Consider the following 144,179-nt stretch of genomic DNA (forward strand, 5'->3'; position numbering starts at 1 on the left):
CTGTAAAAATAATAATTTTAAAAAAATAATCTATTCTGTAAATTTAAATCAAAAAAATTATTTATTAATAGCTTCAAAGTTAAAAAAAAAATATTACTATGTACACATTCATAAATTTATTTATTAACATTGTTAAATGTTAAAATAATCTTCTGTATATTTGTTTTTTTTTAAATTACTGCAACAATTTTTATAATTTTTTAATAACAATATTTTAAAATAACAGATTCAGATCTCTAATTTCAATTTATAAATTTAATTAATGTCACAAAAATAACATATTCAAATTTCATGAAATTTTTCCATTAACAATATACAATTTTAGATAATCAACTTAACACAATATTTAATTTACTAATATAATTATTTTAGTTTTCCTAAACATTCACATCTAAAACTAAAAATTAATTAACAAGTATTTTAAAATAATTTAAATAAATTAAATTTAAAATAATTTAAACAAATTAAATTTTAAATAAAAATATACATCCAAACACAATTTTAAAAAAAAACACACATACCTCAAGAGAGCATAACAAAACCACAACACAGATTTATGAAATTGTGCCTGACAAAAAAAATCATTCAAAAATTAGTTCAAAAAACACAAAATAAAAAATATGGAAAATTAAGAAACATAACCGATTATCACTTTAGTGTAAAATAGAACATAATCGATTATCCAAAGGTTTAAGCTACATAATCGATTATGCTTACGGTTCAAAAACCATCATAATCGATTATCTCACGAAAATTTTTACACATAATCGATTATCAACTATTTTTACCACATAATCAATTATGTCATACGTTCATTTTCAGTGGTAATCGGTTAAGGAAGAAACTAAATTCACACAAAGCTCACCTGAGGTCACAAAGGAAGAACCAAACGTACTCTCCTACCACTATGCTTACTCACGACTCTCTGTAAGCTCTTTAGGTCTGTGCTTTGTGAATAATTGAATTGCCTCTGCTTTGTGAGGTTTGTGAGGTTGGGACCGATATATAGTGTTGCACCTCTTTATTACGCTCATCCACTCTCTCACCAACTTAGCTATGCATTCATTGAACATTGAATTTGGTCAAACAGATTTCTGAACAATGGTTAGGAATCTCATGTGCTTGCTGAAAAGGTTCTTCACGTGCTTGCTGAAAAGGTTCTTCACATAACAGTGTGCATGCATGCTTCACGTCCATATACGTCCAAAATTATAGTGAGGGCACAAATGACTTTGCACTCATCCTTCGTGGAATTCACTCCCTTACCCACTCCTTTCTCTTCACTTCTGAAAGCTCTCTCATTTTGTCCAACTTTCCCCTCACCCTCACCCTCCACCATCAGTGGATCCAAACGGAAGTGACACCCCACATCCGTCTGCGACTACAGTGCCACCTCCTAATCCAAACACATGCTAAATGATTATAACTACAACTAACTTATAAGAAATTTATACTAGAGGCATACACAAGGAAAATCCCTGGTATAAATGAAAACAGGAAAAAAAAAGAAAAGGCCTAAACACCTAAAAACGGGCCAAACAAACAATTTATCAAAATATACATAGGTCATTAAAAAAGTTTGCATATAAATAAATTTTCAGATCAACTTTCAAGTTTTTATACGTTTGATTCAATTAATTATTTTAGAAGGAAAATCAAATCATATATGAATAAAAAATAATAAACGTAATTAATCCAGAAAATTGATCTGCTTGAAAACAAAACAGCGAACTCATTTAAAAAAATCAATTAATCAAACGCTTTGTTTAGTAAAGTGATTATATTTGATTGCGTTAATTTTGTTTTAAAATATGAACTGTGCATAACCTAGCCCAATGTGGCCATTGTGTTGGCCCTTGGTCCACAACTATTTTCTTCTTCTCTGGCCGATTCGGCCCCATTACCAATAACGTCGTAGTGACTCTCAATACTCACCGGAGGGCACGAACGGCGCAGCAGCGTCACTCAACCCATCAATGGCTTTGATCAAATCATGCGCACGCTTGCGCCACTCTCTTTCACCGCTCCTTCCCCGCACTTTCAACCAACACTGTTCTTCGGATTCACTTCCCGAACCTCTTCTCCAACCCGATCCAAATGACACATGTCAAACTCCAAACCTATCCCCCGAGGAAACCACCTTAGCCGACAAACTCCACGCCGCCATCAAAGATCACCACCGCAGAAACCCCTCACCAAACCCTAACGCCGCTCCCCCCACTCCCAACCTTGCCATCCCCGACCTCTCCCTTGACTTCTCCGCGCTCTCCGCCGCTCAAACACTCTCCCCCGCCGTCGCCCGCCGCGTCATCGAGAAATGCGGCGCTGTCCGCCACGGCATCCCCTTATTCCAATCCCTCGCGTTCTTCAATTGGGCTACCTCACTTGACGGATTTCCCCCCTCGCCGGAGCCCTACGACGAGATGCTCGACCTCGCCGGAAAGCTGAGACATTTCGACCTCGCGTGGCACGTCATCGACCTCATGAAGACTCGCGGCGTCGAAATCAGCGTTCACACGTTCTCCGCTCTCGTCCGCCGCTACGTGAGGGCCGGATTAGCTGCGGAGGCGGTGCACGCTTTTAACCGTATGGAGGACTACGGCTGCACCCCCGATAAGGTTGCGTTTTCAATTGTGATTAGTAGCTTGTGTAAAAAAAGAAGGGCAAATGAGGCTCAATCGTTTTTTGAGAGTCTCAAGCATAAGTTTGAGCCTGATGTTTTAGTATACACTAGTTTGGTTTATGGGTGGTGTCGTGCTGGTAACATATCTAAGGCTGAAGAGGTGTTTAGTGATATGAAGATGGCTGGGATTAAGCCTAATGTTTATACTTACAGCATTGTGATTGATTCGTTGTGCCGATGCGGGCAAATTACGCGTGCTCATGATGTTTTCGCCGAGATGATCGATTCAGGGTGTGATCCTAATGCTGTTACTTTCAATAGTTTGATGCGGGTTCATGTGAAGGCTGGGAGGACTGAGAAGGTATTGCAGGTTCACAATCAGATGAAGAGGCTTGGTTGTCCTGCAGATACCATCAGCTACAATTTCATCATTGAGAGTCATTGTAGGGATGAGAATCTTGATGAGGCTGTGAAGATTCTCAATTTGATGGTCAAGAAAGGGGTTGCTCCTAATGCATCCACTTTCAATTGTGTTTTTGGATGCATAGCTAAATTGCATGATGTGAATGGTGCGCACAGGATGTATGCTAGAATGAAGGAGCTGAAGTGCCAGCCCAATACGTTGACTTATAATATATTGATGAGGATGTTTGCTGAGTCGAAATCTACTGATATGGTTCTGAAAATGAAGAAGGAAATGGATGAGAATCAGGTTGAACCTAATGTAAACACTTACCGGATTTTGATTTCGATGTTTTGTGAAATGAAGCACTGGAACAATGCTTACAAGTTGGTGAAGGAAATGGTTGAAGAAAAATGCCTAAGACCGAATCTGTCCGTTTATGAAACTGTTCTGGAGCTGCTCAGAAACGCTGGACAGTTGAAAAAGCATGAAGAATTGGTGGATAAGATGGTTGCGAGGGGATTCGTCACTCGCCCTTTGTAGAACTTGCTTCATCCTTCACATTTAGGTGAGTATTTAAACATCCAAATATGAACACAGAACGAGGGTTTTTCCATTTACCCCAAAAAGAAGTGAAGTGTGCCTTATTCTTTTAATTTAGGTGCCCTAGTCTCTATTGCTATTTTATGTATCCTACTACAGAATGGTGGTTTAGCTGATTGAGATATTGGATGGAGTATTTTTTTAAAAAAAATTGATAAACGTGATGGCCGTGATTTATCATTTGGTTTGTGGCTGAAATTTAGGTGTCCATGAGGGAAATGGCACAAATGTGATTTGAAGCATTTTGATAAAAGCTGAGCCTAATTGATAAATGCTGTTCTTGAATCTGTGAAGAGAACTCAATTGAGTACTTGTTCTCCAATTGCTAGTTTGTCACATCTGTGAGGTATGAAAGCCAATATGCGACATTCATAAATGATCAATGAATATCTGAGGTTTCAAATTTCTTTCCTGACTCATTGTTTATATATATATATATATATATATATATATATATATATATATATATATATATATATAATCCAAGTAGGATTTATGGATTCAATATCAAAATTTAATATTCAATTCAATGAATCATGGTTTGATTGAATTGAATTGGATTGAATTGACTTTTATTTAAATTATATAAAAAATTCGAACCATTTGGATTCATAATAAGTACTTGTATATGAGAAGTAAAAAAGGGATACCTGTACCTGAGAACCAAAAAAGTGTAAATTGTTCTGTTAGTTTTCTTACTATTTTAAAGGTTCAATTTTGATGACATTGTCAATTTGATATCTTGATGAAAAATACTGATAGAGCTTTATATTCAATTGCAAAAATCAGAAGTTATCTATGCTAATGTGACTTTTTACTGTAGTGTCACGTCATTCGTTGAATATTTGATGTTGATGAATAGATTAAAACCCCATAACTGAACAATGAAACCAACGATAATACGAGAGGTAAAACAACAATTAGGACTATTAAAACTTATCTTCATTTCATAGTTTTCATGACATTCCGCAAAGATTAAATATGTTCTACGTTCATGCAAATATAAAAGTTCTGTTTCTGGCATCTATATTTTTTTTGCAGTTTTATGATGTGCTCAAAATTTGCCATCAACTGTTTTGGTTCTTGACGAGATGACAAAGACTAAAAAAATAAATTGTTATATATTTTTATAACATAATTGCATGAATTAAAAAAAAGAATGCATTTACATTATTTACAAGAAAAGAACTATTTTATATAATCCTTATGTTCTTAAAAAAAATATTTTCATATACCAGAAAATTTGTGCTGGTTTTTTTTTTTACTTTTTGTCTTTTTTTTTTATAATAGTTTTCATGTTAGGTATCACTATGCAACTTGACATCTAAAAAATATTGAGGGATTAGATAGAAATTCATATGCTAACAAAAACGATATATAGGTAGACTATAATATTCATAAAAAAATTTAAGAGAAGATTATATGGAAACCTATTATACCAATAAAATAGTTTTCTATGAATAAATATTAAATTAGTCAACTTATTAGTACATGCATTTCCTTCACGAAAAATATGAGTAACCTTAAACCTGATCTTTCCACAGTAATTAAGACAAGTATTCAATCGATTACGAAGTATCCAAGGAACATTAGTCCTAGTAGTAAAATGAGGAATATCTTGTCCTCCCTAACCATGATATAATTAAAAAAATGAGGCATATGCTGTAAAGACAAGGGAATATTCCAATCACAACCTGTCCAAAACTGAGAGACGGTAGCCGGAATGCTAACACCATCAGATAACCCTGCAATATTTGCTAAAGAAGTAGTAGAACACCATTTATCATTCCAGAATTTAATAAAACTACTCGTACCAATAGTCCAAGAAGTATAATCAAGTATGGTAGAATAAAACTGCTTAATTCCAGACCAAAGAGATGAGGATCTATAAATCATTCTAAACTCGTATTTTGATTTAAAAACTCTAGCTTTTAGGATAAAAGACCAAGGCCTGTTGGTCCTTCTTGGAGAGAAGTAGGGAATACTTTACACCACAGTGCTTTGTTGGTTGTGTACAAGGTCATATGTGTTTTAAACACATCCAGGTGCTCTTCCGAATGAGTAGAACCATCATAAGGTTTAATGGTTAACCCTTTGCACATTGGAGGGACTGGAGTATCGATTATCTCATCTGTGAATGGGTGCCCTCTCAGATCTTCTTCTCCGGTCGGGGCAAGATTGTTTCAAGAACTTTAGTGAGTTTGGAAAGTATGGGGATGGGTGATCTGATAGATTTGGCGGCAGGGCTCTAGACTGATGGGTTGTAGGATGTGGTGTTCGGGATTCTTCTTCCCTTTCGGGACCTTTGATTTGTTGTAATAGGTTTTAATTCTGCTCCTTCAAAAGGAACATTTCTTCCTCTTGTCGGCGTCGATCCACTTCATTTTTCAGTTGATCGACGATATTTTTCTGTCGTAACTCCTCCATTAGTGCTTGGAGGGCCTGGATTAGGGTCATTTGTTCTTCCGCCATCCGGTCGCTGTTAGTGTTATTCCTTGTTTATACCATTGTTGTTCAGGAGTTGCTGTAGAAGATGGTTTTATCTCGGCCCCATGGTGGGGGCCAATTGTACCTATGTGGACAATGATGGGCTTAGACAGTACCTGTAACCTGCTATAGAATTGTTGAGGTGTCAGTGATCTTCGTGCCTCCTTCCTCCAATGTTGACGCTCGATCGACCGAGGGGAGTACCTGCGATTGCACTCTGACGCTCAAGTTAGTACTCTGTTTAAGGTGTGTTCTAGTGAGATGTAAAAATGTACCTTACTCCTTTTTCGAGAACCCTATTTATAGTATTGTTTTGCGTACTTTTTGTCCTTTATGGACCGGAGATCAGTTGTCAACTAATATGCAGTGATTCCTTAATCTTAGGGAAGTGTATAATCTATTTTATCCGTTATATATTGGAGATATTTCCCGAATATTTTGGGATGTGCATGGACTCATTCAATGCTAGTGATAATTGCTAATGATAATATTTATTTATTGTATTCGTTATGTTATATGTTATTTTACTCGGACGGTCGGTCACTAAGGCTAGCTCGTCCGGTACCGACCGGTACAGAAAAAAGCATCAAAACCATGAGGACCAAAAGCACTATTACCATTAAGATTAAAAATAGCAGTTTTGATTTCCAAAAAATTAGGACATTTAATCAACAATATATTCTCCTCAGAGAAAACTAGCTCAAGAATATAAGAACCAATAAAATCCTCCATAGTACTTGTATCTGGAACATTAAAAATAGACTCAGTATAAAGATTTTTATAAAAGTCCAAAAATAAGATCCTCAATGAGTTTAGGATCCTCAGTAACCTCATTATCAATCCGTAGATGATGAATCCCACTAGAATTATTTCTCCTTTTGACCACAACATGGAAAAAAGTTGTATTTCGATGTCCCTCTTTGAACCATAACATTTTAGTCCTTTCTTTCCAAAACAAATATTAACAGTGAAGAGCATGATCAAACTCCTCCTTAACAATCTTTTCTTGACAAAGAAGCCCATCAATTTTAGACAAACTAGAAGTCTCTAAGTTTTGTTGAATACTAAGGAGTAGACCCTGCTTAAGAAGAACTACATTGTGAGCATTACCATAAGAATTTTTATTCTAGTCTCGGAGTTCAATTTTCAACCTTTTTAACTTATGTTGTGAAATAAACATATAACAATCAACAACCTTATTAGCCCAAGAATCAGCTTCAGACATGAAGTGTCCTAAAGCTACATAGAAAAGAAACAAAAATTGTTAACCTTCCTCAAAGAATTACTACCAAGACTAGCAAGAATATGAGAATGATCAGAACAATTTTTAACAACAACCTGATAAGTACAAGAATCTTATTCATCCAGACACATTCCATAAAGCCCTATCCATTCTTCTATGAATTCTATGCAACCCTCTCCTTCCATTACACTAAGTTTAACAAGATTTAATAAAAGGCATACAAGAAAGATCTTAGTATTAATCCAATCAAGAAATTCATTACAAAAAACCTAATTAGGAGTCACCACCTTTTACAGTCATTCGCCTAGAACACAACATTAAAATCTCCCATAATATACCAAGGCCCTATGAAGGAACTAAGATCCTTCCACAAAAATCGTCTAGCCAAGTATGTGTTAGCACCATAAACACCTGCAAAGCTAAAACATTTATCATGCAGAAGGCATGTTATAGAAATAAATTGATCATTGACCAAGAAATTTTGGACAAGATTAGGAACCGACACAAACACCAAAGCTTAGCAGCTTTATTAACAATAGAAGACGTAGCCACCAAATGCATATTAACAGATTTGAAAAGGATGTCGAAAACATTAGTGTACGACATCATGAGTTCAACAAGAAAAACTAAGAGGGGTTTATGTAATTTATGTAAACTAATCAACATCTCCACAATTTTGTAGTTTTCCAGTCCTCTAACATTTCAGAAATATGAAGAGACCTTCATTGCAACATTGTAGAGAGAACTGCCTTAGCAGTTTTTTTGGATTTTCCAGTTCCCTTAGGTGATCTCCCTGGTTTTCTTTTAGTGTAAACTATTTCCTCCCTAATATCATTGGCATCCTCCTCCATCTCGTTAGAATCAACCCAAAATTTTGAAACAACATTTATAGTTTTTTGTGTTGTTTGTTCTCCTTCACTTGGTCTTCCTTTATTGTATTTAGTTAAAGGTGTTATCGATCTTCTCTTCTTAGTTATAGTCTTCTCTTCTCAGTTCTGTGGGATGGGTATCTATAAAAGATTTTGACATCCAAATTAATAATGATTTATTTAAGTGAGTTATTAATGTTGAGGTTACTTACTTCGTGCTTATTCATTGAGTACCTATTTATACTTATTTTTTATGGAGTTGGTGGGAAATCATAGAAGGGAAAACTTTTATTTTTTTATGGTAAAAAATTCATTTATACCTGTTCTTTCACAAGAAAAAAAAGGAAAAAACCCGGGATTGGTTGAATTTTAAATATTCCAATTTACTAATAGAATACGAAGACTTACGTCACATTTTGAATTGCACCTAAAAGACTATGAACAATATTAGAATTTTTATGATATTGTATATTTCCTTCTTACCCATGTGATATAATATTTATTAAACTTATTTTATAAAGCTCGTATTTTCCGAGACCAATAAATCAAAATAGATGTGAATCGGTTATTCGTGCAAAAGGAACTCACAGTCACATGTTAAGCCAAGAGGTAGTTACGTTTATAAAAAACTACGCTTAGATATTACATTTATAAAAGAGTTATGATATATTGACACCGTCTGATAGTAACACACTTCTGACGTTGTAGATGTGGCAATGACGTGACAAATTCAAAATAGGGTAGTAACGCGAATGAGCAGTGAGGCGTGAACGTTAAAATAGGGTAAAACGAATATATTACATCGATTCTTTGTAACAACCGATGTAATATATTAATTTTTTTTTACTCAGAACATATTACATCGGTTAAACCATATAACGAGTGTAATATATGACCCATATTCAAAAGCTTTTAGAATTTTTTTTCATGAAAAGTGGGAGGCCATAAACGTTACAAAAGTAACCACTTACAGGCACATGGGTAACCAGTTTTGTGTGTACGAGTATATGTGGAAGAACCTGTGGCTGGGTAACCAGCTTTGATAGGGTGGGTGTCCAGTTCTGCCATGGGTGTAATGTATGACCCATATTGCACAGGTTAAACCATCTAACCGGTGTAATATATGACCCTTATGAAAAATGAATTTTGAATTTTTTTCATGAAGAGTGGGTGGCCATAAACGTCACATAAGTAACCACTTACAGACACACGGGTAGCCAGTTTTGCATGTGCCAGTACAGGTGGAGGAACTTGTGGCTGGGTAACCAGCTCTGGTAGGGTGGGTATCCAGTTCTGCCATGGGTGTAATATATGACAACTTTTTGAATTTTTTTCATCAAGAGTGGGTGGTCATAAACGTCACAGAAGTAACCACTTACAAGCACACAGGTAACCAGTTTTGCGTGTACCAGAACTTGTGGTTGGGTAACCAGCTCTGGTAGGGTGACTGTAATATATGGCTCATATTACACTGGTTAAGCCATCTAACCAGTGTAATATACGACCCATATTACACCGGTTAAGCCATCTAACCAGTGTAATATACGACCCATATTACACCGGTTAAGCCATCTAACCGGTGTAATATATGTGCTTCTCGCTGCTTCTTTCTCCCTCCCTCTGATGAGGTCACTGTTTCATCCCTTTCGTTAGATCTTCCCTTTCGTTTGAAACTCTCTCGCTTTCGCTTCCGCACCCGCACTCAAACGCTGAACTCTTAAACTTTTACAAAACTATCATATCACTCCCATCAAAATTACAAAAAACCTCACTGCCACATCCTCACCCAATATTACGTATTCGATGTCAAGTCTATGTTAGTTGACAGAGGGGTTAACAAAACATTTTTCTTTATAAAAACTTACACTTTTCTTTATAAAAACCTAAACTTACTTAATGGTGAACAGCAAATGAGGTGATGAATGACCATCAAAATAATTTAAAATGGAAAGCCACTTTATTTTAGAGAGATTTGGTATGGCACAATGATCAATCCTCATTGGAATCAGTCGAATCGTCATGCTCACGAATCCGGAACCTGTTGAATGAACAATAAATCGCAATTTATACAACAAAGTTAGATTTTAGAAGCGATTTTTTACCTTCAGAAACCATGCAAGTCTCAAATTGGATAGCGAATTTTGTGTGGTAGGTAATGCATTAATCTTTGCCAGATCAATTTGAGAAGTTATGACTTCCCTTTCAACGTCTGCCGTCAAAAACAATCAACGGCGCGTAGCTCTTTATGACCTAGAAATCCATCATGCGGCAATCAAATAATATTTTCTACACACTTTTTTTCTTCCAAAATATTATTTGTTAATCTCTTTACTCACTGTTGCAGAGTGTAGAGTTCCACGAACAAACAAAGTGGAAACCCATCTCTCGCACGTGTTGATTTACGCGGATGTGCACGTGCTCAATTAGCTGTTTCATCACTGTATAGTGAATTTGACGATCGAACATTATAGTTCAGTATTGTGACGCAGCAACGGCCACATTCCAAAATGAGATATGCTCAATTATTGATATGTAAACACACTCGAAAATAATTTGAATAAAGTAATAAGACAGAGACATTTTTCTTTTTATAAAAGCAAGAGGGAGACTACACAGTTTAATTTGTTTGTTTTGATTGGACTTTAGTTACAAAGTAAAATTCAAGGTTCAGTAAAAATAAAAAGTAATTATTTCATACCAAATTAATACTTATAAAACACTTAATGAAGAATCTAATTAACGCAGTCAAAAGAAAAGAATATAATCTTTTCCGATGAAAATATCTTTCTATTTAACACTTTTAGTTATTATTTTATTATTAATATATTTATTTCATGAATATTAAAAAAAATCCATTGCAATAATATATTTGTGTGTGTAAATAATACACCAAACAACTTGTTAACCTTAATTGAAGATTTTAAAAGTGTTTCAAACAATGAGAACCCATTATTAAAAAATCCGATGTGAAATTTCTTCTAAAATCCACGTTTATGTAGTGACTCTAGTTGTCTTATTTTACAAAAAACCTTGGTCTTCTTTTATTTAAAATTTCAAAACCACGTGCCCCCGTTCAATGATTTAGGTCAAAACTTAACAAGTCGTAAATGGACCACATCAAGGGCGCAAACGACCCCAACAAATTTATTGCAGATATTAAAAAATATAATAGTTGTAATGTTAATTCTTTGTACCTACAATAAGTGAAAAGATAAGTAAAGAATGTTTTAGTTTTGTTTTTTTTTTTATATAAAAGGTTTCATGTATAGTATTACTATGTAACTTGACATCTTAACTAAGCTGACACTCCAAATAACAACAATCATTTGTCATCACATGAAAAAAAATATTATTAACAAAAAAAGAAAAAGAAAGAAAATACAAAATAAAATAAAATAAGGAGATTAGATCAAAATCCATATGTTAACAAAAATAATACATACGTAATATATACCTATGCATAAAAAAACTATAAGAATAGACTGATGAAAGCCTATTTACCAATGAAATGAGTATTTATAAATAAATCATATGTTAGCCAGTTTATCTGCACATACATTCCCTTCACGAAAAAATATGAGTAACCCTAAACTTTATTTTCCCATAGTAATTAAGACAAGTGTTTCACCGATCACGAAGTATCCACTAGTCCTAGTAGTAAATGCACCACTAACCAAGGAAAAATCACATTCAAGTCATACATTAGTAAGACTCATCTTTTGAGCTTCTTCGTAAGATATTTAACATCATAAAACTCATCAACCAAAACGTCTGAACGTCAATAAACGCAGAAAAATCACCAATAAACTCCTCCATGCTCCCGCGGAAAATACCTCCACAAGTAGCAAGATCAGGGTAACCCCTAGTCATACCATCAGTGTTAATTTTAACCCAGCTTGGTGAAGGAAACTCTCATTTCATAGGAAGATGATGAAAAATTTTACCATTACGAATATTAATACCAAAAAACTTAGTCGCGTTGAAATCCAACATATCATTTTTTATTAAATTTTTAATGACTGAAATAGTCCGAGAAACAACAACCTTATCCTGAAATCTAGTATAATTCATCATATGTCATATCATCCAAATAGAAAAAGTGATCACAACAAGCTTAATTAATTTAACAAAAGGACTAGTATCACTCTTAATAAAATAAAATAAAAACATCATTATTAGAATTAATAAAAATCTATCAAATCCAACTCCAAATATGTAAAGAAAAAAAATGTTTTAGTATGATATAATTATATATTTTTTAAATTGAGCACAAATCTTATACAAAATCTATTTATTTTAAAACATACGAAGTATAATTCATGTTTTTCTTACAATTTAAAAAAAAAAAACTCTTATAATTAATTTAACATTTTTATTATAAATAAAATAAAAGTGATACTAACCAACACATTATTTTATTGATTAAAATTATTGTAAAGTATAAAATTAGTAGAAAAATACGTTAAATAACATGTGGATCAACAAATTTTTACGATTTATAATAAATTTTAATTGATAAAAATAATATACTATTAAAAAGATACTCCTATGTTTATTGTATTTCTCGTTTCTTATTTCAAAAAAAAAAAAGCGATTACAGCAAGTCTATGTGTTAGACGAAGAAAATGACACTAAATCAGCTGCAAGTTGTTTCACACTACCTACTTGGTGACCCAAAGAATCTCCCCATGCCACCGCACCTTTTTTTTTATAACAAGGGTTGAATAAATTTGGTTACTCGTTCTACAATTAGATATGTTACGTTGGTTTAAGAAGTATTCTTATTTAATCCTATAAATATATATAAGTATATATAACTTTTTAGTTTTCTAAATTAGGAACATTATTTCTTTCTCCTCCAATTAAAAGGTTTTTTATTTAACTTTTTAATTTTACAAAATAGTATTTTTAGTCTCTAGAGTTAAACTATACTAGTGCATTGATAAAATGGTAATGGATTACTAATATCATTTATCAGGTTGATTTAAGTGATTGACATCATATTTTGGAAGTTAATTAAATACTTAAATATATTTTTAGTCATATATCTCAAGATATTGTTCTTTTAGCCTTTTAATTGAAAAATTTTAAATTTTATTTTTTATTATACAAAATATTATTTTTAGTCTTCAATATGTTATAGAATTCTAATATAAAAAGACAATAATTCTAACATTGTTGTACCACACCTCATGACACTTTTTCACCATACTCATTATGGTCGCAATGTCACAAAAAAGTGAAATAGAATCATCAATAGCAAGTATCAAGTAAAACTCCTTCAACTTATTCTAAATGAGTGTTGTCCCTTTTCGTTGAAAATGTTGATTGAGAGGGAAAATTAAGAAATGAAAATCACTCCTTACCAAAAATCAAGTTATTTCAACTATGACTAAAATAACATCTTTCTAAATAACATGACAGTTAATAAACTTTATAGGTAATATCAACATTACTTACCTTACTTACCTCGTCAAACCTCAATTACTAAAAACATGTTTAATTATTTGATAAAATTTCAACAATATATATCACTTAATTAAATCTACACTTGTAAATATTGAGTTGACCATCAATAACACATTGTCTATTTCTAGGAATTAAAAATAATATTTTTGCAAAATTTAATTCCTATAAAATAAAAAATTTAATTAAAAAATTATCCTCAGTTTGGGGTTATAAAAACATACTTATGTGACTTACGTTTCTTAGCCTAAACAAACAGCTGTTTTTTATTTGCCGAGTCACATTACTGGTTTTGTTTGACCAAACCCTTTCTCAGTTACCCACCTTTCTTGACACAATCAATCATTAATAAACTAATAAAAAAAGAGTAATAAGAAGTTCCACCCTTATCCTTCGTCAACAATTCAAGGTAGTATATAAATAGAGTCCATGGATTAAAACAAAACACAAAACACAGAATACCAAATATCAAAATCCAACTCCTTGAGCTTCTGGTGATCTTTCTTTCACAAACTGTGGTTATGGAGAAACAACTAAAACTTAGGAACAAAATCTTGAAGGCACTACCAAAAGCAGTTGCAGCAGTGACCATGACATTTCAAAACCCTCCGTTCAGCCCAGGAAGGGACCATAAATCAAAACCTATGGTGTCCATGATACCCCATGAAGCTAGAAGAAAAACCCACGATAGAAACGGCATCAATGGAATTTATTCTCAGGAACCCACTTCACCGAAAATCTCCTGCATGGGACAGATCAAGCACAAGAAGAAACAGATAAAAAAAGCCAAGACTAAGAGCGTGATGACCAGGCCAAAAGAAGCCACGAACGTTGCTCGCAACAAATCATCGTCTGCTTCAAGAGACGCAGAGGTAAAGAAGCACGCTTCAACGTTTCAAAAGATGTTGCTATTCCACGCGGCGAAGCCGAAATCTGAGGGAAGGAAATCCAATGCTTCTGCTCCGGGAGATATTAGTGATGGGAATCATGCTCTCGGTGACGCAGCACGTGCACCGCACGTGAGTCAGGTGAGAAGGTTTTCAAGTGGACGTGACGCTCTTGCTAGTTTTGATTGGAAGGTGGCTCAGGTGGCGCCAGATGAAGCGGAGATTGATTACTATTCCGATGATTACAGAGTGGAGAGTAGTGATGGTGAAGAAGAGGAGGAAGAGGTTATGATCCCTTTTTCAGCACCCATTTTGGTGGGTGGTGGAGTTGGTGTGCTTAATTTGAAGCCACGGAAAGAAATTAACCTGTGGAAGAGAAGAACCATGGCTCCACCTATGCCTCTTCAATTGCACGGGACAAACTGATTGATTTCCTCGTCACAACAATGAATGAAGATTGATTTGTTCTTTCCATTTTTTTTAGCGGCTCTGTTTTGGCATTCAAACACTTTGTGTGAAGATAAATAGTTAGTTACAGCCAAATAATGTAATTGGCAGAGGTTGTGGTAGACAAAGTATATGCAGTGTACAAATATATGGCATCAAAATTTATGATATTTACTCCAATCCAATCTAAAGTATCTCAAGTATAGATGTAACGTTATAATGTTACCAAACTAATCATTTTTCAATATTTTTATTAATTAGTGAATTTTAAGTTTAACTCAATCTCATGCACTTATAAAGTAAAATTTATACCCACTTATATAGATACTATAAAAGACTCATATAAAAGATACTATAAAAAAAACTCTAATCTTTATAGGATTTCAACAATTTTTTTTATAAACTATTCTACAATTCCTTTTAATGATAAAGTATTACATTTTAATGATGTAAATAAATTAAATAAAATTGAAATAAAATAATGATATTATATATATATATATATAATTGTTGGATAAATGAATAAATAAAATATGGAAGTGTCATCCTTAATATTGATTAAGGTAATTGGGGTTTTGTGCTTAAAGATAACAAAAAGAAGATAGTATACACTTCATTTATTCCTTCTATCTTAAACACAACATTATAATTGTGGAGAAAAAAATCAAATAATTAAAAAAATATAACTAATAAATTAGATATGGAATGTATATTTATTTTATTTTTCAAATATTTAAAATCAAGATTTTTTTACAATATTTGTGGATATGAATTATAATAGTCTGTTTGAGCTTATTAAATATATTTTTAGCTAGTTTTAATATATGTCAATTAACTTCATTAAGGTATATTTTTAGTAGTCTATTAGCTCGGGTTTTTTTTTTATTGAAACATCATCCATTTATTTTCTATCTCGATTTTATTGACTTTACTCTATTTAATCATTGTTTACCTCTACTAGGTAATGACCAATTCAACCTCTAATGGGTCATTGTTAGTTTAATCTCAACTAAGACATTATTAACTCAATATCACTCATCAATTTGATATCATTTACACAATTACCAACATAACCTCAATTATTATATGGTCAACTCAACCTCAATTGAGGCCATTCTATATCCTCGATATTGATTAAAAAAATCAAAATTAATCTTAAAAAACTTATATTAAGTCTTAATTAGATATTTTTTATTGAGCTCAATGAAAAGATATGTTAGTCAATTATCTTTTAGAAAATTGTAAACTCCTCTCTAATTTAAAGTATCATCCCTTTAGTCTTACTAAAATATTCTTACTAGAATTTTTAACATTTGTTTTCAAATTAGTTTATTATATTTTAAAATCAGTTTTTGATTTACAGTTTAAAATCAATCTTGATTTTATAAAAAAACATTTTAAAACCAAATTTTAAACTATTTTTTAAAATTGAAAACAGTTTTGTCCAATTAAATATCGAACCATTTAATTGGATTTTGTGTCCTCCCCTCTGCAACATAAATATCGCCATAGTTGAACGACCGGTTAGAAAAACTTCCCACGGGCCACATTAGAATTTAGGGGAAAAAGACTTTAACTAGGCCAAGCCCATAACTATTCCTTTAGACGATAGAGGATTTATTTTTGCATTTTTATATTTTCGTTCTGATCCATAAATATGAAAATTCCTATTTTTTCTCATAGTTTATAAAAATTATTTCTGAAGTTATAATTTGAAATTTATTTTTTATTTTCAAATTTCATAATCTAAAAGTAATCTTTATGAATAAAGTAATCTAAAAGTAATCACACAATTTAAAAGTATTTTTTCACAATTTTTTTTAATATACAAGTGTCTTCTATATTATAAAATCCAGAAATATTTTATAAAAAAATTAGTTATAAATAATGTTGTTCCATACAAAAAAAATATTGACTATCTCATATTCATGAAATAAGAATAAGTATATTCTTAGTCGGTTGTGTAATATGTTTTTTTTCTTTGTGTATTTCTATACATATATTGATATCTCTTCTTTATTTAATTTTGTTATTGGTCTATTTCAAGAATAAAGACTAATTATTCCATATTTATTGATTTGTGCTAACACAAGAATTAATACTTTCAATATTGTGAATTAACACCTTTAAATATCAGTATTGGAAGGGAACTCATTCACATGTTATTTTAAAAAAAATTAAATTATATAATCTGAAAAACTTTTAAATATATAATCTGATTATTAATAACGGGAAAAACTTTCATCATGCGACCTCTTCTAAACAAAGAAAGTGTGAAAGTGTAAAAAAATATATATCTGAAAGAAGACGTGATGGCGGCAATAAAAGACAAGGAAGGAACTACAACGTTAACATATGAGAAGATGACAGAGTAAAGATTTTTGTGTGTCTATTATAGAACCCATAATAATGCAGAAAGAAACCATGTGGTGTAAGAAGAAATACCATATCCGATGAGATTTTTCTGTTTTACGTTTCAATCTTGATGATCCCAAAGTATCATAATTATTTCTATATTCCCTGTATACAAAAATTTAAGCCCAATTTTTTTTAAGACCTCTTACTCTTTAATTGAACTGTGAGATGTCTCTGATGATATGTATGTTTTATATTGTTACTTTTTAAGATAAAAAAAACTCTACATTATTTTTAAGGGTTCAACTTCACTAATTCAAATATCTCAAAAAAAAATCACTATATCAAAGCATACACTTTTTCTTTTATGCTACTGACGTGGTGGTTATATATTTGGGTTGCATTTGATATGCGGTTATTTAAATTACTTAAATATAGATATTTTTTAGATTAAACCTTTTTTAAAAAAAATTACCTACATAAATTCTTTTCAGTATTGTTTATCAAACTAAACTTATTTACTGTTTATATATTGAAAATCTAGTTTTTGGAGAGTAAAATTCTTAATGGTAAACCGTAGTACCTACTTTTTCTTCTATTTTGTTTAAAAGAATTAAAAAAAGTCCAGTTAGAATTCGACTTATGAGTTACCAAATCTTGATCAGTTTTCCTGCATATGGAGAATTGAACACGCGAACAATAAACAACTCTTACAACTATAGTTTGAGAATTAAAATGAAGATGCATTTATTTGGATAATTTTTTTAAATGAGTTTATTTTGGGAAAAAATCAATTGTAAATGGTATAATTAATTTTTTTTTGAATTTGTTTCTTTAAATATTAATTATTTAATAAAAATAAGTAAGATAACGAAAATAGCGAGCGTCTCAACATTATTCAAATTTCAAAATTTAAAAAAATTAATGTAGAAGACTGAAATTAACATAAATACCTAATTTAAAATTTTAACATAATAAATTTTAAATTATGCCTAAATTATAAAATGATAATTAAAATATTATAGTTCCAATCTCATTTAAACATAAATATTTATACTGAGATATTAATAATTCATAATAAGAAATTTTTTTATTAAAATTAAATATTGTTCTAGCCAAAATAGATGACCCTTGACTAGAGTATTAAAGATAATAAAAAAAGTGGTCTCCAATTTAGTTGTGTTCCTTATTGCTCGGTCTCCCTTCTTTCTTATAGAAATCATCTTCCATGTTATTCTTTGTACATGTTCTCTTTCCTGACTTAATTCCTTCATAAATTCCTGTACCCCTACCTTCGCTAACTACGCACTTTGTCCTTTATGAAGATTTTGAGGATATTGTCATTAATCTCTCGGATTGGAATGTTACAATATATTAACTGGGTCGGCTCATGACCTCACAACCCCTCAACCTCAAGCATGAGCCAATGAAGCTTAACAAGCCTCCAACATGTCCTTCTTACCCTTAGCATGATCGACCCATACTTCCCTCAACATTATCTGAATCAGCCCTAGACCTCATAGCCCCTTAGCCTTAGGCATAAACCAATTAGGCTTAATGAGTTTTCGACATCTACCTTCCTTATCGCCCATGCAGCAAGATCGGCTCATGATGGTACAAATAAACTCAGGCTTTCTTATGCGAGAACTTCTTGATTTTCGCACCCCATTATTACCTCTGAACACACATCTCATCGACCATTTAATGTCGCCGCCTCCATCCACGTGTTTACCCTTGATTTGTTGATTTGAATCGGTTCACTGTTTGTTACTCTTCCCTATTTTTGTCCCTCCATCTTCCCGCTTTCCTCCTCCATTGTTAACCTTTCAGCTTCTCCTTCTCATTCACCTCACACTTCACTTCTCTTTACTCTGAAACCAAAACGCTCCCAGGTACGCATTGCTTTTAGTCCCTTGCATATTTGTGTGTGTTTGTCCTGACATTGCCTTCGCATATTACTGGACTCCATTTTTCGTCGCGTCCATTTGAATCCTTCATAATGGACTATAACTCTGTTTATCCATGGGCCAAACACGTTGTTCTTCACGATTTTTCCATTTTTACCTCTGCTAAACGAATCGAGCGCCTTCTTCATGCCCATGCTTTAAGTCATTCCGGTGCCAAAACGCATGTTGTTATCCCTTGCTCTTCTGATGAACCTATTTGTAAAGATTGCCGAGATGAGGAACCATTCTTTTTCTTTTACGAAACCTTCTTCACCAAGCTTGGTGTTCGTCTCCCGTTATCACTTCAAAAAAGACGTTATAAACATCATAAACGTTGCCCTGACTCAACTTCATCCCAATAGTTGGGTCTTCATCCGAGCTTTCCAAATCCTCTGTGTTTATTTTGACATTACCCCAATGACAAATATCTTTTTCTATTTTTTCGAGTTTAGACCTTCTAAATAGAACCTCGTGGGCCTCCCTTAATGGTGTCTCTGGCCGTGGCCTTCTTTCACTATTCCAATCTTCCTACAAAACCTTCAAAGGCAAGTCCATCAAAGTCCTAAAAGGTCTCCCTGACTCGGACCTATTAGATGGATTTCTCCAGTATTGGTCCTTTCAACCCCAATGTTAATCTTCCTGCTCCCCTGACGATCTAGAAAGTAACGAATTAGATGATTACATAACACTAGATGAGTTGGGCACCATATTTGAAACCTCCGTTCTTCTAAAGCTCAACCTACTGATATTAAAGTCTACATCGGTACCTATGCCCTCCACTTATCTTTTCTTTTTCTCTTTATACTGAGACTAACCTTATCTTTCATGCAAAGAATACCATGTCGTTGAGTAGAGCTGAAATGGAGCGCCACACAAAGAACAAAGAAAAAGTCGCCGCCATCACCATCGACTTAAAGAAAACCACCACCATTCCACTGCAATGAACGCACCTGGATCGTGTTCTCCCAAAACCCGAATGCGTGGTGTTGGAGCTAGAGCATTCTTCTCACCAGCACTCAACTTCTGGTGGCCAATCATATCATGTGGGAAACCATCTTGTGTTGCCTCATCCAAAATGTTCTGGCCTCAACCAGGACATGTAGTTGAGGTCGGTTAAACTCCAAGATGGTCATCATATTGTAAACTTGCTAGCTTCATGAATTGGCTCCAAGGAAATGAGGGGGTTCCACCTGCAGAAGATACTCCCACACTCAATTTAGTAAGAGCATAAAATATAGTGAGTATAATGTAAAATGTGAGTTGAAATTACTCCCTATGAGTTGGACTTACTCCCTAAGAGTTGGTTTTCCCCTTGTCTCAGTTCTAGTCGTTTCTTATTTGTTGTCTTTTATTAGGTCATCTTTTTTCCCTTATATAGGATAGTGCTCTCCCCCCTTCTCCTTGTATCTGGTCTTGTTTTTGTTGAACCAAGTGTATTCAAGCTTTGAAGAATCCAAACCCTTTGAAGGTTGATGAAAGGTTGGATGTGCTTGCTGTTGCTGAGCTGTCTTTAGATAGGATCTGGGGTAGATTAATTGTATATATCCACTCTTGATTGAATCCAAATCATAAGCATTCTCAAACCTTTTAATTGAAAAGTGTTTTTCAAACTAAGTGAAAAACAACCTATTGTTTTGTTGAAACAACCGATTGTTTTATACTTAGGTGTTTTTAGAAAGGTTCAAAACTGTTTTTGATGGTTGACTTGCTGTCAAACCAAAACAACCGATTGATTCGTGGAAAGAACCGATTGTTTGTTTTGGGACCATAACAGAAAACTGTTGTGTGCTTTGACTGAGCATTAAATGTTTTTCTAACTGTTTACGCTCCAGTTTTAAATGCTTTGACCAATCTTTAATTGCAATAAATAGTTTGTTCAGATTATGCAACAAAAAAACTTTGCTTTAATCATAGAAAAACAGATTTGATTTTTTCACTGAATGAGCTTTTTGAAAAGTTGAGAATTGCTTAGAGATTGCATTGATCAAAGAGTGTGAGATAAGATTTTCATGTTGTATTGATTTCAGATCTTTTCTGTAACAAGTGTAATCCTTTGTACTTTGAAAGAAACTATGTGTGTATAGCTGAGAAGTGTTGTGTGTTCTTGAGGGGATCAAGATCAACATTCTTAGTGGTGTTGTATTGGACCAAAGGAAGTGTGTGTCTTGAGGGGATCAAGGTCACTTCTTTGGTTGTGTTGTAAGTAATCTGGGTTGATTGCTTAGTGGATTCCCCAGTGGTTTCTGGGAAGACTGGATGTAGCTCTTGGTTAAGAGTGAACCAGTATAAATCTCTGTGTGCATTCTCTCTATCCTTAAACTCTTTAATCTCAGTTTTATATTTGTGAACTGGTATAAACAACCGAATGTTTCTGCGAAACAACCGATTGTTTTTCTGGTGCTGTGCTTATTTGCTTTTTGTTTTGACAAACTGAATTCTGATTCAAGTGTTTCTCTAAGTAATTTCATTTTAGGCTTAAAAGTTTGCGAAAACCCTCTTTAAACCATTCACCCCCCCTCTAGTTTAAAGCCATACATTTTAACAATTGGTATCAGAGCTTGGTTCTTTAAATTTATTCAAGTGTGATCCTAAAACTATTTTTTAATGGCTGATAGACTACCTTTTGGGGAAGGTGCTTCAATCAACAAACCACCTTTGCTTTGTGGTTTGAACTACCAATTTTGGAAAGTCAGAATGAAAATCTTTGTGGAATCACTTGACCAAGGTATTTGGGATGCAATTGAAAATGGTCCTTTTGTCCCAAAATTTGAAAAAGATGGATCTTCCATTGAAAAGCCTTAGTCTCAATGGACTGATTCTGAAAGCAAGAAGACCAAATTTGATTGCATTGCTAAAAACATAATAACTTCTGCCTTAAATTCAGATGAGTTTTTCAGGGTCTCTCAATGCAAATCAACAAAGTAAATGTGGGACACCTTGGAGGTAACTCATGAAGGTACCAATGAGGTGAAAAGAGCTAGAAAGCACACTCTAATCCAAGAGTATGAAATGTTCAGAATGCTCAAGGGTGAGACAATTCCTGAAGTCCAAAAAAGATTCACGCACATCATCAATCATCTCATGAGCCTTGACAAGACCTTGGAAAAGGAAGAGCTAAACATCAAGATTCTCAAATGTCTTGATAGAGCTTGGCAACCTAAGGTAACCGAAATATCTGAATCTAAAGATCTAACATCATTGAGTATGACTACTTTGTTTGGCAAGCTTAGGAAACATGAGTTAGAGATGAATCAACTCAATGTTCAAGAAAGCGAAGACAAGCATGTAAGGAGTATTGCCTTAAAAGTTGTCAAGCACAAAGGCAAGCAAGAATCCAGTGATGATAGTGATGAAGAGAACCTTAGTTTGCTATCCATAAAGTTTAGCAAATTCTTGAAAAGGAACCGCAACAAATACAACAACAAAGAAAGGTAAGAAAACAAAAAATCCAATGATTTTAATTCCAATAACTATACTTGTTTTGGTTGTGGTGAGCAAGGGCACATAAAGGCAGATTGCCCAAACAAAGAAAGCAAGGAGAAGAAGTCAAGCTACAAAGAAAAGAAAGGAAAGACTAAAAGGGCCTACATAGCTTGGGATGAGAATGAAGTATCCTCATCAAGCTCATCATCTAGCGAAGAAGAAAGGGCAAATATATGCTTGATTGCTGAAGGAGATGATGAGTCTTGCAGCTCAAGTGAAGTAAGTTCATGTGCTTCTTTAAATGAACAAAATTATAGTGAATTGCTTGAAGCTTTTCAAGAAACACATGATGAAGCTAATCGATTGGTTCTTTCAAAATAACCGATTGAAAGAACTTAACAGCTGACTTGAAAAGAGAGTGAAGGCACTTGAAGAAGAGCTGGAAAATTCAAAAAAGGATTTTAAAAATCTGGAAAATCATTGCAAAAACTCTTCTTGCAAATGTGACACTTTCATTTGTGAAAATTGTGAAAACCTTGAAAAGAAAGTGCATTATCTTGTTAATACTGTGGATAAGCTTTCGAAAGGAAAATCTAACTTTGAGAATGTCTTGGCATCTCAAAACTGTGTTTTTGGAAAAGCTGGCTTAGGTTTTAATATACTAAACAAACAAGATAAGTTTTCAAAATTTTTTTAAGAAAGCCAGTAAAACAACCGATTGTTAAGTCGAAACAACCGGTTGTTACATGCTTTTACTGCATGAAGAAAGGTCATTCGGTTAGATTATGAAAAATAAGAAAGTTTTCAGTTCCCAGAGGCTTCATGAAATGGATTCCTAAAGGTTGTGAGGTTTCAAATGAGAAAAAGAAACCAAATGGACCCACATTTGTAAGGAGACCAAACCTTGTTGCTTGAATTCATGTTTATGCAGGAAATCTAGAGAAATATGAGGGACTGAGTCATCTGATCAAGTTCTTGGAAGAAAAAGATTAACATTGAAGCTGAATCAATGTTCTGTATCTGTCCAAAGGCTCTCAATGGTCAAAAGAGGCTTCTTGATCAAAAACAAATGGCTCATTGAAGGAACATCATAAAGGATAAGACCTTCCTTATCTCTATCTTTAATTCCTGTTTAATTTCATATTCATGCTTAAATATCTCTTTTAAAAATGTTCAAATACATCTGCTTTGAATCCTTTCTGCTCATGATTAAAAATTCAAAATCAGTTTTTACTGTTGTAGAAAAAGAACCGTTTGTTTCCTTGAAACAACCGATTGTTTTGTGTCTGACAACACTGTGAAAAGAATGGATTTAATTCTTTTTGAATTTCTGTCTGTTGCATATCACATTTATGAAAGAATCCTTGGTCAATGAAGCTGTGTTGAAAGCTGATCACGTTCAGAAAGAAGTTACAACAACTCATAAAGGAATATATTCAAAAATCTTGAAAATTTAAGAGCTTTTATGACTAGTCAAAGATCACATGTGATGACCATGTGATTTTCTGCTTTCTCTGACGTTTTCTGTGCAGGTCTTGGCCAAGTCTTTTGTTTTTGCTTTAAAATCTGTTGCGACTGTTTTCTCTCACAAGAACAACCAATTGAGCCATCTCTTGCAACATCTCTTGCTCTTCTTGTGTGAGTTTTCTCTGCTTCTTTTTTCCGCTGTCATGGAATCAACTCCCCCCACTTCAAAGAGAGTTAAAACCAGAGCAGTGAGGTCTGGAGGGAGATTAGAAGGCTGGTTTTCTAGAGACAATGACCTCATTGAAAGGTATAGGTTTGAAACTAGCACAAAGGTGATAAAAATCCCCAAAGTTGTTTCCTTTGATTGGCTGAAAAGCCAAAAGCTAGATAATGTGAGGAGGCTGCTCAAAGATCAATATCTCAGAAAGTTCTTGGAGATGAAGGGGAACATCTACCCAGATTTGATTAGGGTGTTCTACACCAATCTCAAGTTTGAGGGAAACAACCTTGTCTCTCATGTGAAGGGAGTTGATATGGAGATCACCTATGATGTGTGGACTGCAGTTGCAGGTCTGAAGTATGCTGTCCTTAGAATCAACAAGGGAAACCTTGGAGTAGTAGAGGATTTCAACAAAGTCCAATACTACAAGAGTTGCTTGAAGAATCAAAATGCTCAAGTAAGGACTTGTTCGGTTGGAGGCTTAAGGCTTGATGAAAGGTTGTTGACCCTTATTGTAACTTGGATTCTTACTCCAAGGGGGAACAATCATTTTGTCCTTACAGAAGAAGACCTTGTGTACATCTACTGCATTATGAAGAAAATCAGAATCAATTGGATCCACATCATCAAGGAACACATGCAAAAGGCCATGAGGTTAAGTGATTATCACTATCCATATGCTATTTTGATTTCTAAATTTTTGCTGTATTTTGAAGTGAATCGGGAAGATGAGACATCTGATTTGGTTAAGTCAACTCAAGAGATGAACAATGGCTCTCTTAGCAAGATGGGATTCACCAAAATAGGTGGCAAATGGGTGAGTAAAGATGGTGACCATGGTGCCTCATCAAGTGCTGCTGCTGATCTTGATGAAGAAGAGCATGTTGTTGACATGGATTTTCACCATGAAGAGCAACCTGAAACAAATCAAGGTGCTGGAACCAGTGCAGGGAATTAGGGAGATGAAATGCCATCCATGTCTTCTTTTGAAAGATACATGGTCAATAGGCTTGATGAATTTGCTGAGAATCAAAGAAATCTTCATGATTTGTGTGTAAGCAACTTCCAGAACATTGATAACAGGTTCAACAGCATGGATGCACGCTTCATGACACTGGATGAACAGATAGAAGTTGTTCAGAATCAGATTTTTGATCTACAATATGGCAAAGATGACTAAAGAAGGAAAAACAACCGATTGATGTCACAGAACAACCGATTGTTTTTTGAGCTTGTATCAGTATTTCTGCTTCTGCTCTTTAATTTTGTATTATCTGAAACAATTATCTATTTATCTCTTCTTTTTGTCTATTTGTGAAGACAAATAGGGGGAGATTTATGTTGTGTGTTGTTTTCGTTATCCTTTATTTCTGTAAAACTCTATAATGTGTTTGGATGTTTAAGTAAGCCTTATATTTCTGCTGTTCAAGTGTGTTCAACCAAGTGTGTTCAAGCTTTGAAGAATCCAAACCCTTTGAAGGTTGATGAAAGGCTGGATGTGCTTGATGTTGCTGAGCTATCTTTAGATAGGATTTGGGTTAGATTAATTATATATATCCACTCTTGATTGAATCCAAAGCATAAGCATTCTCAAACCTTTTAATTGAAAAGTTTTTCAAACTAAGTGAAAAACAACCTGTTATTTTGTCGAAACAACCGATTGTTTTATACTTAGGTGTTTTTAGAAAGGTTGAAAACTGTTTTTGATGGTTGACTTGCAGTCAAACCAAAACAACCGATTGATTCGTGGAAACAACTGATTGTTTGTTTTGGGACCATAACAGAAAACTGTTGTGTGCTTTGACTGAGCATTAAATGTTTTTCTAACTGTTTACGCTCCAGTTTTAAATGCTTTGACCAATCTTTAATTGCAATAAATAGTTTGTTCAGATTATGCAACAAAAAAACTTTGCTTTAATCATAGAAAAACAGATTTGATTTTTTCACTGAATGAGCTTTTTGAAAAGTTGAGAATTGCTTAGAGATTGCATTGATCAAAGAGTGTGAGATAAGATTTTCATGTTGTATTGATTTCAGATCTTTTCTGTAACAAGTGTAATCCTTTGTACTTTGAAAGAAACTCTGTGTGTATAGCTGAGAAGTGTTGTGTGTTCTTGAGGGGATCAAGATCAACATTCTTAGTGGTGTTGTACTGAACCAAAGGAAGTGTGTATCTTGAGGGGATCAAGGTCACTTCTTTGGTTGTGTTGTAAGTGATCTAGGGTTGATTGCTTAGTGGATTCCCCAGTGGTTTCTGGGAAGACTGGATGTAGCTCTTGGTTAAGAGTGAACCAGTATAAATCTCTGTGTGCATTCTCTCTATCCTTAAACTCTTTAATCTCAGTTTTATATTTGTGAACTGGTATAAACAACTGATTGTTTTTCTGGTGTTATGCTTATTTGCTTTGTGTTTTGGCAAACTGAATTCTGATTCAAGTGTTTCTCGAAGTAATTTCATTATAGGCTTAAAAGTTTGTGAAAACCCTCTTTAAACCATTCACCCCCCCCCCTCTAGTTTAAAGGCATACATTCTAACAGTTTTGAGTTATATTCCTAAAATAATTACAATCTCGCATATACAGTCAATCTCCATAATTAACGCCCTCCCCTCTTTATGAGAAATAAATGAGATCTTTTTCATTAACTTTAGAGATCGACATTAAGACCATTTTACCACATGATCGGGCTCGACCCATGACCTCACAACCCCCTAGCCTCAGGCGTAAGCCAATGAGGCTAATAAGCTCATAACCATTAAATTCAGAGATCGGTATCAGATCCACTTTCACCCTATTATTGGGCTCGACCCATGACCTCACAACCCCCCAGCCTCAGCATAAGCCAATGAGACTGATAAGTTCGTAACAATTAAATTCAGAGATCAGTATTAGATCCACTTTCACCCTTTATCAGGGTTCGACTCATGACCTCACAACCCCCTAGTCTCGGACATAAGCCAACGAGGTCGATAAGTTTATTGGTATTGCTTGATTCCACCTTTCAACTGACTTTTGATAATGGATCAAACTTGGACTCGACACTTCTTTTACCTACAATAGACATAATTTAAAACTTACAAACTGGAACAAGTGAGATCGACATTTCTTTCACAAACTGAACTGAGCGAGGTCAGCATTTTCTTCACCTGATAGGTTGGAATTTCCTTCACCTACTATAGGTATAATTTAAATTTTACAAATTGGAATGAGAGAGATCGAAATTTTGTTCATAAACTGTTCCGAGCAAGGTTGACATTTCCTTCACCTGATAGGTCGACATTTCCTTACCTGCTATAGATATGATTTAAAACTTACAATCTGGAATGAGTGAGATCAACATTTCCTTCACAAACTGGATCGAGTGAGGTCGGCATTTCCTTTACCTGCTATAGATATAATTTAATACTTACAAACTGGAATGAGTGAGATCGACATTTCCTTCACAAAATGGACCGAGCGAGGTCGACATTTCCTTCACTTGCTATACTAAGTCTACAGTTTAAAAAATAGCTAGTCTGACAGGTCATATGAATTTATCCTGTCATACGGGAGAACTTAATTCTTATGTTTATGTAACACTTTGAATATAATATGACATGTGCAATTTTTTTAGTCAAATTCAAGCATGAGTCTTCCATAAATATCAAGTATTTATGTATACATGTTACTTAGTTTTCTATTATAAGCATATCAAATATGAGTATTTGTAGACACGATTGTTTAGTACTTTGTAATGGATAAAATGTGATAAGTTAGATGTTTGTGATTGTATATTTATTTAAAATATGTGATAATTGTATGTTATAATTTTAATATTAGTAGATAAAGTTTTTTTAAAAAACTTTTTTAGATAATATATACCTGATGTAGTTTTTTAAATAAATGTAACTAGCGGTGTTAGATTAGTTTTTCTCCTCGAATGTTCTATCTAAAAATATATTTTATTATAAACATTTCAAATTCTTTTCAAAAAATTATCTTCTAAAAATTTCCACAGAAACAAACAATTATAAAGATTAAATGAAAAAGATTTCAGATTATTACTTTTCTTTAGTTTGCTGACATCTATATCTCCAATGGGTCTCCCAGTGATAATTCTTAATGATTAATGCTTAATGATCAGTAAATTACAAAATGGAAAGGTAAAGAATTATTTTAAATTAAGATAAAGATTTACATGTTGTCATTGGTGTAAGACCAGTTTAAAATATAACATGGCATGTTGCACTTTCATTTTTATTTTAAAATTTTGGTGATTATTTTTTCCATGTTTTTTTTAAAAATTGGGCGAATAAAACAGTTCTAACTATTGGAGGTATTTTAAAATTCATTACTTTTACGTAGACAACTTTGCTATTACAAGATTACCTCTAACATATATGTTTTTATAGCATGCATCATGAGCTGTTATGTTCCGCAGACTTTGCTTATATGCATCTGCTAGCAGGTTTTATTTTTTGCTGTTTACCATTTGAATTAAAGAAATATGGATTCTTTAAATATGCTATTGTAGGTCCCATAACAGTACTAGCTAAAGTCTCCATTTTTATTATTTGAATATATTTCGAAAGATTAACATCTTCTTAAAAAGGAAGATAAATACTTCATAATAAAGCATAAAAGGTTCTTTTTGACGCAAAAAAAATAATTAAACATGACATTAAAATGGTTTTATAAAATCAATTCAACGAGACATAACGATTCTGAAATATGTGTGAATTTGTGAGTTTAACTATAAATTTATTTATGGTGATTTCACGGCGGATTAATAGATGATATGATTCATTCAATAGAATTTTGTTAATAAGTTAATTTCAACTCCAATTTAATTTTATAAAATTAATTTAAACTCCAATTCAATTTTATAAAATTTATTTATATTATGAGATTTGTATCTGTGTTTCCTCAAACTCAAAGTTGGAAGTTTGGAGGTAGTCTCTAAGATGAATCTCTTGTAACTGCTGAGTGTTTAGAGAGATCACAATAAGATGATGGAAACTTCACCTGATGAAAATAGTTTAACCATCAAGTCGGTAAAAGTATAAAATATATTTTATATATGTATAATTACCTTATTCGTCCCTATATTTTGAAGAAATATTCAATTTAGTATAGTGGTTTTAAAAAAAATTAATTTGATCCCTATGTTTTTTAAAATGTATGCAAAATGGTCATTTCTGTTAAGTCGTACCAAATGGCGACAACTGATGTTTATGTGGCGTGGGATTGAGAGATATGAGGTGTAAGGGAGATTTGATCATGTGTACAAGGGCAACACCTGTTCAACCCCGTCGCCATCAAGCGCCTTAGACAGGGTTCCAACAGGGTTTTGCGAGTTCGTGAACGAGACCCAAATGCTCTCGCAACTTCGTCACCGCTACTGGTCTCACTCATCTGTTACTGCTACGATAACAAAGAGATAAATATCTAACATTTTCGAACCATAAAAAAGATAAAGTCACTCTAACTGAAAACATGAAATCAAAAACAATTTGGGAAAGTATATAAAACATATCAGACCAGTTTCCAATTCAATAAACCCTAAAACCCATTAACGTCTTGTCCAAATATGATTCTCAAATTCCATTTTTCTTTACCAAACTTTGCAAGTTTTGTCCTAGTAATTTAATCTTGTGGCCTGAGAATGTATGCAGGGATCCATGGTGCATGTGTTGCAGTGTCTCGAGACTCTAAAAACTCATTTTTCTTATAATGTTGCACGAGAAAATATCCAAAGTTGTTCTAGAAAGATGTGGGATCAGTTAAATCTAATGTCCTCAGGGGAAAAACAAAATGCTTAATTGTTTGCAGGTGCAAAATGTAGCTGAAATTGGGTGTGACAGATGCCAAGGTTTCTCGTCGGCGACGATGCGGAGAAGTCGTGCCGCCAGCAGGGCTACTTTGTTAGAGCATGGAACTCTAAATTAAGAGAAGGTGGCGGTGGAACGAGAAAAGGAAGAAGGGGGAATGTGAGGGTTTGAATGCCAAATTGGGATGTGATGGAGTGGTGGTGGTGGTAGTGGTGGCGACATCGCGGGTGGAGGGGGGAGAGGAGGAGGATCTGAGGCTTGAGGTCGCGGTGCACCACACCGTTGCGGTGGCAGAACCAGAGTGCGAAGACCTATGTTTCAAGGGGAGAGAGAAGCGCTGAGGTATCCTCCACATCACAACTCTCAATTCACCTTTCTCTGCTACATAAGCAGCACTTGACGCGGTAATGTGAGATTTAACGGAAATGATCAATTTGGGTACTGTTGGAGATCCCACATCGACTAGAGATTAGGACATTTCATTGTATATAAGTGGGTGCAAACCTCACCCCATGAGCCGGTTTTATGGGGTTGAATTGGACTTAACGTCCACTTTGTAATATGGTATCAGAGCAATTTTTCGAGCCTGTCCTAGCAAGTATTTGTTGGGCTTATCAGGCCACCCGCTATCGGTCCGTGCACAAGCTGCTGTCACTCTCGGTTTGAGGGTGTGTTGGAGATCCTACGTCGACTAGAGATTAAGACATTTCATTATATATAAGTTTCATTATATAAAACCTCAACCTTATGAAACAATTTTGTAGGCTTAAAGTCCACTTTGTAATAGATACTTTTAAAAAAAGACAAAAACCAATTTGATTTTTTTTAAAACCATTATACTAAATTGAATATTATCCAAAAATGTAGGGACAATTTTATAGTGTCTTCCGATTACCCTTTCAAATAATTATACAATACCTATCACAGTTAAAATTTAAAATTATACATTTATCAAAAATATAAACATTTAAAAAATCCCATAATATTTTATTTGCAGTACTTTAGTGAAACAAAATCAAATAAACAAGGATCCTGTAATATAAGCTTAATTATAAAAATAATTAAAAAATATAAAATTGTCTTATCAAAATTTTACCGAATCAAATTACTCTTTCTCAGTTGAACATCTTAACAACATGATCGATTGTTCCGCTCATACCCAAAGAGTACAGTACCCAATTATACATTATAGAACGTGAGATCTCCAACAATATTACTCATCACCTACCTCTACTTTCCTTGAAGAAAAAGAAGAACCTCAAATTTTCCAAAAGTAAAAGATCCTTTCCACCGAAAAAGTGAAATATGATTTTTTTTTTCAGCGATCGAGATCCTTTCCACACGCAGAGAAAGAGCACCTTAATTTTCCAAATTGATGCTTTGATGTAAAGGCTAACTATGTAATAAACAGACCTTTTTCACTTAATGGGTTGAGTTGTTTGCACATGCCCCTGTCTGAACTCCATTAGGTGATAAGTGAAAAAAGTTAATTTTGGTTTAACAATAAATTTAACCCAAACTACCTTCATATTAAATTCGCATTTTCTACTTAAAACCATTCATAATGGATAGAGGCTTATGATATCACATAAATTTAATCATTTTATATTAAAAATACTTAATATTAAGATTACGTCACTTTCTATAACAAATTATTTTGATACTAAGATTGTGACTGCTTAATTCAATTCTACATGTCTTATCATTAAATTACATATTAATACTTAAAAATATTTTTTTCCGACGTATTCTTTTTAAAAATAAATACAAACAACGATGTTTACATAAATAATTTTTTGTTACATATTTTAATTTTATTGAATAAAATTAAATAATATTCATAAGTAATTGTTGAATTATGGGTCTTGGGCCGACCTTTGGTCATTTAGGTAGGATGTCAATGTAAATGAATAATGTAAAAAAGATAGTATAGGACGGGAATTTGGATTAATTAACATTAATCAGACAGTAAAGAGAGAATCATAACGGCAGACACATGATTAAGACTGACTCCATATATACTAGGTAAAATCTCATAGATAGATAAATCACAAATTAGATTAAGAACATATTTATTCTTAACTATTTTGAATGTTCTGGATTTAGGTCTCCTATATAAAATAGTAATTATATTAAAGCTGGTATATAATATTTTAACACAGATGTAATTAAAGATGGAGTCCCTCTTAGAGAATAAAACCGATGAACATGCAATCGAGTTGCTTCACACTTTAATTCTTAACTTTTGTATCCTTTTTACACCATTTAAATACAATATTTATTTAATTTAATATGTGTATGATTGTCTATGAGATGAAAATGTCTATCGATTGAACATTTATAAGTGCATGTAACGTATGAATGACATTAAAATTGATTATTATTATTATATTGGTTTGCATGCAAAAAAATATTGAACGTGTGTATAATGTAGTGATATTAAAATCAATTATTATTATTTTTATATTAGTTTGCAAAAGATATTATGGGTGGTAATAACAAAGGAAAACATATAAAATTAGGGAGATTTATATTGTTTCGGAAACAATTGGCTTCATGTACACACACACACACACATATATATATATATATATATATATATATATATATATATATATAATTTTCCACTAGGTTAATTACATAAATCATTATTTTTAAAGTTTGAAATAATATTTTTTAAACAATATGTTCTTACTCAAACTCTTATGTAATTATTATATAACTTTTAATCATATATATTATATCTTAAATTTATAGTTGCATATTCCTTATATGAGGGAATTATCTAGATACTCAACTATTTAAGTTTATAAGAAAGATGAATAAAGAAGTAAAAGTCAAAAATATTTTTATTAATATATTATTTTATAACTAAAAAAAAATATTTTTTATTTTAAAATACAAACACTCACTTAAGTTATGTTCTTTTTATCCATTTCTATCATTTTGTTTCCTTTCCTATTTTTCCTCTCCTTTCATTTCCTTCTTTTCATTTAAAGACAGAAAAAAGATAAGTTATAATATAACTTAACTAAAAGTTTTAAACATAATATTTCATTTTAAAATCATCATAACATTAAATGTAAAATTAAATTTTACTTTCCATTAAAGTAATTATATTTTATACCTCTTCCACTTTTTTTAAACTATAAAAAATTATAAAATTTATAATGTCATAACCCTGGTAGTTCTATTTCATTAAAAAACTATTTTGGTTAACTTAAATTATTATGACGTGAATATGTACATGTAAGATACCACGTGAAGATTTACATTTAGGTTACCACTTGAAGATTTACATATCTATTTTTAGAAAGCTCAACCATTTGAAGGGAAAACAAATCTTTGTAGGTACTTACTCAAAATCCTCAACCACGTTATGGTGGGTTTGTACAAAGAATACTCAAGATATGATCGTACACTATATCAAAACTAATACTCCCAACAAATTAATAACTAGAAATATTATTTTTGAATAAATTAAAAAATACATTGACTAAATTTTAATCTTTTAAAAACAAATAATTTAATAATTCGGAGTTCCTAAACTTTTGGTCAATATCTATAAATCTCCATTCTCTATCCAACAGAAGCCCGATAAAAGACTTATGAATGGGAAGATAGATTGATAATCGACACATGAACAAGAACAATAATAAAATATTTTGGAGTTATAGAAGTTTGGAACTAAGATATTTGAAGTTTGTTTTATTCCCATGATCTTTACAAATAAATATCCTATAACTTTTATAAAATAAATTTTAGATTGCCACATACTAAACACTAACTAAACTAAACTTTGTTAAGGTCATTTGTGATTAGATCAGAAACAATTTGATTTTTACATAAATAGGGACTAAGTAGATCAGTTGTAAAATACATAAATGTTGATGAATTTTGAGAAAAAGTTACCTTGAACTCAAATATTTTTTCAAAAGAATGTAACAATGTCTTAGATTCTGAAACAGTGTGAAAGAGTGGTGTTTTTTTTTTCTCTTAATTTGATTATAAAAGTTGAGTGAGTGAGTAAGAGAGAGAGAGTGAAAGTGGTTGGGCAGATCTAAAGGAGGTGCGGGCCAGATGTCGCGGGGCGTGTGGGGGTTTGGCATTAGGAAGTAAAAATAGAGGCGCAACGTGACAAGAGTAAAACGAAAAAAAGCAAGATGCCAGATTCAGACACTGAAAGCTGGAACATAACCACGTTACAATACAACCAAGCTAAACCCATGCTGAGTGGTCTCCACCTAATCGCACGCTAATATAGCCATGTAACATGTGCTTTCCACCTAATCACACGCTAATATAACCATCTAACATGTGCTCTCTTCTTTTCTATCCTGTTCTATCTCTTCTCTTCCCCTACCCTACACTTCCCACACGACAAAACCCCTTCAATTAATCCACTCATTCATACTCATTAAAATATCCCCTTCAACAACCACCACCATAAATCCCACCACCAAACCATTTCAGATACTTTTTCACTCTCTCAGATTCCTCCACCAATTAATTCGAGCCTACTGCTACTTATCACCACTATGCAGTTATACATTCTTTCTCCTTTTAATGCGCAAATCACACACCACGCACTTCCATTCAATTCATTCCCAATCAAAACCAGACCTCACTCTGTTCCAAATCTAAATATTTTTTTTTCATTAAAAATAAAATACAAACTCATAATCAAATGATCAACATTGCAAAATAAAATTTAAAGTAGAAAGATCAAAATCCAAATTACACCAAGTTCATAGTAATGATAGTAATAACAAAAGCTAAAATAAGTTAAACAAAAGATAATAATAATAATAATTATTGTGAAAAAAAAGGGGAGTACCGGAATCAAGAAACGAGGAGGTGTTTTTGTTTTCCAATTCGACATGGCTAACTCAGGTTTCGGCGCAGTCGTCACTGTCGTGGGGCTTTCTGCAGAGGATCATGTGCATCGGGGAGAAAATCCCAGAATCACCCCCTCTGGTCAAATAGTCAGCGGTCTTGAAAAGCATCTCATGGACATCGACGGTTCCCTTGGGCGCGATTCCCAAGGCGGCGAGGACAGTGACGACGATGTGGTTCCGCCAGTAGGCGATCCGGCCCATCTTCAAGCGGCTCCACCAGGGCTGAGACGGCGGCTTAGCCAGATCCCGCTCTTTAACCACAACGAACCCAACCTTGCGCGCCGCTTCGGCTATGTCATCGTGGCTTCTGAGGCCAGGCAAGGCGTCACCCCTCTCAATGCCCTGGATAACCTCCACGTGTTCGGGGTCGTCGGCGCGGTACTTCTCGGTGGTGACCCACTCGTACGAGACGTAGAGCGAACCGGGCTTCAGAACGCGGAAGATTTCGGCGTACACCTCTTCGAGCTTGGGCGCGTGACACGTGGCCTCGATGGAGTATGCGCCGTCGAAGGAGTTGTCGGGGAAGGGCATACTGAGGAAATTGCCGCAGACGACCTCACAGAGGGAGTCTAGGCCGGCTTTCTTGTTGTGGAGGCGGGCGCGGTTCACCTGGTAGTCGTTGATTGTAATGCCCACGACGTTCGCGCGGGAGTGGGCCGCGATAGCACGCATTGGCCCGCCCACGCCGCAGCCCACGTCCAGGACTCTGTCTCCGGGGCGGGCCTGGATGAGATCGACTGCCATCTCCTCGTGGAGGCGCGTGGCTTCGCCGTGGGACTTCCCCGGGATCGAGGGGGAGAAGTGGAAGGACTGGCCCCACCCCCACTCGTAGATGTCAGTCACTAAATTGTAGAAGGTGTCCACGAAGTCCGGGACTTTCTCTGCCGTTTCGATCTCCTTTGGGCGGCGGAAGAACGACCAGTACTGCTTGTAGTTGTCCTGGACTTTCTCCGCCGAGATGGACCCGCCGGACAGATCGGTGGCGCGCTTTCCCTTCTGCTCGGCGGGGCCCAGTACGCACACGAACCAGTAGATTCCGCCGGCGATGAGCGCTCCGGTGCAGAACAGAGAGAGAGAGTCCATTGTGGGGTTGCTGTTGCGGGAGTGAGAAAAGTGAGGAGAAGAGATTGAAGGATAAGGAAAGTTTATTTGTGAGGTTTTCTTTCTGGAGTGGGCCTGTGGGCTGGGTTAACCTCTTCTTTATTCATCTACTGGACTTTTTCCATCTCTCTGCTTTTTCTTTCTTTTACTCCACGTGCTTCCCGCGTGAATCTTCCTTCTCTTCTTTCCATCAAACTATCTCTCTCCTTTCCAAAACTATTGTTCTCATAATCTATATTTGCTCCAAAATTATAGTTGTTTAACATGTCAACATATCATTTCCATTATTTTTTAATTATACCCTTCCCTTTATCTTTTAAAACATTTATTTTACAAAATTATTTTCTTTAATGGGAGTATATATAACTGTGATAGTTAGTTATTGCTTTTTACTTAATGGATTTGAACAGCTGTAATTTTGAGAGAGAGGATCTACTCTCTATTATAATAATAAATAATTTAGTATTTCATGGCAGTAGCTTAATGGAATTTATTTATTACTAATATTTAGTTTTCCAACGTATTGACTTTTCTTCTTAATTAAATAAATACTATTAGAATGTTTTCTCATGAAAAAGTTACAATTATTTGGTTTTTTCCTTTTCTTTTTCTCACTTGGTTTTTGTTATGTAAACCTTAAAGTCATCATTTCCAACACCCATTTCCTCTTTCGCATCTACCTCTATCTCTTTTGCTTGCCCTTTTAAGAAAAAACTCAATAAACTTCGTCTCGTATAACCATGATGACATTTGTGTTTTAGGTGACTTCTTACACACAAATAAAAAACAGAAATATGTTTGTTTTATTAAATACCCATTTTTTAAAAACACTAAGAAACACAGTTATAAATAATGTCGAGACATTCTAAATAAATAAAAAATATATTTTAATCTTGTAATTGAATTTCATTTGTTGTTGAAGTTTAAATATATAAAAATTCATTGAAATTAAACACACTACAACATTTGAAATCCAACCATGAAAAAGAAAAAGAAAGCAAACAAAAAATCCTGTGAACAAAATACCCAGTGAAACTAATTTATGTCATAAGTTAAATATCTTTAAATTAGTTTATGTCTCTTGAGGAATAAGTAGACTTAAAGAACAAAGATATTTTGATTCCTCGTAAAGGACTATGGTTCATTCGTAATAATAGTTTGAGTCATTTACGTCCAATGGCCATGGAAGAAAAAGTGATAAATAATTAATTTAAAAAAATTACTTTTCTCTCTTCTAAAGAAAATACTTCCAACTAACAACTAAATTTAATAATATAATAATATATATTATGATTTTATATTAAAAACAAATAAATATTTTGTCTTTTAGTATAAATGAATGTGTTTTTGTCTTTTAGTAATATCAAAATATCATTATTCAATTAATTAATTGCAAATCGCTATTAAGAATGAAAATTACTACTAAATTCCAACCATGCCTAGAAATAGACTAATCCCACCACAGATCATAGGAGGTTTGTAATGAATTGTGGTAACGAGATTTTAATTCCCGAAGAAGTGGTCCTAAAAAAACTAACCAGCTAAAATAAACATGTTCTTGTTATAACTTCGAACCCTTCTATTATTACAATGTTGAAAGAATCAACCCTTTCCGTTAGTTTAGATATTTGAAACAACTTAGCAACATAGAAAAGTCAGATGTGTTTTTGTCCTCACACGAGTTTTATTTCTCTACTCTTTTTTTAAAAAATTTATTATTTGATTGGTTTTTGAAGTTTTATTAGATGAAACTTGAAATAGTGTCTAATCGTGTCAATTTTTTTTTTAACATTTATAAGAAAAAAATAAAATAAATTTACTTATAAGTTAAAATTAGTTTATGTTCTCAAACAGGGTTGGGCCCAGAGAACTATTGAGATTGCTTCTCTCCTTCCTTGGTCGGTCGGTTGGTTGGTCTGTACTTCGACTCCTTTCCTTGCAAGCTCTTTTCTTGTCTCTGCTTGTTCCACCTCTCGTAACCCAGACTCGGATGGTACCTGTAGAAGGCACTCCGATGCTCAAATCAGTTTTAGTATTCGACACTCGATAATCAGAGCACAGTATGATGACGTATTAGATTCTTGGAATCTGTGCTATTTATATTATTTTAGTGGGTCTTTCTTATTGGGCCAAATTAGAAAGTTTGGATCATGTTTAGAAGTGTATAACATAGCTCTTGATTGTTGATTAGCTTCACTAACTCTACTTAAGCATAATTGGATTCGTGGTGTTGATCGGGCCATTTATAGGGACCGAGACATGGTATCGGTTGTACGACTCTTATCGGTACACTTGCCTCCCAAGCTCGAGGATGGTTAATCCGAAGAGTCTTGGTCTGAGACTGATGTGATGATTGGGCTTCCCGAAGTTTGACGTGACGTTTGGGCGGCGCATGTGATGACCTTTTACGGCAAGTGCACCGCTTTGTCAGAAGTAATAATTGTCCCTAAGGACGGATATCGATCCCACAATGAACAGTGAATTATCAAGTACAATAATCGTTAAATATAGAACAAAACAATTAAAAGTGTATTGAAAGTAGTTGTGTTGGCGATGATCAATAAGAAAACAGACAAAGAATTAGTTGTTTCAATTGGAAAAATAGGGATTAGTTTCATCTCTCCCACTCTCAAGTATTTTGATTAGCATGTCAATATTAAGTTCTTTGATTGAAATTGATGCCCGTATAAAAATCATTATATTGATTCCTCGCATATAAAATCCTTAAGAATGTCTCCTAACTATTGATCCCTCGCATAATTATAAGAACAACTTAGAACGAAGCTCAGACGTTTAATAGCAATTAACATTTCAAGTCTATTCCTAATACTCAAATATGTTAAGTATTGTTGTTTAGGTCCGAACTCTAAAATACCTCCCGGTCAGATTTAAGATTCTCAATTTGTCACGAAAAATTAAAAGTAAAACAACAATACCAATAATCAATCAAGAACTGAATATTAATATATAAGATATCACCTCAATACATAAGAGTTTGAGCAGATTACTCCTAATCCCAAATGGTAGAATTAGCCACGCATACTTCTAGCACCTTCCATTCTCCCAATTGGGTTATAATTCACTCTATAGTGTTTTCCTCTCAATCTGGCACACTACAGTTGAGCCTCTAGCCCTCTATTTATCCTAGTTTTCTAGGGTTAGGTTGCTTCCTGTGTCGCGCTAATGAGCTAAATGATAAAACATAAAAAAATGCTCAATCTTTCTTTGCATCTTTTTCCATTCTGGGACCTTTTATCTTTATCTTTTTAGCTCAAATCATTCATCTTAAATCCAAATCTCCAATCTTCCTTAGAAATCTGCAATTAACACCAAATTTGGGAATAAAATACTCTTATTCAAATAAAGATCATAAAAAAATATAAAAAGGTATAAATTCATAAATTAGGGATTATTTTATATGTAAATTAGCAATAAATCCTCATAAGTGCCTATATTTTAATATGAAATATTACTGAAATTAGGCACTTATCAGCATGGACGCGCGATTCGATGTGCATTAATGAAGGGTTTTTCGACGTCAATTAATGAGGATCGTTGGATTGAGAGAGATCTAACGGTCAAGATGGATGCGACGCTTCATCTCCCGGGTCTCTCCAACCTATATATAATGGTCCCAAACAGTTTCGAACCACTCCTCTTCTGCTCTGATTTCCTGCTTCGACATCCGAATACCCTTCGTCCTAGTGCACTGCTTTCCTCGTCCTCAAAAAGGTTAGTCATGTCTTCCCTATCTCGTCCTCCATCCTCTTCATCGACTCTCGCTTCTCCTCTTCCTTCACCTCCTTCGTCCTTGTCGTCTTCTTCTCCCGACTCCTCCACGACTGAGCCCTTGTCAATCAATGCAATCCAAGCGTTGCACCCAGTGCAGAATGTAGCCAAGGGAGACGATCCAGGAGGTGCCACCGATTGGTCGGGCTCCCATGAGCAGTCATTCCCCCTCTTGGGGCTTGACTGGGTGGACCCTAAGGTGACCAAGCTCACCTCCTGCTTCCTGAGCGGGACCTCTGTTTCTAATTCCTTAGGGAGGGTCCCAATTTTGAAGTCAGATGTCAACCATGGTATCGTGACTATTGAGCCCTGCCAGCCGACCGATACCGTATGTATGGGTCGGTCTCCTTCCGGACGTCCCCTCTTCTATATGTACTCTTATTTATTTTCTGACTTGCACATTTCTCTTCCCTTTGACAATTTCACTATGAGCGTCCTTTAGGCGCTCAACGTGGCTCCCACTCAACTCCACCAAAAAACCTGGGCATCCATCCAAGCTTTTCATGTTATATGCGACGCACTCCGTCTGTCTCCCACTCCTACCACCTTTCTTAACTATTACACCTCCCACTCGGCCAAGCCTGTTCTGTGGCATTCACTTATCAGTCGGTCAGGTAATGTTCTTTTCAGTTCCTTCACCACCTCCTATAAGAACTTCAAGGGTAGATTTTTCAAAGTTTTCATCCGACCCGAGGGCATGAAGTTTTTCTTTGGTGAAGTCGGTTGGTCGATGTTTTCTATGTTTTGGACTAGGAATCCTTCCAAGTTTAGGAAATGGCCTCGTCCGACCCCGAGTGCCGAGGAGCAAGAGATTTACTCTCTTTTTTATCAGCTCCCAAGAAAACTCCCTACATGGAAGTTGATGGTCGTGTACACGTCTTCTCAACATTAGACGGCCTTTCAGGATATGTTAGTTTTCTCTAGTCTCGATCGGGCTTGGTCGTTCTTCTATCATTTAACTTATGCATTGTTCTTTTTATTGATGTAGAAACCATGCATAAAGGGGTTCCTCAAACCGATAACCTGGTCAACGCCTTCTGTGCGAGGGCCTAGCAATGGGACAAAGGTTGTCCCAGCATAGAGACGGTGGCAGACAACAACTAGTCTGTTGTTGGTGCTGGTTCTTTGGTCCCCTTTGGCAAGAGCAAGAAAAGGCCAAGAGAGGGGGTAACATAGCCACAACTACTCGCTTTCCTGGTGTCATGCCGACTCCCCCTCGATCCTCTCCATCATTGTTGACTCTCTTCCGCTAACTGATTTGTTCGACCGTCCAATCGCTGCTGCCAAGCCTACTCCCAAGGCTTCGAGGTCACCCCTATCTATACTAAGGGGTGACTTGCAGTTTTCCAAGGGGTGAGAGTCGGCCTGAACCCCACCGCGAAGGATCTGATTCAGGTTGTTCCTGAGGAAGACTTGCTTCAGGGAAGCATCGAGTTGTTTTGTCGGTCTCGTCCTGGCCCGTCTGGGTGTTGATACCTGGGGCCGATGAGTCGAGGAGATCTCTAGGCTCGAGCATGAGCTAGGCGAGGCCTCGAGCAACCTGAAGTAGTCCCTAGAAGCAAACTCAGATTATGAGGGGAAACTTGCTCAGGAGGCGGCTGAACAAGAGATCGTCGCAGCTAGGGTGGTCGAGTTGGAGAAACGGGAAAGAGAAAGCATGGCCGAGGTAGCCAAGCTGAAGGAGGCCTTGGAGAGGGATGATAACAGGATCGTAGTGCTGGAGGCTGAGAGCTCGGAGCTACAGGCCGAGAAGGAGGCGGTTGAGATCGACCTAGACAAAACAAGATACTTTGGTGATGTCGGGCCAAAGCTTCGATCAGGTAGTCCGCCAGGCCCACCTTCTCTACAACAGAGCCCCACCGTCCGATAACTTCGACCCCAACATGGACGTGTTCGAAGGCCGGATGGTGCCTTGTGAGGAAATGCATGCCTTATAGAGCGCAACCCGACCTGCTCCAACCGAGGGTGTTGAAGACAACGACCAGTAGGTTTAGACTTTAGCTTTTTGTTATCCTCGACCAAGATGTGGCCTTCTTCTTCTTATCCTCCAAGGACGGGGTGTAGCCTCCACCTTCTTTGCTTGCTTAATGAATCATGCCAACTTTTGTTCCATTATTTATTTTTAAAATGTACTTGTTAAAACAAACCGATAATGATTAACCGATCAATATAACTTTAATAAGTTTTTCACATGTGTTTGATGTCGGCCGATACGATTGTGTATACTTGAATGAAGTGTTTAAGGTGTCGGTAAGGTATGTCGTTTAGAGATACATCCTAGAGCAAACCACGTATTCGGGTGTCGATAGGGTATGCCGGTTAAGGCTACATCCTTGGCAGCACCAAGTCTTTAAGGTTTCGGTAGGGTATGCCGGTTGAGGCTACATCCTTGACCGAACCAAGTCTTATGGGTGTCGGTAGGGTATATCGATTAAGTCTATATTCTTGATTGCACCAAATCTTTAGGGTTTCGGTAGGGTATGCCGGTTGAGGTTACGTCCTTGACCGAACCGAGTCTTCTTGGTGTCGGTAGGGTATGCTACATCCTTGACCGCACCAAATCTTTAGGGTTTTGGTAGGGTATGCCAGTTGAGGCTATGTCCTTGATCGAACCGAGTTTTGGGAAGTGTGTAAGTGTAATTTGTTTGAACACATTAAATTTGAAGAGGAAATGACTCATTAAAACCTGTATGACCGAAAACTCTCCTTAGGGAAAAAACGGTCGGGCGAGGAAAGAGTGCATGAATTTTATTTCATGTTTAACTGTAGTAAAATTTGATGTGCGTGGCATTCCACATCCTCGGTACATTTTTTCACGACAGCCACTCTAGGTGGTATGCCCCCTAGCTACAACTTCTCGGACTCGGAAGGGGCCTTCCCAATTGGATGAGAACTTGTCGTCATTCTTTCTCAGACAAGGTCTTCCTTCTTAAAGCTCCTTAACTGAAGCTTTGTATTGCACCGCCTCATCGCTCGGAGTTTACATGTAGCTTCGCAAATCTTACTCTTGTCTCGGAGCTCATGTAGTAGGTTAAGTCCAACCGACAGACTATCTTAATTTAGAGATAAATCAAATAGTTTCCTTCTGATGGTAGACTCGCCTACCTCGACTGAAATCATAGCCTTGGTGTCGTATGTTAGGTTGTAGAGCGTTTCTTAAGTCGACATCTAGGGTGTGCAGCGATATGCCCATAGAACTTCCAACAACTCCTCGGTCCACCGTCCCTTCATCGTGTTGAGTCGCTTCTTCAATTCATTCAAGACGACCTTATTCGCGGTCTCGACCTGCCCATTGGTTTGGGGGTGTTTGATCGAGCTTATTATTGATTTGATACCAAGGTCCTCATAGAAGAATTGGAGCCCTCGGTCGATAAACTGCCTCCCATTATCAATTATTATGGTGTGCGACACTCCGAACCGACACATGATGCTTCTCCAGACAAAATTTTGAACATTCTTTGTCGAGATGGACGCAAGGGGTTCGACCTCGATCCATTTGGTGAAGTAATCGACCCTGACCAAGAGAAACTTTGCTTGTCCTTTTCTTGGGGTTAAGGGATCGATGATGTCTATTCCCCAGATGGCGAATGACCACGAAGATGTCATGTTGTGTAGGGTTTTTGGCTTAAGGTGATGCAGAGGACCGAAGTTCTGACACTTGTCACATTTTTTCACATATTCAGCGCAATGACCTTGGACAGTCGGCTAGTAGTAGCCGACCCTTAAAACTTTGACGGTCATCGTTCATGCACCCGAATGATTACCACACACCCCTTCATGGATCTCTTTTAGGACATACTCTGCTTGCTCCTCGGTGACACATTTCAACAATGACCTTGAGTAGTCTCTCTGGTACAGGTCCTGGCCAATCATGAAATACCTTGAGCATTGTTGTCTCATTGTCTTTTCTTCCACTAGTTTGCATGTGTCGTGCTCTAGTGAGTGCGCTCTTGTTCCAACTCCTACGGTCCACTCTTCACCTCTCTCCAGCACTCAAGGCGCTCCACTAGCTGATGCAAATTCCTTTTCGTACCACAAATTAATAGGACGACTTATCTATTTGACCAATACCAGACCAGACATCACATTCAGTGTGAACAAGCTTAGTCAGTTTGTCTCAACACCCACAATTTCTCGTCAAGAGGCTGCCTTTTGTATCCTTCGGTATCTAAAGAATGCACCTGGAAATGACATCTTTATATTAGCAGCAAGCACTCCTCAGCTCAAGGAATATAGCGACTCAGATTGGGCTAACTGTCTAGAGACAAGAAAGTTTGTCACAAGTTTTTCTATTTATCTTGGTGAGTCTCTTATTTTTCCTAGAAATCCAAGAAGCAACAAACGATCTCCAGAAGCTCATCTGAAGTCGAGTATCGTGCACTAGCCGCCACCACATGCGAGATTCAGTAGTTAACATATCTGCTATGAGATCTTCATGTTCATTCCATCCAACCAGTAATACTCTACTGTGATAACCAGTCCGCAATACAAATTGCATTAAATCAAGTCTTTCACGAACGCACTAAACACATAGAAATCGACTACCATTCCTTTCTCCATGCAAACATCAGATATTTTAACCAAGCCTCTACCTCCATCTACATTAAAACTACTACAATCCAAGTTGGGTATGAAAAACTTTTTTATTCTTTTAGGCCCCTGTTTGTTTTGGGCTTTTCCTTTTGGGCTTCAGTTCTTCTTCTGAACACCACCATATTTTATATATCTCTTGTACTCTTTCTTTGACATGTAAGAAATAAAATACTCAGTATCTTTGTCTCTTATCTCACACGTGTTCGGTTGCTTTCTTCAACCACCGTGCTAGGGTCTCTTTTTCTGGTTCTTTGGCTCTCTTTTCTTCTTATCAGGTGGTGCAAAGCTTGTATTGCTTCTCCTTACCTCTGTCGGTCCGATCAAGCAACGTTGAGGATACGCACCAACTCTATTAGTGAGGATGCAGATACAACTGAAGTTATTTAAAAATATCAGGATAATTTAAAATTTTTAAAAAAGTTAAAACTTTTTTTTCTCATAATATTGAGGTGTAGAGTAAAGTATGAATGTGCAAAAATAATTTACCTTGAGCACATACACTTATGCACTTAGTGGCGCAAATATAAACATTTTCTTACAACAAAAAATATCCATACAATTATTCAAAGACTAAAATGTTATAAGCTTTTCCACAATCTTAATTTTAATGAAACGTATGCAATATAACATAACAACAAAAATATATAGCTAACGAATCTTAATTAAAACTTAATCAAAGTTCAATCCCCTGTCTTTTCCAATTTTTATCTAATTAATTAGATACATTAATTATACCTAATCCATGAATTTCACGAGATATTATTAGCCCCTATTGGACGATGCTTTGCTTGCCTGTTTAAAAAAGGGTATTCATAAACTTGCACGCTTCAAGGCGTAAGTTAATCTTGTAATTTGAATTATCTTTGACGCCACGCATTCCACTCAAGAAATACAATTTAACCAAATACTTTGAATAAATAATAAGTATCGCTTCAGCTACGTGACTAAAAACCATTACCGTCCCTGTTAATTTTTAGTTGGAAGTTCACTTTGTCTCACAAAAGCAAGCATTTGCATCCTTTTTTACCTATTGACCTGTCACTGTGAGTGTTAGATTGAATTCATGCACAATTGCGAGATAACAAGTAAAAAATGTACACTACTCTTGGTCATATGATTAGCTTTGAGGTCATGCTTATATATATATAGGGTGCTTCTAAGTGAACCCTTAATCTGCATGTACTGTGGCTAAGCGTAGAGAGGTAGCTTTCCCTGTAAGATAGTTGAAATCTTACCTAGAATTCTAGGTAAGTTAGTTCTTCAGTCATATCAAAGGGAAATTAAGAGTGGCATAGAGTGAGTGTGGGAAGGGAATCATGGAGAAATTGTATGGTTTGAGTAATCTCTTCATGACAGTGTTTCTTCACAACTTTGCCATATTCATGGTGGTACCAGCCATCACTGATGTCACAATGGCTGCTCTTTGCCCCGGACAAGATGAATGCTCACTCGCAATCTACCTCACTGGTTTTCAACAAGCGGTGAGTTTTCTTCACTCATTCTGCTTTTTATCTTATGTTTAAATTCCTTAATCTGTGATTAGTTTTGAGTCAGTTCTTCATTAGACAGTTTTTTATTTTATTTTATCAAACTTACGTTCTTTTCGGAGATTCTAGACTACTCAGTAATAACTTTTCATTGATAAGCAACCCAAAACATAGGTAAAAGGTACAAGTAAGAACTGCCATGGAACCAAATGAAACTCACTTTCTTCCATATTTAACAAATTCAGTAAAGTGTATATGTTTTCATACGCATATTTCTGTGTGTAAAAATTCCATCCTTTGGAGGAAAAAATTCTGTGAATTAACTTTCATACGTGTTAGTCCAAGGCATTCATCCCTCTCACGAGTTTTTATATCTTAAGGAACTTAAATAAATTAACTTCTTATTACATAATAAAAAAGAAAAAAATGTAGTTTTTGTAACGAATAATATAAATTTCTTTGCATTAATAGTTTCCTTTCACTTCCTATTAAATTATGATAAATTTATAGTCGTGAGTTTGTGATGCTTATTTATTTTCACATCTATTTTTTATGTATATACGTGAGAGAGGTAAGCTTGTCTGTTAAACTATTGCTGACGAAATTAACTTTTTAATTTTTTCTTCTCCTTTCAATATCGATAAAAAAAAGTTGTGGATGAAAAGCTTGATATACATTTTATTTTTTTTACAATATATACCATGATAAAGATAAACAAACTAAATATATTTTCTGTGCGTTAAGTTCCATATTTTATTACATTCTTTTTGTTTCTTATATTTTTTTTTCTCTCTGCATATAATGCTGTCAAAATTTAATGCATAAATAACGTTACTTTTCTTTTCCTAGTGTAAAAACATTACCTTTTCTTAATAAAGCTAAGATTTAACAACTATTCTTTACAAAATTGATGTCTAAGCCCGTCACTACTAAAAATAAAATAAATTGAATTTACAATTTAAAATAATAAAAATGGCATGTAATATCTCTGGTTAATTTGGGACAAATAAGATTTTAAAAGATTATTGTCCACATTGACTTGAATTTGTTGATCAATGAATGACACTTCATTTGTTGTTGTACCCATCAATGAGGAGTGGGTTATAGACAAACTCAAAATTAAAAAGCAAATAATTAGTGGTAAAGGTAAATTGTGATGGAGATAACGTCTATTTGGGTGAGTCTGTCGCTACTAGAGAAAGAAATTTCCTTGTGATTTCGTGAGCCTCGTAGGTTCCCATTTTGTCTAACTTGTTACACAAATTAAAAACTAACTTGGTTGGTTCACTTTTATAAGCAGTTAGTGTTTGATGCATTTCCATGCTTTTTCCTCCACTTGTCGTGGTTTTCCTTACGTTGTCTTTTGTCTCGTCATATGTGGATCAATCAGTTTTTTTATCAATAGTACATCTTTTGTCCGCCTTCAAATATTTGTCACTATGTGGCCAATTTCGACTAATTTTTATTGGGCCTAATCGAAAAGGTAACGAGGGCTTCTTCTTCCTGCACCCCTACATGTTTTTTCATACACCTCCACAATTTTCTAAATCCCGAAACTGGCCTTAATCTTTTATTTGAAAAAGGGCATCGTGGTTATCAGAAATCAGGATCTGGGAGTGTGCTACGGATTTATCAATTTGGAACTGAATCATATTTTTTTTTCTGGATGAGGGAGTGTTCTGGAAACAAATTTTGCATAAATTATTGATTTCCAGATTACTGAATCCGGAAACCTAATTCTATTATGGATTGGTGGATCCGGAATGTTTTTTTTTAATGTGAAATGCATATTTTGTATTACGGATTGGTGGATCTGAAATTTTACCGGAAGTGTCAATCCGAAATTTTTATGGATTCCATAATCCAGAATGCAAAAAAATAAATACAGTTCAAGTGCATTTTAGGATTATTTTATAAAATAATAGGGACAGTTTGGTCTTTGCATAACATTGTGCGGGTGCAGGAAGAAAATTGTAGGGGTGCAGGAAAAAACTGCCGGTAACGAGTTATGTTCAGGACAAATCCTCAGTTTGGTCCAGTCCATATTTCAAAATAAAATATAGTACTGTATTATTTAATTACCATCAGAACATTTTTCAACATCTCTCTTTCCTTGTTTATTATGTAACTATGAGTTAATCAGATTTTGTTTTATTCATTATAAGAACAGTAATGGAATTTGTAAGGATCTTAGTTATTTTTTAAAACAATGGGGAAAATGTTCTGTTGATAAAGGTTAAACTTCTCCTTCAATCATTTAGGAATTTTCAACTAGTTTTTTTCAACTAATTAAATCTTTGTATCGTATAAATTTTATTAATTGAGTCTTGAAAGCTTTTATAGTCTCCACAAAATGATTTTTCAGTGGTTTCAAGCCAATACAAACTAATCATAGAGATCTTTTTCCAAATTAAGAACCAATTCTTTTGAAATGATTTAGAAGGTGTAATTTGTAAATAACATGTAGTTAGTATGAGAGATAATGAATTCCATTTTTTAAGAGAGAAACCAAATAAATACTGCACCAATAATATGGCAACCATTTTTTTGGCAAAGTTTTAATGATATGAATAACATGTTGTACTTTGTGTGGTAGTGTGAATGGGTACAAAAAAGTGCTCTCACCTTTCACTTTACAATTTTATTAATAATAAATTATTATATTCTTTTAATAAAACTATTATAAGTAAAATTTTAAAATAAAATTATAATATATTTGATTGTTAAGTAGATGTGTATATTACTTAAAGATGACAACCTATTATTATTCCTAAAAAAAAAAAAAAATTGTTTAAAACTTTAATAATACAAAAATAATCATTCAACAATAGTCATTACAAGAAAATTATTAAATAAAAACTAATTTTTAGAGACCAAAATAATTAGTTGTAATACTAACTAAATTAGAGATCATTTTAGAAACTAAAAAAAAAATGTTTTTAAATTAGTTTTTATTATTGTTAAATAGTTTCTAAATTGGTATCTAATTAGCAACTAAGGTTTTAACTATCAATTATTTAGATTTTAAATTTGGTAGAAAAACCTTGATTGCTAATTAGATACCAATTTATAAATTATTTAATAAAAATTAATTTAAAAAAAAATTTATTTAGTCTCTAAAATGATTTCTAATTTAATCATCATAACAATTAATTATTTTTTTATTTTTAAAAATTGATTTTTATTTCATGATTTTCTTTGTAATGACTAGTATAAAGTATCATTAAAAACAAGGTTATTTGTGCAGATGATAGGAGTGGGCACGCTCGTGATGATGCCACTGTTGGGTAATTTCTCCGATAAGTATGGGAGGAAGGCCATTCTCAAAGTTCCTATGATCCTCACAATCATTCCCACAGGTATTTTTATGTTCAATGGCTCTTCAAAAATACACCCTAGACAATATACAGAAGATAAAAGTTTATCTATATAATTAATTAAAATTAAATTATTTTACTTTTGTAGTTGCATAAACATGCATGACAATCATCAAATAACTAGTTTAAGTAAAATATACCTAATTCCTTTTTAAATACAATCTTAAATTCAAATATATTGTATGAAGATTAAAAAAATCACTAACTTTTATAAGTTTGAAATAAATTTAAATTTCACTTCTTCATATGTTACGAAAATTATTTAGATCCTATCATAACGAAGTTTCCTAAAATAACGAAGTTTGTTAAACTTATTAGACCATCCATAAATATATTGTATCACACACGAGTTGAAAGATCTTAACATGAGAGAATATGTTGGAGATTATACATCCATTAAAGATAACAACATTTTATAATATATAACTGACTACAAATCTCACCTTATAAATTGGTTTTATAAAATTGAGTTAGCTTAAAATATATTTTATATCACATAAATTAGTATTTATTGTTTTTAAATAATAAATTATCTTTGTGTGACAGGGATATTAGCTTACAATAGGACCAAAAAGTTCTTCTATGTGTACTATGTTTTCAAGATACTCATTTCAATGGTTTGCGAAGGAAGCGTCCCTTGCCTCGCTCTAGCTTACGTGGTAAGTCTTCATTTATGCATGTGCTGGTGGTACTTTTTGCACATCTCTATTTTCTATGAAGTAACAAGCTGGAGTATCACAATCTCGTGTTTGGTTGAACAACCCGTTTTCAAACCTCTATTTTTTCAGGCAGATAACATTCCAGAAAGTGGAAGAAGCACTGCATTTGGCATTATTTCAGGGATAGGATCTGCAGCCTTCGTGTGTGCCACTTTATCAGCTCGATTCTTATCTACTGCCCAAACGTTTCAGGTATTTTGCTTTTCCTTTTCTCTCTCCAATTACGATATCTTAATCTCAATTCTTTTTTCATCATTGCAATGCTAACTCATTTTTCCCTAAATAAGGTTTCTACTCTTATTGCTGTGATTGGAGCAGTGTACATGCAACTTTTCCTTCGAGATTCAGTCATTGATGATGACCAACACCTTCACACCCCAATCATTTCACAACAGAAGCTCGCAATTTCTAAGGTCGATAGAAAATTTGAAAGTAACAAGCCTCTTCTTAAAGCATTGCGTTCTTTTCAGGACCTAGCCTCCTTCTTCAATAGCAGGTGCAACAATTTTCCTTCTTCTCCTCCAATCAAACAAACATTCTTTTTTGTGTGTGTCATAATTATACACGTTTGATTGGATTTTCCAGCTTCACTATTACACAAGCAGCAATTGTTGCATTCTTTAGTAACCTTGCTGATGTTGGCCTTCATGGATCAATGCTGGTATTTTCTTTAACACCCTTCATATACCCTTTTTTTTCATTTTCATTCCTGTCCATGTTCCATTCATATATCTATATATATATATATATATGTATATATTATTGATTTGTTTTTATTTGTAAGTAGGTGTAGAGAAAGATTGTGCATTTTTAAATCAGTGTTATGGCATACGTTGATGCTTACACATTCTTTATTGCTTGAATCTGGTTCCTTAGCTTCAAACCAAACCATATAGTGTCCAAGAATGTTGTATTTATATATCTTTACTTAAGATCTCTCTGTTGGCTTATTGAAGTCATACACTGCTACTATTTGATATATTTAATTAGCAATTTACTGATGTTTAATTTCTTTCATTTTTAACCTTTATAGACTGGAGTAACCATGACAATCTGAAACTTACAATTGTATTATCTTTGACATTTTTTCTATATATAACTAGAGCTAGTTAGTCAAGTTTTAGTTCTTGGTAACACTTTTTTTTTTCTGTGTGCAGTATTTCTTAAAGGCTCAATTTCATTTTGATAAGAATCAATTTGCTGACTTGATGGTCATATCTGGAATTGCAGGGACTGTGTCACAGGTATTTTTACATGGTTATATTTCAACTATCAACTGACATGCCTCTTGTTATTTCATAAATCTTCCATTTCTTTGATTTTCTATATTACGAATCTAAATATTAAACATTGATTTTCATAGCTTCTTATTATGCCCATTTTGGCTCCTATTCTGGGTGAGGCAAGGCTACTTTCAATTGGACTATTCTTTCATTGTGTACATGTAAGTATTCTTTTAATACAATTATAAAACATTTTCTCTTTTGTGAAGTTCTAAACTTTTAAAATGGGATGCAGATGTTCCTTTACAGCATAGCATGGTCCTCCTTGGTATGTCTTTTGCAACTTTATTTCTAATGTCAATTATTTTTCCATGTATAACATCATTATAAGGTTTAAACTTTAGATGGAGTGGTTGATTATTCACACTTTTGTATATGCCTCTATTATCCTTTTGTTGTCCATGTTTCCTTTTTTCTTTTTATGTTGTATAATTTATACTGTGTGAATGTTGACAGGTTCCTTATGCTTCTGCCATGTTCTCAATTTTATTTGTTTTTTCACAGCCTTGTGTGAGTTCTGTTCCTCATTTTGTCTTTCTATATTCTTTAAAAGCATTTTTTTTTTTCATTCTCATCCTTCAAATTAAGTAATAATCTAATTTTACATTCGCAGATACGAAGTATTGTGTCAAAACAAGTTGGTCCCCATGAGCAGGTACAGAGTCAATAACACTGATTAACGTTAAACAAGCTGGTTGGAATTGATTTTCTTATAATAAGTAAAGCCTAATTTCAGTTGTAGAAACAAACGATGTTCTGTCTAAATAAGTTGATTTATGAGTTAGTGTTTTGTGATATGAGGGCATGACTATTCGTATTCTGTACAATTTTCTTGCAACAAAATGTAGGGTTGTTGCTTTAATTAAGAACTAATGTTCAAATGTTTTTACTAATAAGTAGTCTATTTAAGTTTAACTCAACCTTAGTTTATCCTTAATTATATACTATCAAATGACATTATTTCTAATTAATGTGTCATTTTTCAACTTTTTTCTTTCTTTCCCTTTTCTGATATGAGTTTTCATGCAGGTCATATGTTCAGATACTAACATGAGTGTAATTTACTCAATTTTTATTGAAGTAAAGAAACAACTCGGTTTTGCATGATAAAAGGCTTTTAGTTTGTTTAATGTGTCCCCCTCATTTCTCTTCCTTTTTAGGGAAAGGCTCAAGGTTGCATCTCTGGCATATGTTCAGTTGCACATATAGTTTCTCCCTTAGTTTTCTCTCCATTAACAGGTGAGAGCATGTGAATATGTCATATTAGATTTAGATAATCATCCCAATTTATTAACAATTACCCTTTTCAATTATCAGCTCTCTTCCTTTCTGAAAAAGCACCTTTCGATTTTCCCGGATTCAGTATAATGTGCATTGGTTTTGCTTCGGTAAGAACTTAACCTGACTCAAAATGTTCTATTGTTTTTTCTCCTAATATTGATCTCTATATTTATTTGATTATCCTGACTTCCAATATCTTTCTTACATACAAATGTGGATAGTAATTTGTCTAGTTATGGTATTAAGTTGTACTTGGGTGATTCATTCACATAATGCAGAAACACATTATGCGGGTCGGGTTGGTTCGTCCCGCAAAGTGAGTGCGGACTAGACTTTTCGTCTCACCCCGTATAAGGACTGGTCTGTTGCTATTCAAATTTTTTTTTTTAGAAATTCAATAATTTTTTTTTTACTTTTTCTCTTGAAAAATTGTCATAAAAAACAAAAACATTAGGATTAATACAACAATAAACATTAATTGAATGTTACATAATCCAAGTATCAACCTTCCAATATTCTTGACTCACACTCACTACCTAACATATCTGCTATTATTTATTCCAAATTACATGAAAATATCATATATGTATTTTCATTCCCAAAAATAGATAAAAAAAAGAGTCTTAAGGAAATTATAACTCCAATGACCCTTGTAAGTTTCTACCCCAAAATGAAAAAGGAAAAAAAACAAAACATTTACTCAATTGCTGCCAAAGGCATTTTTTTTTGTTTGCGAGCCAGCCCGCTCCGCTCTGCTGCTGGCCCGCGCAAACCGCGGATTATGTGAGATGGGCTAATGCGGGTTGAAAAGCTGAGTCCATCCCGTGTTTTTTACCAGCGGACCGCAATGCGACCGTGCGGTCCGACCCACTTTGTCATCCCTACCATTATACATAATTCTTTTGGTATTGGAATTTGTAATATTCAAGGACAAAATTAGATCTTAGATATCAATATCAATGGGTAAATTGAATTATAAACCTCAGAAGTTTTTATAAGTATACGTTGTATTGTATGTAATCCAATTCTTGATTTAGGATATGTTTGGAGAAACGTGGGTATAAGAATTTTTATAAAAAAAAATATTATTTTTTAGAAGTTAAAATTAATTTATGCAAAAGTTAAATGGTGTAGATAGAGACTCTCTCATATGGTTTTTTTAGATTTTTATTTTTAATTTATAAATATATCGTTTTTTTTTTCTTTTATAAAGAAGATTTTCTAAATATATCCTTGACTCATTTATGTTAGATTCTCTTATTTAGATTTTTATACTAAAATCTAGTTATATGTCATTTTAATTGTAAAAAGGAAAGTTGTTCTATATATTATTATATTTTAAGTATATTTAGGCCTGATTTTACTTTATTTGCATTGACTTTTATATTTATGTATTTACGTGCTCTCTATGGTTGAATTTTGTTTTACAGATGGTATCTTTTATTCAAAGTATGATGCTTCGAGTGGCTCCTCCCATTTTGAGTTAGGCAAATAGAAATAAGTTAGAGCCTTTTTAATTTTAACGGTAGCGAATATTTATGGTCTATACGAGTTTTGTCTTTAGTGATGCATTTGGGAAACAATATGTTATATAAGTTGATTTCTATAATCGACATTTGATATACTTTTCAGTTTCATAACTTTTTAGTTTTACGGTCATTGTTATTTTGTTGGCTTAATTGCTTTATGTATTGTTTATTTTGAAATAAAAGTTTCAATCAGGTTTTTATATTATTTTACACGATCAAGTTTTTCAATTTTAAAAATATAATAATACATCAATGTACTTATTTAAAATTCAATTAAGTTTTTATATATTTTAAAATGCAATGATATGATAATTTTATATGTTGAAATTGTTACTAATTTAATGATGTATTATTGTAAGTCAGTTATAAATTATATTGTTCATATATTAAAATTATTAATGATTATTTATATATATAATTTTAATATCAGTTAGATGAAAAATAATTATATTATTATTTTTCAACCTATTTTGTGAAATAATGAAATTAAAAAATGTTATTAAACCTATTTTGTTATCACGTTGCAACTTGTAGCCATACAGTTGTACTGTTGAATTTTATTATTTTATAAGCGCGTTTCAATAAATGTTAAATTTATTTTTAAAATTTAAAAAAATCATCCATTTTAGTTTATGAAATGATTTTTTTCTTTATTAAAGCTTCTGGATTCTCTACTGGCGCGACCGAATCATTCGGAGAGTCGATCAGGAACTCGATCACTCGACCACGACAAGGAGGTCATGTGATGACACGTGACCGACCGACCCATGATGACGAGCCATGGATTTACCAAGTCAACAGGGTTAATCCATAATTAAGAAACCCTAAACATGAACCAACCCCATAATCCAGCCCACCAACGAAGGTCCATTAAGGTATTATAAATAGCACAAATTCCAAAAACCAGGTACGTCATTATTTACAGTACTCTGACAACTGAGTGCCGACACCCTAACTGACTTTATCGTTAGGGTGCCTTCTGCAGGTACCCTCCTAGCCTGTGTTACCGCACGACCGAAAGAAGGAAGGTCAAACAGAAAACTAAGAGTATAGGTGACCGACGAGAGGAAGAGCAACACAATTTTTTTCTAGGCCCAACACTCGTTTGAGAAAAGTTAGTTTATAATGACTACATATTATCATTAAAAGAATGGGATAATCATATGTGCCGTCACATTTTTTATTAATTGGGATAATCATGTAATATTATTTGGGAGTTATATTTGTAGTCTTTATTCCTCATGGAAGATTCACTTCTAATTTTTCAGTAATTTTTTTACTGACGTCTCTGAATAATTTTTAAATTTTTCTTAATTTTGTGATCATTATTTTTTATTATGTTTAATCTCTCTATCAAATATAAATATATAAAATATGTAAAATAGATGTTAAAAAGGGAAATAATAAGAACTGCATAGGTTGTAGAAGAATAGTTGTATGGTAGTAACAGTAATTTAAAATTATGGAGGGATATGGATCTGTTAAGGTAGGAAATGGAATGAGGGCCCAAGGAGTAAAAAAGGCCCCACAAAGTATTTATTGGGCTGACACGAGAGGATCTTGTTCCCATAACCATTGCATAAGATCTCCTAATCCTGCCATTTACACGTGTTGACGTGTCCAAAATTAGACGCCAACGGCAACGAACAGAAGAGAACGAATGGCCAATCCCGTTACCCTCTCTTTCCCGCGAACGCCACCATATTAAGTAACTTATAATATTAATTGAACACAGCATCGCCAGTGGCATTCCATTCGGTTTCGCCGCCGAACAAATAAACCGACGGAGTAATAATGCTGTAGCCTCCGTAACGCCGTATCGTGGTAGCGAGCGTTCGAAGGTTCCGCTTCGCATTATTCAACGACGCTCCCTATCACTCTCCGTCGCAAAACCTCCTTCAATCTAATCTCACCCACCGGTGACCCCTCCGCCATCACAATGCCTCAAAAACACAACACCGTTGTCTACCTCCATGGGACCCTCGATCTGGTAATCGTCGAGGCTCGCTTTCTTCCCAACATGGACTTGCTCTCCGAGCGCGTTCGAAGGTTCTTCTCCGCCCTCAACACTTGCAGTGCCTCCATCACCGGAAAACGGAAGCTCCACCGCGCCCGCCACCGCCACCGCAAGATCATCACCAGCGATCCCTACGTCACCGTCTGCCTTGCCGGCGCCACCGTCGCGCGCACCCGCGTGATCTCTAATTCGCAGAACCCTACCTGGGACGAGCACTTCAAGATCCCGCTCGCGCACCCGGCCGCGCAGGTCGACTTCTTCGTCAAGGACAACGACATGTTCGGAGCCGACCTCATTGGAGTCGTCACCGTCTCCGCCGAGAGGATCCTCTCCTGCGAGCCCATCAGCGACTGGTTCCCGATCATCGGCTCGTTCGGGAAGCCGCCAAAGCCTGACTGCGCGCTGCGCCTCGCCATGAAATTCACGAGGTGCGAGGACAATCGCATGTTCCGGTCCATCGACGAACCGGATCCGGACCGGTTCGTGGTTCGTGACTCGTATTTCCCAGTCCGACACGGAGGGGCTGTGACGCTGTATCAGGACGCGCACGTGCCTGAGGGGATGTTGCCGGAGGTTGAGTTAGACGAGGGTGTGGTGTTTGAGCATGGGAAGTGCTGGGAAGATATATGCCACGCCATTTTGGAAGCGCACCATTTGGTTTACATTGTGGGTTGGTCCATCTACCATAAGGTTAGGCTCGTGAGAGAGCCTACCAAACCTTTACCTAGCGGTGGTAGTTTAAATTTGGGGGAGTTGCTCAAGTACAAGTCTCAAGAAGGTTTGCGAGTTTTACTATTGGTTTGGGATGATAAGACTTCGCACAGCAAGTTTTTCATTAACACGGTATGTACATTTTATGTTTCAGCATTCCTTTTGTGGTGAAAATGTAATGTTCGTTGACGATGACGATGTTCAATCGTGTTTCTGTTTTTTTTTTATTATTTAAATGTGAATTTTACTGTACAAACTGATGAATGATAGCTTAGAAGTTTTAATTTAATCTTCTTGTACATGTTTGCTATTGTATACAATTGTATTGAGGAGTGAGAACATAGTGATATTCACTCTCCCTTAAAACACTTGGCATATGTGTGAAATGAAATCTTTAAATATATAACATGAAATCATATTTAAATTGTAGGATTGAAAAAATAATACATGATTTTGTCAATTAAACTGATATGTGACCGCTCACCACCAAGTTAAAAAGTTAAGCATCCATACATTGTGGTATTGTTCAGATTTTGTGGTATTGTGCATCTTTGAATTAAAATTGACAAATTTTATTTTGGAGGAGTTTTTATTTTGTAAACTGGATTTGCAAAAGAAACTCAAATCTTAATTTTATGAAAACTTCGTTTCAGACAAAATATAGGTGTGCAAACACACTAAGGATAACCAATTATGATAAGAAACTGAGTTTATTTCCCAAACAGAATCTAGACATAGCTGTAAATGTAGTTTTTATTTATTTTTTAGCTTACAAAGTTTGAGGAGTAACATGTTGATGTGATTTTTGTTCCTTCGTTGGAACGTGCTTGTGACGTATTGATACAGCCTTTTAGGAATGGTTTGATGATCTTCCTTCCGTTATTGATATTGGATTGGTATTCAAATTGGACCTTACAGTAGTACCGCTCTTCAATTTTGATTTAAATAGCCAGAGACAGATTACGATTTCAAATCACCTGTTGTATGGGCACATGGCTGTGTGTTCATCGTCTAAGTTCTAACTTATATTATATGCACTTCGATTTTGTACTTCCCAGTTGCTTGAACACCGATACCGATTCGGACATATTTGCTTTTTGTTTGGCATTCTGCCTAGTTGAATATGGTGTTTGTTGAGTTTTTTCTTTTCGCAGCATTACAAGTTAGTGAATTTGATTGCAGACTGGAGTAATGCAAACGCATGATGAAGAAACTCGAAAGTTTTTCAAGCATTCTTCAGTTAGATGTTTGCTTTCACCAAGATATGCCAGCAGTAAGCTTAGCATTTTCAGGCAGCAGGCATGCTTTATGCTATGGTTTAGTAGCTTTCCCAGATTTTGTCATTTTTCTTTTAGAAAGTTCTTGATTACTTGATCACGTTTGCTTTCCATCTTTTCAGAATGCCTCTCTAATTTTAATATATGCATATGAGGGACGGATCCTAACGTTGTTAGATTTTAAATGATAAAATAATATTTCTTTGTCTTGATAGACATTAAACACGAGAGGCCATACCAAAATCTATAAATGTTTATGAAGAGAGAAGCAGAAACAAATTTTTACTTGACAAGATCATGCAAAATGTAACATGAATTTAATTCCCTTTCACAGGATAAATTCCTTCCTTGAATTTTGCATTGATGTGTTAATGAATTAGTGGGAAACCTTCCTTTTTGTATTGCCCAAACTGCTTGCCTGGCATATGCAAACTTTTAATTTAACAGTTAACCCAGAATTTTTTTTTTGTTAATTTAATAATCAAGAGTTGAGATTTTTTAATCTCAACAGAGTTGCTTTTCTGAAAATACGTTATTTTTGTTTTCGAAAAATTGAAAAACATGTTGACTATATTACTTTGACGCAAAACTTCAGGTTGTTGGAACGCTCTTTACACATCATCAGAAATGTGTGATTGTGGATACTCAAGCACACGGGAATAATAGGAAGATAACTGCATTTATAGGTGGTCTAGATCTTTGTGATGGCCGGTATGATACACCTGAGCACAGAATTTTTCGCGATGTTGACACTGTTTATCAGGACGATTTTCATAATCCCACATTTTGCGTAAGTTCATAATCTCTGAGTTACGTAGAAGTTGTCGGATTCCAAAATATGCATCGATTACACACACACTCATAAAAGCTTTTGTTTTTAGGACGATATATGTCCTGTTTCTGTTTCCTTCTCTAATAAGCAAAAGTAGACTTGTTTTATTCAGTGAGGTTAATTAATAAGACAATAGATATTAGTGATTTCTTAGTTTGATGTATAGATATTCACAAGGGCGTTGTTTTAACATATTATAATTGTTTAACATGTTAAAAATAGTGACCGAAAACTTTCAGGCCTTCCACTCACTCGGCAGGTTTAGCATGTTATACTGTTGTCATCGGCACTTCGCATCAAGTAGTTGCTTCATAAATATAAACTGTCGTTTGATGTTTCTTTGATACCGATATTGAGATCATAAGTGTACAGTTACCAACTGAAATTTTTCCTGTCTTCCACTTTTATTAATAGACGGGAACCAAGGGTCCAAGGCAACCATGGCATGATTTACATTGCAAAATTGAAGGCCCTGCTGCATACGATATACTCACTAATTTTGAGCAGCGTTGGAAAAAGGCCACCAGATGGTCTGAGTTGGGTCGAAAACTCAAAAGAGTATCTCACTGGCACGATGATTCTTTGATCAAGTTAGAACGCATCTCTTGGATTCTTAGTCCTTCTGAATCAATTCAAACCGATGATCCTGAACTATGGGTTTCAAAGGAAGACGATCCTAAAAATTGGCATGTTCAGGTCCCTAGTTCACTGTCTTTAAGTGTCTTCTGCTTCCTTTTTTTTTTCAACAAAGATTTTGTTTAGTTTACTTTTTTATGTTCTTCACAGGTTTTTCGATCCATAGATTCTGGCTCTTTGAAAGGATTTCCTAAGGATGTATTTGAAGCTGAGTCCCAGGTAAGTTATCCAAACATTGAATTGCTTAATATTTATATTAATGTCATAGAACTTTTGGATTTCCCTGTGTCGTTAATTTCCTTTTTATTTCCATTCATTGCAGAACCTTGTTTGTGCAAAAAATTTGGTTGTAGACAAGAGTATTCAAACAGCATATATACATGCTATCAGATCTGCTCAACATTTTATTTATATCGAGAATCAATATTTTGTCGGATCTTCCTTTGCTTGGCCAGCTTACAAAGATGCAGGTTTTGGCAGAATATTGATGCTTACTAATGTAACTTGTTGCATCTGTTATTGCTCATAATTTCTATATAAGCACCTATGACTACTATTTAGCACGTGACATGCATTATACTACTTTTAAGCTCAGAACGCTAGAAAACTCCTTAAACAAAAGGAAGAAATAGACTTAATTCTGATTCCAATATTAGATCATTACAATGAGTTTTATATTTATAACAGAATGATACACACCTCGGTATCCTAGAATAATGTTGTTACACACAAAATAGAAACGATAATTGTTTCTTAATAATTTCCTTTTTGAACCTAGCTCACTCATTTTTATCATTAATAGAAGATAAGATATGGTATTAATATTCCTTTGGGCCTAACTGTAAGAATGAGTTTGGATCATATCACAATACCGTTGTTTTTAGCTCCCATGGTGTAAATCGAACTTCTGCTTAACACAATTGATGAATGAAAAACTGGGTCTAAGTAAATTATAAGGTATTGACTACGATTGTGTGGCCTGAGAATATCTGCATCACTTGAAAGCTCTTGTTTTTCCCTCAATAAAAGGCCACCTAGTGGGACAAGACTTGGTTATTGACATCGTTCTTTTCATTATTTTTTAGTAACATTTTCTACTTATCTAAAATTCCATTATTTTTTATTGATCAGGCGCTGATAACCTAATTCCGATGGAGTTGGCACTGAAGATAGTCAGTAAGATACGATCCAAGGAGAGATTTACAGTTTATATTGTCATCCCAATGTGGCCCGAAGGTACCCCTTCATCTGCTACTGTGCAAGAGATACTCTTTTGGCAGGTTAGTTAAAAAATTACGTTGCTAGCTTATCATACAAAAATCTAAAATAGGAAAACATTTGTTCGTTGATCTATTGCAAGTGTTATATTTATTAATTAAAAAGAATTGGCATTTTCAGGGACAAACTATGCAAATGATGTATGATGTCATAGCTCGGGAAATAAAAGCTATGCAACTTGACAGTCATCCACTAGATTATCTCAACTTTTATTGTCTTGGAAACCGAGAGCCGTTCAAAACTGATTTTTTAAGCTCAAGTAATTTGCCTCCAGATAATGGCGAAACGGTAATCATTCAAATATTTTCTGAGTTTGACACATTATTAAAGGAAGGAATCAATAAACTAGCAATTGACAGGTTTTAGCCAGTTGTGATATACTTTGAGTTTAAATATAAATAAATTTAACTTATTTCAGCTTATTTAGTAACATTTTTTCTAAAACACTTTTCATTTAATGGTGATTCTATTTTTAACGACTTCTTTTAATTTATAATATCAAGTTAGAGATATTTTAGAAAACAAGTTCTTGTCTTTTAATTGCGAAGTAATGACAATGTACTTGTTGGTGGATAGGTAGTTCGGGCCTATTATTCTTGTTTTGCATTTAATCACGTTCAAATCTTTATATTATCAGATTTCAGCCTCACAAAAGTTCCGAAGGTTCATGATTTATGTACATGCCAAGGGAATGGTTGTGGATGATGAATATGTAATTCTTGGGTCTGCCAACATCAATCAACGATCCATGGCTGGATCAAGAGACACTGAGATAGCCATGGGTGCATATCAACCCCGTCATACATGGAGTGCGAAAAAGGGGCATCCACATGGTCAGGTTTATGGGTATAGGATGTCTTTATGGGCAGAACACACGGGGAGCATAGAAGGTTGCTTTAAGGATCCTGAAAGTCTGGAGTGCGTGAAAAGTGTGAACAATATTGCTGAAGAAAACTGGAGAAAGTACATAGCTGATGATTATACTCCATTGAAAGGGCACCTGATAAAATATCCTGTGAATATAAATATCAATGGGAAGGTAAAGTCCATACCCGGATTTGAGTCTTTCCCAGATGTTGGGGGCAAGGTGCTTGGCTCCAGGTCTAACCTTCCTGATGCTCTAACCACATAGGCATAGCATACACTCTTAATTTCTAACTGAAAATGGGAGTAAGTACCAAATCTCAGAGGGCACATTGCCCATGATTTTTTTTAATCATCTATACGGTATAGTATGCAACAGGCTTCTTATAGTATTTATTAGTGGACTGCCATGTCACGCCGACATTGTATATGTGTATCAATTCTTTTCTGCCAAAACGCTCCAACGTCCAATAAACCATTCATTCATTTCCCTTCCACTTGTATATTTGCATCCCTAATCCTTAAATCACTCATAACACATGTTAATAATCATCATTGTACTGATTCAAATTTAACATTTGAGTAGGAAAAATATTGGTAATTTATCTTACTGATAAATATTTTTTCTATACCAGAAACTAGTATTTTCTTCTTTCTCTTTCAACCATTTCTAAGTACCATCCTTTTGTCTTTGTCTATTTTAAATTTAATGAATTTATCTCTAATTTTACTAGTATTTCTAAAAGATTTGTCAATAGTTAAAATAAAATAAAAATTATACCATGTGTGCTAATCAAAAAGACATTCTTGAAGCTGTAACTTTAATAAATTTAGATGATGCATTATAATTTTAATTCTTAAAATTAATAAAATCAATTTAGTCAAATTTTCTTCTTCTCTCATAAATATTATTTTCTGCAACACATTGAGTCTTTTTTTCATCAAAGTAGAGAAAAAAAAATGTACAATCTCGTAATGAAGGTTCTGCCTTGATTACTACTAACTCAAAGTCAGACATTATCCTCATGCGAAAGATTAATTGTGAATCCCAACTCCAACAATTTAAAAGATCAGCAAGCAATATAAAATAGAGTTATAAACTGGTGTTTTTATTATTCAGTTATCAAAAGTAACATTTTTTTTATATATTAATATCATCTTCACCTGCAAAATTTTGACTAATACCTTTAGAATCTCCCTACCCAAATGATACTTCATCTTTCCCGAAAATACGTCATGTTAAATTCAAGTTTCATAAAAAAATTTAACTTCACAAGCATGCCTAAATAATGTAATGTGTTCGAAATAACTACATTGTAAACCATGCACATGAAAATGTCAAGTATTTGAAGTTTGTAAACGTAATTTCATTATATTTAACTTAATATTTGAATTCTGCAGACGCAATTCCTTTATATCTAACGCATTGTCAAAAAAATTTGTATAGAGTATAATTTGAGTTTATTTCGAACAGGACATCTTTCATCAGAAAGAAAACTATCTGCTTATACGTTATAGAGAGCAATTGTCCTAACGAAATAGCATACTACTGTGTTCTTCTCCAAATCCAACATCTCAGTCTAGTGAAACCCATAAAACTTAGTCTTGATTAGACCAGAAGGGAACGGATGGTAAAAGAAACGAAAGGAAGTAAATGAATTACAAGAAAGACATTATATATCGGTTCATTCATCACATAAATAACATATCCCATGATAACAAGAACATGTGAATTAAGCTCTTCTAAAAAACAAAATCACAAGAACGAACCACCACAATTTTCTTCTTCAATCACAGACACATAGATTTAGTTAACAGTGACTTTTCCGACCATACCAGCTCCTTGGTGAGGCGAGCAGTAGAAACTGTAGGTTCCCTTGGTATCCAAAGTGACGACGTAAGTCTCACCAGGTGCGTTCAGCAACTCTTCCTCGGGCATAGAGATTTTCACAGCATCCACGCCAGCAGGAATCTCGTCCTCGTCGAAAACAACGTTGTGCGGGAACCCTGCGTTGTTCTTGAACACGATCTTTTCCCCAGAGGGAACGGAGAACTCGCTGGGAACGAACACCAAAGAGCCGTCACCGCTACCAAGCAAGACTTCAAGGGCCATGGCATTGCTGGCGAGAACGGCGCTGGCGGCGGTGGCCACAACTGCGGCTCCAAGGTCTTTGAGGGAAGCCTTGATGCCGAAGCGTGGGGCCTGGGGAACTGAGACTTTAACTGCGGCAGCACTCACTTTGGTTGGTCCACTCGCCTTGAGGCCGGTGAATGAGGGAATAGCGACGGCTGCGGAGGTGACGGCGGCCATGTTTGTCTGTGAAGGAAGGTCTGGCGAGTGAGGTTGGTGTGTGGAATGGGAAATCAAAATGGAGAAAAGCGAAGGTTATTTCTTATAGAGTGAGAAAATGGAGAAAAGTGTGGATTGGTTTTTGTGTGGCTGAGACTAGAGGAACAATGGGTGATGCAGATAATGTACAGTGAAGGTGTGTTTGGAAGGGGTTATCTCATCATCTCATCACCATTTCTGCCATTGGTTGGCTTCGATGTTATCCTCTGACGTGGCTTAGATTTTTTTTTTCTTTCATTTCTTTCACTGACCTTCGTACAAATACAATCTCCCACTGTTCTGTAATTAACACAAGCCAATAAGAGCTGCTGAATCTTATATTAGTAAGACAATAGGTATACGGGCACGACGGAAGGATTAGGAGATACATATGATGTTTAAAATCTTTAAAATGTAGATATTATAATACGGATGTATATATTATATAATTTTAAATTATATAAATTAAAAATAAATATTTATGTGTAAAATTATGTTTCAGATTTTTTTAGGCAGAAATATATTTTTCATGACTGGTTCAAAAGAATTTGTTTCTTATTTTTATAATCATAATAAAAGTTTATACAATAAATTTGATTTTTAAAAAAATTATTGTATTTATACCTTTTAAATTTGTGTTAGAACGTGTTAGAATTTTCAAAAATTCAACAAATATTTTTTGAATTGAACACTTCACCGATAAATGTCTTACGAGTATCGACACGGATACGTGTGTCCGACACGGATACGTCCATTTAAGATAAATGTCATAGCCTACCTCAAACTTTCAAGAAAACCATATTATTTTTTATATTTTATATTTTATATTCTTTATCTAACTAAATAAAAGAAAATAAGTTGTTGTTTGTAATTTTTTCCTTCTCTGTTTTTTTGTGTGGAAATAAATCATTTGTAAGGAATTTTAGATTATTACTAATAATCATCAACAGAGGGGGAATTTGGATGGAGGAATAAGAAACAATAGAGACACACATTATCTTTTTTGCTAGTATCATTCTAAATTATTGAAATATAAGACACAAATATAATAAAAATTGATTAATTTAAATTAAAAGAAAGAGATATGAAAGGATAAGTTAGGGTAAAAAAAAAATCTTGATGCCATTAATGGTTGCAGTTAAAAATAAGAAATAGAAAAAATTGGCTATAAAAATGAGTTGGGATGAGGAGAGAGAGAAAGTAAGGAAAAGGAAAGGGAAGAAAGAAGGTAAGAGAGAGAGAGATAACGACAAGAGATCGAGAAAAAAAAATTATTTAACATTTCTCTCACTTTTATTTTACTTTAGATTTCATTTAATAATAAAATATTATATTTAAAAAATAAAAAAATTAATTGTCAAAAAGCAAAGTAAAAAAAAAAATGATGTATGAGATATAATTTCCCGAGAAAGAAAAACACTTAAACACTTAATTCAAATTTAAAAACACTTACTTCAAATTTAATGTATCTACTACAAAAGTAATACTTTTATTTTATTTTAATTATTTTATAAGTACAATTATTCAATTTATATTTTATTATGTATATTTACACTAAAAAAAATTATTTATAACAAGAATTATATATGGTGTTACCGACGATTTTAACTCCGTTAAATGCGTTATCCGCAGTTTGCTCTACTCCTGAAAGATTGTCATTAACTGATTACAGGTGATGTAAAAACTTTCACTATTCTCGACGGTTTGAAAACTCCCACTACTTTTAGGAAGTTCATTTTAAAAAAATGTAGGTGACAAATAATAAAAATAGTAAACCAAAATAACCCAAATATTTTGGGTTATTTTTTTCTATAGGCTATGTTGTTAAATAAACCTGTTATGTTTATCATTGTAATAAGGAAGCTGTAATACTTATACTATTATTTAGATAATATTTACTAAAATGTAGAGATTATTTAATGAGGTAATTTAAATTTTTATTTAATAATCACAATAGTACTAGAAAAAAAAAGGTTTTAAATATATATTACTAACATTTTAAAGGAAATCATGCTTAAAAATATAATAGACATAAATTATTGACCATAAAGTTACCAGAAATAATTAGATAACTCACCACCCATTTCTAATGATTAGAAAAACAATCACGGCCTCCTCTAACATTTCACCATGCTTGCTAATATTTTGCATTGTGTTATATTGTTCCCTTTTAATTTAATATAATATTTTATATGGAATGGAAAAGACCTCGCCAACCACGCAGAAACAACACCCATTTCGGGATCAAAGGAAAAGTTTTTCCATTGTTTAAAAAAAAAGACAAATCAGCACTAAAAATATATATCAATGAAATGACAAGACAGATAAAAATGGGTTAAATTAACGTAATGGGAAATCAGATTTTGCCCTTAAAATGCAACAAGCCAATTGTTAGAATGAATAATTACATAAGTACAAGGAAAAAAAAAAATCCAATTGCATGAAAGATTTTATATTGGGTTAAGTCATGCATTTTTGTTCAGCCATTTTATTTGAAAGATTTTATATTGGATTAAACCATGCATTTTTGTTCGGCCATTTTATTTAGTAGGTTGTTTTTGAGTTTCAACTCTTGCTTTAATTTAAGGAATTGTAAGCATGGCCCTTAGGTTCATATATAAGGACTAAGCAATATGAATGAAGACAAAAGTTTCACACACAACAATCAACAAATTACCCTCCAAGCCTCCACCTCACCTACCCCAACAGCTACAACTTACCACCAATTTTGTCACTATCTATCTAATAACTCTATTGCATCCCTTCACCTCTTATCGGTGGAAAACCAGCCCAGCTCAACCACAAACACAACCATTGCTCACCCCTCCTCTCCGTTTCTCCGTTAGATAATCTACCCTCACCCATTTAATCCCTCCTTCAGAAATACCACACTATCTTTCAAAAACCTCACGGGTTACCCCAACAGAGTTCACATGACCACCATATCCCGTTGTTACCTAACACCCCACCCATCAAGGTAAAACCCTATTGCTACTCACACCACCACAAGGAAGTGATCACTGCTCTCATTTATGAAATGTTGCAAAAGGGTATTATCCAACCCAATACAAGCCCTTTTTTTTCCCGGTGTTGCTAATAAAAAAAAAAATGGTCCATGACATTTTTGTGTTGACTATGGAGCCCTAAATGCAGCCACCATTCGTGACCATTTCCCATTCCTACCATTGATGAATTGCTAGATGAGTTAGACTCAACTACTGTTTTTACTAAAATAGATTTACACTCTAGTTGTCGTGCTAGATGAGTTAGACTCAACTACTGTTTTTACTAAAATAGATTTACACTCTAGTTGTCACCAAATACTTCTTGTTCCAGAAGACACTCACAAAACAGCTTTCCGCACTATTGATGGTCATTACGAATTCCTAGTCATGCCATTTGGGTTAACTAACACCCCTTCTACTTTTCAAGTAACAATGAATGATCTTCTCAGACCATACCTCCGCAAGTTTGTCTTAGTTTTTTTTATGACATTTTAATTTACAGTTCAAGCTTACAGGACCATATGATTCATCCCAAAACTATATTGGAAGTGCTACACACTCAAATTTTTTTTGCTCAAGGGGTCCAACCAGACCCACAAAAGATCAGCGCCATACACAATTGGCCTCAGCCACGGTCACTCACGACATTACGGGGTTTCCTCGGCCTCACTGGATTTTATAGAAAATTCATAAAGCACTACGCCACACTCGCTGCTCCTCTCACCGACTTATTACAAAAACACAAATTTAGATGGACGGAGCTTGCGCAACAAGCATTTGAAAAATTGAAATTACATATGACACAAATGCCTACTCTACACCTCCCTGACTTCAAGCTTCCATTTGTGGTAGAAACTGATGCCTTCGCAGTGGCCGTTGGAGCTGTACTCAGTCAAAATGGCCATCCTCTTGCCTTCTTCAGCAAAAAGATGAACCCCAAGCTCCAAGCTTCTTCTGTTTATGTCCGTGAGATGTATGCCATCACAGAGTCAGTAAAAAAATGGCGTCAGTATCTCATAGGACAACATTTCACAATAATCACAGATAAGAAAAGCCTCAACACCCTTCTTGCCCAAACCATACAAACCCCAGAACAACAAAAATGGACAGCTAAATTATAGGGATATGATTTCCAAAAAATTTACCAACCTGAACGGGAAAATGCGGCGGCTGATGCTCTTTCAAGAATGGATGAGGAACCCACACTCAACATGTTGGCAGTTTCGTCCCCATTACCTCAGCTGATTCAAGAACTCCAAAATTTTTTTGACACCGCAGAAGGCCAGGAGGTGATCTAGGCATGCACAGGAAACCAACAGCAACCAAGTCTTTTTTCCACAGGCCATGGGTTACTCTTTTTCTGCCACCAAATTTTTGTGCCAGCAACAAAGGACTTTTGTTAGCGCATCATGAATGAGTTCCATGCTTCTCCTTATGGCGGCCACTCCAGTTTTAAACTGACCCTCAAGCGCATATCCGTTTCCTTCTACTGGCCGAAATGGACATGAGACGTCCATAGCTTCGTCCAACTATTCTCCGTGTGTCAGAAAAACAAATACATGCCAACAAAATTCAAGGTTTACTTCAACCATTACCAATTCCAGAACAAGTATGGGAAGATATATCAATGGATTTTATTACTCACCTTCAAAGTTCAGCTGGCCACTCGATCATTTGGGTCATCTGTGACAGATTAACAAAATATGCCCACTTCCTAGCTCTTCCTACGCACTTCACAGCCCAACAGCTAGCCAAACGATTTTCAGTGGAAATATGCCGACTCCATGGTCTACCAAAAACCATCGTCTCCGACTGCGACCCCTTGTTCGTCAGTACCTTCTGGCAACACCTATTCAAGGCACAAGGAACCACGTTAAAATTCAGCTCGTCATACCACCCACAAACTGACGACCAAACGGAAGTGTTGAATAGAGGGTTAGAAGTGTACCTCAGGTGCTTTGTGGGAAATCAACCGGACAAATGGTATCAATTTCTTCACTTGGCAGAGTTATGGCACAACACCACCCACCATTCGGCTATAGGAACCTCACCCTTCCATGCTCTGTATGGTGGACAACCACCCACTGTTGTCGACTTCGTGCGCACCCTACAAGACGGTGCAACCATTTCGGGGTCGTTATCCGAACACATCGTCGTCCTTCAGGAGCTCCAGGAGCACTTGCATCTTACAAGGAAGCGAATGTGTGACCAAGCGAATCAACACCGCACAGATCGGAGTTTCGCACCAGGAGATTAGGTGTGGGTTTTCCTCCAACCCTACAGGCAACGAACCTTGGAACGACGTACACACCAAAAGATGGGACTGCGCTTCTCAGGCCCATACAAGGTATTACGCCGCATCGAATCCGCCGCGTACGAGCTACAACTGCCAGCGACCGCCCACGTCCACCCTGTTTTTCATGTGTCGCTACTGCGAATTTTGAAAGGGACTTTTGAAGAAGCTCCTTTAGTTTCTACCAAGTCCGCAAACAACTGCCCAACAACACTTAACTCACATTCAAAAACCAGTCAAAACCTTCTGAACGCACCGCCCTAAGAGTCCAATAACAACGAGACAAGTGTGGTGGAACCCTAGAACCTCGAGCCCATCACGCACGTGCCTACCCCACCTTTTACCCCCACACTTTCTAACTATCTGCACACGCATCCTGCCACAACCATTACCGCATGCCACGTGTAAAGGAACGTGCAACAGCCACAACGTCCCCAAACATTGAGCCCAACGCCCATAATGCATCCCACGCACCCTAACCCTAATGCAATCGTGACACATACCTTGGCAAACCCTAATGCACTAGCGATGCATACCTTAACAAACCCTAATGTGCCAATGACGCATCCTACCCAACCCAGTGCCCAAGCCCAAATCCAATGTGCCCAACCCAACAAGCCTACACAATGTCAATTCGCACCCCGTTCTAAATATCCCCACACACCACCCAATGCTCCAGACACGTCTCAACTGGGCCACATCCAGCCCAACACCTCTCCACTGGCCCATTAGACTCCAAGATTGTACTTTGAGGACAAAGTGCTTCCTGAGTCGGAGAGTAATGTTAGAATGATTAATTACACAAGAACAAGGCAAAAATAACAACCCAATTGGATGAAAGATTTTATATTGGGTTAAGTCCATGCCTTTTTATTTTGCCATTTTATTTAGTATGTTGTTTTTTAGTTTCAGTTGTTGCTTTAATTTTAAGAATTGTAAGGCCCATGGCCCTTAAGTCTGTATGAATGAAGACAAAAGTTTTTTTTGTGATAACCCTAGTTTTAGTATAACAGTAACAAAGGTCTATAATTGGTGCTTTCATTGATATGGCTCCCAAACTATCATCCAAGGACATGGAAGAGTTCATCCACACCATCCAAGCTCAACTCACCCTGATTCAAAACCAATTAAAGGACACCTCTAGCAAAGAGTCTACCCTAGAAGCAAAGAATGACAACCTCCACTCCTATGTCACATCACTGCTGGATCAAGTCACCCTCCTCACACACCCTGAAAATCCAAATCCTCTGCATCACCACCAAACAAGTCCTCTATCATCGCATTCTCACTCCCACTAGCAACAACCCCCTTCTCTACAACCACCAACACTTACCCTACCTTTTTTTGAAGGTACCAATCCTCTGGACTGGCTTTTTCAGGCAGATCATTATTTTTCATTCTATCAAATTCCCCTAGACCAGCGTTTGCTCATGGTGGGATTCCACATGCAGGGAGATGCTCTCTCCTGGTTTAAATGGCTGCACAACAATAACCTCCTCATAGATTGGCAATCATTCACAAGGGCCTTGGAGCTCCGTTTTGGCCCATCAACATATATCAATCACCAAGTTGAGTTATTCAAACTCCAACAAACCTCCACAGTCACAGAATACCAAGGCAGGTTTGAACATTTATACAACTGTGTGGTGGGTCTCACTCCCGAGACTATACTTAATTGCTTCATTTCTGGTTTGAGTATTGACATTCGCAGAGAGCTCACTATATTAAATCCTTACTCTATAGCCCAAGACATAGGACTAGCCAAGCTTATTGAAGACAAACTCAGAGATTCTAAACCTAAACAACACCGTTTTAGCCCACCACCACACCACACCACCACTACTTCTTCATTCACAAACACTAGACCTAATACCCTTACCCTACCCCACCATCAGATCAAATACCCATAAAACGTCTCTCATCTTCCCAAATGCAAGAACGACGTGCCCTAGGTCTATGCTACAATTGTGATGAAAAGTTCTTTCCTGGCCATAAGTGTACTACATCTCGTTTTTTACTTCTCTTGGATGATCCTGATACCTTAAATGAACCCACCGAGCAATTCGTCTCACCCTCCGAATACACTACTCCCCTCCATTTTCACATCTCCCCACAAGCCATCTCAGGTACCATTTCCCCAAAAACCCTCAAATTCATAAGTTTAAACCGCAATCTTCCAGTCACCGTTCTTATTGATTCAGGTAGCTCGCACAACATCCTTCAACCACGTATCGCCTGCCATTTACACCTAACCATATCTCCTAGCCCACCACTATCTGTTATGGTTGGTAATTGGGCTTTCATCTAGTGTCAAGGACTTTGCCCATAAGTGGATATCTCACTCAACACTCCACCTTTACTATCCTTTTTTACCTTCTTCCCATTGAAGGTGTGGATGTTGTCCTTGACATAGATTGGTTAAGTACACTGAGATCCATCCATGAAGATTTCGCAATCCCCAGCATAGCTTTCACACACAACAATCAACAAATTACCCTCCAAGCCTCCACCTCACCCACCCCAACAACTACCACTTACCACCAATTTTGTCACTATATATCTAATAACTCTATTGCATCCCTTCACCTCTTATCGGTGGAAAACCAGCCCAGCTCAACCACATACACAACCATTGCTCACCCCTCCTCTTCGTTAGACAATCTACCCTCACCCATTCAATCCCTCCTTCAGAAATACCACACTATCTTTCAAAAACCTCACGGGTGACCACCATATCCCGTTGTTACCTAAAACCTCACCCATCAAGCTAAAACCCTATCGCTACTCACACCACCATAAGGAAGTAATCACTGTTCTCATATATGAATGTTGCAAGAGGGTATTATCCAACCCAGTACAAGCCCTTTTTCTTCCCCGTGCTGCTAATAAAAAAAATGGTACATGACGTTTCTGTGTTGACTATAGAGCCCTAAATGCGGCCACCATTCGTGACCATTTCCCATTCCTACCATTGATGAATGGCTAGATGAGTTAGCCTAAGCTACTGTTTTTACTAAAATAGATTTACACTCTGGTTATCACCAAATACTTCTTGTTCCAGAAGACACTCACAAAACAGCTTTCTGCACTATTGGGTTAACTAACGCCCCTTCTACTTTTCAGGCACAACAAATGATCTTCTCAAACCATACCTACAATGATTTGTCTTAGTTTTTTTTTTATGACATTTTAATTTATAGTTCAAGCTTACAGGACCATATGATTCATCTCTAAATTATATTGGAAGTGCTACACACTCAAAATAAAAATGTCAAGCTTTCCAAATGCAGTTCCGCAACCGCAGAAGTAAGTTACCTAGGTCACGTAATATCAGCTCAATGGGTCCAACCAAACCCATAAAAGATCAGCGCCATACACAATTGGCCTCAGCCACAGTCACTCACGACATTACAGGATTTCCTCGACCTCACCAGATTTTATAGAAAATTCATAAAGCACTACGCCACACTTGCCGCTCCTCTCACCGACTTATTACAAAACCACAAATTTAGATGGACGGAGCTTGCGCAACAAGCATTTGAAAAATTGAAATTAAACATGACACAAATGCCTACTCTACACCTCCTTGACTTCAAGCTTCCATTTGTGGTAGAAACTGATGCCTCTGCAGTGGCCGTTGGAGACCATCCTATTGCCTTCTTCAGCAAAAAGATGAAACCCCAAGCTCCAAGCTTCTTCCGTTTATGTCCGTGAGATGTATGCCATCACAGAGTCAGTAAAAAAATGGCGTCAGTATCTCATAGGACAACATTTCACAATATCAAAGATCAGAAAAGTCTCAACACCCTTCTTGCCCAAACCATACAAACCCCAAAACAACAAAAATGGACAGCTAAATTACAGGGATATGATTTCCAAATAATTTACCGACCTGGATGGGAAAATGCGGCGCCTGATGCTCTTTAAAGAATGGATCAGGAACCCACACTCACCATGCTGGCAGTTTCGTTCCCAATGCCTCAGTTGATTCAAGAACTCCAAAAAATTTTGACACCGCAGAAGGCCAGGAGGTGATCCAGGCATGGGAAACCAAGAGCAACCAAGTCTTTTTTCCATAGGTCATGGGTTACTCTTTTTCCGCCTCCAAAATTTTTGTGCCAGCAACAAAGGACTTTCGTCAGCGCATCATGAATAAGTTTCATGCTTCTCCTTATGGCGGCCACTCCAGTTTTAAACTGACCCTCAAGCGCATAGCCGCTTCCTTTTACTGCCCAAAATGGACATGAGACGTCCATAGCTTCGTCCAACAATGCTCTGTGTGTCAAAAAAGCAAATACATGCCAACAAAAATTCAAGGTTTATTTCAACCATTACCAATTCCAGAACAAGTACGGGAAGATATATCAATGGATTTTATTACTCACCTTCCAAGTTCAGCTGGCCACTCGGTCATTTGGTCATCTACGACAGATTAACAAAATATGCCCACTTCCTAACTCTTCCTACGCACTTCACAACCCAACAGCTAGCCAAATGTATTTCAGTGGAAATATGCCGACTCCATGGTCTACCAAAAACCATCGTCTCCGACCGCGACCCCTTGTTCGTCAGTATCTTCTGGCAACACCTATTCAAGGCACAAGGAACCACGTTAAAATTCAGCTCGTCATACCACCCACAAACTGACGGCCAAACGGAAGTGTTGAACAAAGGGTTAAAAGTGTACCTTAGGTGCTTTGTGTGGAATCAACCGAACAAATGGTATCAATTTCTTCACTCGGCAAAGTTATGGCACAACACCACCTACCATTCTGCTATAGGAAGCTCACCTTTCCATGCTTTGTACGATCGACAACCACCCATTGTTGTCGACTTCGTGCGCACCCCACAAGACGGTGCAACCATTCCGGGGTCATTATCCGAACACACCGTCGTCCTCTAGGAGCTTTGGGAGCACTTGCGTCGTAGAAGGCAACGAATGTGTGACTAAGCGTACCAACACCGCACAGATTGGTGTTTCGCACGAGGAGATTGGGTGTTGGTTCGCCTCCAAGCCTACAGGCAACGAACCTTGGAACGACATACACACCAAAAGTTGGGACCACGCTTCTCAAGCCCATACAAGGTATTACACCGCATCAGAGCCGTCGCGTACGAGCTACAACTGCCAGCGACCGCCTGTGTCCACCCTGTTTTTCATGTGTTGCTGCTGCGGATTTTCAAAGGGACTTCTGAAGAAGCTCCTTTAGTTTCTACCAAGTCTGCAAACAACTGCCCAAGAACACTTAACTCACATTCAAAAACCAATCAGAAACTTCTGAACCCACCGCCCTAAGAGTCCAATAACAGCGAGACAAGTGTCGTGGAACCCCAGAACCTCGAGCCCATCACGCACGTGCCTACCCCACCTTTTAACCCCACACTTACTAACTATCTGCACACGCATCCTGGCATAACCATTAACGGCACGCCACATGTAATGGAACGTGTAGTAGCCACAGCGTCCCCAGACTTTGAGCCCAACGCCCATAATGCATCCCACGCACCCAAGCACCCTAACCCTAATGCTCCAGCGACACATACCTTAGCAAACCCTAATGCGCCAATGTCACATCTTAGCCAACCCGGTACCCCAGCCCAAATACAATGTGTCCAACCCAACAAGTCTACACAATGTTAGTTCGCACCCCTTCTAAATATCTACACACCAACCAATGCTCCAGACACGTCTCAACTGGACCACATCCAACCCAACACCTCCCCACCGGCCCAACAAACTCCAAGACTGCACTTTGAGGACAAATGCTTTCTGAGCCGGACAATAATGTTAGAATGAGTAATTACACAAGCACAAGGCCCAAAAAACAACCCAAATGGATGAAAGATTTTATATTGGATTAAGCTCATGCCTTTTTGTTCTGCCATTTTATTTAGTATGTTGTTTTTGAGTTTCAACTGTTGCTTTTATTTTAAGAATTGTAAGGCCCATGGCCCTTAAGTCCGTATATAAGGACTAAGCAATATGAATGAAGGCAGAAGTTTTTTTTTTTGATAACCCTAGTTTTAGTATAGCAGTAGCAGAAGTTTATCACCAATGCATGATAAAAAATGTGAGCCTAAAATTGTAGGAAGATAAAATGTTAGTTATAGTTAAATACAATAAACACTACTTTATTAAAAACAATAATAGTTTCTCTTTAATAACGAGGGCATTGCAGATAAAATGTAGACACCCTTTTCATATGCACACTAACACAACTTACAAAATCCTCCCTTTTTTAATATCTGAGAAGTAGATGCCTCCTAAATTCAATACACTTGAATTTTTATTTTGAATTTCTTCCTTGACTAGCCTGATCATGTTATCAATTTGTAGGAGAGTAATAGTAGTTTTGGTGGCAAACTAAAATAAATAACCAAAAGTTTGACCAAAAGTTTGATTAGGTAGTTATATAAGATGAAAGTTTTTTACAACAACTATTATATGTAATTAAATACAATTGTTTAAGGTTGTCCCTCACTCACCTCATTCATTGTTTTTTTTATGATACACATGACATATGTAACTGCACTTTTAATTTTAAGTATATCTCGCAATCTTATATTCTTATCTAACTTAAGCTTACAATGAAAATCCTAGAAGATATAATCTAAAGCTGAGTCAGAAAACTATAGTTTGTTTTTTCACATGAAAAATTTATAAATATAATAAAAAGTACACATGTGTGCATCTTTGCTTGGGGCACAAATGACATCCTTCTTGACACCACCCTAATAGCAACCAAATTCCAAATTACACTCATTTCAAACTACTCAATAATTTTCCTAGATATATATTATAAGGTAAATAGTATTCAAGATAAAATCAAAATATCTAAAATTCAAATAACAACAAAATAATATTGGCCATCAGAACTCTGAGTGAACCTTCAACTTTCAAGTGAGCATCAACGTTGTCCTTGTCAGTGAAGACACCAGTTGACTCAGCAACATAATTAGCACCAGCCTCACCCCTTGGAATGTCCTCGGGTTTCTGTGGCAACAAAATAAATTAATCAGATAAAAAATAAAAAAGTAAACCTTGATCCCTACTAATTACAATAACAAATCATCATTGTTCTAACTAACTAACTAACTCCCCCTTTCTCGTAGTCCTAACATAGAATGATAATAACTTTGCTTCTTTGGTACATGGCTGATGGAAATTTTCTTACAAGACTTGGAGATTTAGTTAATTTGTAGTCTTTTCCCCAAGAACAATAATTGTAAAAAACGTAAGATATCAATTATAATTTGTACATAAGTAAATATAAGATAATACAGTCCATGAAATAGTTTATCTAATGTTATTCTTAATATTCCAAATCAAACATTATTGTTAATAATAATAATATATTTGGACAAGTATGTACTTAAATAGATGGCAATATATCATGAGTTATGGATATGAATATCAAGTATTTTACATAAGTATATCTCATTTATTTTAGTACATGTTGGGGTATGAAGTAATAGATTACATGTCTTTTGTATTCAACCATGATATTTAGACAAATGGATTGTGTTATAATTGGAACTGTTCTTACAACAAGGACTAAGAACACTTGAATAGATTGACAAGACTAATTTCTTTTACGGATCTTGGGTTTTTCTACGTTACTCCTCAGGTTCTCTCGATTTCTTCTTGGGTTGGACTCTTGGTTTCTTCTTGGGCTGGGCTCTCTCGCCTATTCCTGGGGCTGGATACTCTCGACTTCAACTCAGACTGGATGCTCTCGGCTTCTTCTCGGGCTGGGTGCTCTCTCGGCTTTTCCTCGACACAGATGGGTGTACCTGCAAGGCGCTCCGATGCCAAAGTCAGAAATGGTTTTATGTTCATCAGACAGAAATCACTCTTACTTACCTCTTGTGTTGACCTTCTATTTATACAGTTTTCTTAATGGGCTTACACTTTACCTTTGGACTTTCTTTCTACACCATTTTATTATTCATGCACCCCCTAACGCAGGCTTTTATCTAATTGGGCCTTGTTATAATAATAATATATATTTTAGTTTTATTCTTTTATTCATAACCTTTGGGTTATTTCTTACATTTAGCTCTCGGTTTTAGCCTACCAATACATTGGCCCCTGAGGCATAAAGACATTTATTTAAGTTTTAAGAAAAGTATTTATGTCTGAATATAATATAATAGTTTTGAAATGTGATTTTATATTAAATACCTCGTTTCTCGTGATTTATTTTGCTTAGAGTAAGTGATTTGACATGAGAATGTTGTTTTAACCGTTAGATGATGCATTTTTGAACGGTTTTAAGTTGTTGTGACTTTTTAGTTTCTAGGGTTTGTTTTGGGTTATAAATAGGTCTTTCACTCAACCTATTATGGTTTTGTTGCTTTCTGAGAGCAAATACGTTTCAAGCTTCGTTTGTTTCTTAAAGGTAACATGTCTATTTCGAGTTCTTCTTTTGCTACTGATGATTTGAGTGGTTTTTCAAGCGCGGGGTAACATCACCCGCTTTGCTGAGAAGTTTTGTGAAGTACGATCGAGCTTTCGGATTCGTAGCCGCCATCAATGCTGAAAACCGATAAAAAATTTAGCAAAGTTAAAAATCTCATGCTATAAAACAAGAAAATGTGAAACAACTACATACCAATAAGATCTTCTTGAGGTCTTGTTGAAGTATACAATTGTAACAAAGCGCGAGTGGGAATCCGGTACAAGAGGTGGCCAAAAACCTCAATGATATGACGGTCAGCAACATCCATTGAGTGACAAGGACATGAGTTAAACTTCAAAGGATCTTTCGTCCAATATAGAGGAAACTTTGGAGAATCTCCATTAAAAAAATACTCTCTTCCTTCTGGCTCTATTAGAATCTTGAAAAATCCTCTTTTAAAATCCTTGTATGATGAGGTAAAAGGTTTAAGAAAACAAATTGATGGAAACCAAGTAGAGGACGCCCAAGCCCATGACGCCCAAGCCCAAAGAATCACTAGGAGCATGGCAAGAGCTTTGGGACAAGAGTATCAAAAGATGACTCTTCTTATTTCTATTGTATAGAGTAGGGGAGCGGATATTAAATAAATAGGTGTAAATGTATTAGAGAGAGTCACATTGTCCATGTGACTTAAGTAGGGGGTGTAGGTGTAGAGTGTGGAGGTTGCAGTTGAGATTCCTGAATCCAGTTTGTAGTATCTTTGTGGTGCTCAGTCATGGTATGTGCTTGAGGCTGCAACTGCAATCGTAAGGTTGTAGGTTGGTTTTGATGTGAACAGTTGCTTACATAAGGATTTGGCGTGCTTGCTGCTGGAAACGGAGAAGATGTAGGTGTAGGTGCTGGATGGAGTCGGTGTGGAGGTGCTGGAGTCATATGTATGTCTTGTACAATAGTGGAATAAGAGTGAAGTTTGGAGGCATAAATACAAAGCTGTTACGGTTTTTAATGTGAAAAGAATGAACAAAAGGATGATGGTAAGGGGATGGCAGGTTGTTGTTATTATAAAGATGAAGAAAAGAATTCAGGGTACGGTTATTGTCTTCTGGTCCTACCACATCTCTTTGGTGGTATTGTCATGATTGATGCACCTTTTGTGTGCTAATTGCTCTCTTATTAAGGGAGTGGACTGTTTGGTTTAGGTGTGCACTAAGTGATGTTGTTCATTAGTTGTTTGGGTGTTTTATGTAGGTTAAGCCAATTCTGGTTGCTATCTCCATGTCCTATGGAGAACTATCTATATGGTTGATGTATACGGGTTGGGATACCCCTGAAGTATCCTACTTAATTTAATTTATTTTATTGCTGATAAAAAAAAGGAGGTGCCAAAACTAGGAAGGAAGTCACACCTTCCTCATGCTCTAGTTGGCGCCATTTTAGTGTCATTTAGGGGGAAATTTGAATTTGATTTAGCTTCTCATTTCAGCACCTCTTAGGCTATAAATAAAGTGCTTGCCTTTGTAAAATTCAGAATTGGAAATTAAATGTAGAGAAACTCTACTCAAGTTTAGAGAGAAATTGTGAGTTTTGTTGTCTCCTTCTTCCCTTGCCTTATCTTGTGTGCCAATGGAGAGCTTCAAGTGGCGGCAACCTTTCAGTTATCTTGGAACAAGACTCCAAGTGGCGTGATGCAGTTCCAAATTCTCAATCCAGCAAGCTTCATCCAATAAGTGTTGATTCTTTCATCTTTTGCAATTTCAATCGGTAGTTTGGTTTGTTTTAGTGATCTTCATCCTTTTCACCGTTTGGTTTTGTATTTCTTAGCTTGTTCTTCAATTTCTGTTCGGTGTTCTTGTGTTTCTGTTTTCAATTGCGCCTTTATCTTGTTCCATGGAAGTGTACAAGGAAATAACACTCTTATTGAGTTTGGATCATCATTTTGGAAGGCTATGACTCCATTGATGACTCCTTAAGCTGCCTTGTTTCCATTTCTGTTTTCAGCTTGTTGTCTTGTGGTTTTAATTTCGTTTCCTTTGTTTTTAAGCACTCCTTGATCCTTAAATTGTTGTTAATTTTCTCATATAATGTTGTATTCAAAAGTTTTAAAGTGTCTATGTTCAATTCAACTCATATCATGTGGTATCTAGAGCTATGGTTATGTGCAAATTTTTTTTTGAGTTGCTGGACACTTTGAATCTGTTTTGTGATTAGTAATTCTGTTTTTAGGCTTAATTTGAGTTTTATTGCTGTTTTCTTAATTGTGCCTATCATGTGTTTGTGTCTTTTCCTTTTTGAATCCATACAAGTTTTGTCATAGTCATGTTTTTTCCAAGATTGTCATCACTTCTTGTAGTACTTTTATTGCATTTATTTTTTCTTGCTTTGGTGTAATACAGTTTGAGTTTAATTCTTGATCCTTTGTGCATTTTTTGTTTTAGTATTGAATTCATACTTGTATTTTAGACCTATACAAGTTCTTATACATAATTTCCATTATGTCTTTGCTAGTTCTTAATTCTGTTTTTCATTCCTGTTCGGATTCCTCTGTTTTTCTGAAAACGTGCTTACTGTTTCGATTTATTGCAATTGATTTACTCACTGGAAATTTTTGAAATTATGGATTTGTGTTCTTTAAAGTGTTATAAAAAAGTAGAAAAAAGAAGTACTTCAAAATTCAAAGTACAAAAAAATGATAAATAAAATACAAAAAGTGTGCAATTCTGCCGAAAAAAAAATACGGTAATCTGGCAGCGATTTTAGAAAATTTATCTCAATTAATTGACTTACTGTTTTTGAGTCATTCCAGTGCCATTGTTGAGCTAAGATCTTGAACTTTCTGTGGTTAAAATTTCATAATCCAATTCGCTTTATATCGTTCCAGTTAAATCAGTGAACATCAAGCATAGTTTGCATAAAAAAATTTCCAATAGCTCTGTTTTTTGTTTTCTTCATCTACTCTAGTGCTTTTCTTTAGGACTCTTTTGTGTGCCTTCTTTTTCATTGAGTTCCTTACTTTTCTTGCTTGTCTTTTAATTCATAGTCTTTTCCAGTTTTGTCATATATTGCATTCTGTTTTGGTTTAGCTTTTCTTGCTTGTCTTTTTGTTCTTCTACGTTTTGTGGAGACTTGTTCTTAAGTGAGTGTGGTTTGCTTTGACATTTTTCATTTGAAGATCCTCCAATCCACAAGAAAGGCTTGGTTAAGGACAGAACACTTTCTTGGAGTGGTTTGAGCACTTTCTTTTGACATTTTTCCAGCAACCTACATCTCACTTTATTTTGCTAACAAGTTTCTTTAATTGTTTGTTTCCGTTTTTGTACCTTTTGATCATGGCTAATTTTTCTAGTGGAGAATCCTCCAAACCTTGCTCACCTCAAAAGGAGCTCTCTTTGAAGATTTAAAGAATGCTAGACAATCAAATGCTCAATATCTTGATGTGATAAGACAAATGGAGGCAAGGCTCCAAAGCTTGGAGTTAAGCCGTGAAGAAGTCCATCAAAACCGGGAGAGAAGACATCATCCTCCTCTTCGGCATTCTTCAAGGAATTCTCATTCTTCTCATGGATATTATGAAAAAAATGCACGGCCAAGGCACCATCACCATGAAGAGAGGCGCCAACATGTGGCTGGCCCTTATTCACCTAATGTAAAACTCCCTAGCTTTAGTGGTGAAAGTGATCATAATGTGTACCTAGGGTGGGAGGCTAAGGTTGAGCAAATATTTGATGTAAATGGGGTTAGAGATGAGCATAGGGTTAGATTACCATCCTTAGAATTCTTAGACTATGCCATGCAATGGTGGCATCAATATCTCATGGACATTGACCTACACAAGAGACCGCCCGTGGTCTCTTGGGACGATTTAAAAGCTTGTTTACGTGCTAGATTCGTACCCCCACACTTTAGGAAATACCTATTGTTGAAACTCCAACGGTTTCATCAAGGCACGCTAAGTGTGGATGATTACTTTAAACAACTAGACACGCTTTTAATTAGGGTTCATATGGATGAGAGTGAGGAAGCTAAGATAGCTAGGTTTGTGAGTGGCCTTCGAATGGACATTCAAGACGTGGTAAAGCTACAAGAATATTCTTCATTGGAAAATGTAGTTCACCTTGCTAGTAAAATTGAAAATCAACTTGCAAGGAAAAATGCTTTCAAAAATTCTTCTAAAGATAGCTACTACCACTCTTCTTGGAAAAATAAAAATAGTTCTTTTTCAAATATCCCTTCTAAGGACTCTACTTTCAAACCTAGAGATTCTAAACCTTCCACTTCCACTTCTAGGCCTAAATCACCAACTAAATCGTGTAGTAAGAAGTGTTTTAAATGCTTAAGCTATGGACATATTGCTTCTAATTGCCCTTCTAAACGAAATATGTATATGCATGATAGGGTAGAGGGTAGTGAGCATGAGTCTGAATCTTCTAGACATTCCTCACCTTCTAGATCCCCAAGTGAGAGTGAGAGTGAAAGCCCACATGAAGGTGGCCTATTAGTAATAAGACGCATGCTTGGACAAGTTTTAAAACCTTTTGATGAAACTCAAAGAGAAAATATTTTTCATTCAAGGTGTCTTATTAATGATAGGGTATGCTCTTTGATTGTAGATGAGGGGAGCTGTGCTAATGTGGCAAGCACAAGAGTGGTAGACAAACTTGGATTACTTACCATCTCTCATGCCAAGCCCTACAAGTTACAATGGTTAAGTGAGGTAGGTGAGATTGTTGTTAACACGCAAGTCCTCATTACTTTTTCTATTGGTAAATACAAAGATGAGGTCTTGTGTGATGTTTTCCCAATGGAAGCTACTCATATTCTTTTAGGTAGGCCATGGCAATTTGATAGAAAAGTTTTTCATTATGGCTTTATCAACAAAATTTATTTTAACTTCCATGGGCACAAAGTCATTGATGGAAGAGGCCCAAGCACAAGCCCACATGCAAGCCCACCAAAGGGTAGATTTGGGCCAACCAAAGAGTTATGGCCAAGAGGATCCAAGAAGACGTTCTTTTACATGTTCAAATGCCATAAACTCTAGTGTAGAGTAGACTTTAATTTCTTGTCAAAATTAGCATAGGAACTTTATTTGTAATTTTCTTAGAATTAATTTTGGCACCTAAAACACCAACCTAGGTAAACTTAGAGTTTCTAAAAAAACCTCTAAATTTACCAAGGCCGGTCTAGAAAGCCCATGGAGGGGGTGAGCATAAAAACTAGACACACCCCTCCCCATGTGCTCATTTGTGCACCCATGTGCCATGTGCACCCATGTGCTTCACATTTACATTTCATTTGGCTAGCATTAGGGTTGCATTATGGTCCTCCTTAGCCTATAAAAGGAGGAGCCTACACCTTGTATTTTCAAGTTTATTGTGAGTAAAGTTATGCTGCCATTTTGTGCCAAGCTTTGCTTCTCCCTAGAATTCTAGGCTCTAAACTTCATCTCCTTCACCTCTCCTTGGGTTGGTCGAACCTCCCTAGCTTCATACATATCATGCACCTTCAAGATCAACACCACTCTTAGGAGGATCTTGCTCACACACCTTCATAGCTTCCGCACCACTTTTTATCACATGATTCAAGAAGACCTTCATGAAAATGCCATCAGTCATTCTTAAGTCTCTCTCTCCAAAGGAGGTACATAAGGAATAAGTCAAAATGAGAGAAAAGAGAGAGAAAGAAAATGATAAAAAAAGTTCCAAGAGAAGCCTTCTCATATCCACACAACAAGTTAAAAAGGTAATAGTTACTCAAAAGCCTATTTTTTTAGCTATTCCTAGGACTATTGAATGTGAGTCGGTTAAGGATAGTCCCACATGTTTGGACAATTTGGTAAAGGAATACGAAGATGTGTTTCAAGATCCTCCTAAAGGCTTACCACCTCTATAAGAGGGATTGAACACCAAATAGACTTCATGCCCGGGATTTCTTTACCAAATCGCCCTGCATATAGGACCAATCCCCAAGAGGCCAAAGAGATTCAACAACAAGTTGAGGATTTATTAGCTAAGGGGTGGGTACAAGATAGCATGAGCCCATGTGCTATGCCTGTCATACTTGTCCCAAAAAAAGATGGGACATGGAGGATGTGTACGGATTGTCGCGCTATAAATAACATTACCATCAAATATAGGCATCCCATTCCTATGTTAGATGACTTGTTGGATGAATTACATGGGTCTAAAATATTTTCCAAAATTGATCTTAAGAGTGGTTACAATCAAATTCGAATTAAACATGGTGATGAATGGAAAACCGCTTTTAAGACCAAATTTGGTTTATATGAGTGGTTAGTCATGCCTTTTGGCTTGACTAATGCTCCTAGTACCTTCATGCGACTCATGCATCATGTATTAAGAGCATTCATTGGCAAGTTTGTTGTGGTTTACTTTGATGATATTCTTATATATATCTTGTCTTTAGAAGATCATGAGTCACATGTTAGACAAGTCTTAGAAACTCTTAGGAAGGAGAAGTTATATGCTAATCATGCTAAATGTTTCTTTGCATAGATCATATAGACTTCCTAGGGTTTGTGGTTAGTCATAAAGGGGTGCATGTAGATCAAACAAAAGTTGCAGCAATTCAACATTGGCCTACACCCACCAATGTTAATGAAGTACGAAGCTTTCATGGACTTGCTAGTTTTTATAGGCGGTTTGTGAAAGACTTTAGTACAATTGCCGCACCTTTAAATGTCATAGTAAAGAAGGATGTGGTTTTTAAGTGGGGACAAGAGCAAGAAAACGCTTTTCAAACTTTGAAGGAAAAATTGACTAAAACCCCCATTCTAGCCTTTCCTAACTTTGCTAAGACATTTGAAGTAGAATGTGATGCCTCTAATATAGGCATTGGGGCTGTTCTCCTTCAAGAAGAACACCCAATAGCTTATATTAGTGAGAAACTCAAAGGGAGTCATATCAATTACTCCACTTATGATAGAGAACTTTATGTTCTTGTTCGAGTTTTGCAAAATTGGCAACATTATCTTTTTCCAAAGGAATTTGTGATCCATAGTGATCATGAGTCCCTTAAATATTTGAAAAGCCAAAGCAAGCTTAATAAGAGACATGCTAAGTGGGTGGAGTTTATTGAACAATTTCCTTATGTGATCAAACATAAACAAGGTAAAATTAATGTGGTCACCGATGCTCTTTCAAGAAGATATACCTTGTTAAATGTTTTGAATGTTCAATATTTAGGATTTGATCACATAAAGGAACTTTATCATGATGACCTAGATTTTTCTCTAATCTATCAAGAGTGTTCCAAGGGAGGTCACAAAGACTTTTTCTTACATAATGGTTTTCTTTTTAAAGGAAAAAGACTGTGTTTTCCAAGGATCCATAAGACAATCTCTTGTTAGAGAGGCTCATGAGGGTGGGCTTATGGGACATTTTGGGGTAGCTAAGACTTTAGAAACATTGCATGAACATTTCTTTTGGCCTCACATGCGCAAATCCGTACATAGCTTCTGTGATAAATGTATAGTATGTAAGAAAGCTAAATCTAAAGTCCAACCCCATGGTTTATATACCCCTCTTCCTATCCCTACAATGCCTTGGGTTGATATTTCTATGGATTTCATCTTAGGACTTCCCAAGACATTGAAGGGTAAGGATTCCATCTTTGTGGTGGTGGACCGTTTTTCTAAAATGTCTCATTTTATTCCATGCCACAAAGTGGATGATGCATGCCATATTGCAAATCTCTTCTTTAAGGAAGTAGTTCGTTTACATGGACTTCCTAGAAGTATAGTATCCGATAGGGATTCCAAGTTCTTAAGTCACTTTTGGAGGACCTTATGAGGGAAACTTGGCACAAAACTTCTTTTTTCTACTACTTGCCACCCTCAAACTGATGGTCAAACTGAAGTGGTTAATAGAACTTTGGGTCAAATGTTGAGATGCTTTATTTCCGGGAATCCAAGGGTTTGGGAGGATTTACTACCTCATGTTGAGTTTGCTTATAATAGGGTAGTAAATTCCACTAGTACCCATTCTCCTTTTGAGGTTGTTTATGGGTTTAATCCCCTCACACCTCTAGATCTTCTTCCCATTCCTATACTTGATGAGGTTTTATGCAAGAACGGTTTTGAAAAGGCTTCTTTTATCAAAGACTTGAATACCCACATCAAGTTACAAATTGAGAAGAAAGTTGGTAAGTATGCTGAAACTGCCAACCAAAGACGCAAGGCACTAATCTTTGAGCCCGGCGATTGGGTTTGGCTTCATTTGAGAAAGGATATATTTCCTTCTCTAAGGAAGTCCAAACTTATGCCTCGTGGTGATGGCCCTTCCCAAATCACCAAGAGGATTAATGATAATTCCTATGAGTTAAATATGCCTAATACTTATCTTGGTAGTAATTCTTTCAATGTTACTGATCTAACTCCTTTTGATGCAGGTTTTCCAAATTCGTGGACGAATTCTCTCCAACCCGGGGAGTATGATGGAAACCAAGTAGAGGACGCCCAAGATGGGGCCCAAGCCCAAAGAATCACTAGGAGCATGGCAAGAGCTTTGGGACAAGAGTATCAAAAGATGACTCTTCTTATTTCTATTGTATAGAGAAGGTGATGACAAATTCATGAAGTTCTTCTTAGAATCATGTGAAAGATGGTGCGGAAGCCATGAATGTGTATGTGCAAGATCCTCCTAAGAGCTATGGTGATCAAAAAGTGCATGGTGTGTATGGAAGTGGGAGGTTCGGCCAGCCCAATGAGAGGTGAAGGATGTGAAGATTAGAGCCTAGAATCTAGGTAGAAGCAAAACTTGGCACAATATGGGCAACATAACTTTACTCACAATAATCTTGAAAAATACAAGAGATGACTTTCCCTTTTATAGGCTATAGGGTCGTGAAAGCTAAGCTAAGTCTAAATGAAATGATAGCAAAATGAAATGCAAAATGACAAGGCACATGGCACATGTGCTCATGACCGTCCAAGTAAAACAAGCTTCTAGAATATTCACTCATTTATGCTTTCTAGCACTACTCTAATTACTAAGCACCCCTAATGGGCCTCCATGTAACATGTACAAGGCTTTCTCTCTTCCATCCGTGGCTTCATCCAATTGGGCGTGAATGTGCTTAGCCATTGACCTTGTAATAGGGCCTAGACGGTCTAGGTCTCCTCCTAGACGCTCCATGTGTAGCCTTCCCTTATCACGTCCTAGACGCTCCTTCCTTGAGTCTAGACGCTCATCACTGTCTAGCTTTGGGTCTTGGCTTCCATGGTGAGATGTGCTTGGCCCTCCTCCATCATCCCCTCCCCCCTGGAAAGGATTTGTCCTCAAATCCAGCTCGTCATCGTCATTGGTACCTACAAATGGAGAAAGATCAATTACATTAAAAGTGTCATGTACTCCATATTCAAGAGGTAGGTCCAATTTATATGCATTGTTATTGACTCGCTTGAGGACTTGAAAGGGTCCATCACCTCGGGGACTTAGTTTGGACTTCCTTTGAGTTGGAAATCTATCTTTGCGAAGGTGAAGCCAAACTAAGTCTCCTTCCTCAAAAATTATTTCTTTCTTCCCTTTATTGTTGTATTTTGTATACTTCTCATTTTGTTGTTGTATTTGGAGTTTAATCTTCTCATGCATTTTCTTCACAAAGTCGGCTTTGATTACTCCTTCCTTATGCACAAATTCTTGTGGATTAGGAAGAGGCAACAAATCCATGGTGTGAGAGTATTAAAACCATATACTACTTCAAAAGGAGAAGCATTAGTAGTTTTGTGAACTACTCGATTGTAAGCAAATTCAATGTGGGGAAGATACTCATCCCAAGATTTATGGTTGCCCTTCATGATAGCCCTAAGCATAGTCCCAAGAGATCTATTGACTACTAATGACATAGTGTCCTCCTTGCGCTCTATGTTGACATTGGGCATAGATGGATGAGAGTTCTTGATCTTCTTGATAAAGCTCTCTTATGTGATCAAATCCAAGAATTTGGGCACCCAATTTTTAAAAGAGTGTATGCCGCCTTGAAAGAGCATCGGCCACTATATTGGTGCTTCCTTTCTTGTATTTGATTACATAAGGAAATTGTTCAAGAAATTTCATCCATTTAGCATGTCTCTTGTTGAGCTTGTGTTGGCCCTTTAAATATTTTAAAGACTCGTGATCACTATGGATGACAAATTCTTTGGACACAAGATAGTGTTCCCAAGTCTTTAGGGCTCGCACAAGTGCATAGAGCTCTTTGTCATAGGTGGGATAGTTGAGGGTGGCACCATGGAGTTTTTCACTAAAATATGCAATGGGGTGTCCACCTTGCAACAATATCGCACCTATGCCTACCCCTGATGCATCACATTCTATCTCAAAAGTTTTGGAAAAATTTGGGAGAGATAGAATTGGTGCATTGGTGAGTTGAGCCTTTAGCCTTTGGAAGGCTTGCTCATGCTTTTCATTCCAACAAAATGCAACATCTTTTTTAAGAAGTTCATTCAAATGAGAAGCTAGACTAGAAAAATTAGGCACAAACCTTCTATAAAAGCTAGCTAACCCATGAAAACTTCTTACATCACTTACATTTTGTGGAGTGGGCTACTCTCGGATGGCTTTGATTTTCTCGGGGTTTACATGCACCCCCCTTTTGTTGACAATAAAACCTAAGAAAACTACACTATCTACACAAAAGGTACACTTATCCCTATTGGCAAAAAGGCTATTTTTCCTAAGCACTAGAAGAACTTCCCTAAGGTGACTTAGATGGTCTTCTAGGGTTTTACTATACACTAGGATATCATCAAAATAAACTACTACATATTTACCTATGCAATCTCTCAAGGTGTGATTCATAAGCCTTATGAATGTACTTGGGGCATTAGTGAGCCCAAAGGGCATCACCAACCACTCATATAATCCAAATTTGGTCTTAAAAGCGGTTTTCCACTCATCTCCCTCTTTGATTCGAATTTGGTGATATCCACTTTTAAGGTCAATTTTGGAGAATATGGTTGAACCATGTAATTCATCAAGCCTTGGGATTGGATGCCTATACTTGATGGTGATGTTGTTGATTGCTCGACAATCACAACACATGAGTCATTTTCCATCCTTTTTGGGCACCAACAAGACAGGTACAGCACAAGGACTTAGGCTCTCTTGAACCCAACCCTTCTCCAACAAGTCTTGAACTTGTGATTCTATCTCCTTGGTTTCCTCGGGATTTGTTCTATAAGCGGGCCTATTTGGTAGGCTTGCCCCCGGAATGAAGTCAATTTGATGTGCTATACCTCTAATGGGAGGGAGTCCAATAGGCTCCTCATTAGAGAATATATCTTCAAATTCACTTAAAAGATTTTCTATTGGAGGAGGTAGATTCATAAGTTCACTACTTGTGACAGTGCATGTAAGTGCTCCTTTACAAAAGATAAGGCTTGGTGTTCAACAAGAAGCAAATTTTCTAAACCGTTTTCAAAAGGTTTTTCTTGTTGAGCAACCTTGTGGGAAGGAACACTCTTCTCCCACGCCTTCTTATCCCTAAGGATTTTCTCTTTTTCTAGCGCTCTTTTTTTTTTTGTTTTCTTCATCCTTCTTATGCTTCATTTGTATTTGGTCTTTCACCACTTGAGAATGTGGTAAAGGACTAAGTACAAATTTCTTATGTTTGTGGGTGAAGGAAATCTCGTTAGTGAGACCATCATGCAAGGTTTTCTTGTCAAATTGCCATGGTCTCCCTAATAAGATGTGACAAGCTTCCATAGGCACTACATCACATAAAACTTTGTCTTTGTAGTTCCCTATGGAAAACTTTATTTCCACTCGCTTGTCTACATTTAGTTCCCCATTTTCATTAAGCCATTGAAGTTTGTAAGGTTTTGGATGAGGAACCACTTGTATTAAGCTTTTCCACCATTTTAGCACTACAACAATTACAACTAGATCCACTATCCACAATGAGGGAACATATGTTTTCTAAAACATTGCATCTTGTATGAAATATGTTCTCTCTTTGTGTTTCCATGGATGTGCTATGGTGGTTGTTGAGGGTTCTCCTAATCATAAGCAATTCTCCCTCTAATGGAGCTACCCTTTCATCCTCTCCCCCCTCCTCTCTCTCACTAGGCTCATCCTCGCCACTAGTGTATTCATCTACACCCTTAAGAAACAAAGTCCTTTGGTTTGGACATTGTGCTTGCACATGTCCTCTACCATAACACTTGAAACACTTAACATTTCTAGCTCGGATGGGTGGGGTGGAGGTGTCTTTGATTAAGGGTTTGGTAGGTTCTTTTGATGTGCTACCCTCCCTTCTAAACTCTTTCTTGGGGTAAAAGTTAGAGTAGGAACTCACCCTTTGACTTGAAGTTTTGCGCAAGTTTTGTTGTTCAACATATAGAGCTCCATTTTCTGTCTATACTCTTCCACACTCATTTTTTTTGTTGGAGTCTTTGGAGCTTGTCCATCAACTCCCTATGATAGTAGGAAGGTATGTGGCGGCGTCTTAGGGCTCCCCTAAGGTCATTCCAATATGTAATGGGAGGTTCCCTATGAAGACGCCTTTCTCTTTCGAGAGAGGTCCACCAATACATGGCGTTCCCTTGGAAGCTAAGTGTGGCTAAGGGGTACCTTACGTTCTTCACTCACCCTATGGCAAGCAAAGAGTTGTTCTACTTCCATCTCCCAATCTAGGTAGGTTTCTACATTCTCTTTACCATGGAAGTGAGGTAGGTCTACTCTAGTTTCCCTTGGCCCCTCTTGCTCCCTTTGCCTATTCCTTCTAGGGGGTGGATGGTAATAGTCATTAATTCTAAGGCTCCCTCCCCTAGAGACTCATTACTCCTAGATGCATGAGTATGAGTTTTTATTTTTATTTTTGTGATTTCTCTTCTTGGGCTCTAGCCAACTTATTAATCTTAGTCTCATTCTCCAATTGTCTAAAAGAAATCATTTGCACAACTTGTGAAACTTCTTTCAAAAGAGTTTTAATAGATTTTACTTCACTTTCAATAGACTTTGGAGAGTGAGGAGAAGAAGACATGGCTAAAGTTTTGTGTATACAAGTGTTTTACCTTGAGAAAATTTAGGAAAGTCAAAGAAGGTAGTTTTCCAGGTAAGGGAGGTGAGTCACAGAGGACTACTTAATTACCAAGCCTTTGCCTTGGCCAAAAACTATCCCTCAATGTCTTCACACAAAGCTTTCTCTTAGTAAACCACTTAGAACACAATTAAGTTGAGAAAACAAATGCAAGAAAATAATGTAAGCTAACTAACTAACAAATCTAGACGGTTTTAGAAAAGCTTAACAAAACAACCACACATACAAAGCGTCACTAATTAAGCAAGCAATGTAATTAAAAAAAAAAATCAACAATTGCTAATTAAAAACTCTACACTAGTCAGCCCTAGGTGAGGCTTCTTGGACATTTGGAGCCCTTGAAGACACACTCACCGTCTAATCACGTAATTAAAGAAATAATTAACACAAACTAAGTTGTCAAGAAATTAAAGAAACTCCCTTTGTTGATCCTCTTTTTGCTATTGGCACTTCCTTGGTTGTCTTGGTTTGTTGGGCCCTCCAAGTGTTTGTGATGTTTTTATAAGTGTTTGATTCTGCCTTTGTCTTTGTTCCCCTTAGAATGAAGGTCTTAATTCTCTAATTCCAGCACCTATCAAGAAGACTAGACCTTACCCAAGTCAAATTTCCACTCAATTAAGCACCAAAAGAGAATAAATTCCAGCACCAAATTTAGAGGTCAAAGAATAAAAGCAAGAAACAAATTAATTGAAGAAAACAGTACCACACAATTGGAGTTAGATTGTGACAACTAGAAAGAGTTCCAAGAATATTAAACAAGCAAATAAAGGTACTCAAATAAGGTAGGCACACAAATTGAATCCTAAGAATAGCACTAGAATTAGATTACAAAATAAAAAACAGCACCACTGAAAAATTGTTGTGGGCCAGAAACGTGTTTTTCCCCAATTTATGCTGAGCTGTGCTTTTTAGATTTGATTCTGAAATTTGATATGCAAGATATTAAAGATCTTAGCTAAAATCTGACGTTGGAATCACTCAAAACGCATGAACCATTTTTTTTTAATAAATTTTTCAATTTCAGTGTTCAGTTACGCCAGCTGTAGCGCCCAGATTTGCACACTTATTTTAAAATATTTATCATTTTTTTTCTGTTGACTCTTTTGAGCTAATTCTTTTTTTTTTGTCTTTTCTATAACACTCTAATCTTGCATATTCCAGAGAATCAAAATTTTTCTATGAGTGAAAATATTTTTCTGGAACAAAACAGCCAGCACAGAGAATGTGAAACAGGGATTCTGAAAAAACTGGAAAAAAACAGCAAAATACCAAAATTTAAACATAATGGAATTAAGAAAAGGAATTTGTGTAAGATCTAAACACAAATATGAACTCAAACTAAAATTAAAAGGCACCAAAAGATCTGAAGAACAGCAGATTCAAAGCAAATATAGATACCCAAAATCAAGAAACAATCAAGCCAAACAAAGGACTACTATAAATTGATGACATTGTGGATGAACATGACTTGACAAAACATATATGGATTCAGAAATTAAAGACTCAAAGAGCATAATATGAACCAAATAAAAGTGCAATAAAGACTCAAATTCCTAAAAGAAAACAGCAACTCAAAGGTGTATGGAATCCTATCACAATTTGCACAAGGATTGTTCAAGATCAATTGAACAAAGTGCACCGGTTGGATCTTCCAAATAACACACCAAAACAAATTTAAATTTAAAAAACAGCAAGACAATTATGGAAACAAGATGAACAACATGAAATAAAGAAGAACTAAAAATGAAAAGACCAAGAACAACTCATCTTTGAAGAACCCATGCTCATGATACCAAATGAAGGCAAATTCATGAAGTTCTTCTTAGAATCATGTGAAAGATGGTGCGGAAGCCATGGATGTGTATGTGCAAGATCCTCCTAAGAGCTATGGTGATCTTGAAGGTGCATGGTGTGTATGGAAGTGGGAGGTTCGGCCAGCCCAATGAGAGGTGAAAGATGTGAAGATTAGAGCCTAGAATCTAGGTAGAAGCAAAGCTTGGCACAATATGGGCAGCATAACTTTACTCACAATAATCTTGAAAAATACAAGAGATGGTCTTCCCTTTTATAGGCTATAGGGCCGTGAAAGCTAAGCTAAGTCTAAATGAAATGAGAGCAAAATGAAATGCAAAATGATAAGGCACATGTGCTCATGACCGTCCAAGTAAAACAATCTTCTAGAATATTCACTCATTTATGCTTTCTAGCACTACTCTAATTACTAAGCATCCCTAATGGGCCTCCATGTAACATGTACAAGGCTTTCTCTCTTCCATCCGTGGCTTCATCCAATTGGGCGTTAATGTGCTTAGCCATTGACCTTGTAATAGGGCCTAGACGGTCTAGGTCTCCTCCTAGACGCTCCATGTGTAGCCTTCCCTTATCACGTCCTAAACGCTCCTTCCTTGAGTCTAGACGCTCATCACGGTCTAGCTTTGGGTCTTGGCTTCCATGGTGAGATGTGTTTGGCCCTCCTCCATCAGTAGGGGTGCGGATATTAAATAAAAAGGTGTGAATGTATTAGAGAGAGTCACATTGTCCACGTGACTTAAGTAGGGGGTGTAGGTGTCATATAGGAGGTGCCAAAACTAGGAAGGAAGTCACACCTTGCTCATGCTCTAGTTGGCGCCATTTTAGTGTCATTTAGGGGGGAATTTGAATTTGATTTAGCTTCTCATTTCAGCACTTCTTAGGCTATAAATAAGGTGCTTGCCTTTGTAAAATTCAGAATTGGAAATTAAATGTAGAGAAACTCTACTCAAGTTTTGATGGAGGAGGGCCAAGCACATCTCACCATGGAAGCCAAGACCCAAAGCTAGACCGTGATGAGCGTCTAGACTCAAGGAAGGAGCGTCTAGGACGTGATGAGGGAAGGCTACACATGGAGCGTCTAGGAGGAGACCTAGACCGTCTAGGCCCTATTACAAGGTCAATGGCTAAGCACATTCACGCCTAATTGGATGAAGCCAAGGATGGAAGAGAGAAAGCCTTGTACATGTTACATGGAGGCCCATTAGGGGTGCTTAGTAATTAGAGTAGTGCTAGAAAGCATAAGAGAGTGAACATTCTAGAAACTCTTCTTACTTGGCCGGTCATGAGCATGTGCCATGTGCCTTGTCATTTTGCATTTCATTTGGCTCTCATTTCATTAGGAATTAGCTTAGCTTTCACGACCCTATACCTTGTAAATAGGAAGGCCATCTCTTGTATTTTGCAAGATTATTGTGACTAAAGTTATGCTGCTATTTTTGTGCCAAGCTTTGCTTCTACCTAGATTCTAGGCTCTAATCTTCACATCCTTCACATTTCCTTGGGCTGGCCGAACTCCCAACTTCCATACATACCATGCACCTTCAAGATCACCATAGCTCTTAGGAGGATCTTGCACACACACATCCATGGCTTCCACACCATCCCTTACATGATTCTAAGAAAAACTTCATGAATTTGCCATCATTTGGTATCAGAGCATAGGTTCTTCAAAGATGAGTTGTTCTTGGTCTTTTCATTTTTAGTTCTTCTTTATTTCATGTTGTTTATCTTATTTCCATAATTGTCTTGCTGTTTTTTACATTTTAATTTGTTTTGGTGTGTTATTTGGAAGATCGAACCGGTGCACTTTGTTCAATTGATCTTGAACAATTCTTGTGCAAATTGTGATAGGATTCCACACACCTTTGAGTTGCTGTTTTCTTTTAGGTTTTTGAGTCTTTATTGCACTTTTATTTTGGTTCATATTATGCTCTTTGAGTCTTTAATTTCTGAATCCATATATGTTTTGTCAAGTCATGTTCATCCACAATGTCATCAATTCATAGTAGTCCTCTGATTGGCTTGATTGTTTCTTGATTTTGGGTATATATAATTGCTTTGAATCTGCTGTTCATTTGATCTTTTGGTGCCTTTTCATTTTAGTTTGAGTTCATATTTGTATTTAGATCTTACACAAATTCCTCTTATTTACATTGTGTTTAAATTTTGGTATCTTGCTGTTTTTGTTTCCAGTTTTCTAGAATCCCCTGTTTTACTTTCTCTGTGCTGGCTGTTTCGTTCCAGAAAAATATTTTCACTCATAGGAAAATTTTGATTCTCTGGAATATGCAAGATTAGAGTGTTATAGAAAAGACAAAAAAAGAATTAGCTCAAAAGAGTCAACAGAAAAAAAATGAAATATTTTAAAATCAGTGTGCAAAATGTGAGGCGCTACAGCTGGCGTAACTGAACACTGAAATTGAAAAATTTATTAAAAAAAAATGGTTCATGCGTTTTGAGTGATTCCAACGCCATAATTTAGCTAAGATCTTGAATATATTGCATATCAAATTTCAGAATCAAATCTAAAAAGCACAGCTCAACATAAATTGGGGAAAAACACATTTCTGGTCCACAACAATTTTCCAGTGGTGCTGTTTTTTTATTTTGTAATCTAATCTAGTACCATTCTTAGGAATTCTTTTGTGTGCCTACCTTTATTTGAGTACATTTTATTTGCTTGCTTAATATTTCTTGGACATCTTTCTAGTTGTCATAATCTAACTCCTTTTGGTGGTACTGTTTTATTCAATTAATTTGTTTCTTGTTTTTGTTCTTTGATCTCTAATTTGGTGCTGGAATTTATTCTCCTTTGGTGCTTAATTGAATGGAAACTTGACTTGGGTAAGGTCTAGTCTTTTGATAGGTGTTGAAATTGGAGAATTAAGACCTTCATTCTAAGGGGAAACAAAGCCAAGGCAAAATCAAGCTTTCTTGAAAACACCACAAACACTTGGAGGGCCAACAAGCAAAGACAACAAGGAAGTGCCATTAGCAAAAAGAGATCAACAAAGGGAGTTTTCTTAAATTCTTTGCAACTTATTTTTGTGTTAATTACCTCTTAATTACGTTATTAGACGGTGAGTGTGTCTTCAAGGGCTCCAAGTGTCCAAGAAGCCTCACCTAGGGCCGACTAGTGTAGAACTCTTTAATTAGCAATTGTTAATTGTTTTTAGTTGCTTTTCTATTACTTAATTAGTAACGCTTTGTATGTGTGGTTGTTTTGTTAAGCTTTGTTAATTAGTTAGCATACATTGTTTTCTTGCATTTGTTTTCTCAACTTAATTGTGATCTAAGTGATTTACTAAGAGAAAGCTTTGTGTAAAGACATTGAGGGATAGTTTTTGGCTAAGGCAAAGGCTTGGTACTTAAGTAGTCCTCTGTGACTCACCTCCCTTACCTGGAAAACTACCTTCTTTGACTTTCCTAAATTTTCTCAAGGTAAAACATTTGTATACACAAAGTTTTAGCCATGTCTTATTCTCCTCACTCTCCAAAGTCTATTGAAAGTGAAGTAAAATCTATTAAAACTGTTTTGAAAGAAGTTTCACAAGCTGTGCAATTAATTTCTTTTAGACAATCGGAGAATGAGAATAAGATTAATGAATTGGCTAAAGCCCAAGAAGAGAAATCACAAAAATCACAAAAATAAAAAAAAAACTCATACTCATGCATCTAGGAGTAATGAGTCTATAGAGGAGGGGAGCCTTAGAATTAATGACTATTACCAACCACCCCCTAGAAGAAATAGGCAAAGGGAGCAAGAGGGGTCAAGGGAAACTAGAGTAGACCTACCTTACTTTTATGGTAAGGAGAACGTAGAAATCTACCTAGATTGGGAGATGAAGGTAGAACAACTCTTTGCTTGCCATAGGGTGAATGAAGAACGTAAGGTACCCCTAGCCACCCTTAGCTTCCAAGGGAACGCCATGTATTGGTGGACCTCTCTCGAAAGAGAAAGGCGTCTTCATAGGGAACCTCCCATTACATATTGGAATGACCTTAGGGGAGCCCTAAGACGCCGCCACATACCTTCCTACTACCATAGGGAGTTGATGGACAAGCTCCAAAGACTCCAACAAAAGAACATGAGTGTGAAAGAGTATAGGCAAAAAATGGAACTCTACATGATGAGAGCATCCATTAGAGAAAAGGAGGAGACCACAATAGCTAGGTTCCTTAGTGGCCTATCACTTGAGATAAGAGATAGGATAGAGCTCTTACCTTACCAAGACTTGAATGACTTGGTTCAACTTTGCATTAAAGTTGAGCAACAAATCTTACGCAAAACGTCAAGTCAAAAGGTGAGCCCTTACTCTAACTTTTATCCCAAGAAAGAGTTTAGAAGGGAGGGTAGTACATCAAAAGAAAAACCAAAAGAATCTACCAAATCCTTCACCAAAGAAACCTCCACCCTACCCATCCGAGCTAGAGATGTTAAGTGTTTCAAGTGCTATGGTAGAGGGCATGTGCAAGCACAATGTCCAAACCAAAGGACTTTATTTCTTAAGGGTGTAGATGAATACACTAGTGGCGAGGATGAGCCTAGTGAGAGAGAGGAAGGGAGAGAGGATGAGAGGGTAGCTCCACTAGAGGGAGAATTGCTTATGATTAGGAGAACCCTCAACAATCACCCTAGTACATCCATTGAAACACAAAGAGAGAACATATTTCATACAAGATGCAATGTTTTAGAAAACATATGTTCCCTCATTGTGGATAGTGGATCTAGTTGTAATTGTTGTAGTGCTAGGATGGTGGAAAAGCTTAAGCTACAAGTAGTTCCTCACCCAAAACCTTACAAACTCCAATGGCTTAATGAAAATGGGGAACTACATGTAGACAAGCAAGTGAAAATCAAGTTTTCCATAGGGAACTACAAAGACAAAGTTTTATGTGATGTAGTACCTATGGAAGCTTGTCATATCTTATTAGGGAGACCATGGCAATTTGATAAGAAAACCTTGCATGATGGTCTCACTAACGAGATTTCCTTCACCTACAAGTATAAAAAGTTTGTACTTAGTCCTTTACCACATTCTCAAATGAAACAAAAGAGGGATGAAGAAAAAAAAAAGCGCTAGAAAAAGAGAAAATCCTTAGGGATAGAAAGGCGTGGGAGAAGAGTGTTCCTTCCCACAAGGTTGTTCAACAAGAGAAGCCTTTTGAAAACGTTTTAAAAAATTTGCTTCTTGTTGAAAAACCAAGTCTTGTCCTTTGTAAAGGAACACTTACATGCACTGCCACTAGTAGTGAACTCATGAATCTACCTCCTCAAATAGAAAACCTTTTAAGTGAATTTGAAGACCTATTCTCTAATGAGGGTCCCATTGGGCTCCCTCCCCTTAGAGGTATAGAACATCAAATTGACTTCATTCCGGGGGCAAGCCTACCAAATAGGCCTACTTATAGAACAAACCCCGAGGAAACAAAGGAGATAGAATCACAAGTTCAAGACTTGTTGGAGAAGGGTTGGGTTCAAAAGAGCCTAAGCCCTTGTGTTGTACCTGTCTTGTTGGTGCCCAAAAATGATGGAAAATGGCGCATGTGTTGTGATTGTCGAGCCATCAACAACATCACCATCAAGTATAGGCATCCAGTCCCAAGGCTTGATGATATGCTTGATGAATCACATGAGTCAACTCTATTCTCCAAAATTGACCTTAAAAGTGGATATCACCAAATTCGAATCAAGGAGGGTGATGAGTGGAAAACCGCTTTTAAGACCAAATTTGGATTATATGAGTGGTTGGTGATGCCCTTTGGACTCACTAATGCCCCAAGTACATTCATGAGGCTCATGAATCACACCTTGCGAGATTGCATAGGTAAATATGTAGTAGTTTATTTTGATGATATCCTAGTATATAGTAAAACCCTAACCATCTAAGTCACCTTAGGAAGTTCTTCTAGTGCTTAGGAAAAATAGTCTTTTTGCAAATAGGGATAAGTGTACCTTCTGTGTAGATAGTGTAGTTTTCTTAGGCTTCATAGTCAACAAAATGGGGGTGCATGTAGATCCCGAGAAAATCAAAGTCATCCGCGAGTGGCCCACTCCACAAAATGTAAGTGATGTAAGAAGTTTTCATGGGTTAGCTAGCTTCTATAGAAGGTTTGTGCCTAATTTTTCTAGTCTAGCATCTCCTTTGAATGAACTTGTCAAAAAAGATGTTGCATTTTGTTGGAATGAAAAGCATGAGCAAGCCTTCCAAAGGCTAAAAGCACAACTCACCAATGCACCAATTCTATCTCTACCAAATTTTACCAAAACTCTTGAGATAGAGTGTGATGCATCGGGGGTCGGCATAGGTGCAGTATTGTTGCAAGGTGGACACCCCATTGCTTATTTTAGTAAAAAACTCCATGGTGCCACCCTCAGCTATCCCACCTATGACAAAGAGCTTTATGCTCTTGTGCGAGTCCTAAAGACTTGGGAACACTACCTTGTGTCCAAAGAATTTGTCATCCATAGTGATCACGAGTCTTTAAAATATTTAAAGGGCCAACACAAGCTCAACAAGAGACATGCTAAATGGATGGAATTTCTTGAACAATTTCCTTATGTAATCATATACAAGAAAGGAAGCACCAATATAGTGGCCAATGCTCTTTCAAGACGGCACACACTCTTTTCAAAATTGGGTGCCCAAATTCTTGGATTTGACCACATAAGAGAACTTTACCAAGAAGATCAAGAACTTTCATCCATCTATGCCCAATGTCTACATAGAGCGCAAGGAGGGTACTATGTGTCCGAGGGATATCTTTTTAAAGAGGGAAAACTTTGCATTCCCCAAGGAACACATAGGAAACTCCTTGTCAAGGAATCACATGAGGGGGGACTCATGGGCCATTTTGGAGTTGATAAGACTCTAGACCTTTTAAAAGCAAAATTTTGTTGGCCACACATGAGGAAAGATGTCCAAAGACATTGTTCTAGATGCATATCATGTTTAAAAGCCAAGTCTAGAACAATGCCTCATGGACTCTACACCCCTTTGCCGATTGCAAATGCTCCTTGGGAAGACATTAGCATGGATTTCATTTTAAGACTTCCTAGGACTGCAAGAGGCCATGATTCTATCTTTGTGGTAGTGGACCGTTTTAGCAAAATGTCCCATTTTATTCCTTGCCACAAGGTAGATGATGCTCAAAATATTTCCAGACTCTTCTTTAGAGAAGTGGTGAGACTTCATGGTCTCCCTAGAAGTATAGTATCCGATAGAGATCCCAAGTTTATAAGCCACTTTTGGAAAACTCTTTGGGGCAAACTTGGAACAAGACTACAATTTTCAACTTCTTGTCATCCTCAAACGGATGGCCAAACCGAAGTAGTAAATAGATCTCTTGAGACTATGCTTAGGGCTATCATGAAGGGCAACCATAAATCTTGGGATAAGTATCTTCCCCACATTGAATTTGCTTACAATCGAGTAGTTCACAAAACTACTAATGCTTCTCCTTTTGAAGTAGTATATGGTTTTAATCCTCTCACACCCATAGATTTGTTACCTCTTCCTAATCCACAAGAATTTGTGCATAAGGAAGGAGTAATCAAAGCCGACTTTGTAAAGAAAATGCATGAGAAGATTAAACTCCAAATACAACAACAAAATGAGAAGTACACAAAATCCAACAATAAAGGGAAGAAGGAAATAATTTTTGAGGAATGAGACTTAGTTTGGCTTCACCTTCGCAAAGATAGATTTCCAACTCAAAGGAAGTCCAAACTAAGTCCCCGAGGTGATGGTTCAAGTCCTCAAGCGAGTCAATAACAATGCATATAAATTGGACCTACCTCTTGAATATGGAGTTCATGACACTTTTAATGTAATTGACCTTTCTCCATTTGTAGGTACCAATGACGATGATGAGCTGGATTTGAGGACAAATCCTTTCCAAGGGGGAGGGGATGATGGAGGAGGGCCAAGCACATCTCACCATGGAAGCCAAGACCCAAAGCTAGACCGTGATGAGCGTCTAGACTCAAGGAAGGAGCGTCTAGGACGTGATGAGGGAAGGCTACACATGAAACGTCTAGGAGGAGACCTAGACCATCTAGGCCCTATTACAAGGTCAATGGCTAAGCACATTCACGCCCAATTGGATGAAGCCACGGATGGAAGAGAGAAAGCCTTGTACATGTTACATGGAGACCCATTAGGGGTGCTTAGTAATTAGAGTAGTGCTAGAAAGCAGAAGAGAGTGAACATTCTAGAAACTCTTCTTACTTGGCCGGTCATGAGCATGTGCCATGTGCCTTGTCATTTTGCATTTCATTTGGCTCTCATTTCATTAGGAATTAGCTTAGCTTTCACGACCCTATACCTTATAAATAGGAAGGCCATCTCTTTTATTTTGCAAGATTATTGTGACTAAAGTTATGCTACCATTTTTGTGCCAAGCTTTGCTTCTACCTAGATTCTAGGCTCTAATCTTCACATCCTTCACCTTTCCTTAGGCTGGCCGAACCTCCCAACTTCCATACATACCATGCACCTTCAAGATCACCATAGCTCTTAGGAGGATCTTGCACACACACATCCATGGCTTCCGCACCATCCCTTACATGATTCTAAGAAGAGCTTCATGAATTTGCCATCAAGTTTAGAGAGAAATTGTGAGTTTTGTTGTCTCCTTCTTCCCTTGCCTTATCTTGTGTGCCAATGGAGAGCTTCAAGTGGCGGCAACCTTTCACTTATCTTAGAACAAGACTCCAAGTGGCGTGATGCAGTTCCAAATTCTCAATCCAGCAAGCTTCATCCAATAAATGTTCATTCTTTCATCTTTTGCAATTTCAATCGGTAGTTTGGCTTGTTTTAGTGATCTTCACCCTTTTCACCGTTTAGTTTTGTATTTCTTAGCTTGTTCTTCAATTTCTGTTTGGTGTTCTTGTGTTTATGTTTTCAATTGCGCCTTTATCTTGTTCCATGGAAGTGTACAAGAAAATAACACTCTTATTGAGTTTGGATCATCATTTTAGAAGGCTATGACTCCATTGATGACTCCTTAAGCTGCCTTGTTTCCATTTCTGTTTTCAGCTTATTGTCTTGTGGTTTTAATTTCGTTTCCTTTGTTTTTAAGCACTCATTGATCCTTAAATTGTTGTTAATTTTCTCATATAATGTTGTATTCAAAAGTTTTAAAGTGTCTATGTTCAATTCAACTCATATCACAAATCCTAGGCTTACTAAGGGACAACCAACCTAGTCGTTTACCAGACCGAGAACTATAATAATACAAAAAAGATTAGGGGTTAGGAGAAAGTGATAATAATTTACATAAAATGCTAAAAGCTTGCATTGAAGCCCAACCATTAGGATGAAGTTGAGTAGGAGCAATATTAAGAAAATTAAAAACGTCCATTTGAAAATCATTCAAAGGCAATCGAATATGATTGTCTCTAAAAAAAAAATTATAAAAAAAAAATCCACTACTATTGTTTTCTTTGCCATGGCAAACATTATCAGCATTCCCCACACGCCGAAACGAAATTATATCACTCTCAATATCAGAATAATAAATCTGAGAATTGGAAAGGAAACTACAAAGCTCATTAACGGAACTGTACCGAGAAAAGAATTCTCGAACCTTAGAATTAACCCAGTTATAACCTGGACACAAATTTTTCTAAGGCGCAATTCTTTCGAATCTTTGAGGAGCGTCAACAGTAGGGGCTTCATTCGAATCCTTCATACAAGAAGGAGTAGCAGAAGCAAAATTTGATTCAAGATTTTCTTCTCATCGTACCACTCGGCCAATAGATTCACCACCCGCGCTTGAAAAACCACTCAAATCGTCAATAGCAGAAGAAGAACTCGAAATAGACATGTTACTTTTAAGAAACAAACAAAACTTGAAACGTACTTGCTCTCAGAAAGCAACAAAACTCAAATAAAACCATAATAGGTTGAGTGAAAGACCTATTTATAACCCAAAACAAACCTTAGAAACTAAAAAGTCACAACAACTTAAAACCGTTCAAAAATGCATCATCTAACGGTTAAAACAACATTCTCATGTCAAATCACTTAGTCTGAGCAAAATAAATCACAAGAAACGAGGTATTTAATATTAAATCAAATCACATTTCAAAACTATTATATTATATTCAGACATAAATACTTTTCTTAAAACTTAAATAAAAGTCTTTATGCCTCGGGGGTTAATGTACTGGTAGGCTAAAACCGAGAGGTTAAGCCGAGAGCTAGATGTAAGAAATAACCGAAAGGTTATGTATAAAAGAATAAAACTAAAATATATATTATTATTATTATAACAAGGTCCAATTAGATAAAAGTCTGCGTTAGGGGTGCATAAATAATAAAATGGTGTAGAAAGAAAGTCCAAAGGTAAAGTGTAAGCCCATTAAAAAAACTGTATAAATAGGAGGTCAACACAAGAGGTAATTAAGAGTGATTTCTGTCTGATGAACATAAAACCATTTCTGACTTTGGCATCGAAGCGCCTTGCAGGTACACCCACCCATCTGTGTGGAGAAGAAGCCGAGAGCATCCAGTCCCAGGAATAGACGAGAGAGTCCAGCCCAAGAAGAAACCGAGAGAACTTGAGGAGTAACATAGAAAAGCCCAAGATTGGAAGATCTGTAAAAGAAGTTAGTTTGATCAACCTGTTCGAGTGTTCTTGGTCCTTGTTGTAAGAATAGAAACCAAGAGAAAAGAATGGTGAAACTACCGTAAGAGATGAGTTAAGAGATGAGTTAAAAAGACCAAAGGATGGATGTGAATGACAACTTGTCTATTAGTACAAGTTCCCGTCATCATCAAAGAATTTCTAATATCTTCTCTAAGTGCTACCTAAGTCAAAATTTTCTCCCTCGAGAGTAGTTATTTTTCCATTTTTGTTAATATCTAAAACGGAGTTAGTAGAGGAGCCTTGGAGTAGGATCCAAATCCAACTCACGATATTAACGCCCTATGTTCATCAACAAAATTCAATGCCCTGTCTTCAACAATAGGAACCGTACCGTTTCTTCTAGTTTGATCCAATCTTCTGTCTAGGATCTCTTGCTTAACATTTTCCCTGATTTTGTTCAAATTGGAGCTAAACAAATTTTCCCCAGACAAATTGCTAACAACTGTAGCATCTGGTACCCACCTTCTCCAACTTGTGTTTTTCTTCTATTACTCTTATGGTTCTAAACCAAAACACCACCAAAGCTTTCCTCACTATCAATCAAAGCCCTAACAACATTCCTAACACTCTTAACTGAAATTCAAAATCTTATATGATTTCAACATAACAATAAAAATCATGCACTGGAATCTTATTATTCCTAATAGCATTTTGTAAATTACTCTTTAAATTTTGGACCACAAGATTAAGCTAGTTAAGTAAAGGTGGTCACCATGTTATTTATCGCTCTTCCAGTCCATCCATTCTGTTGGTCCGTCACCGCTGCACTCACCCACGTCTGCAGGTTGCCCACTGTCTTGTATTTCAGCACCGCAATGACCGATAGCGAATCGTTGAGTCGACTCAACGCGTCGTCCAACTAGTCCTTACAGTCGGCGAGCGCACCGCCTTCGTCATGTCGAGTAAAGACTGGAGGTTCTGGAGCGACGCGCGGAACGAGAGGACGGGATGGCGACGAGGCAAGCGGCGGGGAAGCATGTGACATTGCAGACGAATCTGATGTACTCGGCCAAGTTGAGAAGTTGTTGTGATTCAGTGGTGCGGTGGTGAACAATTGATGCTAGAGCGAATGCGAAGGATAGAGTAAGGAAAATGATTGTGAAGGCGGAAAATGCGACGGTGATTAAGGGTTTTGAGATTTGGAATTTAGGGTTTGGTTTTGATTTCAGAGAATCCATCTTCTTTATTGCAAATTTCGGTCTAACTTTTTAAAAAACAGAAAAATTAATATAATAAAATATTTATTGCAGTTTATTAGAAAACCTTTGACACTTACTTCGTAAAATACATGTCTTAAGAGGGTTATTAAACCTCCACTAATAAATTCTTCTTAAAATTAATAATTTTTTAGTGTTATCTTCTTCATTTATTTATGTTATTTAATTTATTTTTAGTTATATAATGATATATTTTATTTATTTAATTTATTTATAATTGCAAATTAGTCTATTTTACTTATTTATATTATTTTATTTTAAATTATGTACTATTCTATTTTATTTAGTTATATTTATATTATTTAATTTATCTTCTATTGCATATAAGTTTTATTTATAAATTTACTAGTGTTACTAAAGAAATACATGTATAATTATTTATGAAATATTATTACTACATTAATAATTTTTTATACTGTTTTTTATGGTATTTTTTTTTCTAATTTGTAATATGCACCCTCATGATTAAATAAATTTTTTAGTGGTTAAATATTCATTCATCTTTATCTAGTATAAAAAAAACGAATTCTAATAATTAAAGAGCATTGTGCATATGTGAACATATATGTGCACATCATTATAACATTTTATTCATATTATACTACTAATTATACTATTGTTTCAGTAAGAGAGGTATTGAACTGTTTTAGTACAATAACATTCAATTATTGATCGGTGAATCATAAAAACTACATCGAATTACAAAACATTTTTTTATGGCATAAACCACAATTCTAATAAAAATCAGTTTGTGTGTAGTCAAAACAACAACTTACAGAATATAAAATTGTGGGACATATCCATGTTGTCATTTATATAAATTGAATGTCACAATATGATTTAATTTCAAACTATAATTCAAGGAGTAACATATAATTGGGTTGCTTTCAAATATTGTCAAAAATTTCAGTAGAAACAACATTTTTTGTCTTGTTTGTTACATTCCCATCTTCATCGAGAATAAAAATTCTCAATTCTTTCTTCTTTCTGACTTTAGATAATGGAGGAGGGCCAAGCTCACCACACTATGAAATGCCAAGCTCCAAGTCTAGACCGTCTAGAACCATGTGGGGAGCGTCTAGACCCAAAAGGAGAGCGTCTAGCACAAGATGAGGGGCGGCTACATAAGGAGCGTCTAGGAGGAAGCCTAGACCGTCTAGGACCAAGCACCTTCACGCACACATGGGTCAAAGCTACGGTTTGGAAGGAGAAGACCTTGTACATGTTACATGGAGGCCCATTAGGGGTGCCTTAGTAATTAGTGTAGTGTTAGAAAGCATAAACTTGTCTTACACATGATTTACCCTAGATTTTGTGCACATTCTAGAAGCTTGCTTACTTGGCCGGCCATGTGCCATGTGCCTTCTCATTTGCATTTCATTTTGCTCACATTTCATGTGTAATTAGCTTAGGATTTACGGCCTCCTTGGCTATAAAAGGAGAAGCCATCTCTTGTATTTTGGAAGATTAATGAGAGTAAAGTTATGCTGCCAACATTGTGTCATACTTTGCTTTTCCCTAGTTTCTAGGATCTAATCTTCACCTTCATCACCTACCATAGGGCTGGCCGAACCTCCCTACTTCCATACACATCATGCACCTTCAAGATCACCATAGCTCCTAGGAGGATCTTGCACACCTCAATCCATAGCTTCCGCACCCATTTTTCACATGATTCTGAGAAGAGCTCCATGAATTTGCCATCATTTGGTATCATGAGCATAGGTTCTTCAAAGATGAGTAGTTCTTGGTCTTTTCATTTTGAGTTCTTCTTTATTTCATGTTGTTCATCTTGTTTCCATAATTGTCTTGCTGTTTTTTAATTTTTACTTTGTTTTGGTGTGCTATTTGGAAGATCCAACCGGTGCACTTTGTTCAATTGATCTTGAACAATCCTTGTGCAATTTGTGATAGGATTCCATACACCTTGAGTTGCTGTTTTTTATTTTAGGTATTTGAGTCTTTATTGCACTTTTATTTGGTTTATTTTATGCTCTTTGAGTCTTTTAATTTCTGAATCCATATATGTTTTGTCAAGTCATGTTCATCCACAATGTCATCAACTCATAGTAGTCCTTTATTTGGCTTGATTGTTTCTTGATTTTGGGTAATTTTGCTTGATTTGAAACTGCTGTGATATTGATCTTTTGGTGCCTTTTATTTTTAGTTTGAGTTCATATTTGTGTTTAGATCTTACACAAATTCCTTTTCTTTAATTCCTTTGTGTTTATCTTTTGGTCTCTTGCTGTTTTTTTTTCCAGTTTTTACAGAATCCCTTGTTTTACATTCTCTGTGCTGGCTGTTTTGTTTCATAAAATTATTTTCCCTCATAGGAAATTTTTGATTCTTTGGATTATGCAAGATTGAGGTGTTACAGAAAAGAAAAAAAAAGAATCAGCTCAAAAGAGTCAATAGAAAAAAAATGATAAATATTTTAAAAACAGTGTGCAAATCTGGGCGCTACAGTTGGCGTAACTGAACACTGAATTTGAAAAATTTATTAAAAAACAGTGGTTCATGCGTTTGGAGTGATTCCAACGCCAAATTTTAGTTAAGATCTTGAATATTTTGCATATCAATTTTCATAGGCAAATTCTAAAAGGGCAGCTCAGCATAAATTGGGGAAAAACACATTCTCTGGCCCACAACAATTTTCCAGTGGTGCTGTTTTTTATTTTAAAATCTATTCTAGTGCTATTATTAGGATTCATTTTGTGTGCCTACCTTTATTTGAGTACCTTTATTTGTTTGTCTAATATTTCTTGGAACTCTTTTTTCTAGTTGTCACAATCTAATTCCATTTGTGTGGTACTGTTTTTCCAATTAAATTGTTTCTTGCTTTAATTCTTTGGCCTCTAAATTTGGTGCTGGAATTTATTCTCAATTGGTGCTTATGTGAGTGGAAATTTGACTTGAGTAAGGTCTAGTCTTCTTGATAGGTGCTGGAATTGGAGAATTAAGTCCCTAATTCTAAGAGGAACAAAGGCAAAGGCAGAATCAAATACTTATCAAAAACACCACAAACACTTGGAGGGCCCAACAAAGAAAAGACAACCAAGGAAGTTGATGTGATTCCAATAGCCACATAGAACAAGATTCTTGACACTTTGAGGAATCACCTTGAGCTGGAAAATGTAGAGGCACTTTCTTAGAAGTTGGATCATAGTTCTAAGATCAAGAACTCACCAAAACAAGTACCAAATCCCAAACTCATTTGGATGAACCAAATATTGTCAAATTGAATCAACAAAGGAGAAGGAAAAGAACAAACCGAACAGAATTGAACTTCAAAACAAAAGAACCGAACAGAATTTAAAAACTAAACAGAAAATAGGTGCTGGAAAATTAAAGGAACCGAAACAAAAACAACTCAAAACTCAAGGCAATAAGAACAAATTGAAGAAGAAGAAAGGAAGGAGAAGAGAATGCTCATGAAGATGGAGGAATGGTTGGATGATCACGCCACTAGAAGAATGGATGCTCCTAGATGAGTGTGGAAGCCGCCACTTGAGGAAACCATGGTCCTTCAAGATAAGACTAGAGAAGAAGCTCAAAGCTCTCCAAATGCTCACTCCAATTTTGAGTATAGTTTCTTTAGATAAAATTCAAATCTGAATTTTACAAAGGAAGCACCTCTATTTATAGCCTAAGGTGCTGAAAAATAGGTGGGAAATTTCAAATAAACTCATTTGAAATTCCCACCAAAAACAAGTCACATGGGAGGTGTGACCTTTTTCTACTATGACACCTCCCAAAAACTACACCTACACCTATCTACTAATACACCCCCCTAAAGGTCCTATTTAAAACCTAAAAGATGCTATAACAAAAGAGGTTTCTAAGGTTTCCCTCTAAGCACCTTCAACTAAAGACACTACAAAAAGAGAAAATAAATGTCCTCTTGCTCCCAAGGCTTTGAACATGCTTCTTGTAATCCTTTGAGGTGGACTTTGACCTCCATGGGCATCCTCCATTTGTGCCTCCACCTCTTCTTGAGCTTGATGAGTGGCCTCCATGTTCTCTTGGGCTTGATCTCCATCATACTCCCCGAGTTGGAGAGAATTCGACCACGAATTCTGGAGACCTACAGAAAAAGGAGTTAGATCGCTGACATTAAAAGTATGACTACCTAAGAATGTATCAGGCATATCTAACTCATAAGCATTGTCATTAATCCTCTTGAGGACTTGGAAAGGTCCATCCCCTCGAGGCATTAGTTTGGACTTCCTTTGAGTAGGAAAACGATCCTTCCTCAAGTGAAGCCAAACCCAATCGCCCTCATCAAACAACAATGCTTTTCTCCTCTTATTGGCAAGTTCAGCATACTTGCCAACCTTCTTCTCAATTCTCTTCTTGATGTCTTTATGCAAAGTTTTCACAAAAGAAGCCTTTTCATCCCCATCTTTGCACAAGACATCGTCAAGAAGGGGAATAGGAAGAAGATCAAGAGGTGTTAGGGGATTAAACCCATAGACCACCTCAAAAGGAGAATGGGAGGTGGTAGAATTTACTACTCGGTTATATGCAAACTCAACATGGGGTAGTAAATTCTCCCACACTCTAGGATTCCCCGAAATAAAGCATCTCAATAGTTGTCCCAAAGTTCTATTTACCACCTCGGTTTGACCATCGGTTTGTGGGTGGCAAGTGGTAGAAAATAAAAGCTTAGTTCCAAGCTTGCCCCACAAGGTCTTCCAAAAGTGACTCAAGAACTTAGGATCTCTATCGGACACTATAGACCTAGGAATCCCATGCAAGCGAACCACTTCTTGGAAGAAGAGGTTTGCAATGTGGCATGCATCATCCACTTTGTGGCAAGGAATAAAGTGAGCCATTTTTGAAAAACGATCCACTACCACAAAAATGGAGTCCTTTCCCTTTGATGTCTTGGGTAAGCCTAAGATGAAATCCATAGATATATCTACCCAAGGCATTGAAGGGATAGGAAGAGGAGTATAAAGACCATGGGGATGCATTTTAGATTTAGCTTTGCGGCAAGCTATGCATTTATCACACAAACTATGAACATGTTTATGCATATGAGGCCAAAAGAAATGTTCATGCAACACATCCAAAGTTTTAGCAACCCCAAAATGTCCCATTAAGCCCCCCTCATGAGCTTCTCTAACAAGAGATAATCTAATAGAGCATTGGGGAACACAAAGACGTTTTCCTTTAAAAAGAAAGCCATCTTGAATAAAAAAATCTTTGTGTCCTCCCTTAAGACACTCTTGATAGAGGAGAGAAAAATCAAGGTCATCATGATAAAGTTCCTTAATGTGATCAAAACCAAGATATTGAGAGGTTAAAAGATTTAGCAAGGTGTATCTTCTAGAAAGAGCATCCGCCACAATATTTATTTTGCCTTGCTTGTGTTTGATCACATAAGGAAATTGCTCAATGAATTCCACCCACTTAGCATGCCTCTTGTTAAGTTTGTTTTGGCTTTTCAAATATTTAAGAGATTCATGATCACTATGTATCACAAACTCTTTGGGAAAAAGATAGTGTTGCCAAGTAAACAAAGCCCTAACAAGTGCATATAATTCCTTATCATAGGTGGAATAGTTGAGATGACTTCCCTTCAATTTCTCACTAAAATAGGCTATGGGGTGGCCCTCTTGAAGGAGAACAGCCCCAATACCTATGCTTGAAGCATCACACTCAATCTCAAATGTCTTAGTGAAATTAGGAAGGGCCAAGATGGGAGCATTAGTCAATTTTTCTTTCAAAGTATCAAAAGCATTTTGTTGTGCTTCTCCCCAATGAAAGACCACATCCTTTTTCACTATGTCATTGAGTGGTGCGGCAATGGTACCAAAGTTTGGGACAAATCTTCTATAGAAAGAAGCAAGCCCATGAAAACTTCGGACCTCATTCAAAGATTTCGGTGTAGGCCACTTTTGAATGGCCACCACCTTGGTTTTGTCCACATGGACCCCTTTACAACTCACAACAAACCCTAGGAATTCTATATGATCAAGAGCAAACATACATTTAGCAAGGTTAGCATACAAATGTTCCTTCCTAAGGGTTTCCAAAACTTGCCTAACATGCAACCTATGGTCATTCAAAGATAAGCTATAAATGAGAATGTCATCAAAGTAAACCACAACAAACTTACCAATGAAAGGTCTAAGAACATGATGCATGAGGCGCATGAAGGTACTTGGTGCATTAGTTAAACCAAAAGGCATAACTAACCACTCATATAAACCAAAGTTGGTCTTAAAAGCCGTCTTCCATTCATCACCCGGTTTGATACGGATTTGATTGTAGCCGCTTTTAAGATCAATCTTTGAAAAGATTTTTGAACCATGTAATTCATCCAACAAATCATCTAATCTAGGTATGGGATGCCTATACTTAATGGTTATGTTATTTATGGCCCTACAATCCGAACACATTCGCCATGTGCCATCCTTTTTTGGCACTAAGATGATAGGCATAGCACAAGGACTCATGCTATCTTGCACCCACCCTTTTTCAATCAAAGCCTCAACTTGTTGGCGAATTTCCTTGGTTTCACTTGGATTGGTCCTATATGCGCGACGATTTGGTAAAGAAGAGCCCGATATCAAATCAATTTGGTGCTCAATCCCTCTCAAAGGTGGAAGGCCATTTGGAGGATCTTGAAACACATCTTTGAACTCTTCTACCAAATTTTCCAAGCAACGAGGACTATCAACAAGTGTTTCTATGCTAAGAGTTCTAGGGATGGCTAAAAAAAGAGGATGATGAGCCACTATTTCCCTTTCAATGTCACGCCTAGACACAAGGAGTGTAGGCTTAGAACTCTTATCTTTTTTATCTTTTTTATCTTTTTCACTCTCCCTCTTTTTCTTCATGATAACTTGGTCCTCATGGACTTCTCTTGGAGAGAGAGATTTTAAAGTAACCTTGTGACCATGGAATTCAAAAGATAATTTGTTGGTAAAGCCATCATGTAAAACTTTTCTATCAAATTGCCAAGGCCTTCCCAAAAGAACATGAGTGGCTTCCATGGGCACAACATCACATAATACCTCATCTTTGTATTTTCCAATGGAGAAATGGATGAGGACTTGTTTATTAACAATTATTTCTCCTACTTCACTAAGCCATTGTAATTTGTAGGGCTTTGTATGAGAGATAGTAGGCAATCCAAGCTTATCTACTACTCTTGTACTAGCCACATTTGCACAACTACCCCCATCCACTATCAAGGAACAAATGTTGTTTTGAATAAGACATCTTGTATGGAAAATATTTTCCCTTTGACTTTCATCAAAAGGTTGTGAAACTTGTCCAAGAAGTCTTCTCACAACTAACAAGTCCCCTTCAAGTGGACATTCACTCTCTTCCTCACTAGATGCATGAGAATGCAATGAATGCTTTGAAGAATCCGAATCATGCTCACTAACTACAATGCCCTCATGCATGTACATACTTCGTTTTGAAGGACAATTTGCAGCAATATGACCATAACCCATACATTTAAAGCATTTAGTGTTAGATGTTCTAGTGGGAGACTTAGGTCTAGATGTTGATGGCTTAGATTCCTTGGGTTTGAAAGAAGAATCTTTGGAAGGATGTTTTGAAAAAGAAGTTTTGTTTCTCCAAGACTTGGAGTAGTATCCATTATTGGAAGCATTTTTAAAAGAGTTTTTCTTAGCAAGTTGGGCTTCCACCTTCATTGCAAGATGAACTAAAGAGCCCAATGATGAATACTCTTGTAACTCAACAATGTCTTGGATATCCTTCCTAAGACCACTCACAAACCTAGCAACCATGGCTTCTTCACTTTCTTCTAATTCAATTTTAAGCACAAGCGTCTCAAGCTCCTTATAATATTCATCCACATTTAGCGTGCCTTGTTGAAACCGTTGGAGTCTCAACATGAGGTCTTTCCTAAAATGTGGGGGCACAAACCTAGCGCGCATATGATCCTTTAAAGAGTTCCAAGAGTCCACGGGAGGACCCTTGTGATAGATAATGTCCTTTACAATCCCATGCCACCATTTCATGGCATAATCACTAAACTCTAGGGTGGCTAGCTTGAGCTTATGCTCATCTTGGATCTCATGGATCTCAAAAATTTGTTCACACTTAGCCTCCCAATCTAAATACACATTTGGATCACTAGAACCATTAAAACAAGGTAGTTTGACCGAAGGAAGCTTGGACTTTGCATCATGGTAGAAGCCATTGCCGTAGTGAATTCTTTCCCCTTGGTGATGATGTCTTTGTCCATGGACTTGGGGTGGAGGTCTCCTTCTCCTATGCTCATCTTCACGGCCAACATCATTTGAAGAAGCTCTTGAAGATGGTCTATGAGAATGATGTCCATCATGGATAGAAGGAGATGGTCTAGTTTGTTTGACCTCCATCTTTTGCAATTTCTCTTCCAACCTTCTAATTGTTCTTTGAGCTTCATGTAATTCACCAAGAATTGAAGCTTTGGAAGGAGAATTCTGCTTGGAGGATGCATCACTTGAAGATCCAGCCATTTGTAATTAAAAAACAGCAAACACACAAAACAGCAAACAAGTTAAAAATTAGCAAAAACAGTGAGCTTTCCAATTGAAACTGCCGAAGTGAATTTAAGGCTGAAAAGATATCACTCTCAAAGAAATAATGTTCTTGCACCAATCTGATCTTGAGGCCTTGGAATCCTCAAATGAAATATGTCAAAGCAAGCACACCAATCTTAAGAGCAAACCACCACAAAACCAATGAAACAATAAAGACAAACAAGAAAAGGTATAAGCAAGGAAAGGTAATTGCAAAAGGAAAACTATGTGTAAGACAAACTCAAAGAGTAAGAATGAAAGACAATCAAGAAAATAAAGAACTCAATGAGAAAAGTAGGCACACAAAAGAATACCTAAGGAAAAGCACTAGAGTAGATGAAGAAAACAAAAAAATTTAGCTACTGGAAATTTTTTTTTAATGCAAACTGTGTTTGATATTCACTGATTTAACTGGAACGTTGTAGAGCGAACTGGATTATGAAATTTATACCACAGAAACTTAAAGATGTTAACTCAAAAATGGCACTGGAATCAATTAAAAACAGTAAGCCAATTGAGAGAAATAAATTTTTCAAAATCGCTGCCAGATTACCGTATTTTTTTCGGCAGAAATGTACACTTTTTTTATTTTATTTATCATTTTTTGTGTACTTCATATTTTTGAATTATTCTTTTTTCTATTCTTTTCTAACACTTTGAATATCTCAAATCCAGAATTTCAGAATTTTACAGTACGTAAATCAGTTGCAATAAGGAAAAACAGTAAGCACTTTTTTCAGAAACAAAGGAATCCTAATAGGAATAAAAAAACAGGATGATGAACTAGCAAAGACATAATAGAAAATGATGTAGTGGAACTTGTATAGGTCTAGAATACAAGTATGAACTCAATTCTAAAAAGAAAATGCACAAAGGATCAACATCAATTCAGAAAATTATATGACACCAAAGCAAGAAACAATCAAAACAATAAAAGTACTACTAGAAGTAATGACATATATGGAATAACATGACTAAGACACAACTTGACATGATTCAAAAATTAAAAGACACAACACAAATTGTAACAAATGAAAGGAAGCTTAAGGTAAACTCTAGGAAGGATAATGCCATTCCAAAAGAGCAACCATACTCATAAGAATTATGAGTGCCATAAACCTTTCCTCAAACACTTGGAGCAAAAGAAAAACAGCAAGAAAACTCAATTAAAATTCTAAAACAGAAACTTAAATTGCAAGAAATTAAAAAGCTCTTGAAATAAAGTGCACACAACTCAACAATTAAACAAGAATGAACCTAAGACTCATGATACCACATGATGTGATTCCAATAGCCACATAGAACAAGATTCTTGACACTTTGAGGAATCACCTTGAGCTGGAAAATGTAGAGGCACTTTCTTAGAAGTTGGATCATAGTTCTAAGATCAAGAACTCACCAAAACAAGTACCAAATCCCAAACTCATTTGGATGAACCAAATATTGTCAAATTGAATCAACAAAGGAGAAGGAAAAGAACAAACCGAACAGAATTGAACTTCAAAACAAAAGAACCGAACAGAATTTAAAAACTAAACAGAAAATAGGTGCTGGAAAATTAAAGGAACCGAAACAAAAACAACTCAAAACTCAAGGCAATAAGAACAAATTGAAGAAGAAGAAAGGAAGGAGAAGAGAATGCTCATGAAGATGGAGGAATGGTTGGATGATCACGCCACTAGAAGAATGGATGCTCCTAGATGAGTGTGGAAGCCGCCACTTGAGGAAACCATGGTCCTTCAAGATAAGACTAGAGAAGAAGCTCAAAGCTCTCCAAATGCTCACTCCAATTTTGAGTATAGTTTCTTTAGATAAAATTCAAATCTGAATTTTACAAAGGAAGCACCTCTATTTATAGCCTAAGGTGCTGAAAAATAGGTGGGAAATTTCAAATAAACTCATTTGAAATTCCCACCAAAAACAAGTCACATGGGAGGTGTGACCTTTTTCTACTATGACACCTCCCAAAAACTACACCTACACCTATCTACTAATACACCCCCCTAAAGGTCCTATTTAAAACCTAAAAGATGCTATAACAAAAGAGGTTTCTAAGGTTTCCCTCTAAGCACCTTCAACTAAAGACACTACAAAAAGAGAAAATAAATGTCCTCTTGCTCCCAAGGCTTTGAACATGCTTCTTGTAATCCTTTGAGGTGGACTTTGACCTCCATGGGCATCCTCCATTTGTGCCTCCACCTCTTCTTGAGCTTGATGAGTGGCCTCCATGTTCTCTTGGGCTTGATCTCCATCAGAAGTGCCAATAGCAAAAAAAGATCAACAAAGGGAGTTTTCTTAATTTTCTTTACAACTTAACTTGTGTTAATTACTTCTTTAATTACGTGATTAGATGGTGAGTGTGTCTTCAAGGGCTCCAAGTGTCCAAGAAGCCTCACCTAGGGCCGACTAGTGTAGAACTATTTAGTTTAGCAATTGTTAATTGTTTTTTATTGCTTAATTAGTTTCGCTTATGCAATTGTATTGCTTTGTTAGCTTTGTTAATCCTTGCTTGGTTAATTAGTTAGCTTGCATTTTTTTCTTGCATTAAAATTTGATTTCTCAACTTAATTGTGTTCTAAGTGGTTTACTAAGAGAAAGCTTTGTGTGAAGACATTGAGGGATAGTTTTTGGCTAAGGCAAAGGCTTGGTACTTAAGTAGTCCTCTGTGACTCACCTCCCTTACCTAGAAAACTACCTTCTTTGACTTTCCTAAATTTTCTCAAGGTAAAATACTTGTATACACAAAGCTCTAGTCATGTCTTATTCTTCTCATTCTACAAAGTCTATTGAAAGTGAAGTAAAATCTATAAAAACTCTTTTAAAAGAAGTTTCACAAGCTGTGCAATTGATTTCATTTAGACAATTGGAGAATGAGAATAAAATTAATGAGTTGACTAAAGCACAAGAAGAGAAATCACAAAAATAAAAATAAAAAACTCCTACTCATGCATCTAAAAGTAATGATTCTCTAGGGGAGGGAAGCCTTAGAATCCATGATTACTACCAACCACCCCCTAGGAGAAATAGAAGACGAGAGGAAGAGAGCCCAAGGGAAGTAACGGTAGACCTACCCCATTTCTATGGTAAGGAATATGTAGAAGTATACCTAGATTGGGAGATGAAAGTAGAGCAACTCTTTGCTTGCCATAGGGTGAGTGAAGAGAGGAAGATACCCTTAGCAACCCTTAGTTTCCAAAGTAATTCTAGAAGCTTGCTTACTTGGCCGGCCATGTGCCATGTGCCTTCTCATTTGCATTTCATTTTGCTCACATTTCATGTGTAATTAGCTTAGGATTTACGGCCTCCTTGGCTATAAAAGGAGAAGCCATCTCTTGTATTTTGGAAGATTAATGAGAGTAAAGTTATGCTGCCAACATTGTGCCATACTTTGCTTTTCCCTAGTTTCTAGGATCTAATCTTCACCTTCATCACCTACCATAGGGTTGGCCGAACCTCCCTACTTCCATACACATCATGCACCTTCAAGATCACCATAGCTCCTAAGAGGATCTTGCACATCTCAATCCATAGCTTCCGCACCCATTTTTCACATGATTCCGAGAAGAGCTCCATGAATTTGCCATCACTAGAGATAGCTACATACAACTGTCCATGTGTGAAAACTGGACGTGGAAGATATATACCAACTTTTGTCAATGATTGACCTTGGCTCTTATTAATTGTCATTGCAAAACATAAAGCTATTGGAAATTGTCTTCTTTGGAATTTAAAGAGCATACCTGCATTTGAAGGGATCAAATTCATTCTTGAAATCAATATTTTCTCACCAATGTTTTTTCTTGTTAGAACTGTTGCACGAATTACATTTTTACTCAAAACAATAACTTGCAACCTTATTCCATACAAAGACCATTGGCTTGATCAATATTTCTCAAAAGCATAATAGGCACGTCAATTTTCAACTTAAGGCGATGATTTGGTATCCCTAGACATTTTATCTCATTTAAGAATTCAGACGTGAACCATTCCCCTTGAATCTCCTAGTCTTCATCTGATTGGCAAGGTGTATCCGAGTTAAGATAAGTTATTTCTTAAGCACTTAATAGAGATAAAATAAAATAATTCACTTGCTCTACTGATTGAATTGTGGGACAAAGTATTTCTCCATCCTCTAAGTACCCAAGAGACATCATGTTAGTAAAAAGAATTAGGATAAACAAAATTAACCAATGATAACAAAGGGGTTTCAGTGGCCTCAATCAATAGATCATGTGGGATTTTCACTGAACACTCACCATTTTCATTAAGGCTTTGTTTGGATTAGAGGGTGTGGGGGAGTGGAAAGTTGAGGTTGTTTAGATTGGGGTATGTTAGAGTGGATGTGTGATGAAAATTTATTGAAATTGGTGAGTGATATGATGGTTGTAAGAATATTATAAATTATTTTTTAATAGTAAAAGTTGTAAGATTACAATTTTACTCTTGTATATAAAAGAAGAATAAATAATGATTATTATTTTTTGCATATTTTAGTTAATTAAAATATTTTAAAGATTCATTTATAAATAAAACAAAAAAAAAATGTAAAATTGAAAGAAATAATGAATTATAATTTAAAAGTTAAGTATAATTTTATTATTTAACATTTTATTATTATTATTTACTTAATTTAATTTATTTACATAACTTTAATATTATTTATGATTGTTTAAATTATGTTATGTTATATATATATATATATAACATTATTTTTAATAATGATTTCCATTATTATCAATAACAAAATGAATATATTTTAAAAAAATAGATATTTAGAACATAGCATGAATATTAACTAGTTGTCAAAATATATAATATAAAGTCATTACATTTGATCTGGAAAGAGATAAAGACATGTTAATTTGTCCAAATATTATTTATGCATAATAAAAATAAAATGTTATAAAAGTTGCATTGAAAACAATATCATTATCTAAATAAGTACAATGAAAACTATCATAAAACCTTAATATAAATAACAATTTGTCAATGTTCAACGACAAAAATAACAATAAAAATAACAATTCATTAATGTTGAACATGAAAAATATAAATACAAAGTAATTAACATTCACATCTAAAATTACAAACTAATTAACATGAATAAGTACTTTAAAATAATTTAAACAAATTAAATTCCAAACAAAAATAAACATCCAAACACAATTTAAAAAAAACACACATACCTTAAGAGAGCAGAACAAAACCAAAACACAATGTAAGTCTAAGCAAGATGAAACTGTGCCTGAAAAAAAACCATTCAAATATTAAATAAAAAACACAAAATAAAAAAATCTGGAAAAATAATAAACATAACCGATTATCACTTCCCTTAAAAACACCACATAATCGATTATCCAAACTTTTAAGACACAATCAATTATTCATGTAGTTAAAAAAACAACATAATCGATTATGGTCATAGATAATCAATTATGTTCACGTTTGCATAGACCCCATAATCGATTATGTTGCGAAAAACTTTACAGATAATCGATTATGTCATGAGCATAATCAATTATCAACTGTTTTTTAACTACATAATCGATTATGGTATACGTTGCTTTTCAGTGGTAATCGGTTATGCATGAAACAAAATTAACAGAAAGCTCACCTGAGGTCAGAGATGAAGAACAAAAATCACTCTCCTACCACTATGCTTACCCACGACCCTCTCCAAAGCCCTCTAAATGAATGAAGAACTGTCTAAGATGATTTGAATGTGTTATGTGCTTTGTGAGCTTCGGAAGCAACTATATAATGGTGCATCAGTCTTTATTATGATCCATCCACTCTCTCACCAACTCAATTATACATTCATTTCGCATTGAATTTGGTCAAAGAATATCTTGAACCAAAGTCAAGAATCTCATGCGCGTTGCTGGAAAAACTTGCTCCAATGTGCATGCATGCTTCCTCAGGTAACGCCATGCCATATACGTCCAAAATAAAGCAGCAAAACTAAGGGCACAAATGTCTTTGCAGTGGTCCTACGTGGCTTTCACTCCCACAAACTCTCCTTTCTCTTCACTTATGAGAGGTCCCTCATTTTGTCCAACTTTCCACTCACCCTCACCCTCCACCTCCACCATCAACAGATCCAAACGGGGGTGGCACCCCCTCACCCATCTGCGGCTACAATGCCACCCTCCAATCCAAGCACACACTAAAACCAATTTTACCATCTCCAACTTTCAGGATCCAATCAAAAAATTCTTTGATATTCTCTGCAATTTCATTAGATTTTGCATGTTTTAATCTCATGTTCTGAGAAAGTTTTAAGACTTAACAACTTAGCCAAAAGAGTTGATTGTTGACTTCACAACATCATATCTTGATGCTTTTTTTACAACTAGCAATATTTGCCTGAAATCACCTCCCAAGACCACAACCTTCCCACCAAATGGTTTCTTACTATTTTCTTCATGCACTGTTCTCATAAGATCTCTCAAAGTTTTGTCAAAGGCTTCAAAAACACATTCGATTCATCATTGATGTTTCATCCCATATAATCAATTTTGTTTCAATTAAAAGCCTGGCCTTATGACTTCTTTGAGCTATGTTGCAAGTCGAGTCTTCATTTATTAAAATAGGAATACATAATCTAGAATGTTTTGTCTTCCTTCCAGGAAGCAATAAAGAAGCAATTTCGCTCAATGCTACATTCAACACAATCTTTCGTGCAGATATAATTGCAACAGATAATGTTCTCCAAATGAAAGTTTTGCTTGTTCCACCATAACCATATAGAAAGAAGAAACCACCCTTTTCAGAGACAACTGATGAAATGATGTTTTCATAAACATTTAGTTACTCAGCAGTGAGACATTTCAACAATGATGTATGCTCTTTTACCATTTCATCTTTGTTGTAGTTAAGTTCATCCATAATAAAGCTATTTTGAAAGAAAGATGAATGAGAAGGATCAAGTTGTGACAAACAAACAAACTCTTGTAATGACCTGCCATTTGCCATTAATAACTCTTGTATTTCTAATAGGCAAAGATCATGTAGTTTTTTTATCCTCAATCCGATGACCTAAAATTTATGAAACACGTTCATAATTTTTAGTTGAAACTATGTAATTAAAATTTGCATTTTAAAAAATCAATACCTGGCAACTGTAACTCCTTTCTTTTGTGGTATAAAATTTCGTCTGACAAAAATTTCCAAGAAGCATTCCAAACCACATCCGGTTTGGATATTGTATTCATGAACAATAATGAAACAAAATAGACGCTTGAGTTCATGACCATAAGCTAATTCACTTGCTTCTTTTATTGCATCAATGAATTCTTTGTCATCTTTCAATAGCCCTAGTGCATAGCAAGCTTCTTCATATGTATTGAATATTTGCCCATTTACTGTCCTGATGCTAGTATAGTCAACACAACCTTTTTGAATAGTTAACAATATCCTCATGTAATAAAATTCTCCAGATCCAGGTGGTACATAGGTGAGTCTACCAATGTTTTGACATTGCTTCCTTGGTTTCCAACCGAGAAACATTGTTTTCATAGATTCATTATTTTGAAATACCTGATCAAGATTATCATCATCTTTAAACATAATTGATTGTTGCTTCGGTAAATGAAATGACAACTTTTGTACAACTAGCCATCTATGATGTATGTCAAATCCAAAAGTTCTCCAAACAACTTCACACAGAGATAAATATCTACAATCATAATAATTATTGATTTCATCAACATCTTGTGTACTCCCATTGATAATTTTCATTGTAGCCCTGTCAGACCTTTTGTTGACATATTTGAAAATATATTTGATAGAATTTGACTTGTTGCAATATTCTGTATTCACATGTGCTTGATAACTCATAAGAAGATGGGGACTATATGGAAAAACATTGCTATTATCCATTTGGATACCATTTTTTCCACAAAAATTCCATTATTCCGACGTTTATAGATTGGATATCCGTCTTCATCAATAATAGTTACACATGTAAACTTTTTGGGAAAGAATTTTGAACATTTACCTTGTTTCATGCAAGATGAATTTAATTTAGCCACTCCACATGGTCCATGTATCATGTAGCTTTTAACAACTTTGAACTATTTTAGATACAAATTTGGGTGAGGTAATTCAGCAGATATGACTTTATCAATGTCTGTTGCATTTTGTAGCTTGTTTGATCCATCCAACCATAATAGTATATGAGCATGTCGTAAACCTATTTTTTGAAACTCAATGGTGTACATTCCTGAAACAAAAGAAAAGTATATGCAGAATTAATTATGGGAATATGCATAAAAGTATATGCAGAAAACATTCTACTGTAAATAATTAATATAATAATCTGCACTTGTTTGACCAAAAAAGTTATTCTTCTTGAAATCTGTCATCATTTGATCAAGTTTGATTTTGAAGACTCTACAAACAATATTAGATCTATTTGAGGGACTTAATCCTTTTGGCTCAAGAGCATCACGAATTTATGAAAAATTGACATTGCATGTTATTGTTATGAGTAAATTAGGATAACTAAATCTTTTACAGATGGCCATAGCATCTTGACAATTGTTGAACATGTAACGCATACCACTAGTAAAAGATGAAGGCAAAACCATACGTCTACCAACGCAGGAAGGATCAATATCTCCTCTGTTAATTGCTTCTTGTAAGCCATTCAAAATTTCAGAACAAATTAATTTTTTATTTCCCCTAATGAAAGACAAACGTTGTGCTTCAATCATGGTATAACAATCCACCAAAAATTGCTGAAACAACCTACGTGCATGTACTATGTTACCAAACACAATTTCTCTTTTGAATTCTGAATGCAATAAATTCCCTTAAGGAAACACAAATTATTTTTCTAGTTTCACTACAACGGTGTCGTTCCCTTATTGGAATATTTTCTTGATAACCATCTTCTCCATAGGGGAACATCAAAGGATATTGTAGTGGGATGAAAGCGGCGTGTGTTTCATGAAGCCTTGTTAAATTACCACAATACTTATTGACAATTATATCTTTGCCTACGTCCATGTTAACAAAATCTCCCACAATTAGAGCAACTATTTCATCTGATGGTGGCGTGTTGTACACTCTTGGATCTTTGAATCTATTTCTAATTAATCGGAGTGTAAAATCTGATGGTGTATCCTGAACAGAAACATCTCTTACTCTTCGAAAGGATTTAGCTAGAACATTGTACTCATCAATCATCTTTATGAAATCACCAACCAGTGATTTATCAAGTATGAATTTATCAATATTTGACCTGAAACCATATCCAACAGAATTAACCATAAACAATGCGACAAATAGAATGTTTAAATATGAGTAAATACATAAATACTTACTGAAAATGGCTCATTCTATTAATTAACTCATTCTCTGTATCATATATATACAACTGTGCAAACTTGGTATTTGAACCTGACTCTGGTAACAAACTTCCATTACGGTGATAATTTTGGCCACTAAGTATGAACTAAGGAGGTGCACAACCATTATTCATAGAAGAATCAATCTTCCCACCAATTAAAGTAAAGGAGAACATACTGTTGTAAGTTCTAATGTTATCTAAGAAATGCTTGCTTCTAGGATCTTCACTGTTTAATAATTTGTATAGAACTTCTAGAGGTCTTTGTAGTAAAGGTAGTTGTACTTTTCCCTTTTGGCAACATATAGAAAATTGAACTTCTTGTGGACATTTTGATTTATCATCTCGTTCCTCATACCACAAAACAACTTCACAATGAACACATTCAATCGAAGGTTGACCAACATGAAGAACATTTGGAAATTAAAAAAAAAACTCATATAATTCTGGTTTCTATAATACACCTGCTAAAATGTTATATAGTAATCATGAGTTCTAATATGATGTACTATGAATCAATTAATAATGTGCTTATCTTCATATTCTTTTGTAACTAAATCAATTGTTAGAAATACTTTACTTTCTCACATAATTGCTAATATGCTCATAATAATTATACAATATCAACAATTTCATAATGTGTTAACCTTGAAATTCAGATTTTGAATATAGTTCACTTCTAAAATTGTTGTATACATCATCTGAGATAGATAAAATAATCATAGTTAGATGTGGGAACAGTTCTGTATACAATATGAGGAAACACGTTAAAGATAATTTACCATTATTTTCATAATTTGGAGACGATTCAAGATAATGCAAAGGTTTTCTAAATGAATTCATGATGTTCAAAGGATATCTAATAGCTTTCTTCTGAGAGATAGAGTAAGAATGGTGTCCACCTCTAGAACACTGAATATATTCAATTTCTCCTGTATAGACAAATTATTGATATCAACAATAGGTACATATAAACAGTAATTAATAAATTACAGTTGCAACCTAGCTATTTTTTCATCAATTCTTTGATGTGTTCCACAATGAGTACTTACTATTCAAAGGTAACTGATATAATTTCTTATTTTGCACATAGTCAGATGACTTTTGGAGTTCAGAACATAAAGAAGATATTTGAGCAAACATTCGAGTATCTGTCATCAAAGTTTAAAATAAGATATGACATCTGACAAATCCATTATTAATCGAATAACTTATTGAGTTTCATGGCTTAAGACGTCACTTACTATAGTTCAATTCCGATAATGGTTTCCTTTGTGCAATTGATTGCAGTGTGTTTTGAATATGAGAACGACTAACTGTGAATAAAGAATAGTATAAACAATTATTAATTTAGTTAATGATATACAATATCTCTTTTATAACTAAGGCTTAAAGACTTACCTATACTTAAAGGACATGAGGGTTATCTATTCTCTAAGTCTGATCCTGCATTCTGTGACAACATAGGCTTTGTACCTCTTAAGTTTTTGTTTTTGGTTGTACATCGTGGGGTAACAACCATGGAATGTTTCTCTGCTGCAATTTTGGATGAACTGTAAAGTACATCTTCATTAAATTTTGATATTGAATACATCAGTAGTTGCTTCAGAAAACTTACATTCTAAACTCTAAATAATTACCTGCATATAAGGTCTAACCTGAATATAAGTTTCTTGCAGACTTAGCATTACTTGACATACAAAAATCTTTTGTACTGTCTTTGCCAAAAAATGCATTTTGTGTGTAGTGTAATCCATATGTAGTAGTTGTTAACTTATTCCTTTGGCTTGTGGTTTCTTCGTTAAAAACCATCTTCATTTTCTTTGTTGGATTGTGGTATGATTTGTCATGGCCATCTGCAGTGCGTTTTCATTGTAATACATTAATAGTAAATAATAAACAACAATCATAAACTCATATATCTGTTCTTATAACAAAATCTGCTTCTCCAAATGAAATTGTGCTTGTCTGAGAACATTGTTCACTGCAAATTTTATCTGAAGTGCATGAAGAAATACAGTGATCAATGATAAACTTAAATTCAACACTACAAAAAAAATAAAAAGCACATGAGTTTCTACCTGTGAGTTTGCTAGTTTTTCTGTTGAACTTTTTTTGAAGGATGATCTTCCTTCGGTTTCTTGGAGACTTGGATTCATCTGCATCCATATGAATATAGAGTTATTAGTGAAGTCAATTAGTTCCTCAATTCAAGTCACAAAACAATTGGTTAAATACTTACTCTGCATTGAAAGTTTAGAGCAGGAATATCCAAATTTTCATTTTGGGTTGCACTTTGACATTTTGCAGTTTGGGTTAAGGTATCTGTACATGATATGCTTATTCTACTAAAGTAAAAGAAAATTAGGCTAGGCAACAAAGTTTCACACAATAAAACAAAATTATACTAATAAAGGTGTCTGCACATTCCAAAATTGGATTAATAAAGGTTCCTGCACATTCCAAAATTGGATGTCATACTTACAAATATTACTGACAAAGATTTAGAAAGCACATTTTATGAAAACTTATTGACATTGGTAGGTTCCAAGGTGTTGAACCAAATGGTGTTCAAGCTTTGAAGAATCCAAACCCTTTGAAGGATGTTGAAGCCTTGGTTGTGCTTGCTGTTGCTGTGCTGGTTTAGTATAGTTCTGGGGTAGTTTGAGTTTTGTAATCCACCCCTTGATCGAATCTAAAGCATAAAGCATCTCAATCTTTGTGAAGATAAAATGTTTTCAAAACTAAGTTAAAACAACCGATTGTTTTGTCGAAACAACCGATTGTTTATACTTAGGTGTTTTGAGAAAAAGATTGAAAACTGTTTTTCAAATGGTTGAACTGTTAAGAACCAAAACAACCGATTGATTCGAGGAAACAACCGATTGTTTGTTTTGGGACCATAACAGAAAAACTGTTTTATCTTTGACTGAGCTTTAAATGATTTAACTGCTTACACTCCATTCATTAAATGATTTGACCAATCTTTTAATGCAATTTAAGAGTTTGTTAAAATTTGATAACAAACTACATCTTTGAATAAATTCAGAAAAACAGATTTGAGAATTAATCTTTAACAAGTTTTTGCTAAGAATTTTTGAGTTTTTCAAAGAGTTGAGATTGCTGAAAATTTGTGATTGATCAAAGTTTGTGATTGATCAAAGTTTGTGGAATAGGATTCTGCTTGTATTGATTTCAGATTATCTTCTGTAACAAGTGTAATCCTTGTACTCTGAAAAACAAGTTTCGTTTCTGTGTTTGTTGAGATTGGCTGTGTGTTCTTAAGGGGATCAAGATCAACAATCTTGGTGTTGGTGTGTTGGCCAAGGAGAGTGTGTTTCTTGAGGTGTTCAAGGTCATTCTCTTGGTTGTTGTGTAAGTGATCAAGTTGTGATTGCTTAGTGGATTTCCTCAGGGTTTTTGAGAAGACTGGATGTAGCTCTGGGTTTGGAGTGAACCAGTATTTGTGTGCAATCTCTCTATCCCTATCTCTTTAAATTCAGTTTTGTTATTTGATAACTGGTATAAACAACCGATTGTTTCGGCAAAACAACCGATTGTTTTTCCAGTGTTGCGCACTTGCTTTATGTTTTGAAAAACTGATTTCTTAATCAAGGTTTTCTTGAAGTATTTTCATTCCAGGCTTAAAAGTTTATAAAAACCCTCTTTAAACAATTCACCCTTCCTCTAGTTTAAAGCCATATATTCTAACACAAGGTACACATTGAACGTGCCATAATATGTCTCAGATTGAATACTGTGCTTGAACAATTATTTATGGACAATTAAATTTTATATGTTCTAATATAAGCACTACTAAACTACTTGTTTTGTGCAGGATGCCCCATTCAAAACTATTTTCTTTAGCTTAAAGATACACAATGTCTTTCAAGGTCATGTTCTTTTGGGATATTTTTTTCATAATTACTGTAAGATTGAGCAGCATGAATCTTCTAGATATGTTTATTCTGCTATTGAGCTTACAAATATTACTGAATAAGATTTAAAAAGCACATTTTATGAAAAATTAAAACATTTTTCTATTGACATTGGTAACTACTCAAGGTACATATTAAAGATCCATAAAATTTTTTGATACTTCGACAATGTATTTATGATACTGTCATGACAATGTATTTATGATACTGTCATGAAACGTCCAATTTTATTTTATAACCTATTAATCATTCTTACAATTACAATTTATAATTCTTTCAATTACAGTTTATTGCTTACAAACACGAAATGCATAATATGTTTGACAAATGCAAAGATCAGTCTGAAAAAGTATACCACTTTTTTTATTTCTACTTCATAATAAATGTATAAGTGCTAACTAATTAAAAATAAATAAAATTATTTGTCTAATGGTAAAAGATCTTTTTTGTTATTTTAAAATTGGAAATATGATAATTAAATAGAACCAAAATACATAAAAATAAAAAATAGAAAACAAAATGCTATATTAAAAGGTTATAATGATGTGCACATACATGTTCATATATGGACCATGCTCTTTAATTATTATTCGTTTATTTTTTTTTATACTGGATAAAAGTGAATGAATATTTAACCACTAAAAAAATTATTTATTCATGAGGGTGTATAATACAAATCATTGAAAAAGAAAATACCATAAAGAAAACAGTAAAAAAATAGTATAAAAAATATTAATATAGTAATAATACTTCATAAATAATTATACCTGTATTTCTTTCCACTACCTCTAATACACTATTGCAACAAACATTGTTCAATGTGCACTGTTCACCTAAAGCCTAAACCATATTAAACCATATCTATCTTCTATCTTCTATACATAATACAACCCACTTTCGATTTGGCAGCCCAATTTAAACACCACTCGGACGCAACACATTACAATAAAGTTGTGCCATAGAAAAGGGACTTGCCAAGGCAGGACTTTTTCTCTAGCTCACATAACTTCACAATTGTGTTATACACAAAAGGAAACCTGAACATAGTTCTTGAAGTGTTGCAATAGCTTTATGAACTTTATACAATACTGCATTATAAAATAGGCAAAGAGTGATCATAAAATTTTCAAAATGGACTTTTAAATTCTGAGACAAATTGGAACACCATTCGGGAAAGTTCACTGCACAAATTTTTATCTGGTTAAGTCAACTTCATTGTATTTGACAACTTTGCCACTTGGTTGACTACTCTGAACACATGAGGTTGCAGCTAACATGTCCAATATAACAAAGGAAAAAATTCAACAGAAACAAATATCCACAAAAATACTTTCTGGAAATAATAAACCTACTAAAACGCATAATTAAAAATCATAAATGAATTTATAACAGAGATGAGGACATAACAAAAACAGTAGAAAATAAATGCATAAATCATACATGTTTTGGTTAAATGTCAAAAAGAAACCCTAATAGAATAAAAATAATTTTGACCATCAAAATAAAATATCACAAATAAAAAAACCCTATTAGAAGGAACCCTACTAAAATACACAAATACCAAACAAAATTACCATGAAAATGAAATATGAACTGAAATATATAACAGATGAACTGAAAGAGATAAAAAACAGTAGCAGGATCAAAATGAAGTAGCTCAATTGAAGAAATGTCATAAACAAACACTAATAGAATATGGAAAAAGGAAAAAATAAAATAAAATCTATTTCGTTTCTGAACACAAGCAGAATCTGTGCAGAGGGTTTGTCATAAGAGAATGAAGCAGCAAAAGAGAGTTTTCGATAAAGTAAGAAAGTAAAGTGGGAGAGTAAAAAGTGATTCTGATGGTAACCAACACTACCCTTATATTCCAATTTTAATAATAAGTCCAACTTTAATTATTATAATAATTTAATATTAATAATAATATAGAATATATAATCTATATTGTAACATCCCTATTTTTTCCCATATTTGTTAATATATTATGCATGCAATATCTAATTAACATGTAATTTGTATCTCAAAAAGATATCCCTCTTCATAGGGAGTTAATATATACATCAAAAAAAAAAAAAAAAAAAACAAAGCATTCAAAGGTAAATCTATCCAATACTCCAGTTGCTCACTGAAGAGCTCTATTACCTGCAATCTCATATGATCCCGTGTAAAACACGATCATCACAGATAAAGAAACAAACACAAACAAATAACAGGGTGTACCGCCCTGGTGGTCGGATGCGATGACGTGGCATCCTATTACAGTGTAGACGTGGCATCCTATTACAGTGTAGGCGTGTCGACAAGGCGCCAGGTTGACAGTTGGGAAGGAAGTCGGGAGGCACGTGTAGTCGCCGATAGTTAAGTTGGCGTGTTCCGATCTTCAGCTTACTAGAATAGGCGATCGCCAGGTTAAGGACGAAGTCGCCAGATACAGACTCAGGCGACCAGGCAGTCGGAGATCGCCAGAACAAGCACATCGCCGAAGTCAAAAGAGAAGCAGATTATGAAGGCGGCCGGCGAGACCACAGGGAAGGTGTATGAAGGCCCTACCTCGCCAGTTTCAGTAGAGATCGCACTCCTGAGTTAGCTATGCACTGGGCAGCACCATGCATAGGTAACTTAGCCAAAATGAGAGTAGAAGTAGCGCCAAGTCAGGGAGCCTCCAGATGATGGCACGTGTACGGTTGGATACGAGCCACGTGTCCAAGTCAGTAACTGCCAGGAGAGAGAAAATCACCAGGTATATAAGAGTTCCTAACAGATTCCCTAAGGTACGCACGTTCAGTTCATACTTTACGCTTGCGAGTGACAGAGCTGTTTGTGAGAGAGATTTGCACGGTTCCAGTTCTTAGTATTTGGTGATACCGTCACTGACTTGAGCGTCGGAGTGCGATCGGCCGCAGCGGCGCCGTATCGTTTCTTTGCAGGTTCTTGAGATAGATCCAAAGGAGGAACGGAAGTGAGAAGCGGCGCGCACGTCGATCCTTTGACGAGGCATTCTCCAGCGCTCCGGTCAACAGGCAGGATCATCAGGCGCCCACCGTGGGGCCGTGTAAAACGTGCTCCCATCCACAGCGTGAGTTCGTGGAGGTTTGAGGTTTTCTGCGCGGATTGTGTGCTGGTGCAACCGTCGTTCTTGGTTTCTTTGAGTTTCGTTCGGTGAAGTTTGTGTTTTAAACCGTTCGTTTGGTTTTTCGATCGGTGGATTCGAGTTCTTTCGAGTGGTTGTTTGGTTCGCGGGGAAACGGTGGTTTTTGGTGAAGCTGCGGTTTTCTTCGAAGGTTTGCGGTGTTCTTGAAGTTCTTACGCAGTTTCTTGAATCTTCTCCGTTCGGTCGCTGATTCGTTCGTGGTTGAAGTGTTATTTGCTGTATTTCTGTGGTTCGCTGAAGTTGATGAGAAAGATGAGGAGCAATCGTTCCAGTCCCGTGGCTCCCGTCGCAGCTGAAGGCGACGCCGCCATGACCATGGCGCAGATGGCAGAAATGATGCGCTCATTGCAGGCTACTGTAGAGGCCTCGCGCGTCGAGCAGGCCAGGATACATGAAGACCTGGTCGCCTCTCGCGCCAGAAACGAGGAGCTCAGCAAGGTAGCTGAGGAGCTACGCCGAGCTCTTCAAGAGCAGCAGGTTCGTTCTTCCGTTGAGGAGGTGGCACCGTCAACGCCGCCTCGTGTTTTCCCAATGCCTTTCATTCAGGCGATTACCGACACGCCAATTCCCACGAGCGTGGTCCCGGTTAAAGCTGTTTTTACTGGCGTGGAAGATCCAGAGGCTCATCTGACCACGTTCCACACACAGATGATGCTGTCAGGGGGGTCGGATGCTGTCTATTGTAAGATGTTCGTAAGCACGCTCCAGGGAACGGCGATGGAGTGGTTTGTGAGCCTGCCTAATGGCCACATAACTAATTTTCAGCAATTCTCGAAAATCTTCGTCGAGCAGTATATTGTGAACAAGGCACCGCCCAGGGTGTCCTATGATCTGTTTGATATAAGGCAGTACCAGGGGGAGTCCCTCAGAGACTACCTCAATCGCTTCGGAGCACAGATGGTCAGATCGCCGGCCAAGGATGAAGAAATGCTGGTTTATGCCTTCAAGAAGGGCGTGCAGCCAGGGCCATTCTGCGAAGCCTTGATCAGGGCTCATCCAGCGACGTTCGCTGAGGTCAGGCGACTTGCGGTGGCTCACATCGCCGACGAGAGTGAGGTCGCCGAGAAGAGAGGCAGTGTGGCTCCCGTCAGGCCACGCGCCCAGACCAGGATCCAGCCACAGAGGGTGCTGGAAACGGCAGCGGCGGCCAGAAAGGATCAAAGGACTCGCTATCCTTACGATAGGAGAAACAAGGGAAGAAGCCAAGCGCGCCAACCGCCAGCACGCCAACAACCAGCACGCCGGGAATACAACCGCCCGCCTAAGCACAAATTCGTCATGGGACTAGCGGACCTGATCGCTATCCCTAACATATCTGCTAGATTGAAGGCGCCCGAGAAGGTGGGCGACAAGGTGCTGGGGTCGAAGCCGGACGTCTGGTGCGAGTTCCACCAGTGCTTTGGCCACGACCTGGACTCGTGTTTGTCTTTAGGGTACCAGCTCGACGATCTGGTTAAGAGCGGGTTCCTAAACGACTATCTGCTGGACAGAAGGACCGGAGGAGCGTCGAGTTCCCAGCCGGCGGGGGGAGAAGCCCAGCAACACGAGATGCCTATCCATGGGGAGATCCAAACCATTGCAGGGGGTTTCTCAGGTGGTGGATGCACCGCATCGCAGAGGAAAAAGTACGCGCGATCGGTGATGTCGGTGGACATGTTTGAAGATCACTCGCCCGAAGTGGATATTACGTTCACCAAGCAGGATCTTCGGGACGTTGTGCCTCACGACAACGATCCCATTGTTATTTCGTTGATCACGGCGGGGAGGAAGGTTCACCGAGTTCTGGTGGACCAAGGAAGTTCGGCAGACGTGATGTTCTGGCCGACTTTCACGCAGCTAGAATTGCCCCTTGACCAGCTAAGGCCCTATGGAGGGTGCTTGTATGGGTTCGCTGACGACCAGGTGGAGGTCAGGGGGTACATTGAGCTGAGAACCACGTTTACCGATGAGGCTGGGTCAAGGACGGAGAAAATCAAGTACCTCATCGTAAACGCCCCTTCAGCATATAACATCCTGCTGGGAAGGCCCACCCTTAACAGGATAGGCGCAATTCCATCGACTCGGCACATGAAGGTGAAGCTGCCGTCCATGGAAGGGGTGGTGATCACGATAAAGTCTGATCAGAAGGAAGCGAAAAGGTGCTATGAAAATAGCCTGAAAAACAAAAGATCAGTCAGCTATGTTACAACCACCCCACCTCCCGGTGTGAAGCCCAGACCGCCGGTGATGGAGGAGGCCGCCGGAAGGGACGTGGAGATGGTAGATGCTGAGCTGGGGGAGAGGAATGCTGGCCTGGAGGAAGAAGAGGCGCGGAATCGACCGGAGGAAGCTAGGGAGTTGGGAATCACCAAGGCGGTGATCGCCAGAGAATCAAGGCCCAAGCCCGTCGAGCAGTGGCTCGAGAAGGAGATCGGGGGAAAAGTTTTTAAGCTCGGAAGATCTCTGGAGGTCGATCTCCAGGACCAGATCGCCAAGGTGATTGAACGGCATCTGGACGCGTTTGCCTGGTCCGCTTCGGACATGCCCGGGATCGATCCCGACTTCTTGTGCCATCATCTGGCGATGGACAACATGGTGAGACCGATGCGGCAAAGAAGGAGGAAATTTAACGAAGAGAGGAGGCAGGCGATTAGGGACGAAACCCATAAACTCCTCGCTGCAGGCCACATCAGGGAAGTCCAGTACCCTGAGTGGTTGGCGAATGTCGTGCTGGTGAAGAAGAGCAACGGGAAATGGCGCATGTGCGTCGATTTCACCGATCTGAATAAGGCTTGCCCAAAGGATTCGTATCCTTTACCAAGCATTGATGCCCTGGTTGATAGTGCTGCAGGGTGCAAGCTGCTGAGTTTCCTGGACGCCTTGTCGGGCTATAATCAGATCAAGATGCATCCCATGGATGAAGAAAAAATAGCCTTCATGACGGAGAGGTCGTGCTACTGCTATAAGGTGATGCCGTTTGGGCTGAAGAATGCGGGGGCCACGTATCAGAGGCTGATGGACCGAGTACTTGCACCAATGATGGGAAGGAACGTGCAAGCTTACGTCGATGACATGGTCGTGACCTCGCAGGAGAAAAGCAAGCACGTTGCAGACTTGGAAGAATTGTTCATGACGATCGCCAAGTTCAAGTTGAAGCTCAACCCGGAGAAATGCATTTTCGGCGTGGAGGCTGGAAAATTTTTGGGTTTTCTCTTGACTGAAAGAGGAATAGAGGCCAACCCGGACAAGTGTGCCGCCATCTTGGCGATGAGAAGCCCGACTACAGTGAAAGAGGTGCAGCAGCTGACGGGTCGGATGGCGACCCTATCCCGCTTCGTGTCAGCGAGCGGAGAAAAGGGACATCCCTATTTCCAGTGTCTGCGGCGCAATAACAAGTTCGCTTGGACGAAAGAGTGCGAGGAAGCCTTCGTCAAGCTGAAGGAATATTTGGCGAGCCCGCCGGTTCTGTGTAAACCACTGGCGGGAATCCCTCTCAGGTTGTATTTCGCCGTGACTGAGAGGGCGGTGAGTGCGGTGCTCGCCCAGGACCAGGATCAAGCTCAGAAGCCTATTTATTTCGTGAGTAAAGTGTTGCAGGGCCCAGAAACGAGGTATCAGGCCCTGGGGAAGGCTGCTTTGGCTGTGGTGTTTTCGGCGAGGAGGTTGCGCCACTACTTCCACAGCTTCACAATACTGGTGATGACTGACCTGCCCATCCAGAAGGTCTTGAAGAAGCCTGACGTTGCAGGAAGAATGGTGAAGTGGGCAGTGGAGTTGTCAGAGTTTGACATTAAATATGAGCCTCGAGGCCCGATCAAAGGGCAAATCTTCGCAGATTTTGTAGTCGAGCTCTCTTCAGAGGCGACGCGGGTTGAAGGAGATGATTTCCGTTGGGTTCTCTCGGTGGACGGATCGTCAAACCAGCAGGGTAGCGGTGCTGGGGTCATATTGGAAGGACCCAACGGCGTGCTGATCGAACAATCGTTGAGATTCGCCTTCAAAGCCAGCAACAATCAAGCAGAGTATGAGGCGCTGATCGCCGGGATTCTGCTGGCTAAGGAAATGGGAGCCAGAGTGCTGATGGCTAAGAGTGACTCGCTGCTAGTCACAGGGCAAGTAACAGGCGAGTTCCAGGCTAAGGATCCACAAATGGCGGCTTACTTGGCGTATGTGCAGGAATTGAAGAGTTCCTTTGCCTCTTTTGAAGTGGTGCATGTGCCCCGAGAACAGAATGCCCGAGCTGACTTGCTTGCTAAGCTCGCCAGCTCAGGCAAGGGGGGTAGGCAGAGGACAGTGATTCAAGAAACTTTGAAGACGCCGAGGGCATTTGTGGCAGATCACCTGGTCCTTCAGATAAGCAGGTCGACGGAGAGAGCAACGAGAAGCCATAAGTCTTTGACGCAAGAAACTCTGAGATCGCCGAGAATTAGAGCATGTCGAGGAGAGAAAGTGGACGTGATGCATGTCTGTGCCACCCACGAGCCAGACACTTGGATAACACAGTACAAACGGTGCCTGGCGGATGGCCTCCTCCCGCTAGATCCAACAGAAGCTAGGAAGGTAAAGAAAAATTCCAGCAAGTATACATTGATTGATGGTGAGCTGTACAGGTTTGGATTCACTCACCCACTCCTGGAATGTATACACGGCGAGAAGTGCACGAGGATCATGGCAGAGCTCCACGAGGGAATATGTGGAAGTCACGTCGGGGGTCGAGCTCTGGCCGCGAGGACTCTCCGTGCAGGCTACTATTGGCCATCCATGAGAGAAGATTGCAAGAAGTACGCCCAGTGCTGCAAACAATGCCAGCAGCACGCCGATTGGCACAAGGCACCTCCCGAGGAGTTGAAGTCGATCTATAGCCCTTGGCCGTTTCATACTTGGGGAATCGACATCCTGGGACCTTTTCCACTGGCGATCAGGCAGATGAAGTACTTGGTGGTGGCGATCGAGTATTTCACCAAGTGGATTGAAGCAGAACCAGTGGCCCAGATCACCGCGCACAAGATCGAAGGCTTTGTATGAAAGAATATTGTGTGCCGGTTTGGAGTGCCTAAGCGCCTGGTATCAGATAATGGGACTCAGTTTGCGAGCCACCTGTTGAAGAAGCTTTGCGAAGGGGTTGGAATTCAGCAAGTGTTTGCATCCGTCGAGCACCCTCAGACTAATGGCCAGGTGGAATCAGCTAACCGGGTGTTGCTGAGAGGTTTGAAGAGAAGGCTTGAGAAAGCCAAGGGAAGTTGGGCTGAGGAGGTACCCCGAATAGTTTGGGCGTACCACACCACCGAGCAGTCAGGAACCCATGAGACCCCGTTTAGCTTGGTCTATGGGTGTGATGCCATGATTCCAGTCGAGATTCAGGAGAGCTCGCCGAGATTCCAGAACTTTGTAGAGGAAGACTCGAATGAAGAGAGAAGACTGAACCTGGATCTGCTGGACGAAGTCAGGGAGGAGGCAAGGCTGAAGGCTGAGGCGGTGAAGAGAAGGGTCGAGCGAAGGTACAACTCAAAGGTGATGCCAAGGCAGTTTAGAGAAGGCAATCTGGTGATGAGAAAGGCCCACCAGTACGAGATGGAGAATAAGCTATCACCCAAGTGGACTGGACCGTTCAGAATAACCGAGGCACTCGGAAACGGAGCCTATCGCTTGGAGACGTTGGAAGGGGGGGGGGGGATCCCTCGTACCTGGAACGCCACACACCTGAAGTTGTACTATAGCTAAGAGCTAAGACAAACACAAATATTACATTGCAATGTCTCTGTTAAAACAGTTTTAAGGGGGCACTCTTTTTTCCCTAAGGAGGGTTTTTAATGAGGCCACCCAATAAAAGAAGAGTTTTCGAAGTATAAGGTGTTCTCAGATTGCATATGTGTTATTTCCGAAAGTTTCGAAGAAAGACCTTGTCATTCGTACATGACTTAAGGCACGAAAAGATATGCCGTGTGTTTTCTAAAGTTTTAAAGTCCTCATCGTTTTTCGGCGATTTGAGGCACCAGTTAAGTTTTTAAAGTCCTCATCGTTTTTCGGCGATCGGAGGCACCAGATGGAAGACCTCAACGCCCTCGCGCGTTTTGAGGCAAGTTAAAAGACCTCCTCGCCGTTAAGCGAGTGCAGGCGAGAAAGAGAAAAAGTCCTCCGTGTTTCTGGGAGCGAGAATATGTAACTCCCGGGGCAACGTAGAGGCAAGTTAAAGACCTCCTCGCCGTTGTGCGGGCGCAGGCGAGAAAGGTCCTCAGTGCATCCAGGGGGGAGGAGATGTACGCCCTGGGCAAGTTGAGGCACCGGATAAAGTCCTTATCGCCGTTGTGCGAACTAAGGCCCATCAAAGACCTCCTCGCCGTCGAGCGAGTGCGGGCGTGAGAAAGAAAAGGTCCTCAGTGCATCCAGGGGGGGAGGAGATGTACACCCTGGGCAAGTTGAGGCACCTGACAAAGTCCTTCTCGCCGTCGAGCGAGTTAAGGCCGTTTAAAGTCCTTCTCGCCGTCGAGCGAGTTCAGGCGAGTAAAAGTCCTTCTCGCCGATGAGCGAGTTCAGGCGAGTAAAAGTCCTTCTCGCCGATGAGCGAGTTCAGGCGAGTTAAAAGACCTTCTCGCTTGTGCGTGAGTATAGGCAAGATAAAATCCTTCTCGTCTTGAACGAGTTCGGGTACGGCGAAGAGGGTGGAAGAAGCTTGGAAGGCTGGCCAAGGTAGGTTCGAAGAGAACGCCTAGCCAGCCAGTCACTAGCTCTGGGGTTCAGGGAGGTAAAGGAAGATCCCAAAGGGCATTTCTGCCTCAGATAAAGAAATGGCTGCCCAAGCCTGAGGCTAAGGAAAGCTAGTGTTACCAAGAGGTCTAGGCGATCGCGAAAAGTGCAAACACGGCGAGAAGGTTGAGAGACTTGTTTGATAAAGCGGGTCGAGTGGGACGTGGTTTGAACCGATGTTTGGATCACAGTTCGTTGCTTGGAACTTTTCTTGCGACCAGGTTAGTGCCTCAGAGGTACAAGTTGTTTAAAGCGATTATTGCTTAAGTTCGAATTGGCTCGAAGCAGTTACGCCAAAGGTCATGTTTGCAAAATCGCTAAGTTAAACGCAGCAGAGTTAAACATACAAAGAAAGTAAAGCGCTCAAAAGGAGTCGGAAGAAATGTCCAAGTTTCGCTATTGAAATAAGAAGCTGTTCAAAATACGTGTGCGAGAGTTTTTACAAAGTAAATACAAGTGAATTTATAAAGAAGCAGATGGGGTAGAATTGGTTGAGCCTTCGGCGGGAACGACCTTTCCATCTACTACTTCATTGTTTAATGACACCATGCTGAGGTCGAGATCAGGGAATAGGCATGCGAACTGTTCTCGAGCGGCATCAAACCCGGCAACCAGAATCTGAGCGGAGCTTAGCTTAAGTTCTTCAATTTGCTTCTGAGATCCTTCGACCTGCTGCTTAAGCTCCTTGTTCTGCTGCTCCAGCTCTTCGACCTGTTTTCGGAGTTGTTTGTTGGTCTCTTGAGCTTCAAGAAGGTCGTCAGCCACCTTCTTGGATTCTGTTTGGGCTTGAGCCAACTCGGCAGCCATCTTCACCTTCTCTCTGTTGGCCTCGGAGAGATCAGCCATGGCGTCATCTCGTGCTTTCTCTACTTGCCCAAGCAGCTTCTCACGGTCGATCGACCTTTGCTCCAGCCTCTGTACCTTGTCAGCATTGGCTTGAATTTGAGCCTCCAGGTCGCTCGCCTTGGTACGCAGAGGCACGATTCTGCTTTCAAGCTCGACTTTTTCTTGGGCAAGTTCATGGACTTTGCGGCGAAGGTCAACAGCTTCCTTGCGCGCAAGCCTAAGCTCGGTGTTTAGGGCATCCTCCACTCGAGAATGTTCCATTTCCGCGAGCGTTAGGCTGAATGACACCTTCTCCACCTCGACCTTCATTGTGCTGTTCTCGGCCTTGAGGTTGTAGATGTCATCCTGTAGCCGCCTGGTGGAGCTCTCCACAGCTCTTGTTATGATTGATGGGATATCCTCTGCAATGGTTTTGAGTTTGGCAGTCAGAGGTTCCCACATCCTCGTGACCTCGAGGGAAAGATTTGCAGCTTGGAGAGGCGCCGGGGGGGCTTGTTGAGGGTTCTCGTCGCCGCCTGCCTTAGCGATATTTTCGGTGGTTGCTTCTTGGCGCGGCGACGCAATCGGGGACTCGGTGATTAGGATTGGAGAGGTGTGAGCGACCTCATCCCCGATTGGAGTGATTCCTGCAGCTGAAGTGTTGGAAGGAGGACCCCCTCCTGCTGAAATATGTGGTGTAGAGGCGCTTGGGGGGTCCTCTAAGAAGTTTGGCTCTTGAGCCCCAGTTGCAGGTGGCGCAGTGGCCAATGGAACTGCTTGGACTGGTGGTGAAGGGGCTTGTGGTGCTGGTGGTGAAGGAGGAGGAGCAGGTGTTGACGGTGGTGTTGAAGCTGGAAGAGGGGGTGGGGCAGGTGGAGAAGGTGGTGCCACCCTTGTCCTCTTCGTAACGAGGCCATCCTCGGTGACCTCGTCGTCCTCTTCCTCATCCTCTTGGACAACTTGGGGGGCCTTCCGCTTTGGCCTCTTAAGGACCAGTTTCTTTCGTTGGGCGGGCGCCTTAGGCGGTGATCGCCCCTGGATGATGGCCTTCTCGACCGCTGAGTTGGGAACCGTCTGGGAGCCGGTCGCCAACCCATGATTGCGGGCGAGCGCCTTTAAATCGGCGAGCATGTTCTTACCCAACATGGTGTCTGCATGAAATGAAAGTGCATAAGTTAGCTCAAAGGAGAATGGAGTAAGTGTACAAGGCAATGAAGCAGCAAAGCAGGCATATGCAGAAAAGATAAAACCAAAGTCTTGTGTGTATTGCACAAGACGCCCAGAAACAATATCGGAAGCAATGACAAGACAAAGATGTAGCGTCCTAACCTATTTGAAATTCCAACTGGTCCTCAAAGAACTCGAAGGAAATCAGGGTGGGGGTCAAGAATGTTATGTGGGCATCCGCCACCCTCTTCCAGAAGAGACAAAGGTCTCTATCCAAAGCTCCCATGCTATCAGGACTTCTGGGCCTCCTGAAGCAGCTCTTGGACTCCTTTTTCCCCTTGTCCACCCAGTACAAGGGGAAACCGTCGAGAAGGGAAGGGTCTTTGTCGTTTGCGCGAACCTGGATGAATTTCCCCTTCCAATCCTTATACGACTGTTGGAAGATGGTGAAGATGGATCTCCCAGCAATGGCGTTCAGACTGACCCACAGGCGATCGCCTGGGTGTTTGGCCTCAAACAGAAATAAAAATACGTCCACTGACGCAGGCAACCCCAGGTGGGCGCACGTTACCTCAAAAACTCGGACGAACGCCCAGCTGTTGGGGTGAAGCTGGGCGGCAGCGATATTGAGCTCGGTTAAGAGTTCCCTCTCAAATCGAGTGAGAGGGAACCTGAGTTTAACTTTCTTGAAGAGAGTGGTGTAGACGAAGCAGAAGGGCCCGTCGGCGCTCACTTTATCATCGGCGCACACTGGCAAAGTGGCGGGGCAAGGAAGCACCATCATTCTCTCATCGTGCTCCTTGTGGAATGATTGGTGGACCTCGTCCCCATTGGTCAATCGCAGAACCGCTCCCGCGGTGTTCACCGACGACGTTTCCTTTAAGAGGGTTGAGTTAGCCCATGAGTATAACGTCTTGAAGTCTGGCAGTGGGGTGGGGGCTCCTCCAGCGTTTGGTGGAGTCGCCTGGGCCAGAGTGGTTTGAGAAGACGCGGGCCTCACAGCCTGCGAGGAGGGAGCACCACGAACTTGCGAAGAGTCGTGTGCTTGTGAAGGGGGGTTTCGCGCTGACGGAGGGGGGTTCGGGGTGATCTTCGTGCGAGTCATGGTAGCAACTGCAAACGAGGGAGGAAGGAAAAATGATCAGGAGGGTTACGAAGGCTGACTCAATCATGAATGGAAGGTGAAAGACGAACGAATGTGAGTTCGTTGCGACAATCGGCAAAGCCCTAAGTCACGCAGAAGGAGAAATGGAAAAACAGCCCACAACGTATGCACCAGACAGTTATAGGATGATGCAAATCGGTGAAAATGCAAGAAAACCCAGCAGATAAAGGAAAGTAGTTACCTTTCGATGATCGGGAGAATGTTAAGGGGAGTTGGTGATCTAGAGCGTCGAGGAACGTCGAGAGCTTTCGCAGAAAAGAAGGAGAGTGTATGCAAGTGTGAAGAAGGTGATGGAACAGTAGGAGCGTAAGGGGTTTAAGGGTTTTCGAACGGTTTTGGGAAGCGCTAACGGCAGATGAAGATGGCCGTTGATGAGAGCCACGTGTTGAGTGATGCGCGAAGAGTTTGGTGGAGCGTCAGAGCAGCAGAAAGTACCACCGCTTGGAATTCTGCGCCCATGCCACGTAGACCGGTGTTAACGAAGGCTTTTTCAGTCTTTTCGCTAGACAAGTCTTCGCTTAAGACTGGGGGGCTTGTGTACCGCCCTGGTGGTCGGATGCGATGACGTGGCATCCTATTACAGTGTAGGCGTGTCGACAAGGCGCCAGGTTGACAGTTGGGAAGGAAGTCGGGAGGCACGTGTAGTCGCCGATAGTTAAGTTGGCGTGTTCCGATCTTCAGCTTACTAGAATAGGCGATCGCCAGGTTAAGGACGAAGTCGCCAGATACAGACTCAGGCGACCAGGCAGTCGGAGATCGCCAGAACAAGCACATCGCCGAAGTCAAAAGAGAAGCAGATTATGAAGGCGGCCGGCGAGACCACAGGGAAGGTGTATGAAGGCCCTACCTCGCCAGTTTCAGTAGAGATCGCACTCCTGAGTTAGCTATGCACTGGGCAGCACCATGCATAGGTAACTTAGCCAAAATGAGAGTAGAAGTAGCGCCAAGTCAGGGAGCCTCCAGATGATGGCACGTGTATGGTTGGATACGAGCCACGTGTCCAAGTCAGTAACTGCCAGGAGAGAGAAAATCACCAGGTATATAAGAGTTCCTAACAGATTCCCTAAGGTACGCACGTTCAGTTCATACTTTACGCTTGCGAGTGACAGAGCTGTTTGTGAGAGAGATTTGCACGGTTCCAGTTCTTAGTATTTGGTGATACCGTCACTGACTTGAGCGTCGGAGTGCGATCGGCCGCAGCGGCGCCGTATCGTTTCTTTGCAGGTTCTTGAGATAGATCCAAAGGAGGAACGGAAGTGAGAAGCGGCGCGCACGTCGATCCTTTGACGAGGCATTCTCCAGCGCTCCGGTCAACAGGCAGGATCACAGGGTAAGCTAGCTATATAAAAAATTCTATATAATTTCATGTCAAATTAATCAACATAATTCATCAAGTCTCATACAATTTCTCAAATCATCAAGTGTCTATTAAATTTCATAATTCATCTTTTCACATGTCAGACTTCTATTGACTCATAACACATAGACACTTGACTCTACTTCCGGAAGACTCGTGTGTTGACTTAGACTCAGAGATCTTCACCTGTCATACTACATCACTGTAAAATCCACACAGCTATGCGCATAATTAATCTCAATATCATCTCTCTCCTAGTATGACAGGGTTAATTCATATAACAAGTCAAGTTAATTGTCTTTCAAACAACTTACCCATTCATATGAACCTCCTTCGACTCTCACCACCTGAATAACTTCATCTATATGATTTCATTATCTCAAGAGAGTCAAGATATCTCCTTCTAGACGAATCCCTAGTTAATACACATCCTAAACCATCTTAACACGGTATTTTCTTTCCTGAAAATACTATGTCTCGATTAGAATTCATATTTTGAACCTCATAATATCCACCATCAAACAATCAAATCATACCAATGTTTAATATTTCCAAAATACACAAAAATTCATTGACTAATCATATAAATGTCTAATTAAAGAGATTTTCAATTAACTATACATGAAATATAAGTTTACATACTTTATAAGAAAAACTATATAGAAATAAATAAATCAATCTTTTAAAAGCAAATAAAATTTAGTTTAATATTTTTATTTTATTTTTTATTTTTTTATTTTACTTTAGCTTGAGCTAGAATTCGCTAGCTTGAGCTAAAATCCACCAGAGAGCACCCATAATTTTTAGCTTAGGCTAAAATTCGCTAGCTTGAGCTAAAATCCTCCAGAGAGCACCCAGAATTTTTAGCTTGGGCTAAAATTCACTAGCTTGGGCTAAAATCCTCCAGAGAGCACCCAAAATTTTTAGCTTGAGCTAGCACTTGCTAGCTTGAGCGAAATATGCAAAAAAATTCTGCATAACTTAATATACCTATTAGATTATAAATCAATATCTCATTCAATTCATAAATTATAAATCTACACATTACATTGACCGTTCCTGTTTAGCATGATACAATCACTCTCATTGAATCATTGAGTTATTATGTCCATTTATACATATATATGATTTCTAATTCCAAAACCATTTAAATCAAACAACCAATTCTCAATCACAACACTTTCAATTTCAATCAAACTACAATTTACTCAGAACAAGAAATCTTGCAACAAAATCTGGAATTGATGACCCCGTCACACTCACATTCAAATCTTCTAACCTAGGGTTCTATTGAAGATTTTAAACTAGTTTCCCTTACCTTTACTTGAGCATATGCTCACGAAGAGCTCCAAACCTACCAAAATCTTCAAAAGTAGCTTAACCTGCACCACAGAGTCCTGATAAAAAATTTAACTATATCTCTAAGACTCTGATCTACTAAAGACTAATCCTAAAACTAAAAGAGGCACATGCATACACTTAGATTGAGATAGACCTACAAGTTCAAAATTTGACTCAGAGAAGGGTAAAAATTGAACTTACTCTATCAGAGATTCTGATCGGGCAATCTTATAGGATTCACTGCCAGCAGTCCAATGGCAGACTCCGATCGCCAAACTGATAAGTAAGGAGATCAGAATATTAGAGAGAAGGGAGAGAAAAGAAAAAAGAGGAACAAAACTGAACTTACTCTATAAGAGATTCTGATCAGGCAGTCTTGTAGTCTTCGCTGCCAGGAGTCCAATGGCAGACTCCGATCGCCAAACTGATAAGCGAGGAGATCAGAATCTTAGAGAGAAGGGAGAGAGTTCTTTTAAAATGAAGCCTGAATAACTGAATTTTCTATTTATGTCATTTTCATTTTAGTTATAAAATATTCAGGTATCATTTAAAATATACCACTTCTACTATAAGGTTATTTTCTAGACCCTTACATATATAATATAATATATAATAAATTAATAATAATATATAATATAATATAATATATAATAAATTAATAATAATATATAATATAATATATAATAAAGTAATAATAATATAATAATATTAATAATAATAAAAATGTTAATATAATCATAATCACAATTTATATATATTATTAATTGTCATAGAAGTTTATTAACCTTGTGGATTAGTAATTATTGAGTGCAATACTATAATTTTGTATTTTGTATAACTCCTATTAAGTTCACATATGAATTATAATTACAATTAATTAATTACCCATCTTATTCCATTTTATGTATTAATTATTTGGACTTATAGTTGATTCAATTTTCATAAAATGATATGAAATGGAAATCAATGCCATTTTTTTTTTATCATTTAAATGTAATGATAATTACATTTAATATGTAATCTATATATTTGTTTAAAAATAGCTTTATCAACCAAAAGTTAGTATCAATACATCTTTCTACATTTTTATGGAGAAATCGAACATAATTAACAAAATGCAACCAAATTAATTAAGAAAATACAGAATACATTCTACAACATTGGCTTTTGCTTCTATTCGTATATCCATATTCATTGTACAACATACAACATAATTAACAAAATACATATTACATTTAACCCTATTTGTATGACCAAACCAATATACTATGAGGGGCTTCTGCTTACATGCACAATGCACCAATCATTTGCGTAGACACATTCATAAAATAAACCGCGCAAAAGAGATGGTTAGAAAATATCACAGTAACAACTTTGATCAGAAAACATTGAAAAAATGCAAACCAAAAATGAAATGACAGTAGAGAAGAAAATGGAGAAATCGGCATAGAAACAAAAGCCCTAAACAAAAAATGAAAGGATTCTTCCGTCAAGGTGAAAGTTGGCAACTTTAAACCCTAAACAGAGAACCATAAACAAAACAAAAATACAAAAACAGAAACAAAATTTGAGAAAAAGCAAGATAAACCAAAACCGTAAAGAAAATTTCATAGGAAGGCAGAGAAGATAAAAGTTCCGAACTTTCATCAAGTACAGAACCAAAAACATAGAACCATAAAAAAAACTTGAGGAAATGAAATCACAGCAGAGAAGAAAATGGAGAAAACCCAGAGAAAACTAAACCCTAAACACAAACAGAGAACCATAAACACAAATGAAAACAAAAGAGAAAACCTGACTGTTTGAATGGGTTTGCTTATGCTGCAACACCATCTATATATATATATATATATATATATATATATATTGAAATACGTTGGTGTAAATTAGAGATGCTTTCTAATAAGACATGCAA

At 36.9% G+C, this 144,179-nt stretch overlaps 7 protein-coding genes and 3 long non-coding RNA genes across 14 annotated transcripts; 4 read left to right on the top strand and 6 right to left on the bottom strand.

The window, feature by feature from the left end:
* Window positions 1-1,828: 1,828 nt before the first annotated feature.
* Window positions 1,829-4,036, top strand: LOC137820974 (Pentatricopeptide repeat (PPR) superfamily protein). The gene is made up of 2 exons (XM_068625337.2): window positions 1,829-3,594; window positions 3,833-4,036. The coding sequence occupies exon 1, from the start codon at window positions 1,977-1,979 to the stop codon at window positions 3,567-3,569; it is 1,593 nt and encodes a 530-aa protein (XP_068481438.1). The 5' UTR covers window positions 1,829-1,976; the 3' UTR covers window positions 3,570-3,594; window positions 3,833-4,036.
* Window positions 4,037-14,129: 10,093 nt separating this feature from the next.
* On the top strand, window positions 14,130-15,213 carry LOC137821968 (uncharacterized protein At1g76070). The gene has a single exon (XM_068626793.2). It carries the CDS (start codon window positions 14,216-14,218, stop codon window positions 15,005-15,007), a length of 792 nt encoding a protein of 263 aa, XP_068482894.1. The 5' UTR covers window positions 14,130-14,215; the 3' UTR covers window positions 15,008-15,213.
* A 19,723-nt stretch (window positions 15,214-34,936) lies between these two features.
* On the bottom strand, window positions 34,937-36,490 carry LOC137820046 (24-methylenesterol C-methyltransferase 2). The gene has a single exon (XM_068623826.2). The coding sequence runs from the start codon at window positions 36,227-36,229 to the stop codon at window positions 35,138-35,140; it is 1,092 nt and encodes a 363-aa protein (XP_068479927.1). The 5' UTR covers window positions 36,230-36,490; the 3' UTR covers window positions 34,937-35,137.
* A 9,092-nt stretch (window positions 36,491-45,582) lies between these two features.
* LOC137822642 (Major facilitator superfamily protein) lies at window positions 45,583-54,510 on the top strand. Its single transcript, XM_068627584.2, has 14 exons — window positions 45,583-46,110; window positions 49,364-49,475; window positions 50,040-50,152; window positions 50,282-50,404; window positions 50,500-50,708; window positions 50,798-50,873; window positions 51,370-51,456; window positions 51,576-51,656; window positions 51,731-51,763; window positions 51,952-52,005; window positions 52,109-52,150; window positions 52,656-52,734; window positions 52,813-52,883; window positions 54,207-54,510. The coding sequence occupies exons 1-14, from the start codon at window positions 45,946-45,948 to the stop codon at window positions 54,261-54,263; spliced, it is 1,302 nt and encodes a 433-aa protein (XP_068483685.1). The 5' UTR covers window positions 45,583-45,945; the 3' UTR covers window positions 54,264-54,510.
* A 1,405-nt stretch (window positions 54,511-55,915) lies between these two features.
* On the top strand, window positions 55,916-64,286 carry LOC137821991 (phospholipase D delta). 4 transcript variants are annotated; one of them, XM_068626830.2, is made up of 9 exons: window positions 55,916-57,165; window positions 58,216-58,332; window positions 58,906-59,100; window positions 59,557-59,838; window positions 59,929-59,997; window positions 60,101-60,248; window positions 60,910-61,058; window positions 61,177-61,344; window positions 61,694-64,286. In XM_068626830.2, exons 1-9 carry the CDS (start codon window positions 56,245-56,247, stop codon window positions 62,186-62,188), a joined length of 2,544 nt encoding a protein of 847 aa, XP_068482931.1. In that variant the 5' UTR covers window positions 55,916-56,244; the 3' UTR covers window positions 62,189-64,286. The 4 variants fall into 4 exon arrangements, 3 of the variants coding, with proteins under 3 accessions (XP_068482931.1, XP_090151486.1, XP_090151487.1); XM_090295360.1 differs by having other exon boundaries at window positions 58,216-58,306; XR_016515597.1 differs by having other exon boundaries at window positions 56,037-57,165; window positions 60,101-60,277; window positions 61,694-62,417.
* Window positions 63,580-64,231, bottom strand: LOC137821992 (plastocyanin-like). Its single transcript, XM_068626831.1, has one exon. It carries the CDS (start codon window positions 64,229-64,231, stop codon window positions 63,728-63,730), a length of 504 nt encoding a protein of 167 aa, XP_068482932.1. The 3' UTR covers window positions 63,580-63,727.
* A 3,490-nt stretch (window positions 64,287-67,776) lies between the features above and the next one.
* Window positions 67,777-69,792, bottom strand: LOC137821284 (uncharacterized). The gene is made up of 4 exons (XR_011082776.2): window positions 69,203-69,792; window positions 68,900-69,103; window positions 68,404-68,783; window positions 67,777-68,208 (listed from the first exon to the last, which is right to left on the bottom strand). It is a non-coding gene; the product is annotated as an uncharacterized LOC137821284 (long non-coding RNA).
* Window positions 69,793-72,767: 2,975 nt separating this feature from the next.
* On the bottom strand, window positions 72,768-74,777 carry LOC137821285 (uncharacterized). Its single transcript, XR_011082777.2, has 4 exons — window positions 74,235-74,777; window positions 73,933-74,135; window positions 73,440-73,822; window positions 72,768-73,242 (listed from the first exon to the last, which is right to left on the bottom strand). It is a non-coding gene; the product is annotated as an uncharacterized LOC137821285 (long non-coding RNA).
* Window positions 74,778-76,169: 1,392 nt separating this feature from the next.
* On the bottom strand, window positions 76,170-104,666 carry LOC150025127 (uncharacterized). 2 transcript variants are annotated; one of them, XR_016515759.1, is made up of 2 exons: window positions 104,186-104,666; window positions 76,170-76,541 (listed from the first exon to the last, which is right to left on the bottom strand). It is a non-coding gene; the product is annotated as an uncharacterized LOC150025127 (long non-coding RNA). The 2 variants fall into 2 exon arrangements; XR_016515760.1 differs by lacking the exon at window positions 76,170-76,541 and adding an exon at window positions 103,171-103,421.
* Window positions 104,667-119,377: 14,711 nt separating this feature from the next.
* On the bottom strand, window positions 119,378-121,123 carry LOC137822113 (uncharacterized). Its single transcript, XM_090295626.1, has 5 exons — window positions 120,357-121,123; window positions 120,098-120,203; window positions 119,842-120,007; window positions 119,619-119,708; window positions 119,378-119,469 (listed from the first exon to the last, which is right to left on the bottom strand). Exons 1-5 carry the CDS (start codon window positions 121,121-121,123, stop codon window positions 119,378-119,380), a joined length of 1,221 nt encoding a protein of 406 aa, XP_090151752.1.
* Between the last annotated feature and the right edge of the window lie 23,056 nt (window positions 121,124-144,179).

This window comes from Phaseolus vulgaris, chromosome 9 (assembly GCF_051622355.1).
Source record: "Phaseolus vulgaris cultivar YP4 chromosome 9, ASM5162235v1, whole genome shotgun sequence".
Lineage (NCBI taxonomy): Eukaryota > Viridiplantae > Streptophyta > Magnoliopsida > Fabales > Fabaceae > Phaseolus > Phaseolus vulgaris.

What these genes read in the sequence shown, in the direction of transcription:
- LOC137820974 (XM_068625337.2), top strand. Translation starts at nt 1,977, where the DNA reads ATGGCTTTGATCAAATCATGCGCACGCTTGCGCCACTCTCTTTCACCG.
- LOC137821991 (XM_068626830.2), top strand. Translation starts at nt 56,245, where the DNA reads ATGCCTCAAAAACACAACACCGTTGTCTACCTCCATGGGACCCTCGAT. An exon ending in TATTTGAAGCTGAGTCCCAG is followed by an intron (nt 59,998 to 60,100) that starts GTAAGTTATCCA and finishes CATTCATTGCAG; the next exon opens with AACCTTGTTTGTGCAAAAAA. An exon ending in AAGAGATACTCTTTTGGCAG is followed by an intron (nt 61,059 to 61,176) that starts GTTAGTTAAAAA and finishes TGGCATTTTCAG; the next exon opens with GGACAAACTATGCAAATGAT.
- LOC137822113 (XM_090295626.1), bottom strand. Translation starts at nt 121,123, where the DNA reads ATGGATAATAGCAATGTTTTTCCATATAGTCCCCATCTTCTTATGAGT. An exon ending in GACAAAACATTCTAGATTAT is followed by an intron (nt 119,709 to 119,841) that starts GTATTCCTATTT and finishes GTGTTTTTGAAG; the next exon opens with CCTTTGACAAAACTTTGAGA. An exon ending in GAAGGTTGTGGTCTTGGGAG is followed by an intron (nt 119,470 to 119,618) that starts GTGATTTCAGGC and finishes ATGAAATTGCAG; the next exon opens with AGAATATCAAAGAATTTTTT.
- LOC137820046 (XM_068623826.2), bottom strand. Translation starts at nt 36,229, where the DNA reads ATGGACTCTCTCTCTCTGTTCTGCACCGGAGCGCTCATCGCCGGCGGA.
- LOC137821992 (XM_068626831.1), bottom strand. Translation starts at nt 64,231, where the DNA reads ATGGCCGCCGTCACCTCCGCAGCCGTCGCTATTCCCTCATTCACCGGC.
- LOC137821968 (XM_068626793.2), top strand. Translation starts at nt 14,216, where the DNA reads ATGGAGAAACAACTAAAACTTAGGAACAAAATCTTGAAGGCACTACCA.
- LOC137822642 (XM_068627584.2), top strand. Translation starts at nt 45,946, where the DNA reads ATGGAGAAATTGTATGGTTTGAGTAATCTCTTCATGACAGTGTTTCTT. An exon ending in GCCTCGCTCTAGCTTACGTG is followed by an intron (nt 50,153 to 50,281) that starts GTAAGTCTTCAT and finishes CTATTTTTTCAG; the next exon opens with GCAGATAACATTCCAGAAAG. An exon ending in GCCTTCATGGATCAATGCTG is followed by an intron (nt 50,874 to 51,369) that starts GTATTTTCTTTA and finishes TTCTGTGTGCAG; the next exon opens with TATTTCTTAAAGGCTCAATT.